Genomic DNA, 144,179 nt, shown 5'->3' with positions numbered 1-144,179 from the left:
TCGATATATGTGACGGAAAGTCCACACGTTATCATGCAAATCTTTAGCAACAAGCTCTTGTGCAGGGGGTTGCATTGAGAAATCCTAGCAAGCAAACAGAACAAAATTACATTTTGAAATTGACACAGAATAGATAAATACCATGGCAAAAGTAAGCAAAAATCTGCTCACAAGAGGGGGGAAGATCTTCTCTGCAGCACGGCGCGGCACGGAGAACCCACCATGAGTACTTGTGTCACTTGCAGTCAATGTTTTACAGAAAAACTCTGGTTGAGGCTTATTAGACTTGAGAGCTAGATCTGATCTCAACAATGCATCCTTGTCAAACTGCAAAGTAAACATCAAGAGAGTAAGGTTGTATTGCCAATTTGAGATTATTTACTTCTATATCAAATCTAGTCCCAATGGTTCGAATTCGAGACTTGGGAGGTATTCCCAAATTCTCACCAAGAGGTCCACCCTAGGAAGGCAGTTTAGCCATCAATTTTGTTTTTCTAATGTAAAAGCCACTTTCGTTAAGAAGAAATGAAAGAACACAAAAGGACATAAGGAAAAAATAGTCCAGGAACACCCAACCCCCAACTAACTATACGAAAAGGGGGTTCAATTCAAAAGGATGGACCTAAAGGATAATTACAAAAAGTCTTAGTAATGAAAGTCCAAAAAGACACATTAAGTCTAGCGAGAGACTGCAACTCCTCACACAGCCTGTCTAGCACCTCAAAGACTCGTCAAATGTGGAAAACTGAGAGAATGAAAATCTTGTAAGAAAATTGAGTAGGGAGCTTACAGAAGGAACTGGTAGTAGTGTCATTTGAGCATATACTTCATCTGTCTCCGGGTCAGCCTACAGATATAAAAAAGAACAAAGTTAAAAAAAAAAGGAAAAAAAAAAAGAAAAAGAATGTAAATTGTGAAAAAAAAATGGCTCCTAAACTTCGCTTTTTGTTTTGAAAATACTCTTATTCTTTTAAAAATCACAATATTACTATAGCGTATCATAAACGTTTCAAAACTAACTCCTTACAATTTCTTATGGAAGTTGGGATCCAGAACAGTGTGACGGTGACCCAGATGGTCATCTGAATTTCGTTCTAGATCATTGCCAAACAATTCTAGGTCCAAATTTCTGTTCAAAATTCTAAAGATAGTTTTGAAACGTCTGTTAAAAGGCTAAGGGTAATATTTGCAACTTTAGAAAGAATAGGAGTATGCTTGAAACAAATGATAAAGTTTCAAAGTATTTTTTAATAATTAAACCAAATAAAAAACCCATAAATTGAAATACACTAAAAGGGAAGAGAGTGGGTGCAGCAAAGCTTGCAATCATACATGTAATGTTACATTATGAAGCAAACATAGTAACTTGGAAGGAAGATTTGGGTAGTTTGGGACTTGGCCATCCACATCTTTCCTCAAAGATGCTGCTACCTGAAATTACAAATTTAATTTATTAGATGGGCACACATTTACTCCAAAAAGGAAAAAAAAAAAAAAAAAAAGATTTCTATTCATAAAATACAAAAATAGTCATTTTCAAGTATGGTAATTACAAGAATATTCAATTCAAATCATAATGAAAGAAAACCAATAATTCAAATGGTTTTGACTAACCCTTTTTTTTTTTTTATTTAATCTTAGTATTTTCCACTAAATATTGATAAGTTTTATTTTATAAAAATAAAAAACAATAAAATCAAACTGCACATGAAATTAATGTAAAAATTGAAATTACTTCAATAATATAAAGAACTAAGCCAAAAATTAAAGAAGCATGTTTTTTCATAGAATAATATATATTCTTTAGATGGAAAAAAGATTTAAATACTTATTATTTAAAAATATATATTTAAGTCCTATTTTAGTACTATCCCATACAAATTTTATTTTAGTTCCACAAAAAGCTAATTTAGTTCCCAAAATTAATTTTCAATTAATAGTTTGACAAAAATCAAATGTCATTTCAAAATTTTAAAACATTTACCGATCAAGTAAATGAACAAAAAAAAGCATACCTTGTAAGATTCTTGCTTAATAATTTATATAAAAATTAAGAATATTTTTTTCCCTATTTTCCTTTTTAGTTTTTTTTTATTATTATTTGCATAAATATTTCAATAGTGACCATAATAGAACAAATAAGAAAAATTTAAAAACGAAAATAGAATTTAATGATTTTTCTTTTATGGGCTTTGTTTAGAAGTTATTAATTTAAACCATTAAAAGAGAAGACAACAAAAAATAATTTTCATAAATTTTTCATAAATGAAGCTAAGGAAAGACATAGGACAATAATTTAATCCAATGTGTAAATTAAAGTTGTAAAAGGAGAAATTCCAATGGTTAAATGAAGGATATAATAACAATAATAACAATAAAGAACAAATAAAAGCAACATACAAAAACGGCGCATAATAGCAAAATAATGGCTCTAAGTGTAAAAAAGTAAAAGGGGAAGATAAAGGGAGAAAGAGAGAGAGAGGCGCCGCCGCCGTCACCGCCACAGCGGCCCACCCACCTGTTCGCTGTGTCCTTGAGGAAAATACACCACGTGGTAACCGGCCGGCGGTAGGTTCACCAGTGGACCGGCGCACGCTTGCCATAACTCTGGATTTATGATCTTCTTCTCCAATCCACCTGCAAATTCACCATCTGTCAGTCGCTCATTCACTCAAGCTTCTACGGTATGTCAGATACAGAATCGACTGTCTTGGTTTCTTGCTTTTTCTGTTTGTTTCAAGGGAAAATGATCGAATTCTCGAGGTTTTTGGAGGTTTTTGACGAGTTTTTTTCGATGAAATTGCTGGTTTATTAGGTTTATTAGGGCTGTAGCAAGTAGATTCGTGATCGATTTTGAAGAGAAATTGATAATACTGTAGCGAGTAAAATTTATCATAGTTCGATTGAAATTAAGCTTGAGGTAGAATTCACGAAACAATTCCTAATGAATTTCTGAAAGTTCGATAGAAATGAAGCTCCAGATTGAATTCACAGACTTACTGAAGGTATTAGAAAAATTTCTAATCTCTCTGGTTCAACGAACCGTAGCGAAAATTAAGCTCGAGATTGAATTTACGGGAGTAAATTCTTGAAAATTTTGGAAAAAAACTTCCTAATCTCTCAGGTTTGTATTAAAGCTCGAGATGAAATTTTCAGGTGTTCTTGGAGATTTGGGGAAAAAACTCCCAATCTCCCTGAGCTCGATAAGATTAAGCTCGAGACGAAACCGAGGAAGAAGATTAGGATTTACGAATCTCACTGTCTTGATTTTCCTTCCTTAGGAAGAGAGATAGAGAAAAAGAGAGAAATAGTACCTTCGTTGGAATTAGGCACGGCGGCGGCACCGGCGGCACCGTTCGCCGGCGTCTTCATTGCTTCTCGCCGTACGTGAACTTGATTGAATTAGATGTAAAACCAAACAAAAAGTAGAAACACCAACTGAAATCTCACTGATTCATCTTCTCCGGGGGAAAAGGAAATTTCCAGTAACTTAAAACAGATCGAAGAACCAAAAGTTCTGGAAAAAGTCAGCTTTAAGAATCACTCTGCCACTTCTTAGATCATATCTCCAAAAAGAGGGAAAAGGAAATAGGAAAGTCCCTCAAAATTTCCCCGAAAAGTAAAAGAGAAAAAACAAGCAAAGATGAAAAAATGAAGAAGAGGTCAACAACAACAACAACTATAACTGTGGAACTCCGGTGAGGGATTCCGGCAAAGTCGCCGGAAAAGAAAATCGTAAAATTAAAAAGAATCGCAAAAAAAAAAAAAAAACAAAAATGGAAAGAGGAGACAAAGAAGAAAAGAAAAGGTTTGGTTTTGCTTAGTTACAGAGAGACCAAATGCTGAAGCAGTGTTCCCTATCTTCCCCTACAATCTCCAGACAAACTTCTTCTCTCAAACACATAAAAACTTTCCATTTTTTTCCTTTCTCCTTCCCAATGTTCTTCTTCTTCTTCTGCTTCTTTTTCTCTCTACAACCCCAAAAAAAGAAAGAAAAACAAAAACAAAAACAACCCTTTTTTTCTCTCTCTTTCCTTGAAATTAAACTAAAAACTTTCTATCTTTCTCTCTCCTCTGTGCTTTGCTTTGTTTATGTCTTCTGTTTGAGTTTGCTTTCCTTCTGGGTCCTTGAAAATGGCAATCTCTTAGTACTATTTTTCTTTTTAGGGGGTTTTTAATTCACACCTTAATCATGGTTAATCTTTGTATAAAACTGTTTACTTAATCCCCAAAATGCCCTTCCATCATAATCAACCAACCCACTATCTAAAAGGGAAAAAAAAAATAAAAAAAGAGGCAAAAATAAAAAACATTTAACTAGACAGCATCATGTGCTAATTTTGACCATTTTCTTGACCATCACTATCTCCATGTTATTAATTGCTAGCCCCTTTCTTGCTAAGTTTTATTATCCCTTTCCCCTCCTCTCTCCTTTTTTTCTTCTTTCTTCTTTTCATTTTAATTCTATTCTAGCAAAAAAATGAAACCATGCCTTGGTTTATATCATCTCAAACAAAATTGGTTCACTAATATACTCAAACAGAACAATAATAATAATAATAATAATTATTATTATTATTATTATTATTATTATTGATTCACACCTAATTCATAACTATTTGACTTTTTGTTTTTAACAATTAAATTTATAAAGACTATCTGATTGATTTTTTTATTTGTTCTCGACATTTTAAGGAATTATTTTCAAAATTCAAACTGAGTATTGAAAACTAAAAAAAAAAAAAAAAAAAAAAGGGGCAAATTGAAAAAACCACTCATAAAGTGTGGTGGTAATTGCAATTGCTTCCTAAACCTTTTAGTTGTAAAAATTTGATCCTAAAAAAGTGTTAAAATTGGCTCTTAAGTTTACAATAAATGTAGAAATTGGACCTACAAATGGTAAAAATTGAACATTCAAACTTATACCATTATTATATTTGTATACTTATGTAAGTTTGAAGGGTCAATTTTAATCTTTTATGAATTTGATGGCTTAATTTTTAAGAGTGAAAGTTTAAGGGTATAATCGCAACCAACATCATAAAGTAGGAGTGATTTTTATAATTTTTTCAAAAAATTATTTATTTATTTATTTTTTTTTTTTATAAAATTTAGTTAAGATGGAATCCATTTTAAAAAATTGTGAGAAACAAATAAGGTGAATAGTGTTTTATTTTTCATTATGTTTTTTCTTTCGCACTTTTGGGTTTTTTTTATTAAAGGACTAATTTTCAATTTTTCATGCTTCGTGTTCCTAGTTTCCAAATATTTTTTTTAGTGATCTATGTATTTGGCAGTTGATTTTATTTTTCATTTCTCTTGTTAGAAAGTTGTGCATAATTTTCATGAAATTTAGCTTGGTTGAGTAACGATTTTGTTTTTAATTTTTGGAATTTATACTTATTATTTTTAAATTTTTGTATTTTAAAATTTTACCTATTTTAAAGAAATATTTAGTCAAATTTTAAAAACAAAAACTACTTTTTGAAAATTACTTATTTTAGTTTTTAAAATTTGTCTCGATTTAAAAAAAAATATAGACGAAAAGTGGATAATAAAATATGTCAAATTTATAAATAGAGAAAGTGTTTATATGCTTAATTTTTAAATGCCTAAATTTTTTGTTTGTGGTTTCTATTTCAAATATTTTTTTTAAAAAAATCATAGAATTAAGTTATAAATACTTAAAAGATGACACATTAGCTTTGAATTTTCTTTCCTTGAAAAGTTCATTTTTAAGTAAAACTTCCCTTCTCTAATTAAAAGTTCCAAAGAATAAAGAGAGAGTTGCTGTAGATAAATTCTATTTATTTTTCCTAGAATTAGGAAAGAATTACTTAGGACATTGTTGTTTTTTTATTATATTCTTTAGACCAATTCTTCTCATTTTTAACTCTAATACGTAGCTCAAATAAATGAGACGTGAGATACTTATTTATGTGTTGTCATGTAAGATTCCTCAGTGTCGTAAGGAAATCAACAAGAATTAAAGTAAAATTTTTACACCGTTCAAAAACTAACTTGGGGTATTTAGAAGTACAAATGATTGTGAAATTTAAAAAAAAAAAAATTAAAAATCCCAATTGAATATAAAACAGTTCTTTTTTCTTATTTTTCAATATTCAGTTGAATATAAACCTAAACTGTAGGTTTTTGAAAATTTCAATCATGAACGATGAAGTTTTAAATATCCTTATATAATTTTATTTCAACTTCAAAAAATATATGTATAATTTTATTTCACAATATTCTTCGAAAAATTAACCAATTTTTTCTTAAAGATAATATGGTTCTAAAAGTTTAGTTAAATTGATCTGAAATTAGGAGAAAGTCTTGTAAAAAAATTAATCTAAAAAATCAACTAAAATAAACAAAATAGATTTAATACAGGAATTTTTTGGCATTAGGAATTTAGTGGAAATTTAATTTCAAGACTTGTGCACATCCATACCTTAAAGAATATTCAATCTTGTGAAAAAGAAGATGCCATAATTAGAAAAGGTAACATGTAAGTTTGAACAAAACCTTTAATCCTTGACTTTAATGCTCTGTTTTTACTATTTTTATACTTAAAAATGAAATTATGGTTGATAATACTTATGTTTTTAAAGAACATAATCGTTAACACACTAATAAATTCTTTGTTTCTTTATATATAAAAGTAGTAAAACTTTAAAATGATAAACATATTTTTAATATTTCTTGCTTGTAAAATTGAGTTATGATCTTTAAAATATTTTTAAAAGGTAGTTATAAAAAAGACAAATTGTAAATAAAGATAACTTTTTTAATCTTCTAGTTATGGAGGTTTTTATCACAAAGTTTAGGCATTTTTATGGCAAAGTTTTGGGCGCTTTGTTGGTCAGCTTTTGGGTGATATATTGACTTGGTTTTAGGTAAAATTCTTTCAACTTATTTTAAAAGAACGTGTTGATTTTATTGGTTAATCACATTTATGTTCTATTTGATGAAGTCAAATTTATTGGATTAAAGTTCATCCAACAATATTGAAATCCCCCACCCCACCCTCTACTAACTCCGAGTTTTATTTGGAAATCATCTTTGTTTTGGGTATCGTTCTTTCTCTAGTTCAAGATTTGAACATCTAATTTCAAGGAAAAAAACAAACTTTTTAATAGTTGTAATGTTCGAGTTTAAGAGGAATACGTAAAAGAACTAGAGATCACATCTTAATGAGAGGGATCTTGAGGATATGAAAACACGATTAACAAATGCTTAAAAGAATTGATAGCTACAACCTATATCAACAATATGGGTATTCCTTTTTGGTGGCTCAATTATAAAGCCTACTAAAAGTACCTATGTTGGTTTGTGGGAATAATTTTCACTTTTGGAAGCAATTTAAGACAAGTAGATAACATTTTCAGGTCACAAGAAAATATTGGAACCATCAAATGCTAAATCTTGATTCAAATATTGAGCCTAGGGCATCATAGTAGAACTTAATGATACAGTTGTGCAACTTATATAAATCAGATCATGTGTCAACTAAGGTCTTGCGGAGGAGATATTTTAACTTGTTTGTTTTATTTCAACGTTATGTGAGGTTGAAAATGCGAATTTTTTACTTTTTCATTGAGTATGTAATGTCTTAACTAGTTGAATTATGTTGGCGTAAATATTTTATCTATAGAACCATATTCATGTCCACAATCACATCTTTGTTTCGCTATCTTATAAAATCTTCTAAAAGTAACTTTAAAACACGTTCAAAGTCTAAAAAGATTATTATACTAACAAAGTATAAGTTACTTATTTATAGTGTGCATGTGTAATTTTCACTTAAGTCAATATCGTTATTCTAACATTATAATATATCATTTAACATCAATTAAAACTTCTTAACTCAAAGACAACATCAAATAAAGATGTTAAATCGAGCACAGTTCAACTAACATATAGCATGTGTTAGCAACCAAAATATATGTGGTTCTAATCCTTCCACTCTTGTTATACTAAAAAACATCAAAGTAAATATTACTTCATATTTTGAATTTTCAATCTACACCATTTCTTACTAAATCCATAATCAAATTTCCAAACCTTACTTGTCTCCCTTTTGTCCTTTTGCAAAATTACATGATTAATCAATTACTTATGTTACAAACGCATTCATAGAAACTTAAATAGACATTTATTAAGGATCTACAAAGGGAGAGTTCATGGGCAAACTTGAGATTCAAAATGTCATGGAAAGTAAAATATTTTGTAGTAAGAACATATATATATATATAAAACATTGGGAACATAAATAGAATTTTCAAATGCTTGAAAATTAAGATAGTAATTTAAACCAACCATAATATTTCAAAATTAAAATATACAAGTACTTAAATTTAAAATATGGGCCATTTTATTTACCTATTAAATTGAGCAATAAATTGAATGCATCCATCAATCAATCAATAAATCATTGTCTTAAAAACTTAGAATTATTTAATAGAATGATCCTTGCTGTCTTTAAGATAATGTTAAAAGAACATACAACTTGGAAGATTTTGCCCATAAATATTGTGTAAAAGCTTACATTATACTCACATTGGGCGTCAAGTTTGATTATGTCGGTGCATAAATCTAGACCAAGAGGCTAATGTTATGATTATTATTTTCTTCTTCTAAGTTTCGATCATTTTTAATTATTATTATTGTTTATTAGGTTCTAATTTTGGTAGTCCTTCAACTTGATATTATTCTATTTTAATCTCTAAATTCAATTTTAATTTTAAAAATATATTCTTTATGTTATTTATTTTCTCGTTAATTTTGTTCAATCGATGAATGAAGTGAGTTTAAACATGTTTAAAGAGTAACATATGCATACATTCAAGTCATATAGATTATCTGCTCATTGTAGAGCGCAACCACAAAGAACATGTCATGTTGAACTTTTAGTATCTATTTGACAAATTTTAAACAAATGATAGAGACAATAATGAAACTTTTATAAGTATAAGAACAAAATTGAAAATAATTAAGTTTAAACCATATGACCAAAAATTAAAATTTTTAGATATGCTATCACTTATGTAACAATTAGGTCGGTCTATATTATACATCTGTCATGAGGATATATATGTTTGAAATTGTTAAGTACATTATTAAACCCATTTATAAAAATTAAAAGAATTAAATATTCAATAAAAAGTTTTGTTGTTTGCTTTTTATATATATATATATATATAATTATCTTTTTTAGTTTTAAGATCATTGTTACTGTTGCATTGTTTATCATCGTTGTTATTAATATTTTTATTATTATTAATGGGTGAGATCTTGTATTTCTTTGATCATTAATGTGCAAAATATATTTTTTTAGTGCAATAAAAATGGGAAAATTCGAACTTCAGTCTTTTTAGTGACAAATATATTTGTATCTCAATCGAACTAGACTCGTTTAGGTAGGTGCAAAATACATTTAGACTCTAAAAAATTGTCTCAATTTTTTTTACAACTACTTCGTTTCATTTTGATTTATTTATTTGTTTTTGAAAAATTACTTTGGTTTATTTTATTCTAAAAGAACATGTAGAAAAAATCATATTCTTAAAAGAAAGGTATATTATAATCATGAAGAAAAGACAAAACAAAAACAAAAGAATACATACATAAGCCTTCCAATGTAAGCGAATTTAACTCCTAGCTAGCTTGACCTGTAACTTAAATATACATATATATAAGAAAAATAGTATATTGAAAACTAACCAGACTCCAAAGCACAAACCTCCTCACAAATAATAGAGAAGAACCAATCGAGCAATCTAAAAGTATTCCAAACAACTTTTTCAGAGACCGAAGAAGAGAGATTTACCAAACTAATTCCAAAATTACTGTTAGACACCCCGTAGGAATGCCACCTTCTCAAATAGGCCTCTAACCACTGCTAGGATCTCCATATTCTCATAACCCACATAGACAAGAGACTGAGTAGAGTCACGTATGATCTAGTTGATCCTGCATTAGCATTCAATTTGCAGCAAGGACCACAACACCTAACTCAACTGACTCTCCAACCTAGATGGGGAAGCTGACTTGTCAACACTAACCTCAAACTCCTTCGCATGTAGAGGAATTTTATGAAGTGAACCAACGTCAGGGACAGAGCCGCAAGCTTCGATAAGGTTCCGATGATTCCATGCATCTGACAGAAGGATGGTCGCAACCTCCCTATCCGAACCATGGAAGAGCTCCAACAATCTATGAAAGAATTCCCGAAAGACCTGTGAGTAAGGGAAGAGGAAAAGCTAAATATCTTAAGTAAACTTGCATCCTCGAAAAATGTGGCTTGCCGTCTCAACAAACTTTATACAGAAAAAGCAAAACCAATTAGTAGAAATTCTTGTTTCAACGATGTTACTCACGGTGGGGAGGATATCCATCATCGCTTTCCACACATTAACTTTCACCCTCAGAACCACATTGAGCATTCTAACTTCAATCTTTGTTGCCTTTTATTTGTAATGTTATATTAACTTTTAAATATTATTTATATAAAGTTCTAGTTCTTCAATTCAAAACAAGTTTCCATTTGCTTCCTGGCTTTTGTTGTAAAAAAATTACATATGTAAATATATATTTTCAATAATGGTTAAGATTGCGTTAAACATTCCTTCGTTCGTGTCCACTTATCTATAATTTAATATCCTATGAATTTTCTCAGTATCTAAATTTTTGTAGATTTGGATAAGTTATCCTTTAGGATTAATCGAAGTGCATGAAGTAAGATATTTTTTTCTTTTTCTTTCTAATTATAATCAAATAGATGGTACAAATATTCGAACATCTTATCTTAATTATAAAAAAAAGTACATGTCAGTTGTTTTGATTGAGCAAATAAAATGGTTGGGTGCGATTAATATATGTTTGTGATTTATGTTTTCTAATTTTTAATGAAAAAAAGATAAATTTTAACACAATGTTTTATAATTTTTATTGTTTCAAAATTACTGTAAATTAACTTTGATTTAAAAGAACAAAGAGGCATATGACATGGACATTCAACTCTTTCTGACAACAGATGTATGATAGGCTAAATTTGAAAAGTTAAAAGTTATTTAATGACTAATTTTTAATAAAAAAAATTACCCCTTGTATTTTTTTAATCTTTTTTTTTTTATGTTATATATTTTTAAAAAAACAAATTTAGAGTGGGCCTCAATTCAATTTGGTCATGGTCTTGGAATTATATATGAATTTTTAATTTACATTTGAAATTTTAGAAATTTCAAGTATATTTTATCAATTCCTTATGGCTTCAAATTCTAATCATCCTTTCATTTATTAAAGAAGTAATGATGTGACAATATATGTGCCTTCAAACTTGCCAACATATATTTTTTAAAAAAACATATATTTTAAAAATATATATATATTCTCCAATTCCTACCTTCTATTTTCATGAGTCCCAAGGTTGTTCTTGGGAAAATGACCCAACAATAAACCATACACAATTATTTAGTTCCATCACTTTTGTGAATGTTTTGATACTCCTATTATTATTGCCTTAAATTCTATTGATTCTTGATTTTTTGTGATTATTTTATTTTTATTCTGAAATTTTTTTTAGAGGTTATCCTTGTCTTCAAGGTTTAAATATTCAAAGTTAGTTCCCATCCTTACTTTTTTTTTAATTAATAATTTAGCAAAATTCTCAAAATAAATTTGATATTTTATTGTGAATTGAATATTTAAATTTATAAAATTTAAGAATTTATTTGACATTTTAAGATTTATTATTCACAAAATTGAAAGTTTAGGGACCGAAATTAACTTACAAAGAAGGTTAGGTCAAACATATTTAAATGATGTTTATTACTAATAAGGTAAGTCATATTGTTCTTGCATGTTTAGTTTTTTTTCTAAAAAAAAAAGAATAATACTTTAATGTAGAATATAGTTATGTTGGGTCGATTCTTTTTTTAATGTTTATTTTTTTTAGTACAATAAACTTGAGATACGAAAATTTGAATCTCCAATCTCGAGAGCGAAAATAAATGTCAATAATTGTGTTCCTATTAACCATTCTAATGTATAATTTAGTTGGATTACATTTGATTAAGCGTCAACCAGAATTTAGTCCAACGATGATTAATTTGATCTTCCTCGTTTGAAGTTGAAAGTCGGACTTTATATTAAAAGAAATAATAATAGGTATTATCTTTGTGATTTTACTTTGTATCATAATTGTAATTATGCATTTTGTACTCATCAAGTTTCCACATATGGCAACCTGCTAAAAAAAATGCATCTGTGATCATTTTCTCTCTCTTATCTCATGTATTTTTAAAGAAGACAAAATATTGTGAACTTGCACTTGTAGAAATTAAATGATAACAACAACAATATATTTTTATGGAAAAAAACATTAGTCTTGAAAAAAAAAAGTTAAATTATATGATAACAACAACAATATCTTCTTTGATGTATACCTCTCTCTATATATTTTAATCTATGTGTATTTAGAGAGAATTATACCTTATTAACTCCTTACAGGTGTGGCTTAAGAAGCTTACGACTCTCTATACTTCATAATTTCAAGTTGTTTACAACTTAATCCCTTACCCCAAACGCTCTCTTAAAAGTCTGTTTAGAATAATCTTTCAAGTACTTCAATCAATTTCATAGGCACCTCCACACCAACAAGTCAATTGTCGGATTTATTCTTTCATGTACTTCAAGAAAATAAAGGACAAATATCAATGTATATCCCTAATATTTGAATCAATTAAAACTTTGAACTCGTAATTGTATCAATTTGAACTCTAAACTTTCGTAATCGTATCAGTTTACACCCTTATCTAGATTCTATTCGTACAATATTGTGGGAAACTTATAAGTTGAGTCAATTAAATTCTTGACTTTTCTTAAGTCAATCGATTTAAACCCTTCATTATGATTACTTTTGAAAATCATCAATGCATTAATTCTCAAATATGTGTAGACTTTTTTAGATGTCCATTTTACAAAATGGACGATTAAAAAAAAATTATGGATGATTTTCAAAGAAAATTATGTCTAAGAGTTTAAATTGATTCATTTATGAAAGTTTAGGTGTTTAATTGAAACAACTATAAGTTATATATGATTTTTTTTAAATGTAATAATGAGTGCAAACAAATACAATTTAAAAAATTCAGAGATTAAACTAATATAATTATTAATTCAAAATTTAATCTAATACAAGTCCTAAAGTTAGTGGTGGATCCAGGATTTTATGTAAGGGACACAAGTTCATATAAATTAATTTTAAATGTATTGATATAATATTTAAATCTTATAATATCACCAAAGAGAGCATATAATTAACTGGCATACGAACAGTGACATATTCAAAATTCATGTTAGGGGACACAACTTTATATAAGGTTAAAATTTTAGCTTATTAACTTCTAAATTTGTGTCATATATAGTTCTTAAACTTCAATAAATATTTTATTAGATCACTGAAATCTTGATTTGTGTGCCTAATATGTACTACCAAACATTTTTTTCAATAAAATATAATATAACTATTGGCTACAAAGTTGAAAATTTGAGATTCAATTAGAAAAAAAATAATTTTTTTTTGTCTAATAGAACAACAAATTTTTAAGTATTTTAATATTTTATGAGATTGTTACTCCATCTTTTGATCTGAGAAAGCACGCGTTAATATATATTTAAATCATAAATACATATTTTTTATATTTAATGAAAAACAAAGTACATATAAGTAAAACGACATGATGTGAAGGAGGCACGTACTCCTGACCCATTTATAGATCTATCTCGCTTGAAGTTTATGGATATAAATTGATATTTTATCGAAAAATTTAAGTACTAAAAGAAAGGATTATTGAGCAATTAGAATATCCTTCCCAAAGTGGATGTTAGGAGGCTAATACTTAATACTAGACACATTCCCAAGTAGGTAATTCCTCAAGAGGTGCTTGTATAAAAAGTTGCTTTATATAAGAAAAACCACTTTTTTCAAAAGCGATTTCCAAGATACTCAAAAATTAAGATTGCTTATTGAAAGTTGGGATAATGACGTAATAATAGGTAGCTGAGAAGGGCAAAAGAGTAAAAAAGCTGAAAAAAGGAAGGGTGGTGGAGGGTATTGAGTGCCCTTTGCAAGGGATGCCTAAACTCACATGCCCATTGTACGGACGGCCAACTTGTGATTTGTGATTGAGATGATCTTTCAAATTTAAACCAAAATGGTGTAATTAATTATGACTCCTTTTTCATAATTATTTGCATATTTTTATTTCAAAATTATTTTTTCTTTTTAGTTTTTAAAGTTTGATTTAGTTTCGAAAGTATTAGTAGAAAGTGGATAACAAGACTTAGAAACTTGTACGTAAAAGTCAACTTAATGTTTAAAAGAAAAAAAACAAAAAATCAAATGATTACCAAATGAGATATAATCTGTAGTTTTATTTTTTATTTTTTTTTGAAAATCTCATTTGTTTTAATTATGGTGTTTACCTTTTTAAGTTAAAAGATTGGATTTTTTTTTTTTTTTTTTTTGCAGAATTTCAAAAATAAAAACAAATATTTTTTTTAGTTTTCAAATTTTGGTTAAAGATCTGAAAACACTTATAAAAAGTAAATAACAAAACAGAGTAATCAATAGATAGATGTACTTTTTATAAGATCAATTTATAAAATCTAAAGGTTAGAAATGAAATAGTTATCGCACGGGATCAACACAACTCATTTCTAATAATTTTTTTTTAGGCAAGTTGAATCATAAGCAAAGAAAAGACAATTACAACATATCTCCTCGTCAAGAATGACAGAGATAATAATATCTCAAAAAGTATATTTTCAAATCAAAGATTAATCATGAGAGGATGCCAAACTGTAATTTTTTGGGGTAGTTTTATTGTCCTCCTGAAAAATATGACAAAAGCATAAGGTATTAACAAACTTTAAAAAAATAATAATAATGTTCTCAATAAAAATTCAAAAATAGAAAAGAGAGGAATCCACCTATGGATGAGATTGATTTGAATGGTTGTAAAAATTATATTAGCCATCATCATTATTTAGTATAAATTATATGATCCCCTAATTTGTCAACATGTATTTAACTTTTCCTTTGATTCACAAGTTTGAAAAGTAGGAATGTTTATGGTTTAGGATTGAAATACTCGAATTTGTATTGTTTGTATTTACATTTTTCTAAAAGAGTAACTTTTAGAAGTTTGAATTCGTATAGTATAAGTGAATTCATATTTTATAATGATGTAGCCTAAGATATGAGTTTAGAAAATGTAGATTTAGGTAGTTTGTGAGAGTTAGAAAAATGTTATCTGTTGCCAGATGGTCTCCTTCTTCCTTGGCGGCATTAAAGGTGAACTCTAATGTTGTCATTGTTAACGATAAGGTGGGTATATGAACTATCATTTGTGATTCAAAAGGCGATACACTATGACGCGCTAGAAAGCTTCTAGCCCATGATTGGTTTAGTGGAGCTCAATGAGATGATTGCTTTTCATGAAAGATTTTCTAAGAAGTTAGAGACAGGTTGAAGTGGATTACAAAATCTTGTAGAATCTCTTAAAGATCGAGAACAACTTGTTAAGCTAACCAGCTGCAAACTTTTGTGGATTTCATTTGTAATTTTTATCATCAAAGTAGTGTAATCCTTAGGTTTTTTTTTTCTTTATCAATCGAGATTGCAATTCTGTCGCTTATGAGCTTCTCTTCCATGTTTATAAACATTGCTGGTTAGGGATTTGACTAGAAGATCATCCTCCATAAGTATATTATATTATTGGTTATTATAGTTTACGTTTTGCTTAACCATCTCGTTTGTGTTTTGTTATTCAACAAAAAAAAAAAATCTCAATATTAAATATATATATATATATTTAATATTGAGATAGCTAACTACGGATCATATATATTTGAATGGTACCATATTTGATATCATGACCAATAAAGTATAAAATTTAAAGATTATAATAATATAAAATTGACATGTATATAACTTCAAATCAAATAATTATAATTGAATGCTAACCTATACAATTATTGATTTATTAATTCTTGTTATCATTTTCATTATATCATATTCTAAATTATTTGTAGATAGACTCTAGATTACAAAAGATAATGTATTGAAATTTAGTATAGATTACAATAAAGATTATTTACTCTAAATGAAAAATTGGACTTTTAGATAAATTCTTTTGAAAAAGTATAAAAAAGTAAACATTATCAATATTTATGAAAAAATAATAAAAATAAAAATATTAAATTTATTTTCTATGAATTGGGAAGAGTGAGTTATCTTTAGTTCTTTACTATCAACATGAACAAATATTATCACTTACATGATGTATGCTTTTCAATGTGTAGTTGTAAGAATATTAGTTAGTTTTTTTAAAAAAATATCATTTAATAAAAGAATAAGAGTTTTTGGCGCTTTGATTAGACAATATGTTGCATAAGTTGAGACAAAAAAATTGAAATCTCACACAAATGATGGATTGATTAGAACCATGGGTTGACATATGGGTTTGATTTGAAGCACCACTTAAAATGAGAGATAATTGAATGACTATTTGACCACTAGAGATAAGACTTGGCATATATCACTTGAACAATGAAGATGGACTTAGAGATTGACAAAAAATAATAATAATAATAAATTAAAAAAAATTAAAATCCAACTTTGTGTCGAGATTTGTAATGCTTCAAGTTCAGGATTTATGGATTATGACTTGAATTCAGATTCGACATTTCCTCTGCTTTTTATTTGATTTGGATGTGATATCTACTTAACTTGACTTGTTTTCTAGAGCATAAAGACCGTTGGAAAATCAATACGGATCCTAATATGTTTCATCTTCATTCACATACTTGCTAAAAAAATTCTTTTAGAGATTGCTTAATGTAAGATTGTTCTAAGTCAAACACAGTTTAACTTTTAAAATAATTCTCGTGAATCGAAGATATACATATTCTTGATATAAGTAGTAATTATCATTTTTTATCGTCTTTTTTAATCATTCATTTCTACAATCAATTTCTTTTATTTTCCTCCGCTCGAATGTCACATATTTCACTTGCTTTTTTCATGATTGGGGATGAAAATTATTAGTATTTCCAACCCCAATTTTGATTTTATATAAATATTTAACTAAGTTTTTCACAAAATATTACAATGTTTTAATTTAACGAAAAATTGATGTACAAAATACACACTGACATGCATAATTTCAAATTACAAAATCGATAGTACAAACTTTTATATCAATTAAATTATGCTCATTTTGTCAGTTTAATATAATATATAAAATACACTAATATACTGGTGTATTTTCAAACATTACAAAAAGTTCAAAATTTATAGAATTGGCATAATTCAAATCCAATCTAAGTTCAAATATATTATACAATACAAACAATAAAAGTTCTACTTATACTATATTTGAATTTCTTTCAACATTTTTCAAGATGTATGTTAAATTTGTTTTATTTAGTAAAATTTAATTTTTTTTAAAAATAAATAAAAGGCATAATCCAAATCCAACAACCTAAGTTCAAATGTAATATCCTTCTAAAAAAAGAAGTTCAAAAGTCATATAAAGCACAATTGTAAAAGTTCAACTTGTGCTATATTTGAAGAAAGTATCATTGTCTGATACACACTAATAAACCTTGATAAACACTGTTAGACATTAACAGATGTCTATCAGTGTCAATTAGTGTCTATCACTAATAGATTGTGACATTTTGCTATATTTTAAAATATTTCCAGTACTTTTTCTTTTTATTTAAAACGATTTCCCAATAATTTTAATATGTTTGAAGACGTATGTTAAATTTGTGTTATTTGAACCATTAAATAATATATTAATTATTCAAATACTCCCTAATATTTGTTTTAAAATAATTTTTATTGGAATTGGTGTCCTAATTCTCCCGGAGTCTCGTAGTTTGTAAACTGTCCACATTGTTATGAATAAAATAAGAGTCATTTTATTTGACATTTACTCATATCCAATAAACAAAGCTCCATGGTTATTGTATGTAAACTTAAACATGTATATGAGATATACAAGTGGATCATGCTTTAAGTGATAACCTAAAAAGAATTGTAGTATAAGGATTAAGGAGGGATGCCTGATCCTTGTGACACTACGGATACCGCCCGCTTTGTAGAGGTTTGCAAGTGTTGTGAACTACTACAGATGGTAGATCCTGACCATTCATGTGGAGACATGCGAGCGGAGGTGTCTTATACAAAGAGTTTGTATAAGAACGAACCATGAGATGACTAGTCTCATTATATAACGTTGTTGATACTTGAGACTTACATCTCACCTAAACGACCATAGGTGACATGACCTCAATCCTGAGTGTTTTGGGAACTCTTGCCTTTGAAGGCGGTCCTTTAATTAGTATGGGTGAGAGTGGCTAGATCGCTAACTCAACATGCCTACCTTTTTGGGAATTTGTCTGATTTGGGAGTTGGGGACTCAATTACATAAGATGAAATTCACTCCTTCTCCGAATCAAGGATAAGTAGATAGGTTGCTCCCTTAAGGGCTGATTTTAGGTCTTGAACATAGTGGCCACAACTTCTCTTTAGAAGAGAGGACTCAGTCATAGTAGAACTATGACTTATGTTCATTAGATGGAACAATGGTATTTAAGAAGTTAGATGTAACTAGAGGGGCATAACGGTTATTGGCTCAGCTGTACTTACGAGCGATCTGTGAAGGGTTATCGCACTGTTGATTGGTTGATATGGACACAAAATATATATGTAGTAAGGAGAATGCAGCTGTCGATCTTTAGTGGAGTCCTGAAAGTTAACGAATGGTGGATCCCGTGACTAAAGAGTTTAGTCAGTTATTCACGTACTATTGGAGTTTCAAGCTACATGTCCATAAGGTCCCCTTGGTAGCTCAATTGATTTAAGTTGAGAATCAGTTCTTGGAGTTTATTTGAAATGTTCAAATTGACAAGAAGTAATTCGATTATACATGATATGATCAGTGTGATGTATGAGATACATCAAGTGGAGGATTAGTGTAAATGAGATTTACATTAAGTACCATGAAATAGAAAAAGAGCTATGGTTTATATATTTCATGAGATGAAATATTAAAACTATAGGTTATAAATATAGTATGGTAAGTTGGTTATCATATATATTTATAATAATATTAGTTATTGGATAATTATCTATTTTTCTCTAATAACCAATTGAGTGAGAGGTTATTGGTGGTTTCATGATAACCGTGAGATAAAAAGGAAAAATGTTTTCCTAAATTTAGTAGATTTGAGATTTGCAAGAGTTGCTATTCTCGAAAAAACTCTCGGAGTTGCTGTCAAGTGAATTGGATTCACTAAACAATAGCTGAAGAGAGACTAAACGATCGTGGAGTGACACTACACGATAATTCACTCAGCTGGTCATCTTCTAAACAATCGCGAGGCTTTTGCTATACGATAGCTTGTCATCTTCTAAACGATTGAGCATTTGTCTATACGTTAGACACTTCTTATCTCTCACTTGCTCAATCGTTTACACGATTATTATTCCTTCAGTCTCTTCCTCTAACCAAGTCCACACAGACCCCACACTTCTGGAATCTTACACTGAGAATACCAAGGTAGCCATTGTGGTGGTGTCTTACTCAACTCGACTGAGTTGAGGTTTTGGAGGTCGTTCGTTGAGTTCAAGTTTGCTGTTGATTGTGATGTGTTGCGGTCGCTGTATTCGAGCATTTGTGTGTTGCAGTCTTGAAGATTGAACGAGCGTTCATGATCAAAGGTGTTTGAAGATGAGTTTTCAAAGGTGTGATGTTCTATCCCTTGATCTTATTGTAAAGCATGCTGTAATTTCGTATGTTGTATGACCAGTTAGTTTCCGTTTGTTGACTGTAATTGTTAGTGTTCAATTTCAAATAGAATTTGGAATGATCATTCCGCTGCTCATGAAAATCCTCATGTCTGGTTTCTTTCAATTTAAAAAAAAACTTTATGTTAAAAAACTAACTTTTATATATATAACTTTTTAAGATTTTCATTTAGGTTTCAATACAAAATTTGAGTATCATATCATAAGAGACTAAACTTAATTAGAACTTTTAGCAAGATATATGATTTACGAGATTGCTTCAACACACTTTGATATGTAAGGAGTGATTATATTCCACGTGAATGACAACTTGAGCTCTATCTTTTAATACATATAGTTTTTTTCCATTTTTTTTTATAATTTTCTTCTTAGATAGAATTTCTCGAAATATGATAGATTGATCTTATTCTTTCAATCTTTCTTCCTATTTTTTCCCCTCACTCTAGCTCTTTATTTTTACTTTTGTTCTCGCTTTCTATGTTATCCTCACTCTTATTCCCACTCTTTCCTCTCCCTCTCGCTCCTTTATTTTGGCAACAACTTCTTGATTTGATTGAACCTTTAACATAAATCATGATAGAGAGTAAGAGGAAGCTAAGAGAGGAAGAGAAGGGTTGCGAAGAAGAGTGGAGTGGGAGAAAAAATAGGAAGCGAGAGCGAGAATTAAAATTATGAAAAATGGTTTCCTAACACAAACAAAGGGTTCGGAACACTTATTTTGTAAATGTTCCTTATTTACATTTCTCAATATTGCTGACATGAACATGATTCAATGGTGATTTATATTTACTCATTTTGTGAATTTGAATGTTCGAATTTTCATGCATTTCACATTTGTTGTACTAAATCATTTTTCATTCAAGAAATATTTTCTAAAATTGTTTACCAAATTTTGTTAGGATATATTTTGGTTTATTGTTCCCCCTCCTTTGAAATATATTGATAAAATTACTATTTTACTATTTTCATGCTTGCAAATTAATGAATTAGGGTCTGTAGTTTGATAGAGGATCCAAATTCTATTTTATGTTTTTACATTTATTGACTTTAGCAAATATATGTTTGACAAACAACCTGAATTCTATTTTTGATGACTATTTTCAAGTTTGATCCGTGTATGTCTCCACATACAGTTCAAGAGTCACAAGACATCTTAGGATGTTAGTTTATTAGATTTAGAGTTATTAAGACAAAATGAATACAACACAAGCAATAACACTTATTGAAATAATATCGATAACTCTTTACTGATGATAGTCAATTATTTACATTTACTATCCACAAGTTTTAAGGCATAAAACCCAACAACATGTATAATTTTTCATACTACTTTCACTTTTTGTGTGTCACGTCAGTATGCTTTTAAAAATAGAGCGGGACCCATTAAAATTAATGTGGGGTCCATTAGTATTTATAAAGACAAATTTATAGTATAAACACAGGGAATATGGTATTACTGTAGTATTAGAAAATTTGGATTTTTTTTTTTTTTTTGTATGGATGACCTTTTTTTAGGGACCCAAATGAAAAATAACCCACAGTTGAGATACGAAGAAAAAACGAGCTTCTGCTTACGATAGCATGTTGTCAATTTACCCATTCGATCTTGAGAACTACCCACACGCTACAATTTAGAAGTACATGTTCTACGTCTATGCTTGATTCAAAAGTTCACTTTGTTGGGTTTGATGCTCTAAATCTCGTGGTTCCTGTAGTTTCTAATTGTAATGTACAAACGATTTATTTATTTAATAAAATATGAGGTATTTTATTCTACATTTAGTAGCATTAACCCACTAACCCACAAAACCAATAAACTAATATCCGAGATTATCTTCTGTAGCTTAAACATGTATGTAGATACATACATGTGAATCATGTTTAAGTGATAACCTAAATGATCTGTAGTAGATGAATAAAGATAGGTACCTTATCCTGGTGACATTACGAATACGATCCATTTTTTAGATGTTATAATAGTTGTAAAGTGCTACAAATGATCTGATCCTGATCATTCATGTGGAGACATATGAGTGGAGGCATTCTATACATTTGTATAAGACCGAACCATGAAATGAATAGTATCATTATATAAAGTCGTTAATAGTAGAGGCTTACATTTCACTAGGATGACCATCAGTGACATGACCTAAATCCTGAGTGAGTTGTGTACTCCTGCCTATGAAGGCGGTCTTTGATTTGTACGTGTGAGAGTGACTAGATCACCAACTCAATAATCCTACCATTTTGGAGATTCATCTGATTGGGAAGTTGGGAACACAGCTACACAAGATGGAATTCACTCATTCCTAATATCGGGGTAAGTAGATAAATTACTCCTTTAAGGCCTGATTCCGAGACTTGAACAATGTGACACCACACACTCTCTTAGCCCGAGAGGGATTTGGTCATAGTTAGACTATGACTTATTGTTTATTAGAGGGATCAATGGTACTTAAGGAGTTAAATATAACTACAAGGGCAAAATGGTAACTTTGACCCAGCTGTACTTACGAGAAATTTGTGAAAGGTTATTGCACTGTTGACTGGTTATATCAAATGGACATAGAAATATATCTGTAGTGCAAAGAGGGCAGCTGTTGGTCTTTAGTGAAGTGACCAACAGTTAATGGATGTTAAGTAATTTAATTAAAGGAGTTTAATTAATTATTTAAGTACCATTGGAGCTTCAATCTACAGGTTCATAAGGTCCCCTCTGTAGCTCAACAAGAATTATTGAGAATTAATTTTGGATTATTTTGAATTGTTTAAATTAATTGAGGAAATTAATTACATATGATATAGTTAATTTAAATTAATTATATGTGATATAATTAATATAATGCATTTGATACATTATAATATAAAGTTTATTTTGAGAGAAATTAAATATTTGAATATAATTCAAATAGTAATTGTATGGATGAGTTCATATAATTAAATTTAACATGAATTGGATTTATATTAAATACCACGCATTATTGAAAAAAATTCAAACTATAGGTTATATTGTATTTGATAGAACATTAAAATTATAGGTTATGTGTTATATTTGATATGTTATATAGTTTAATATATACTATATGATAAGGTATATATATATATTAGATAATTTATTATTTATTAAATTATTTTGAATAAAATTAAATTAATTTTTTGAAATTAATTGTCCCAGGTTTAATCGTGATGTTGTGGGTTGGCTGAAGATCTTCATCTTCGTCCTTTTGATGTTTTTTTCACATACTGATCTCTGCCATTCTCTTAGAACACACAGAAAAATAATAAAAAATTCTCTTCCTCTCAAAATTTCTTCCCTCTCCCAAAAGATAGCAGAGTCCACAAACTCTTGCTTATTCTTATCCCTTAATGAGAATACAGAAGGTTCTCTTATGGTGGTGACCATTTAGGTTGTTGCAGGTTTTTGGAGACCGAAGTGTTCATGATCGAATCAAGGAGAAAATTCATGAAGATCTTGGTTCTTCAAGGGGGAATAATTTTCTTCCCTAATTCCTTAAGCATTTGTAAATTCTGTTATTTTGCATAATCTTTTCTCTGTAATTTTAAATTCTATGAAATCTAAAAATTTGGGAACAATGTCACTTCTGCATTGGACATCACAGTCCTTCACACTTGACACTACAACAAAAATGTGATTCCATGACATTTAAAAACTGTCATATTTAAAATTTGTGACAATTATTTTTAGTCTTTGTAATGATTGTAAAAGTACGGGCATCAACAACGGTTTTTGAAAAATGTCATAATTAGTCTTCTAATGACAATAATAATTGTCAACATCGAACAATTATAAACTACCGTTGTCAAATATACTATGATATGTTATCATTGTCATCAATTGATTCAAAATTGGGTAATTTTTGTAGCATTATGAGTATTGACGACAACTATAAAATGTCAAAAAAGAATATGTAGTGACATTTTTTTCTTGTCAAGAATATCTAAACCATGACATCCTGTTTTCAAGAATATCAAAACCATGACAAATGTTTTATGTCAACAAACTTTCTATAACGACACATTTTGTTGTCACAAATTTTTTTATATATGACACTTTTATATTATCAATAAAATACATGTCTTGATAGTTTGTTACTTTTTTGAACCTTGTGATTTCCATCATCAACTAATCCTATTTTAATACAAAATCGGTACAAACATGAATAAGAACTTTCATATATAAGGATAAAGCTAATAACGTTTTTACAATATATATATATACACACACACACAAGAAACTATCAAATACCCTCAAAGGGACAAATACAAGCAAAATAATAACTATACTTGGTAAAGGTTTTTACCAAAAACTAAATACAACAAGGTATTATAACGAGTAACTATAATACAATAATTTTTATCGCTAACCAAACTAAAGGAACCGTGAGGTCTACTGCAAAAGTGGGATCGCCCCAATTTCATTTTTGAAGAGATTAAAATTACACAGAATATAAGATTATGCATAAACATAAAAATTACAACATGCTAAAACAAAGGGGGAAGGGTGAAGAGTTAGAATTCAACTTACCTTTGAATAACCAAAAGTCTTCACGTATTACCTCGAACTGGTCACGAACAATTCGTATAGGAACAACCCTCAACGTGGACACTACCAAAAGAGATTCTTCTATATTATCTGTAGGGGATGAGAATCACAGGAGATGTGGGCTCTATGATCTTTTGGGTAAAAGAAGAGAGAGATTTGAAAGAAATTTTTTTTTAAGAGTGTGTTCTAGGAGAACAACAGGGTGTTCCTAGAAAAATAAACTAACAGAGACCTTCTCCATAATCTTCTATGAAGAACATGAAAATGTGGAAAACTTAACAACCATTCACATCTTCCACCAGAGAGAAAAGAGGGGAGGGTGTTACAACTCCCTCTCAAATTAATTTAAAAAAATTAATTTAATAATATAAAATTAATTTAATAATATAAAAATAATTTAATAAATAACAAATTATTTAATATATATATATATATATATATATATATATACACAACCTTATCATATTATATATATTAAACTATATGTTATATCAAATATAACACAATCGTTTTTATATTGTATTAAATACAATATAACCTATAGTTTTTATTTCTCTCAATAATGCATGAAATTTAATATAAATCATATTAATATTAAATTTAATTATATGAATTCCATCCATATAATTAATATTTGAATCATATTCAAATGCTTAAGTCCTCTAAAAATATACTTTATACTATAGTGTATGGAATACATTATACTAATTATATCACATATAATTAATTCCCTCAATTAATTTGAACAATTCAAATTAATCCAAAATTAATTCTCAATAATCCCTGTTGAGCTAAAGAGAGGATCTATGGACCTGTAGATTGAAGCTTCACTAGTACTTGAATAATTAATTAAACTCATTTAATTAAATTGTTCCAACATCCATTAATTGTCGGTCACTTCACTAAAGATTGACATCTGCACTCTTCGCGCTACAGATATATTTTTGCGTCCATTGGATATAATCAATCAACAGTGCGATGACCCTTTACAAATTGCTCGTAAGTATAGCTGAGCCAAAATTACCGTTTTTCCCCTATAGTTACATCTAACTCCTTAAGCACCACTAATTCCTCTAATGAATAATAAATCATAGTCCAACAGTGACCAAATCCCTTTATGGCCAAGAAAAGGTGTAGCGCCACATTTTTCAAGCCCTGGAATCAGCTCTTAAGGGAGCAATTTGTCTACTTACCCCAACATTAGAGAAGGAGTGAATTCCGTCTTATGTAGCTGTGTTCCCAACTCCCCAATTAGATGAATTCCCAAAATGGTAGGCTTATTGAGTCGGTCATTTGGCCACTCTCATCCATACAAATCAAAGGACTGCCTTCATAGGCAAGAGTTAACAACTTACTCAGGATTTAGGTCATGTCACCTATGGTCATCCTGGTGAAATGTAAGTCTCTATTATTAACGACGTTATATAATGAGACTATTAATTTCGTGGTTCGGTATTATACAAATCCTTTTGTATAGAACACCCTCACTCACATGTCTCCACATAAATGATCAGAATCAGATCATTTGTAGCACTTTACAACAATTATAATATCTACAAAGCGGGTCATATTCGTAGTATCACCAGGATACATCAGGATAAAGTATCCAGCCTTATCCATCTACTACAGACCATTTTGGTTATCACTTAAACATGATCCACCTGTATGTTTATATATGTTTAAGCTACAAGAGATAAACTTGGATGTTAGTTTATTGATTTTGTGGGTTAATACTACTAAATGTTGAATAAAATCTTTCATATTTTATTAAATAAATAAATCGTTTGTACATTACAATTACAAACTACAAGACCCACGAGATTTAGGGCATCAACCCTAACACAAACGTCAATTAGCTGCTTGATAGCTTCACTACTTCAGTAGGTTCCTTCAAGACCTAGTAAAAACACAATATTAAACCTTAACTCAACACTAATTAGTTCGAACTATAACAGAGAGTTTTCAAGAATCATAAACTAGGTTCAATATTTAGAAAGAGTTTGAAATGATCTAAGTGAAGTTAGAGCACCAAAAACTAACAAAATAATATGAAACTTTAATTCAAAAACTCTAAATCAATCCCGAACTACAAGGAGAGAGTAAGAGTTGGAGGCCCTTTGTATAATTATTCTAGAAAAATTCTCTATATTACTAATAAATAATGATGATTCATTTAATTAAAAAAAAAAAAAAGAAAATGAAGAAGAATCATAGGTTTTTTATACGGATGACCCATTTTCAAGAGCATGAATGAAATTTAGCCTTTTGTTGACGTAAGCGCGCTATGAAATTATTGATCCAGCCTGAAAATTAGGATCTCACTCTCATTTCTTGCTCCTGTTTCTTGTATTTTTTTTTCTTTGGTCTAACTCATCTCACTCTCATTTCTTGCTCCTGTTTCTTGTATTTTTTTTTCTTTGGTCTAACTCACTCTTCTTGATCTCGCTCCTTAGGAAGAAGAAGAAGAATGACGAAAAAACGCAGAAAAAAGGAAGAAGAAGTCAGATTCTTGCTCTCGTTTCTTGCTCTTGCTCCTTGGTCTCGCCTTCTCTCTTCTCGATGGTTGAAGAAAAAAACGCATAAAAAGGGAAGAAGAAGAAGAAAACACATGAAAAAAGGAAGAAGAAGAAGAAGAAAAATGCAAGAAAAAAAAGGAGGAAGAAGAACGTAGAAAAGAACTTAAAAGAAAAATAAACAAAAAAAGAAATGCGAAAGAAAAGAAAAAAAGGAAGATGAAAAAAATGCAAGAACGAAAGAAAAGAAAAAAAAAATGCAAAATGAAGAAGGATAATGCATTTTGGGTTAATTTCACATGATGATGACATAAGCAAAAGGCAAAAATTTATTGATTTTGAAACTTGGGGTTAATTTTCATTTGGTCCAGTGACCTTCTGCACAATCATTCCCTCACCCCTAAGTATCTTCTTCTTTTTCTTCTTCTTCTTCTTTTTTTTTTCTTTTTTTTATTAATTTTATGGATGGCCATTTTTTAGGAACCCAAATGAAAAATGACCACCTGTTGGAAATTGAATGAAAAATGGTCTTCTACTTGTTTTAGCATTCTGTGAGTTTACTAATTCGTCCCCAAAATCCAAATGCACACCTTTATGTTAAGAAGGTCACACGATGCTCGATATATGACACATATTGACTTTTTGTATGATTAAGTACATACTCATCGCTCGATAAAATAATCTTAGTGCTCGTTCTTCGATGCTTACCAATTACATTTGTGATAGGATTTGTAATGCTTCATGTTCCTTCTGCGATGTAGCTAATGCTCTTGTACGAACATACACAATTACAGAAAATTTTCGACAATTCCCATATTCCTTTTAGATCACTTTGATGAAAAGTGAAATAATTTTGCTATTAACAAACAACTAACACAACACACCATTTGGAAATTACTCTGAAAAAATTTAAACTCACTCACGTTCCTTAAAAAAACAAAACCCATCATGGCACACTTGCAATATTTGAAAAATATCAACAAATAGGAAGGCATTTGGATCATTGTAGACATCAATTGCACACCTCAAGTTAGTAAATGTACACTTGCAAACATCTTTTTTATTTTTTTTGATCTTAAGTGAGACGTTTGAACGTAGTTAAGAGAACGAGTGCATGCGAGGGTGTGACTGTTCAGTGCCTTCACCAGCGATGAACTAATAACTATTAGTGGCATTTCTCAAAGAAGAAGGAAAAAGAGCAAGGACTCGATAGGCATTGAGTAGCGTGTAAAGATGATTGAGTAGCGGGTAGGGAGGAGCGAGGATGGAGTGACAGAGCAAAGAGGTTTTTTTTTTTGTTTTTTAGAAATTGTATTTCTCCTAATGATATTTTTTTTAGTGATGGATAAGAAGTATCTATTCATGCAATAAGGGGTACATGGGGCGACATGAAACAATTTTATAATGGAAGTTGTTTAAAGGTTATCCTAATTTCGAGCACACTGATGTATCCGAATTTGAGAAATCTAGTATATAAATTTATGAAAGTTAGTTCGTCAGAGTTCAACATTATAATGAAGGTGAAGTATAAGTTAGATATTGATTCTTCTCTAGTATGTTTAATGGAAAACGATGATGTCCAATTTCTCCTTTCAGAGTATGATCGTACTTGACCCAAAATATTCATAAGTGTTGAAGAAATCCGAAAAAAACCTTTAGTGACACAGAGAGAGAATACCAACTCATGTGTGGAGCGGATGTGAATGAGTCGGATATTTTTCCATCGGCAGTCTCATTGGAAAACAATAAAAATAACCCATGGGAGAGGTATGCTACCCAACCTTCGAATGTGCTCCATCCAAATGTGACAATAAAAAAGGTTGGGAATGACACCAGTGATGTGACATGTGTAGATGAAAATATAGCGAACATGTCGCATCCGATTTTGGATATGGAAAGGAATGTTCCTTCGTAAATGAGTCGCGTCTGACCCTAGCTATTATAAAAAGTGGTCCTTCTGTTGTGGACGAAGAATAACTGACTCCGATTCTATCCAATGATTTTGGTTATTTGATTGGGAATGTGCCTCACTTAAATTAGACACCCAATGTACCATCCGATATTAGAATTGGGTTCTTGATCATGCACCATAGTTAGGGTTAGGTGTGAATGTTGAGGTAGGTTAGAGAGTTGTTCTATTCTTCTTCTTCTTCTTTTTTTTTGTTTTTTGTGTGTAAGAATGGTGTGAATGAGGCTATCAATGTTGGACAGGCCCTCATAGGCAGAAGTCCATAACTCACTTAGGATTGAGCTCGAGTTACATATGATCATCTTTTGAAAATTTAATCTCTTCAATCAATAGTGTTACATAGAGAGATTAACTATTTCTCGATCCGATCTTATACTCTTTGTATATGATACCTCCACTCGCATGTCTACACATAAACGATTAGGATCAAATCATTTGTAACGATTACAAAGTGGGTCATATCCATGGTGTTACTAGAATAAGGTATCTAACTTTATCCATATGCTATAGACTATTTAGATTATCACTTGATTATGATCCACCTATATGTCAGCCACATACTGTTCAAGTTACATGAAATAATCTTGGATATTAGTTTATTGGATTAAGTTATGTAAGTATAAATGTCAAATAAAATAGCTCTTTATTTTATTAAATAAATAATTTGTTTATACATTACAAATCACGAGATTTATGGCAAAAACTTTAAAACTAGGAAGACGTAAATATCTTTCATAAAGATGTACGAAGGGTACGTGTGATACAACAATATGCGCGCTATGTTCACATCGATCGCCATCATAATCCAATGTAAACGATAATTGATAGGACTGTAAACGCAATTAACATTTGCCCATCCCAACGGATGATTCATTTCAGTCCAAGAACGAAGTCCATATACATGTCCTTCTTCGGCTTACTTCCATAGTCTTTTCCTTTGTTAACAGTTCATATTCGATTACTTAACTTCTAAGCCATGCAATAAAAAAATGCATGTATAGCATGGCTTAGAAGTTAACAGTTCATACATACCAAGATGCCAGGTGGCCATGTCATGAATTTATAGACATAAATCTCCGATCAGCTAATAAACTTTCTTTGGAGAAACAATAGGGCATCAAGAACATGTAATAAGACATATAGAAGTTATTAAACATATGCAAAATTAATAAACGCATCAAGAGATATGTCTTACATCGTTTTCGACCCATTCATTCTCTTTGATGAACTCCTGAAACAGTTGCTTCATGGTATAACCTCTCATAAACAGAGGACCTGTGCACACTAATGAGGACCCATATCCACACTAGTCAGCCACCCCATAAATTCTTTCATGACATCCTCTAGCACTGGAGTTTTTGGATCGTAGGGGATCAAACCATGCTTATCGGGTAGACAAATACCTAGATCAGTGTATCTCCTGGATAACTTCCTACTTGTATTTACTAGAGAGGTGTATGGTTGTGGAGTCTTCCTCTTCCTACCCGTACGTCTCGGTTTGTCATCATCTTTAACATTGGTAGAAGATTCTTCGACCTTCGACTCGACCTTGACCATCACGTTATCATTGATCTTAGGCTCATCCTTAACCTTAATTTTCAACCTCTTGGTCGGAGGTTTAAACGAAAGCAACTCAAGATGTTGTACGGTCGATGGAGGTAGAAGTGGTATCACGAAAGACTCGATCAGAAGGGAGGATGATGTTGGGTTGTATGTCCTTAAACTCGCAGTTTGTAATGTTAAACATTTTCTATTATCATTAAAGATGTTATTGACGTATATTCAATAAAACTGTTGTTGAATATGTAAATTGCACTCGTAAAGACTAAATCCAATAAACTTAAGATTCATGACTATTACATGAATACTTGAACTTTATGTGATGACATAAAGATGGATCAAGTTCGAGTAAATAGCCAAAACAATCTATAGTATATGAATAAGGTTGGGTGCCTTATTCTAGTAATACTATCGAATGTGGCCCACTCTGTAGTTGTTACATTTTGTTGTAAAGTGCTTAAAGACGAAGTGATCCTGATTCATTCATGTATTGGCATGAAGATCCAAGGCATTCTATGCAATGAGTTTGCATAAGATCAGACCAAGAAATAAGTCACTCTTACTTTATAACATTGTTTACTGTCAAAACTGACTGTTTCAAATCGATGACCTAGATAACTCGACCTTAATCCTAAGCTAACTATGAATTCCTATTTATTTGGTATTATCCTTAGATTTTCATAAGTGAGGGTTGACTCAATAGCATCGGCTTAATAAGCCTCCGATTTCAAGGGTAAGACCGGGTAGATAGCTGAGGACATAGGGTGTAAGACGAAATTCACACCTACCCGATTTAGGAATAGTAGAGAGGTTTTTCTCTTGAGTACTGAATCCAAGTCTTGAACAAGGGACCCCACTCTCTCAATTGCCCTAGAGGGACTTGGTTTAATGATTGGATCACAAACCAATTATTCATTAGAGTATTAGTGGGACTTAAGAAGCAAGATATAATTTCAGGGATAAAACAACAATTGACCTGACCGTGATTATGAATAACCTATGAAGGATCGACTTACTGATTATGGTTATATCAAGTGGATAGAAATATATCTACAATGAGGAGAGTGCAACTACTGAGCTATAGTGGTGTGTTTCGGTAGCTAACGAATATTGATTAATTCGGTTTAAAGTGTTTAGCCAATTAATCTCAAATCGTTGGAGCTCATGATCTGTAGGTCCATAAGGTTCTTCTACTAGCTCGTAAATCTTGGATTAGTATATTGAATGAATTTGAAGCATTCAAATTTGATTTGGAAATTAAATTTGAAGTGTACAAATTTTAAATCAGGATTTGAATTTGAAATGATCAATTTCAAATTAGGGTTTGGATAATTATATTCCATATAATTAACGTTTAATTCATCGAAATTAAACGTAATTGGAGAGTTTAAAATATTTAAATTTTGATTTAAATATTAATTACATGAATAGGATTCATGTATAATAGAGGTGTTTAATTAATTTAATATTTGATATTAAATTATTAATTAATTAATTAAATTTGTTTAATTATTTAAAAATCAAATTAATTTTCAATTTTCAAATTCAATTTTAGAAATTGAAGTTTGTATTTGATTAATTTCGAATTAAATCAATATAAATTGAAAATTAATTATTCAATAGTGGGATTACCCAAATTTTGAAGTGTTGAAGTAGATTAATCCCAAATGCCAACATCTAGCCCATTCAATATTGTCATTTGAAGTGTCATGTGGCTGATAGCTTGAGTGCTTGCATGTATATGATACATAAAAAGCTCAAAATGTCTGAATTGGATGATGATGAAACTGAATTTTTGAAATTCAACAAAATTCTCTCTATCTCTCAAACCCTCTCCAATTCTATATACAAATTCACTTCAAATCTGAGTTCCACCATTCAAATCTAAGTTGGAGAATAGTAGGGAAGACTCTCTTGGTGGGTCACCGTTGATTTGAAAGTCCAATTCGTAGAGAGGAGCAAGGATTCAGAGGAATTTCTTCAAAGGTATATGTTCTGAAACCATATTCTATGAAATTCTTTTCATGCATGCTTTTATAACTCAAATTAAATGTAATTAGAGTGCATATTGATTCAAATTACTTCTACTGCATGCTTGTATGTTCCATAAGATGATAGGGTACTAGAGGATGCTTGAGGAAGAATGGACTCGGTAGGTGCTAGAGAAAAGAAGGTGGGTGTTTGGGGAAGCTCGATGGGTGCTAGAGGAAGCTCAGTTGGTGCTAAAGGAAGCTCGATAGATGTTAGAGGAATAATAGGCTCAATAGGTTTTAGAGGAAGGGTGGACTCGGTGGGAAGTGGCTTAGGTGGTAGTGGAGGAATGGAGTTAGTGGGAAGGAGGACGGATGGCAGTGGAGGAATGGACTCGGTGGGTAGTGGCTCGAATGAAGGTGGATGAATGGGCTTCTTCAGTGGCTTAGTTTAAACTGCTAAGTGTCTTGGTAGGAACTGTGTTGAGGTCTCCACCACCTTCATGTGACTCATGTCGGGTGTTCTTGACATCGTTACTCCATACACCATTGGCCTATATGTTTAAAGAAATATGTTAGATAAAAAAAAACAAGTTTTAGATTTACATTAGAACATATTACATAGTATTACATACCCGACACAATGATTGAAGTAAACTGGTGATGGTTTGTATCTTGGCCTTCATCTCATTCATGTCAAACTTTACTTGTTTCAAGTCTGACTGCGCATCCTCCAATATATGCTCCATCATCGATACCCTAACATTCATGTTATAGAGCTCTACAAATACCCACACCCCTCGTGGGCTTTAGCTAGTGGGCATCGGGCCATACGTCTCAAGCTCATGAGTATTGGGTCGGTGCGTCACGTGCTTGTAAGCCTCAGGATTGTATGTATCGGATTCTTAAGTCTCAAACTCCCGAATCTTATGCTTGTGAATCTCATAGTCACCTGAATGACTATGAACATCTTCATTGTGGTGTGATATGTAGGATTCTAATGGGCTCATCACAACATCACTGGGTTAGTAAATGGGTTATTCCTCAACTTGAGTGTCCATGTATTGCTTCTTAACGTCAGACATGATAAACGTGAGAGTGATCACTGTTTACACAAAACAACGAAACAATATGAGTTACATACAAAATTGACACGACTTTAAATACATAAATATTACTTAAGTACTACTAACCTCGCTAGAGTCAAGCACGTCTTGCTACATTATTTTGGTCGGTAGTGAGTGCGTACACTCTTATCTCAAGAATCGAAGTACAACATCTCCATTCAATCGGGTTGTAACATTTCTAGCTATCGTTAATCTGATCTCGTATGCTCACACCTACCATAATTAATACACGATTCCAAGGCATGAAAAGTAGTGATATGCATCATAGTTACCAACTAAGTAGAGGATATTACCTGAATGCATGAGGAAATCCTTATGAGTTGTACCTAACAATGTAGTTCTTATTGTTCTTGGACCTCTGCTTGTAGTTCTCAACATTACCTTTCAATCCTTTTTGTAGTCCTTATAATGTCTTCTCCCCTAATACATTTTCCTAGTCCGTACTATTGAAGTACTCCAAATTCTCCACATCAATGAATAACTTCTTGTCAACATTGGCCATGTTATTCTCTTTTTCTATCATAGCCAACTTAGTGTAATAGACCAATGTCATCTTTACAATATTCATGACATTTTTTAACTCCATCTTTTTGTACATTGACTCTAAGGTACCAATGTGAATGTCCCCTACAAAATCATTTTTGAAGTACTTATTGCATAATGATCCAACCGCTTCACCTTCAACCCTCTTCACAACTACTAGATTAGGTGACTGCCACAATCCTGTCACCAATAGGAATTCTTCTTTAGAGAAGGTTACAATCATACCATTCAGATCGAACGTCATTTTATCCTTCCTATTTTCATCCACCTCCATTCATAAAATATAATGGACTAGTGGGTTATTGAAAATAATGTCCATATCTACAAACCATCCAAAAAAAAAAAAAAAAATTCTTGATGAGGGCAAGCTGAGTGGTGGTAAGCTTCTCTTTCAAAATATTATTCGCAACTTCAACATGAGAGGAAAAGCTAATAGCTTGGCCTGGAAACCGATCTCGAGCACCAATCTTGAATTATCTAGCCATATTGCATTGAAGAACAAAAAAGAGAAATTTAACATTTTGTTAAATACTCGATACTTGATGCATGATACTCGATACTTGATGCATGACACACGATACACGATACACATTGTATGATAAAAGATACTCACTACATGAGACTCAATGATCGATGATTGATACTTGATTTGAATGGTGTTGCTTGATATTCCACCTTATTTACATAATCCTAGTCAAACATTAAACTCTAATCTTGTGGGTCAAAAATGCAAAAGATATGAAAATCGAAACTAAAAAGAAATAATACTTCGAACTCGACCGTTCCAAAAGAAAAACGTAATGTAAATACTAAAACAAATGAGTATCAGAAACGAGTTACATGCAAATGAAAAAAAAAACTGAAATAAAAAGCAAAAAAATGGTGAACTGCCAAAAAGAGAAACGATGTTACCTATTGCAGAGAGAATCAAATTCAAAAGGTGTATTCCAACCTCTGATAAAGACGGGAAATACGAGAGAGATCTGGCAAAAATATTATGAAAGGAGTTAAAATCATGCAATACATTTTAAATGGGTACTTAAGAATTCAAAAAGTCAGGATGGTATCAAGGATCGTGTATCGAGTATCGAGTATTGAGTAAGATATAGAGAACATTGAACATTGAGGATATAACATCAAGCAAAGGCCATCATGTATCATGCATCGAGCATCGAGGGATCGAATATTGAAATCAAGTGGTCTCTCAATGTACAGGCACACTCATAACTGGTAGAAATACAAGTTATTGAAGCATTTTATTTAGAATTATGAGGGTTAACAAATAGAATATGCGGTGATTATACTAAGAATTCATGTGAAAAGTGAGCTTGCATTGATCAGCATAGGAAATCTTTGCTAACACAATATTATGCGTTATTCTGCGTCAAAATGTTTATTTTTATAGCTATCGCAGGAATCGATTGCATGTGGTGAATCCCAGACCATCGCAAGGGTGATTGCATACGTTCATCACATGGATGTTGTAGTTACAAAGTAATAACCATGATAGAAGGGTGATCGTAAGGTTGGTGGAATGCGATCGTATTTTGGCAAAAATAAGCATGAACGCATTACTTTGGGAGTACCGAGAAGATGATGTTGACATTTCACCTACCGCGCCGTTAGTGGCAGAGGTTTATAGCAGGATCATCATGCCGTTAGTGGCAGAGATTCAAAGCGAAACCATTAATGTTGTCGATGATTGAGCTCTATAAATGGAGCCTTAGAGCCCAAATTCAAAGGATCCGAGCTTCTGCCTTAAGGCAGATCCTTGTGATCACAGATGAGAGCGTGAGAAGACATTCTTTGAGAGTTCTTCATTCCTTCACCCATTCTGAGTGACGACCGGAGCTTTTCTGGAGATAGATCTTGAGAGAGACTACTCCATCGCCTTTCCATGGCACCATCGGTAGCTTGACACACATCTGATAGAAGCAAAAGATTGCCTACATCTAGCCCTCCATCTATCTTCTATCTTTGTATTATGTTACATTTTGGCTTAAGACATTAATACATTTTGTAATCAATGCATCTTTTTATTTCCTTCGACTCCATCTTCATTAACTTCTACTTTATCATCCCTTACTTTCATTGCAACGAACTACGTAAGATTGCGAGAGTATCGCATACTCAATCATGCGGCATAGACATATGAAGCATGTAGAAAATCATCGAGAGGTGTGCGTTGCGCGAGTATAGTGAGTAAATCCTCTTTGCTTAGTGTGAGGGTTTAGCAACGCTTGTCTATGAGCTGATCAGAGACGACTAACTGCCCTAGAGGGTAAGTAGTGGAACTCACTAAGCAAAGTAAGCAGTGTTCCTAGAGATAGGAATAATCTTATGTTCAACCATGCTTTATGTGATCATCTTGTCTTATGAGTGCATCATTCACCCCTTGGACATACTTGAGAGAGTAGTCTAAAGATAGAATCTAGACTAGAGAGAGTCGGATTAGAATCGCATAAGCAAGAAGTAGAAACTTAGACATAAATTCTATTGCTGTTTACACATCGCATGTGCCCTAGAAATAGGATATGGTGGTATGCGGTCACCTTGTCTTATGTGTGTTAGATCGCATAAGCAAGAATAGAGACTTAGATATAAGCTCTATCAACATTTTCACATATGCATCGCATGCGTATATTTGTGTATAGCATGATCGCATAACTTGTGGTGGCTGGGATTACCCTTGCGATCAAGCTTAATGATGCAGTGAAGCTATCCCTTTCACCATTTTTTCTATTTTTCCATGCATCTTATTATGCGCTAACAGTTGTCGCGTCTCTACCAGTTCTCATAGTCATACTTCCATTGCTTAATCTGTTTAGTTAGGAGTAAGAGTAGCGCATAGTCCTTTAACTTCATTATTCTTTTATTCATGGCCGTAAACACATTAATTCACAGCATTTAGTTACAAATCCCTGAGTTCGACCTCCGATCACCCCGAGAAACTTGCGATCCCGTTATACTTAGTGAGAAAGCAAGAAAACTTGTGGCAGGAATGCATGGTCATCGCATATATTCTTAAGCGCATCTTGTATATTTCTTAGTCCAACGCATGACCATCGACGCATAGAGAATGAACACATATCATAAGATGAACGCTTATTTACTCTCCATTTTCCACCCATCAAGTTTTTGGCGCCGTTGTCGGGGACTTGATAGCTAATAGTTTGTTGAGTTTTGTGTTTTCACAAGCACCCTTTTTTATCTTGGGCGTATTGTAGCTTGTGCGACCAAGTTACAAACAATATTTGAAGTGTAGGCGATGCGCCGAAAGCTAATATTGACCCTAAGATAAAAAGGCTATCTGTCGCATGAGCTGAAAGCAGTTATAGGCGCGTGTCAACCAACATGCGACCAATAATTGCCGGAAGTTCCAATGGTCAGGACAAGTCTCTTGACCTAAGCAGTTGAGATCAATCTTCTGCATGGAAGATTCCTTGCGGTGGCTTCACTCCAATTTCTCCAGGGACGTCTTCTACTCTATCTTTACCTTGCTTTCCTAGTTTAGTTTATTTATTTGATTATTGTTATTTTGGATTTGCGGCTGCTTTCTTGGATGTGGTGTGTGTTCGCTCCTGTAAGTGCGATAAGAATTATCCTTGGTGCGTAGTTTCAACGGAAGAATCCTCTCCATCATTCAACGCATGGCTATGACTGCATGAATTCTAAAGTATGGTCGTAAGTGTTATTCTACTCGAAGGTTCTTTTCTCGTTATCTTTTATGCATTATCCTTTTGAAGTACTCTTTTGTCAGCTTGCCTTTCTTTGCGTTGAAAAATTAGCATCCATGATGATACTTATAATTCACTACATTCGCTAACTAAACATCGCAAGGCTCACCTTATTTTAATAACTTCTTCAAGGTTTGACAGTCTAAGTTTTATCATGTATAAACTTCTGCTCAAACATTTGTTACCACATTCCTGATGAGTTTGTTTTTAGTTTTTCGGCGAGAGCACTGCTAACCTCTAAGTTTGGGGCTGTCTCTTATACACATCTAGATGTGTATAAGAGACAGGTGCATAAGCACAACTCCTCTGTTCTACGCAAGCCAAATCAAACGAGACAAGAGTTGAATTGAATATGGCACGCAACCGAAGTTGGATGTCCGCATGACACCCGTTTAAGCCTGTCTCTTATACACATCTAGATGTGTATAAGAGACAGGTGCATAAGAACAACCTCTCTGTCTGGCGCAAGTCCAAATTAAGCTAAGACAAGAGTTGAATTGAATATGGCACGCAACCGAAGTTGGATGTCCGCATGACACCTGTCTCTTATACACATCTAGATGTGTATAAGAGACAGGCATAAGAACAACCTCTCTGTCTGGCGCAAGTCCAAATTAAGCTAAGACAAGAGTTGAATTGAATATGGCACGCAACCGAAGTTGGATGTTCGCATGACACCCGTGGGGGCAAACCCAAACGAACAGGATTTATTTTTCTTTATTTGAAAACAACCTAAAGATTGTTGTGCATATTTATTTCTCAGTGAATAATTAAATATTTGTAGGTAAAGAGATTTGATTGATTTAGTCAATACAAACATGATTCAATGGACTTGAATTTAATACTATCAACTTTTAAATTAAATTTTTTTAAAAAGAAAAAGATTTGATTGCTTTCAATGTGGTCAAAAGTGACACGAATTAATAATTTTTCTTTATTATTTTTTTCATCTATATTATATGAAGTAAACTTTTGACATACAAGTGATACTATCAATCATCATAAATTTTGTGTTTTATTATAATGTATAAAGTTTTTTTTTCCCCTAAAAAACTATATATTAAAAGAATTAGAAGGTCAGATTTCCTTCGCAATCGCCAGCACATTCCCTAGGGATATATAGTATACATGTATCATCCACTCAAACTTGTACAACATGCCTTTTCATTTATTTATTTTGCTACTTTTTGTATTTTGTTATTATTATTTTTAATATCATATCCCAATTTTGTTAGGGATATATAGTATACATGTATCATCCACTCAAACTTGTACAACATGCCTTTTCATTTATTTATTTTGCTACTTTTTGTATTTTGTTATTATTATTTTTAATATCATATCCCAATTTTGTTAGGGATATATAGTATACATGTAGCATCCACTCTTCATGACCCTTTTTTTAAAATTTTTTTTTTAATGAATTTAGGTCTAAGTCAAAAATTAAAATGATGTCATTTGAGGGAGAAAAAAAATTTAAGGTTAAGCACTATCAATAATTTTTGGGTATGTTTTGCTTATAAAAGATCACAATGGCGGATCCAGAATTTTGTGTAAAGGTTGACAAGAGATATAACAAGTTTTAAAGTTTTATTTAGAAAAATGGTAAAAAGGTTTTAAAATTGTAAACGTAGCACGATGAATTTAAATAATAGAAAATGCTAATTAGTAAATGACCAAACTACCCCAAAGGCTAATAAAAGGAGTACAAATAGACAATAATTCAAAAATAACTCGAAAACCACAAATACACTCTATTTAAACATTCTAGAAGCAAAAAAAATTACAATCTCAACCATAAACTAGAAAAACAAATAACATGGTCAAAATCTTAAAAATTGTTCCAAAATTAAAAACCAGCCAATATGGTCCTCACCCACAACCAATTGCCGCGTGCTTCTTCAATGGATGATCACAATGGTGTACTTGCGGTACGATGGTCACAAGTGCTGGCATGCGACTACTTAAAGAGCGAGTTGGTGATGAGCAAAAGAAGACTTGACAATCATGCAAGTCAGAATGTAACAGAGAGGGTGATGGTGAGAGAAGAAAGAATGAGAGGTTCTAAAGGAGGTGACCTAAGATATGGCTGTAGCAAGGAGGGTGTGCTAACATAGATTTTAAAAGAGGGGTTGTGAAGATGTTATAGATACATGTTTGTTGCAAATGGGAAATAGGAAAGATAGAAAGAAAAAGGTAGGATGAGAGGGAGGTAAAGTAGAATTAGGGTTTTTAATGTCTCAATTTGTGTCATATATAGTTCTTGAACTCTAAAAAATATATACTAAATCATTGACATTTCAATTGTGTGTCTAATATATATTACTGGACATTTTTTTAAAAAAATTAATTTAACTATTGGGCAATATTGAGGTTCAAGCAACAAAAGTAATTTTTTTCAAACACTAAAGTTAATTTTAAAGTATTTTTATATTTTATGAGATTTTTAAATATTAAATTGAAAGTTTTATATATATTAAACATTTTTTAAGGGACTTGCTAGAGTTAAAAATTAAAAATTTATATATTTATCAATCATAATTTTTTAAATAAGAATTAAATTTATACTAACTCGAATGTAATTTTAAAATAATAATAAAACAAATAACAGAATAAAAAATTCATGTAAAAATGGTATATATATGCCATAATTTTTAAAAACTAAAAACAAATAACTAAATGCTTACAAGGCTAAAGTTAGAAAAATATTTCGATATAAACATAAACACATGTGAGAAAAAAATAAAATTGAAATACGGTTTTTCATAACCCGTTATATATATTTGAAATTTTAGGAAAAAAGTTGTTAAAACGTTAGGATATAAACAAATAAGAGCAACCTAACAAAAAAAAAAAAAAAAAACTAAAAATGAGTTTTTGGTTAAAAAAAAAATCAAGATTAAAAGTGTCAATTTTAAAATCTAGGAACAAGATGAAAAAAAAATCAAAATTAAAAGGTGAAAATGTAATATTTTGAAACTTAGAGACCAAATAAAAATTAAAATCAAAATTTAAGATAAAAGTATAATATTTTTAAACTTAGGGATCAAATAGAAAATTGATCCAAAATCTAAGGTGGGAAAATACACCTTTTTTTTTAAAAAAAACAAATTAATGAATAATGAGAAGAAAAAAAGTCAACTTCTTCACTGCAAAAGTCAAAGACTAGAACAAAACATTTCAAAGTTTGTGAAATTAAAACAAAACATTTAAAAGGTTAGCAACCCAAATAACCTTCCTCCAAATAAAAGCAGCTTTCAATTTTATTTTAAAAAAAAAGATGAAAAATGAAAAAGTAAAGATAGCATTGTTGGGTGAGATAACATGGCAAAGACTTCATTGAAAATCTCTTTTTGGCAATAATAATAATAATAAAAAAAAAAGTGTTATGATTTAGCCAAAATTCATATGATTAAAAAGGGATGCCTAAATCTTTTGGTTCATACAAATTTAAAGAACAAAAGTACCATTCCACTAATTAAATTGGGTTAAAATACCATTTACATTTCATTACTTCATGTTTCCTTCCATTTCAAACCTTTAAGAATTCAAATATTTAAATTTAGTCCGATCATTTTCAATATATCTTAAAACTGATCATTTGACGTTAATTTTTTTTATTGAATTTTCAAAAGAAAAAAATTTGGATGTAATGAGATTGCACCGATATTTCTTTTACAATTCAACACTAATAAAAACTTGTCATATGACAATTTTGTAAATAAAAATGTTGAATTATTTTTATTTTATTTTACTATGTAAAGACATGGAGAAACATGAAATTATGTGCAATATCGTTGTCATTTTCAAAATATATAGGAGAACGATTGATAATGATTTTTTTAAGAGAAATAAAAAGTTAATAATAGACTATCCATGGAAAATATTTTTAAATTTTATTTAAAGTATTGAAAAAATTTTAGACATTTAAAAATATAGGATAATATAATTAATCTAAAAAATACAATGTCTAAAAAAAAATCTCACAAATATACGGATCAAAATGATATTTTATTTTATAATATTCTTTTAGCTAAGGAATTGGTTCTTTCTTTTCAAGCTTTTATTAGGCGTGAAGAATATTCATCACCATATCATATAATAATTATGAGTGAATCCAAAGTTTCAATTATAATTAATGATTTTTATCAATGATAATTGGTATTTTTTTTTTTTTTTTTCAAAATTTGAATTTGTTCAACTAATATTTTCTAGTCAAAATATTTGCAACTGGATTGGCAATATTGTGGTATGTGAATGGAGAAAAACTTAGGTGCTATTGGGCATAATTATTTTTATGCCCCCATCTAATTGTTCAATAATAAATTATTATGAGCTAAATATTTTTTTTAAACAATGATTTTTTTAATTTTTTTGTTTATATATAGAAGAAAGGGATGCATAGGATTAGGTGTAATATAGACGACATCTAATTATTGCTCTTGTGAATATATTCTCTCTCTAATTTTATGATAATTTTTTTTGGTTAAAATATAATTTTGGTCTTTATACTTTGAGACTTGTTTAATCTAGTCATTTTATTTTCAAGTGTCTAATTTTAACCACTGCACTTTTAATAAATCTTAAATTTTTAGTTTCTACTATCGATTTATTGAAAATGTCTCCACTATTAGTCTCTACTATTATCTTAAATTTTTTTTCGATATTTACAATATATCTTATAAATTCAAATATTCAAATGTTCAAATTTAGTCACGACTATTAGTTTAATGTTGATTTCTTAAAACTTTTTATTATATGATAACATATTTACTATAAATTTTGAAATCATATTCACATATTATATTTTATTGCATGAAAATTATTATTATCATCATTTAACCAATTTTGATAAAATATAAATATGGAAAGACTAAATGTAAGATTTATCAAAAGTAACAAAAATTAAAATTAGATATTTAAATATATATATATATATATATAGACTAATATTAAATAAATTTTAAAATACAAGGATCTAACATAGTATTTAGTACTGATTTTAAAGTTTAGTTATAAACTTCAATATTGTATTAATTAAAAATCAAAAGATAAATTAAGTAGCCTATGAATAAAATAGACCAAGTAAATGAAGTGCGACTTTCATACATATTTTGTGTGGAAAAGAAAAAAAAAACCAAAAGATTACGAAAGGTAAAATACAAAATATGTAAAATATATAGATATATAATAGTGTGGATAGGGTCGAAATTGACGATGGTGTGTTGATTTAATGAGGGATTTAAAAGTCAATGATATGAACATTAGTATGATTTTAAATTATATTTATTCTTTTCGTAATTGCCAAAAAGTTAGTGAGAAAGTTTAATTAGACACTTAAAATCTATAAAATACTTGACATAATTTATTATTATTTCAATCTACGATACCTTCCTAAAAGAATTCGATGTTTTTTCTCCATTTGATGCACTAAAAATGTGATGTTTTGATTGAAGATGTTTGTCTTATAAGAAAGACCAAAAAGAGAAAAAAAGAGAAGTTAAATTACACGTTTACTCCTTCCATATAAATAAGTCTTTGGAGTTTTAAAAAATTTTAAAAATTAATTGAGGTTGAAAATGATTTTTGAGCTTAGACCTGTAACAAAAATTCAGTGGGAGAGTTTTGCCCCACATTAGAAGAGTTAGTAATGTTTAAATGGTATAAATACCAAGACATACTAGATGTGAGTCCACAGTGTGTTGGTGGTGGAAGTATAACTCTTTCACCACATACGTCTGTCGTCGTTGTCGTTCACTCAGTTGGGTGGGTGGATTTGGGTAACTATGTGCATAAAAAAGAACTAAAATTTTATTACTTATCCGTTTAATTTTTTAATCCAATTTATTAAAAAAGTTACGTTTTTTTCTTTTGCCCGTTTAAGAAAGTTTTATTATTTTTGTCAGTTTATGTTTGCGAACGTTTCCTCTTTTCCAAATCCCGCTCCGTTTCTATTATTCTTCTTCTTAACAGGTTCATCAGATCTGGGGTAGACACAGATCTATGTGTTCATACTATTTTCTCATTCTTATTATGTTATGGGCAAACTTTTCTCCGATTCTAATCCACTTTCCGGCAAGTGCATGCTTGAATTTGGAGGCTATGTTAAACTTAGGGAGCAACCAGCGTAGCAATTAGCACCAAGGTCGTGCCTCAATTGCTTTCAGGGTAGTGGTTCCTCCACGAGGCAACAACTCTTCACGACATCTGTTCTAACAATCTAAAAGCAAATATTTTTAGGTGTCGATAAAAAATGGCAAGGTCCTCCCAATCTGTCCAAGCCCAAATCATTCAATTAAGTGAACTATCACCATTGGTTTCAGAAATTATTGATCTTCTTCGAGTAGCTGGAGGTTGACTATATCATCACCACAGAAGTGCCAGCTGATATCAACAAGGTAACAAATGTCTCTAATCCAGAATCCTTCAAATAACCCTTTGCTATTTCTAACCAACCGAAGCAGTCCTCCACTATTGATCTTGATAAATATGAGAAAGAAAACAAAACGCCATATGCTAAATCATATGACGGATTCGATGTTCGATCTGTTCATGGTCCAAAAGCCAGCAAAGGTAATTTGGAATACCCTGGGGTCTCAATATGGAGGAGATGATGCAGGCCACAAGAAGTACGTCATTCGGTAAATGGCTACAATTTTAGATGATGGATGAGAAACTTGTAGTGAAGCAGATTCATGAATATGAAAATTTGATGGCCAATATTCTATCCGAGGGCATGAAGATGTGTAAGGTTCTTCGAGCAAATATGCTGCCTGAGAAATTTTCATCATCTTTGAGCGATTATAGAAACCATCTGAAACACAAAAAGGACTTGACACTCTAGGAGCTAATCAATCACATGCACACGGAAGAAGCCAACAAGCTAAAAAATATGCTAATTTTTGGAAATTTGAATTCAGTTAATGCTAACTTGGTTGAATCTTCTGCTATTAACAAAGAGAGGTTCAAAAATTACAAGAAGTAGTATAGAAAGAATAATTCCTCTCAGAAGAAGGGACACCACGTAGTTGCTGGTGGGAAGATTGAAAAAAATTAATTTGCTATGTCTGCGGAAATCCAGGGCACAAGTCCTACTAATGAAACCAAAGAAAATGAAGGCCAAATCAGCAACCCATGCCATAAGCTAATCTTACTGAACAAGATGACATAACAGTTGCTGTTGTGGAAGCCAACCTAGTGGAAAATAAAATTGACTGGATACGTGACATCGGAGCTTTGAGACACTTATGCTCAAACGAAAGCTCTTCCTTGACTACGAGGTCACTACTGACGGAGAGTGTGTGTTCATGGATAACTCTGCCATGACAGGAGTACTTGGAAAAGGGAAGGTTCTTTTAAAATTAACCTCTGGAAAAACTTTATCCTTAAGTAATGTATTGTATGTACCTTCCTTACATAAGAACCTGGTGTTTAGGAGTCTATTGAATCGGGCTGAATTTAAGGTTATACTAGAACCTGACAAGGTTGTTCTTACAAAAAATGGAGACTTTGTTAGTAAAGGGTATCTCGCTGATGGTCTTTTTGTATTGAATATTGTCTCTGTTGCGAATATGATAAATACAAGTGCTTCAATTCCGCTTACATAGTTGAGTTTCTTGATATGTGCCATGGTAGACTAGGTCATGTGAATTGCATCGGTTAAGAAACTTAAGGAATTAAAACTGATTAGTGAAATTGAAACACATGAAACTAGTAAATGTTCTATTTGTGTGGAGACAAAATTTATCAAGAAACCTTTTAAACCTGTCACATCTAGATGTACAGAATTGCTTGAATTGATTCATTCCGATTTTACTGATTTTTTTAAAAAATCACAAGTAGAGACGAAAAAAATTACTACATATCTTTTGTCGATGATTTTTCTAGATATATTAAAATTTATTTTTTTAAAACAAAAGATGAAGCTGGTAGTATGTTTTTTAAATATAAAGTTGAAGTAGAGAATCAATTAGATAAGAAAATCAAAAGGTAAGGTCAAACAGAGGTGGTGAATACAATGTTAATTTCTTTAAAGAATTTTGTGAATCAAATGACATTATTCATAAATTACTACATCTTATTCACCACAACAAAATGGTAATGCAGAACGTAAAAATAGAACTCTTAAGGAAATGATGAATGTTTTGTTGTTGAGTTTTGGATTGTCTGATAATATGTGGGGGGAAGCTGTGCTTCTGCCTGTTTTATTCTTAACAGGGTACCTCATAAAAAAATGAGTAAGACACCTTATGAACTTTGGAAAGGCTATGCACCTAATCTCACATACCTGAGGCCGTGGGGATATTTGGCTAAGGTACCATATCCTTCATTCAAGAAACCTATGGTAGGATCTAAATTTTTTATGACTGTGTGTTTATTGGTTATTCTCAAAATAGGCATATCGATTTATATGTTTGATTGATAGATCCATATGTGAATATAGGGATGCAGAATTCTTTGAGCATGCTTTCCTTTGAAAAGGGAAAAAATTGACTCTATTAGAATTCTAATTATGAGAATGTATTTGTTTCTATGCCTTCTTCGTCTAATACTATGCATGAAATAGGAAATAATATAGCTTTTGGTAGTATGTTTGAAACTAAAGATGTTAGCATTTCTGATAGAATGCATGATATAGAGCCTAGAAGAAGTAAGAGACAAAGAATAGAGAAAAATTTTGGTCCTGATTTTTTTGACTGCTTTTTTAGTTGAAAGGCCAAATAATATTGAGTGTTAATTTGCATATATGTATCTAATAGATGAGGAACCTAAAATTTACCAAGAAGTTTTAAGTTCTGTAGACTCTAACTTATGGAAGGAAGCCACTAAAAGTGAACTGGATTCTCTAACCATGAACCAAACTTGGGACTTAGTAGATCATCCTAAAGAAAGTAAAACTATTAAGTACAAGTGGATTTTTAAAAAGAAAATAAGGCCACATGGTTCAATTGAGAGATACAAGGCTAGATTAGTAGTAGTAGGGTATACACAAAAACAAGGTATTGACTACTTTGACATGTATTCCCCTATAACAAAGATAGCTACTATTAGAATCTTGATTGCACTAGCTGCCATCCATGGACTTTTATTCACCAAATGGATGTAAAAACAACATTCCTCGATGGTGATCTAGAATAAGAGATTTATATGATATAGCCTAAAAGCTTTATAGTTGTCAGTCAAGAAAATAAAGTATGTAAACTTAAAAAATCTCCTTGGTCTTAAGAAAGCTCCCAAATAATAGTATGAAAAACGCAATGATACTTTCATAAACAATGGGTTAGGTAAACTCCTTTGATACGTATGTTTATTCAAAGTTGTTTGGAGCTGAGTGTGTGATTATATGTTTGTATGTTGATGATATGTTCATCTTTGGAACAAACATAGAGAAAATAAGTAATGCCAAGTTGTTATTATCATCGCATTTTGAAATGAAAGATTTAGGGGAAGCAGACGTAATACTTGGTGTTACAACAAGTAAAAACTGAAAGTAGATTTTCTCTGTGTCAATCACACTACATTGAAAAATTACTAAAGAGATTTGACCGTTTTGATGATCCTCCTGCAAGAACTCCTCATGAAGCTAACATCTTAAGAAAAATAAAAGAGATAGTGTATCTCAGTCTGAATATGCAAAGATCATAGGCACTGTTATATTTCTAATGAACTATACTAGACCTAATATTGCATATGTTGTGAGTAGATTGAGTAGATATACACATAATCCTAATAAAGATCATTGGGGTGCTCTTCGTCGTTTGTTGAGATATCTTAAGGGCACAATAGACTACAATTTTTATTTCAATAAATTTCCTGTTGTATTAGAAGGTTATTGTGATGCAAACTGGGTAGCTGATAATGACGAGGTCAGTTCTACTAATAGATATGCATTTTTACTCGAAGGTGGAGCAATATCGTGGAAGTCTTTCAAATATACTTGCATAGCTAGATCCAACATGGAATCTAAATTTATTGCTTTAGAAGTAGGAGGACAAGAAGCTAAATGGCTTAGAAGATCAGTTATAGTCTATGTACATTGTGATTCATAGGTTGCCAGAGGTATTGCCAAAAATAGTATATATAATGGCAAAAGAAGACATATACGTCTTCGACATGGAGCTGTGAAACAATTATTAAAGGGAAAAGTTATTTCCTTCGAATATGTGAGGTCTGAGAAGAATTTGGTTGATCCTTTGACTAAAGGCCTAATAAAGGAAATTAATTTTAGAATCCTTAGTGAATATGGAGCTTAACCCTTATAGTGATCCATAGTCTTTTGTCTAGGTGGTCTATTGCGATAAACTATTGGTTCATAGCCCTTTGTCTAGATGGTCTGTTGTGATAGACTTGATGATCCCTAGCCCGTTATAAGGGTGGTCTTAGGATGGACTTGATAGATAATACTAAAACCTTTTAACGATTCATAGCCATTTCTTTAGGTGGTCTTGATATGAACTTGATGGATAATGATAAAATCTTTATAGCTCAGTATTTGAGTAGTTAATCTTTGATAGATTTAATGAAGATGGTCCTGACACGGACTAGTTAATGAAGTCTTCATAGCTCGGTTATGAGTGGTTTATTTCTAACAAACTTGATGAAGCATTTGACGTGATAGTAAAGGTGTGACCGCTTTCTATGAAAGAGTTTAAAGGTCTTTTTCTAGAGCTTTACGGTGACCCAAGGTTTATGTGCATGGTTAGAATAAGCACACTCTATATCGTAGATGAAAAAAGGACTAGGAGTAAAACGTATTGTGGGGATCTCAACTAATGTTATTGCAAATTCACAAGGTAACTCACTTTCTCTAACAAGGTTGTTGCTCTGCTTCACTATACATCAATTCAAACCATTGGATGTTAATTTTTGTGTCTTATCTCCTTTATTTTCTTAGAACAGTTTCTTCAATTTTTTTTTTTTTTTGTTTTACTTGTTAATTTTTCTGTAACAGTCATTTGTGGGGGATTGTTGGAAATGACTTTTGAGCTTAGGTCCATAGCACAAGTTGAGGGAATGGGAGAGTTTTGTCCCATATTGGAAAATTTAGCAATACCTAAAGGAAATAAATACCAAGACATGCTAGATTTGAGTCCAAAGTGTGTTGGTGGTGAAAGTAAAACCCTTTCATTACATGTGTGTGCCTCTGTCGTCGTCTGTTCGGTTGGATAGATGGGTGGGTGGGTTCGAGTAACCGCATCATGAAAAGAACTAAATTTTTATTACTTATCAATTTAATTTTTTAACCCAATTTATTAAAAAGTTAAACATTTCAATATTTTACCCGTTTATAAACGTTTTATTATTTTTGCCAGTTCATGTTTGTGAACGTTTTCACTTCTCCACACCCTAGTCGTTCCGTTTTCATTCTTCTTCTTCTTAACCGGTTCATCAGATTTGGGATAGACATAAATCATTGTTCGGGATTGTGCCCTAAATCTCGTAGGGTCTTATAGTTTGTATTTGTAGTATAAAAACATATTATTTATTTAATAAAAATATATGATGTTTTATTTCAATTTTAGTTGCATTAATCACAAACCAATAAACTAACATCCAATGTTATCTTGTAGCTTAAACATGTATGTAGAAATATACGGGTGGATCATATTTAAGTGATAACCTAAATGGTTTGTAGTAGATGGATAAGAGTGGATACCTTATCCTGGTGGATACCTTATCCTGGTGACACTACGAGTATGACCCACTTTGTAGATATTATAATTGTTGTAAAGTGTTACAAATTATTTGATCTTGATCATTCACGTGGAGATATGTGAGCGAGGATATTCTATAAAAAGAAGTTTATATATGATTGGACTACGACATGTTTAGTCTCATTATATAACGTTGTTCATAATAGAGACTTACATTTCACCAAAATGACCATAGGTAATATGACTAGAATCCTAAGTGAGTTGTGAACTCCTGCCTATAAAGACGGTAATTTGATTTGTATGGGTGAGAGTTGTAAGATCGCCGACTCAATAAGTCTACCATTTTGGGGATTTATCTGATTGAGGGGATGGGAACACAACTACACAAGAAGTAATTCACTCCTTCCCCAACGTTGGGGTAAGTAGATAAATTACTCCCTTAAGGGCTGATTCTGGGGTTTGAACAAAGTGGCGCCACACCCTTTCCTGGCTCGAGAGGGATTTGGTCATAGTTTGACTATGATTTATTGTTCATTAGAGGGATCAGTAGTACTTAAGGAGTTAAATGTAACTATAGAGGCAAAATGGTAATTTTGGCCAAGCTGTAATTACGAGTAATTTGTGAAAAGTCATCGTACTGTTGATTGGTTATATCCAATGGACATAGAAATATATCTGTAGTATGAAGAGTGCAACTATCGGTCTTTAGTAGAGTGTCCGACAATTAACGAATGATGAATAATTAATTAAACTCCTTTAATTAAATTATTCACGTACCGTTGGAGCATAATTAAAGAAGTTTAATTAATTATTCACGTACCGTTGAAGTTTCAAGCTATAGGTCCATGAGGTATCCTCTGTAGCTTAACGAGAATTAATGAGAATCAATTTTTGAATAAATTTGAATTGTTCAAATTAATTGAGAGAATTAATTATATGTGATATAATTAATTTAATCTAATTATATATGATATAATTACTATAATGTATTTGATACATTATAATGTAAAGTTTATTTGAGAGATATAAAATATTTGAACATGATCAAATATTAATGATGTGAATTGGATTATATAATTAAATTTGATATAAATGAAATTTATATTAAATATCATTGTTGAGAGAATTAAACTATAGGTTATACTGTATTGGATACAACATTAAACTATAGGTTATATGTTATATTTGATATAACATATAGTTTAATATATTATATATATTTATATATATATATTAAAGTTTTTATTAAAAATATTTTAAAAAAAATTTAGGGAATGAGTTATAACTCCCTCTCCTTTTTTCTCTCCTCATCGTGCAGAAGTGGCTAACTGGGTGATTCATTCCTTTCTTCCTAAAGGAAAACTTACAGAAGAGTTTTTTTTTTTTTTTCCCCCTCATTCTCCGGTAGCTTTCCCTTCGCTTGATCATCTTCTTTGATCTCTCTCAATTCCCTCTTCTAAAATAGCTAGAGCACATACTCCTCCTACATTCTCATCCAGAGAATACAATGATTTCTTTTATGGTGGTGCCCAATTGGAGATTGAGGGTTTTTCATAGTGAAGATTAGTCTTCAAAGGTAAGGGTTCTAAAACCCATTTATTTTTCAGTAGTTCGTTATTGAGCATGTTGTAAATTTTGTTATGAATGTATATTTTTTGTTCTTCTTCTATAAATTTTTTTTATTCTGTAAATTTTGAAAATTAGGACGATCCGCTTCCACTCAAGGACCTTTAATCGGGTTCCTTCAATCTGTACTTCATACCGTTTTCCCATTCCTATTCAGTTCTGAACAAACTTTTCTTTGATTCTAGTCCATTTTCCGGCGAGTGCATGCCTGAATTTGGAGGCTGTGTTAACCTTAGGGAGCAACGACATAGTGATTAGCACCAAAGTCGCGTTGTAATTGCTTTTAGGACAATAGTACTTTCATGGTGCAACAACTCTTCACGGCATCTGTTCTAACATATATACTTTCAATTTTATGTGTCTAGCAGATATATAAATTCTAAAAAAATATCGAATAGGTCAAACACCTAATACACATAAAATATAAAATCCAAAGATCGATTGAACGTAAAAATGAAAGTTTAAGAGTCTACTAGACATGTAATAAAGTTTAAGGATATATTGAATATAGAATTAAAATTTCAATAACCTATTAGACATTTTTTAATGTTTAGAGACCGAATAGATACAAATCTCAAAGTTTATGGACTAAAATAGTAATTATGTTGAAGATAAAATAATTATATTTTTCTTTAGTTTCGAAAATATATAGATGAAGATTCAAAATGATCGATATGTTAAAAAAATATGTCTTAATTAGTTGAGTATTAGAGTTGACTTTGATTTATTTGAAAATTATTTTCTAATCCATAATGAAAGCTTACAAGTTAGCAACAAATTGAAAAAAATGACATTAAAAGAATAGACAATAGACAAGTTAAAAGGTATTGGATGTTACGTTGGTTTAAAAACATGAAAAATATTCACGTCATGCTATGCATAATCTATCTTTATGCATGCACCAAATTATTCAATCATAATTTGTTATGTGACAAATTCTTCTTACTTCTTTTTTGAAATATTTTAATTATTTTTCTATATATGTAATGAGAATAAGATCTATAAGTATAGGTGCATCTCAGATGCACCAAATATTACTCTAAAAACATGACTTTTGAATTGTATTTTAAAGTATTATTTTGACATAAAATGTAGAAAGATTTAACTTCTATTTTAGGGATCTAATTTTATACTCATTAAATTTCTATGACTTCTTTTATAGGCAAAACAGTAAAAGTAACTTTCCTTGTTTGAATTTTCTTACTTTTGCCATGGTAGGAATATTGGGTAACTTTTAATCAACTTATCCAAAATAAGGTTAAAGGTGTGTTTTCCTTTAGATTGACTCAAATATTCAATTTTGAAAAATAATAACAATTGTTGTGTTGCATGTATGGATAAGATTCGTACTTTAATAAGGGGTTTGAATTTTATCTCTCTCTCTTTTTGCCTTCATGTTAGAAATAAATATGCTTATTGTGTTTTCGTTATGTTACTGATTTTTTAGATTTTCTTGGTCATTTTGATTCTTCCAATTCAAAAGATTTAGCAAGAAGTTGGGTTTCTAATTTCTTCAGTTGGATTTCTGATATAATTAAGTGGTGAGTTCTAATGTCCTTTTGAAGGGGTGTTTATTTTTTATTTTTTAAAAAATCATTATAGAAAAATTGGCGGCCACTGACACCCACAATGAAATTCACCTCATCTTCGACCATCGATAGTAGTCAATAGACAATCATAGTATTTTAATTTAGGCTAAATTATATATAAAATAAATTGGGCTTCAACTTTGCACTTTGTGTCAAAAATATACTTGAATTTTAAAAAATTTTAAAAATATCTTTACAATTTCAATAAGAGTTAATATCCTTATTGTTAGTTTTGGATGGAAACTATTAGTATTTTGTTTAAAATATAACTGAACTTTCAAAAGTATTAACAATACCCTTCAACTTTAAAAAATTCAAAAATACTCTTATTGTTAATATATGAACATAAATGGCTAATACCTTGTTACAAAAATAATTTTATTTTTTTAAAAAAATGCTCCTACGATTAGTATAATCATCAAATTTTTTGAATTTTTTTGGGTTTAAAAAATAACCAATTTTAGAACAAAATATATAAATATTCTCATTTTTTAAATTTAGATACTCTTTTTTTTTTTTCCTATTTATTCAATTCTTATACAATTTTCTCAGCCACTAAAATAAAAATTAACACTTTAAGTTAAAACATAAAATCTCACAAAAATTCAAATTCAAAATCTCTCCTTAAAATATACCAACACGATATATAACCAAGTATAAAAAAAAAGTATTTAGCTATTAATACACTCAACTATTGATGTACGATCTCGTTAAAACATTTAAGTTCTAAGATTTTTTGGTATTTTCATTATTTTTTTTTCTTCTTTTTATAGTCTGTGTACCTTAATTGAAGTGAGGAAACAGTTAACAAAAAAATTAGAGAGTTGGGTATTGAAGAAGAGTGGGGAGAAAAAAGAGAAAGAAATAGTGAAGTAAGAGGATATTTATGGTTTTTGTTCATATAATAACAATAAGAGTATTTTAAAAAAAAAAATTACTTTAAAGTTTAAGGTCATTTTATAAACTTTTGAAAGTTTAGGGATATTTTTGACATAAAACACTAAGAGTTTCCATCCAAAGTTAACGGTAAAGATATTTTTTAAACTTCTTTTGAAAATTTAAGGATATTTTTGAAACTTTTAAAAGTTCAATATGACATGACGTACATGGTTTATAGATATTTTGTATAATTTACCATTTAATTTAAATACAAATTTAAACTTATTAGTTCATATTTATTAATAGTGGTTCTTTATAAAATGGTGTATAAAAGAACTTTCAAGTAAATGTACCCAAACATTGTATTTTAATTTTAAACCATTTTTATAAAAAATATTTTAACAATAAGGTTTATTTTTTTAAATAATCTCAAGGTTTAAGATTCGATCCTCTATCTCACATGTGTTTTTGTTGATTTAACCTCCACATATATTATTATTATTATTATTGATAAATAAATTCTAAAAAAATATCAAATAGGTCAAACACCTAATACACATAAAATTCAAAATTCAAAGATCGATTGGACGTAAAAATGAAAGTTTAAGAGTCTACTAGACATGTAATAAAGTTTAAGGATATATTGAATATAGAATTAAAACTTCAATAACCTCTTAGACATTTTTTAATGTTTAGAGACCGAATAGATACAAATCTCAAAGTTTATGGACTAAAATTGTAATTACGTCAAAGATAAAATAATTATATTTTTCTTTAATTATATGTTTCTTTAATTTTGAAAACATATAGAAATATAAATGAAGATTTGAACCGATCGATTAGTTAAGAAAATATGTCTTAACTAATTGAGTACTAGAATTGACTTTGATTTATTTGAAACTTATTTTCTAACTCATAATGAAAGTTTACAAGTTAGCAACAGATTGAGAAAAATGACATTAAAAGAATAGACAAGTTAAAAGGTATGGGATGTTTCGGTTTAAAAACATGAGAAATATTTAGGTGCATGTTGGGCACCATCTATCTTTATGCATGCACCAAATTGTTCGATCATAATTTGTCATGTGATAAATTTTTTTTACTTATTTTTAAAATATTTTTTTTATGTATGTGACGAGAATAAGATCTATGCATCTCAGATGCACCAAGTATTACTCTAAAAACATTACTTTTGAATTGCATTTTAAAGTATTATTTTGACTTGAAATGTAGAAAGATTTAACTTCTATTTTAGGGATCCAATTTTATACCCATTCAATTTCTATGACTTCTTTTAAGGCAAAACAGTCAAAGTAACTTGCCTTGTTTAAATTCTATTACTTTTGCCATGGTAGGAATATTGGGTAAATTTTAATCAACTTATCCAAAATAAGGTTAAAGGTGTGTTTTCCTTTAGATTGACTCAAATATTCAATTTTGAAAAACAATAACAATTGTTGTGTTCCATTTGTGGATAAGATTCGTAGTTTAATGAGGCATTTGAATTTCGTCTCTTTCTTTTTTTATCTTTATGTTAGAAATTCGTCCGTTTATTGTGTTTTCGTTATGTTGCTGATTTTTCAAATTTTCTTGGTCATTTTGATTCTTCCAATTCAAAATATTTAGCGTGAAGCTGGGTTTCTAACTTCCTCAGTTGAATTTGTGATATAATTAAGTGGTCAGTTTTCAACATCCTTTTGAAGAGGTGTTTATTTTTTAAAAAATCATTACAGCAAAATTGGCAGCCACTGACACCTGCAATGAAGCTCACCTCATCTTTGACCATCGATTGTAGTCAATGGTCAATCATAGTATTTTAATTTAGGCTAAATTATATATAAAAAAAATATGGGCTTGAACTTTGCACTTTGTATCAAAAATACACTTGAACTTTCAAAATTTTTAAAAATATTTTTACAATTTCAATAAGAGTTAAAAAAAATATCATTATGGTTAGTTTTAGATAGAAACTATTAGTATTTTGTTTCAAAGATATAACTGAACTTTCAAAAATATTAAAAATACCCTTAAACTTAAAAAAATTCGAAAATATCCTTACTGTTAATATATGAACATAAACGGCTAATACCTTGTTACAAAAATAACTTTATTTTTATTTTTTTTTTAAAAAATGCTCATACGATTAGTATAATCGTCAATTTGTTTGAAATTTTTTTGGTTTAAAAAATAAACAATTTTAAAACATAATATATAGATATTCTCAATTTTTTTTATTTAGATACTCTTATTTTTCTCCTATTTATCCAATTCTTATACAATTTTCTCAGCCACCAAAATAAAAATAAAAATTTTAAGTTAAAACATAAAACCTCACAAAAATTCAAATTCAAAATCTCTCATTAAAATATACCAATACGATAAACAACCAAGTACAAAAAAAATATATTTAGCTATTAATACACTCAACTACCAATGTACGACCTTGTTAAAACATTTAAGTTCTAAGATCTTTTGGTACTTCCATTATTTTTTTCTACTTGTTATAGTCCATATACCTTAATTGAAGCGAGGAAATCGTTAAAAAAAAATTAGAGAGTATAAGGGTATTGAAGAAGAGTGGGGAGAAAAAAGAGAAAGAAATAGAGAAGTAAGAGGGTATTTATGGTTTTTGTTCATATACTAATAATAAGATTATTTTAAAAAAATTACTTTAAAATTTAAGGTCGTTTTTTAAACTTTTGAAAGTTTAGGAATATTTTTGACACAAAACACTAAGAGTTTTTATTCAAAATTAATGGCAAGAATATCTTTTAATTTTTTTTTTTTGGAATTTAAGCGTATTTTTAAAACTTTTGAAAGTTCAATGTGACGCGAAGTACATGATTTATAGATATTTTGTATAATTTAGTCTTTAATTTAAATACAAATTTCAACTTATTAGTTCATATTTATTAATAGTGGTTGTGTATAAAAGAACTTTCGAGTAAATGTACCCAAACATTGGAGTATTTTAATTTTAAACGATTTTTATAAAAAAATATTTTAACAAGAATACATTTTTGAAAAATAAGGTTTATTTTTTAAACAATCACAAGGCTTAAAATTCGATCCTCCATCTCACATATATTTTTGTTGATTTAACTTGAAAAATTTGTAGGCACTTTTATTATTATTATTATTATTATGTTATTATTATTATTATTATTATTATTATTATTATTATTACTACATCCATTTATAAGTAGGGTTGTTTTCAAATATAGAAAAATAAACTAAAATATTTATAAAATTTAACAAAATTTTAGAACTATCAATGATAGATGCTGATAGATTCATTGACATAGATAGACACTGATAGAAGTTTAAGTGTCTATCAGCGTCTATCATTAATAGTTCTAAAATTTTGCTATATCTTGTAAATATTTTCAACAATTTTATCATTTGAAATAATTTTCCTTATAAGTATTCTAGTAAAAAACATTAATTCAACTATAAAATCAAACAAAATCTAAGTCCTAAAAATAATATATTATGTGTGTTATAAATCAGTTCGTCAAGTTCAAATTCTCTATTCTACAAAGTTCTTGTTGATCCCTTTTTTTTAAAGTACCAATAATTATAATTTCACATGCAATAATAATTCATGAAATATATGATGACAACATCGACATGTAGATTCTATAATTATTTCTCCATAATTTAAGAAAAGATATGTTATGATCACAAGCTAATTTAATGTAATAGTTAGATTAAAAAAAAAAAAAGAAAAGAATACCATGAGGAATCTTTGGTATATTAAACAAAATATTTTGCTAAAACAGTCCAAGCATTAAATATATTTGTTATTTTTGGGGCCAAGAACTGTAGAATTTTTGTTTATTTTATTTAGCATAATATTAACATTAATGTAAATTTGCTAGCTCTTTTAAATTTGAATTTCAACTACATCGTTATGTTTTTCATCTTTTGAATGGGCCTTAATGATCATGGTAAAAATTTTAAACCTATCAAATTTTAGAAATCTTAAAGTAAAACTTTTCAAACTTCAGCCACATTAGAAATAAAGGTGGAGTTAGGAAAACAATTCTATCCTCTACATAGATAATAATGTAATTTTTAAGACCTTATTTGCTGATCATTTTGTTTTTAGTTGTTGTTTTTGAAAATTAAGTATATGAATAATATTTCCACTTCTAAATTTCTTCCGTTGTTATCTATTTTTCTCCAATTTTTTAAATTACCAAGCCAAATTTTGAGAACTAAAAAATGTAGCTTTTAAAAAGTTGTTTTTATTTTTGGAATTTAGTTAAGAATTCAACCATTGTACTTAAGAAATACAAATCATTCTAAAAATAAACGTTAATCTTTCCACCGTAAATTTTGGAAACATATTTAGTTTACATAGAATATTTCTTGCATGTAACAATAATTACTATTTAACTATTTTTATAATAGTTAACTTATGAGAACCAAATTTGAAATTTAGTTATATGGACTAAATTTAGAGATTTAAAAGTATAAACAGTGAACGAAAACTTAAAATATAGAGACCAAAGAGTATTTTAACATAAACAAAAATCATAAGCATAAAATTGATTCAACAAAACAGGCAGACATGAGAGGAGAATAAAATTTAATCAAATTTAATCCTAAACATATCAAGTTATATCAAATTTAATACGAAACTTACAATTTCATTAAATTACAATTCAAACTTAGACAAATGTTATCATTTTAATTTTAACACTTTAGTAAGTTCTTATCTCTTATGCATTACAATGAATTATAAAAAAATGTATGATAGACATTGATAACATTTTAGAAAGAAATAACATTAGAGCTATTTTGTTTTTGTTGTTAAAATTTATCAATTTTGACATAGCTATTCAAATAATTAATTTGTGAAAATAATAAATAAATTAAACTTTTTTTTTTTGCAATTTTTTTTTGTATTTAAATTAATGAATTTATAAAGACTTTTACATAATTTTCTACTGACGTTAGTGAGTGAATTAATAAAAAATGAATAGAGAGATATTTTAAATTTATGGTCAAATTTAATGTAGATTCACCTTTTTTTTTCCATAAATACTTCCAATTATCACAATGATAGGAATAATGTTTAACAAAGAGATGTAAATTGTTAAAGCGAGTTTATCTCAACGATAATTTGCATGACTTATTTATTTATTTATTTAATTGATCCCACATAATTCTTCAATGCAACTTTTATGGCAAGCAACGAATGAAAGTAGTATGAAAAGTTTTCTATGCTATCATAGTACTAGAAAATTTTTCGAGCAAAGGATGAAATTGTGAATTTCTTAAGCCTATAGTGTAAAAAGTTAATAAGGTATAAAATAGATTTTTTTTTTAGTAATGGAACACATAAATTCACAATTCCCTACTTTTAAATTTCTTTCTTGATTGTTGGTCCAAATATTTAGAGGTCGGAGGATCGATCGATTTTACCTCATAAAGAAAAAAAAGAAAAAGGTATATTTTAAATGGTGGAATCCAATGCACATGAAACTTACTTGGGAGAAAAGGGAAAGGAATTAATGTGTTAAAAAAGTAGAGAGTGAATAGATAATTAATGTAAATAAAGAAATAAGCCCACGCCACAATGTATCCACTTTCTGCCGCCTCTTTTATTTTTATTATTTTTATCATTTTTTCATTTTTATTTCTAAATAAAAATGAATAAATAAATAATATAGAACCAAACTCAACTAAAATTAAAACTATTTTTTTTTTCCATTTTTCCGGGCCACACACGTGCTACAATTGATTAAATAAAGGAATTGTAAGTTGCAATTCTCTGCATAAAGTTGAAATCACTGGTAATATCAGTGTCTCATTTTTGTGATGTGTAATAGAGATGTTAGTTTTTAAAAACTTTGAATATGTCCTAAATTTATTAGACATGGAATCGAAAGTTTTCTATCTATGAGAAAAAAGCTCGTAAATTAAGTATAATGATTAAATTTATAATTTAACATAAATTATAGCGGAGATTCCAACTTGAAAAAGTGTCCCGTAATTATCTAAGCTTATGATATTGTGATTTAGTTCAACGCTAAACTTCGAAAAATGCAAAGTGTGAGAGATTTGTAAGAAAGTTCAAAGACGGAAAGACTTAATGGACACAAAAATAAAAAAAAAATAGGATCTTATTTGAGATTTTATTAAAGTAAAAAATAGCTAGATACAAAATTGAAAATCTTTCTACATAAAATTTTTTTGGATTGACTTGAGAAAAAAAATATTTTTAAAAAATCATTTTTATTTACACAGTTTTGATAAGAATTGATTAAAATATACTTGAAAGACTATTTTGAATGGTTGTCAAACACTCCAATATCTTCCAAAATAATTTTTTTTTTTTAAATTAAACATTTGAAAAGATATTCCAAACACACCTATAAACAAGTTCAAAACTTCTTGTAATATGAACTACTATATTTATACATTATATTTGAATACTTGATGTATATCTTGTTTGAACTAAGACTCTCTTTGATAACAATTTGATTTTTAATATTAAGTCTATTATTTCTTCTCAATTTTTTTTTATAATGCATCTTTTTTAAATAATAAAGTTGAATTATTAACTAAATTAAAAAAGAAGCAAATTTTTAAAAAATATTTTTTTAATTTTCAAAAATTGATTTGGCTTTTAAAAACTTGATAAAATATGAATAACAAAACAAAAGATTGGGGGTAGAATGAGTATTTATAGGTTTAATTTTCAAAAATTAAAAATTAAATAGTTATCAAACCCTTATTTATAGGGTTAATTTTCACGTGTTAGTTATCCAATTATAAGAAAAGAGAAGAGTAATGAAATTATCATGATTTATGTTGTATTATAGGTTTAAATTTATTTAATGGGTACATCTTGCGTCAAAATTTTATTAATGAGGTTAACAAAATAGAACTAAATAAAAGTATAGTTTGAAGTTCTCGAAGGTAATTAAAATGCGTGAAATATGTTTTAATGATCGAGAGGTCTATAGTTCGAATCTCCCACTATTATTATCTTAAAAAAAGAAGGTAATTAAATTTGGGACAGTTCCAAATATAACAATCAGATTAAAAAATATTAGCAGATATATTAGAATACAGAAGAATTTGTAGATATAGCAAACTCTAGTTCCAATCTTAGAGTCTATCAATGATAGATCATATCACTAGTAGGGTTTCTATCAGCGATTATCAACGATAGAGTCTATTACTGATAGATTTTGCAGTATTTGTAATTCTTTGAAAATATTACTATACACTTAATTATTATTCCTATAGGTGCTATCCATTATAATTACTCTTAAAAATTATTTAAATATTAAAGACTAAGAATACGTGATATCTAAAAGACTAAGAATACGTGATATCTAAGTAAGAAATTAAATTTGTAACTTAACACTTATAAATATTTGGTTTTATCCCTCAAATTTACACAAGCAAACTGTTGTAGTGTCATCAATTCTTGTTAACAAACTTTTCGACAAAGATACTGCTTATTTAAAACTTGGTACAAGACTTACTATGCGGATGCGGCTTGGGAAGTAGAGGGTTTGTAGCAATCAAACATATTCCATTATATTTTTATATGTTCCTAAGTTCGATATTGACCTAAGAAATGAATCAATATTTATATCTTAAAAAAGTTGAGAAAACATAGAAAGAGAGCAACGAAATGTCACAAATCACTACTCATTAATGTGAATAAGATTTAAAGAAACACTTTTGGTCCCTAAACTTTAGTATAAGGAATAATTTAATCTGTGCAATTAAGTTGGTAATGATTTATGATTTAGTCCATTGACTTTCAAATTTGTAACAAGTCAAGAACTAATGTAAGTGACTATTTTGGTCTCTAAATTTCCATAAAGTAATAATTTAGTCATTAGACTTTAGTTGGTAATAATTTAGTTCATGGACGATGTTATGAGACAAGTGACAATGCTTCCGCTTAGGATACTGTTTTCAAGATGTTTTGAATGCTTAAGAGAGAACTATTGAGTTTAGTAGTTTTAAATTTAAATATTTTTTTTATTAAAATTTTAGGAATCTCAAACTAAAAACTTGTTTTGACTTTTTAATTAAATTGCCTTAACAATCACTACTACAAAATCTACATTACTTGACACTTGTAGTTTTTAATTACTTGATGTTTCTGTGGGAAAAACGTCAAGTAATATGATTTTGGACAAAAAAATGTCAAGTAAAAGGGTTAAAAAAATGGAGATTGACGGAATATTTCGGATATTTTCACGCGAACCTTTACTTGACACGATTTTCGTGTCAAGTAATATAAGGTCTTACTTGACACGTTTCACGTGTCAAGTATAAGAAGCTCTTACTTGACATTTTTTTCATGTCAAGTAAAAGGGTTAAAAAACGGAGATTGACGGAATATTTCGAATGTTTGATAGGCTTCCAATTATGTGGCAATATCAAGAAAGAAAGAATAAAGGAGAGGCAGTTGAATCGGTTAAGGAGGACGTCCAATTCCGTTCGGAGAAGTGGAGGTTTAAAAGAAGAAGGAAATGAAAAGAGAGGGTAGTGAAATTTGAATATCAAGAGTGAGGAAAGGGAGCTCTCGAGAGTGGGAGTTTAGAAGTTTCTGTCGTGGAGAAGTCATCACAGTGTGCCGCTCATCGTCTACTTCTGCTAAGCGATCGTGTAGTAGAGCTCAGCGATCGTGTAACATTTGGTAGGTGATCGTATAGTATTTGTAGGCGATCGTATAGAAACTGGTAAGTGATCATGTAATGTTTTGTAAGCGATCATGTAGTTCCGGGTAAGCGATCACGGGGTGTTTGTGGACGATCATTTAGTGTTACTCAGTGATCGTGTAGCTTTTAGTAGGCGATCGCGTAGCATTTGGTAGGTGATCACATAGAAACTGGTAAGTGATTGTGTAATGTTTTGTAAGCGATCGTGTAGTTCCGGGTAAGCGACCACGGAGTGTTTGTGGACGATCGTCTAGTTTTACTTAGCGATCGTGTAGCTTTTGGTAGGCGATCGTATAGCATTTGGTAAGCGATCATATAAAAACTGGTAAGCAATCGTATAGTTATGAGTAAGGAATCGCGGAGTGTTTGTGGGCGATCGTCTAGTGTTACTCAGCGATCGTGTAGCATTTGGTAAGCGATCATATAGCATTTAGTAGGCGATCGTATAGACACTAGTAAGAGATCGCGTAATGTTTTGTAAACAATCGTGTAGTTCTGGGTAAGCGATTGTGGGGTGTTTGTGGGCGATCGTCTAGTGTTACTCAGCGATCGTGTAGAGACTTTAAGCGATTAGTGTTTGATTTATTTAGTAGAAATTATTTCATGTCAAATTGATCAACTAGTTTGATTTCGAAAATTGCATGCATGTTGTAAAGAGATCAATTTGAGATCTCAGAAAGTCAGAATGTTACCGTTGGTATTAGAGTCCAAGGTTATAAGTTCTATGGAATAGCTTACATTATAAGTCTAGAATGTCCATGCCGCCTATATATATATATATATAATATACTTATTTCTATTGTATATGATTGACATGTTATATACGATTATCTTAAGTATAATGTGATTGTCCTTGTGAGTAACTAAACTCTAAAGAATGAAAATTCTTAAGTTGGGGAGATTGTAACACTTTAAGGAACTGTTTAAGGTGCTGAGTTGAGATATGATGTCTAGAGTTTATATGTCTATGAAGTTCATATATCTGGGGAGTTTATATGTCTATGAAGTTCATATATCTATGGAGTTTATATGTTTATATTTGGGGTATAGAGTTATTTGATTTGAATTCATATGTTTGTGTTTGGGGTGCAAAGCTGAATTCATATATCTGGAGTATCTATTACAGTTTTTTTAACTATAAATAATCTACTTTTATGATGACTATTTTTGTTTTACTTTTTTTATTCAATAACTATATCTATCTTTATGTTGAATAAAATATGGATTCAATTTTTGTTCTTTTAATTTTTAAAGTTTTTCTTCATTTTTTTCTTTTTTTCCCCTTTTGAGTAATGAATAACAATTAATCCACAGAAATATAGTAAATAAAATGGAAAACCACAGAGAAATCAAAACTTCTTATTCCTAATTTTCTCCATGAATTTTATCATCTTTTCATTACAAATCTCAAATTTTCACTATTTCTTGTCATAAAATGTTCCAAAAAAAAATCTCCATTATATATATATATATATATTATTGATGTGTTATATAATATTCAACTACATACATACTTTTCCAAATATTATTGACACTTGTTTGATATCTGAATTCAATTAAATAAAGCTATACTTTACAAATTTGTTGCACTTATTGTAGACAAAATACTATTATTCATATAATCAATAATCCTACATCTTAATCTAATAGTCATCGATTTTATAATAGTAGAAAGTCAAAGTTGATTATCAAAGATGATTTTTGCTGGAGTTTGTAGTTGGAGATGGTTGTCAGAGCCTGAAGTTGGTCACATGAAGATGGTATTGGAGTTCATAGCCAGAGGTTGTCGTTTGAGTGGTTTTCAGAACCCGAAGTTGGTTGTCAGAGTTGGTCACATGAAGGTGGTCGTCGAAATTGATCATCGAAGATTATTTTTGCTGGAGTTTGTAGTCAAAGGTGGTTGTTGGAGCTCGAAGTCGGTTGCATAAATGTGGTATTGGAATTGGTTGCCAGAGTTTTGTCATTGGAAGTGGTTGTCAAAGCTGGGAGTTGGTCGTCAAGTTGCTTGCTTGAAGGTGGTCATTGAAGGTGATTTTCGTTGGAGTTTATAGCTGAAGGTGGTTTGTCGGGGCCTATGAAGGTGATTTTTGGAGTTGGTCATTGGAGTTTGTTGTCGAAGGTGGTTGTAGAGCCCAAAATTGGTCGTCGGAGTTGGTCGTAGGAGTTGTCATCGGAGGTGGTTTTTGGAGCCAGAAATTGGTCGTCGGAGTTGTCATCAGAGGCGGTTGTCAGAGCCGGGAGTTGATTTTCAAAGTGTAACGGCGATAGTCGTTGAAAATGGTTGATGGGTGGAGCCATTGAAAACATTAGAAGAAGGGAAAGTTGTGGTAAGTTGGGGTGAGTTGGTAAAATATACCAACTCAACTCCATCAATATTTAAAATTGGTGGACTAAACAATGAGTTGGTATATTATACCAACTCAACTCAACTTATGTTGAATTCATTGTTTGGTCCACCAACTTTAATGTTGGTGGTGTTGAGCTAGTATGTTTTACCAACTCACTCAAATTCTCTCTTCTTCCAATATTTTTGGCTCCTCCCATCGAGGAATTAATAGTGCTTATCGAATAAGAGTGAAAAATAGAGAGAGCTTTACCCGAAGAAACAGAGCTTTCCTCAGCCATTTCTTCACCAACTCAGGATTGATCTTGATTAATTAGGCCTACACAAGACAGTATAACCCAACAAAACTGGTATCAGAGCATTTGAAGATCATCAAGATCAGCATTCTTAAGGAATCAAGATACTCAAGAAAATCGTTCTCGACATTCTTTCCAGGTCAGTGATGGTTGTTGCTAGATTTGAGATAGAAAAGTTTGATGGAAAGGGTGATTTAGGTCTGTAGAATGCCAAAATCAAGGTTATTCTTGGACAGTAGAAAGCCTATAAAGCCCTTTTAGACCTATCGACTTAGCCACCTACGTTAACAGCTCAAGAAAGGGAAGATATAGAACTTAGTGCCAATGGAACCTTAGTTCTTAATCTCAGTGATAGCATTTTGAGACAGATGATTGATCAAGACACGACTTACAAAATGTAGGTCAAGCTGGAAGGTCTCTATGCAACTAAGGATCTGTCTAACAAGATGTTTTTAAGGGAAAAGTTCTTCACATTTAAGATGGATTCTGCTAAAACATTATCAGACAATCTAGATGAGTTTAAAAAGATAGTTTTGAAGGAACTCTAAGTAGAGAACCAGTGAGCGGAAGCGGATCGTTGCAAACTCTATTGAGAAAGAACAAAAACAATCACAGTCTAGAAGAACAGATTATACATAATAAGTAAATTACAAGCATGCTTCTTAAAAGAATGAACAAGGGATAGAGTATGCAAACCTTTGAAGAACACGTTCTTCAAGTATCCCTCGATCAATCTCCAACACGTCCAAAGTAGTACTCGAACGCAACGATCAGAACAACCAATAACATGAACTGAAGAATCCTCGATCACTATCGAGTCCAACTCGATTCTCGACCCTCGAACGGAACAAGAACACCACAACAAGAGTTATCTTTGGTATTCTTGGTATGAGAATCCAGGAGTTGTGGGCTCTGTATGACTTTGGATAGAGGAATAAAAGAGGTAGACGAGCGAGTAAGTGGGAGATGGAATAAGTCTATCGTATAGACTAGATACTCGATCGTGTAGAAAGAAGAAGCCTATCGTATAGACTTGCTACTCGATCGTGTAGCAACTAGTAAACGAGTAACTATCGTATAGTAAACTCTATACTTGATCATGTAGGCTATGGGATGCTATCGTTTAGTAAAACTATTTTACTCGATAGTCTTTTATTTTGTGAAAATCAATCTCTCGACTTGGAAAACAATTTTTCTTTTATCTCACAGTTACCATAAAACTTCTAATAACCTCCCACTCAAGTCGGTTATTAAAGAAAAAGATTAATTAATTATCACATAATTAATATATTATAAATACATACAATAACCAACTTATCATATCATATTTATAACCTATAGTTTTAATATTTCATCACATGAAACATATAAACTATAGTTCTTTTTCTATTTTATGGTATTTAATATAAATCATATTTATATTAATTCCTCTAATTAATAATGCATCAAATACATCATATCAATTATATCACATATAATTGAATCAATTTAATTATATCATATATAACCAATTTTCCTCTTGTTAATTTGAACCCTTCAAACTAACCCAAAATCTGATTCTCAACTTGAACCCATTAAACTATCAAGGGGACCTTATGAACCTGTAGCTTGAAGCTCAAACGGTACGTGAATAACTAACTAAACTCTTCAATCACGAGATCCGCCATCCATTAACTGCTGGTCACTCTACTAAAGATCGACAGTTGCACTCTTCGCACTATAGATATATTTCTGTGTCCATACAACCAATCAACAATGCGATGACCCTTCACAAATCGCTCCTAAGTATAGCTGAGCCAATTTACCGTTTTGCCCCTGTAGTTACATCTAACTCCTTAAGTACCACTGATTTCTCTAATGAACAATAAATCATAGTCCTATTATGATTGAGTCCTCTCTTCCCAAGAGAGGGTGTGGGCACTATATTCAAGACCCCGAATCAGCTCTTAAGGAAGAAATATATCTACTTACCCCTACTTCGAGGAAGGAGTGAATTCTGTCTTGTGTAGCTGAGTTCTCAGCTCCTCAATCAGATGAATCCCCAAAAAGGTAGGCATGTTAAGTTGGAAGTCTGGCCACTCTCACCGATACAAATCAAAGGACTGCCCTTATGATCAGAAGTTCCCAACTCACTCAGGATTAAGGTCATGTCACATTTGGTCATCCTAGTGAAATGTAAGTCTCAATTACGAACGGCGTTATATAAAGAGACTAATCATTTCGTGGTCCGGAATTATACAATCGCTTTGTATAGGATAGCCCCGCTCATATGTCTCCATATAAATGATCAGGATTAGACAATTTTTAGTACTTTCCAACACTTGTAACATCTACAAAACGGGTCGTATCCGTAGTGTCACTAGGATAAGGTATCCCTCATTTATCCATCTATTACAGACCATTTAGGTTATTACTTAAGGCATGATCCACTTGTATATCTCACATACATGCTTACGTTGTTGGATTGTATCGGTAAGCAACAAAAGTAACAAGGATCAATAAGCGCTCTAATTCATTAATTTTGGTAGAAACTAAAGCGTGCTCTTGTAGAAACAAGTAGGTTTTAAGTCATACCTTTGTAGAACTCTTGAAATCTCGATTTCTAGCTGCAAATTTCTCCAAATCTTGTTTTAGACCACCTCAAGATCTTCCCACTATTCTCTTGGTGCTCTAGATTGAGTTGGGGACTCAAAATAAGCTTGAATGAAGGGAACTTGGAGAAGAACTCACAGCAGCAACCCACTTGAAGAACTTCTTCTTCACCACGAATTTTTCAGCAAAAATTCTACCGATTGCATGCCTCAATTTCACTCCAATCTTCTCAATATATTGCAGATTATCATGCCAAGAAAATGGCTGCATGAGATGCAGCTCATGCTTGGAGTTATTGAAGCCAAAGAAATGAGTTTTGTATGAGCAACTATGAAGGTGATAATGGAAAAAACCGAATTTCCATTTTTGTGTTTTGTTAATCTTTTCAATTTTTCAATTGATTTCCAAATCAATTTATTTTCTAAAATTGAAAATATTATTAATTTTACAAAATGAATTTCATAAATTAATTAATAAATAATTATTTAAATAATTTAAATAATTCTAATTAATTTAATATCAAATATTAAATTAGTTTTACACAAATCCACCTTCATATATTTAAATCATATTTAAATATTAATTCTCCAATTCCATTTAATTTTTAAAATTAAACGTGTAATTATATCTCTTATAATTACTAATTCCTTTAATTCTAATTTGAATGTTTCAAATTAACTTATCACACTACTCTAAACCTAATCCATTTACGAGCTAGTCGGGGGACCTCGCAGACTTACAGATAATGGGCTCCAATGATCCGAGATTAATCAGCTAAACTCATTACACCAAAAAACCCCCATTCGTTAACTAATGGGTCACTTCACTAAAGCCCAAAGTTGAACTCCCCTCACTGTAGATATATTATGTCCACTCGATATAACAATGATCAGTAAATTAACCCTTCATAGGTTGTTCATAATAACGGCTAGGTCAAATCTCCATTTTACCCCCGAGAATACCTCTTGTTCCTTAGTCCCACTAATCCTCTAATGAACAATTGATTTGTGATCCAATCAACAAACTGAGTCCCCTCGGGCCAATTAACAAGTGGGGCCCCTTGTTCAAGACCCAAAATCAGCATTTAAGGGAACAACCTCTCTATTATCCCTAACAGCGGGTATGAGTGAATTTCATCTTACACCCTATGTCCCCAACTATCTATCCGGTCTTATCCCTGAAATGGGAGGTTATTAAGCCGACGCTGTTGAGCTAACCCCCACCTATGCAAATCTAAGGGTAATCCCGAATAAACAGGAGTTCATAGTTATCTCCGGATTGAGGTAAGGTTACCTAGGTCATCGCTTTAAATAGTTAGTCTTAAATAGTAAACAACATTATAAAGTAAGAGTGACTTATTTCGTGGTCCGATCTTGTACAAAACCCATTTGCACAGGACACCCCCACTCCTCATGTCATAACATGTACGAATTAGGATCATTTCGTTTGTAGCACTTTACAACTATTTGTAACAACTACAGAGTAGGCCGCATCCAATAGTGTTACCAGAATAAGGCACCCAACTTTATTCGTATACTATAGATCATTTTGACTATTTTCTCGAACCTGATCTACTTTTATGTCTCCACATAAGGTTCAAGTACTCATGTAATAGTCAAGGGACTTTTAGGTTTATTGTATTTCTAATAAGCAATACATATATTTAATAACAACTTATTGAATTTTCAGAATAAGTTTTATTGTTTTCAAACCACGAGTTTTAGGACATAAAACCCAACAAACTCCCACTTGGACTAAAACTCCAGTGGTAACTTATATATCCAATATGTAAGATTGAGTTTCTGAGTTTTATAGAGAAATACAATAAACTAGGGTATCTCATACCCATGGTTTACCATACTGTATCCCATACCTGATATTTCTCCCATTTATCCTAGGTTATTAACCTGGTGTTTCTAGTCTTACTAGGTGATTCTCAAAAACTTTAGTCGAGAGAATCAGTGTAAACATGTTTAGTGTACAATAGACGTATTAAACTATATGGAAAAGGCATCTTATTCTCAATAATGACCAGGAAGTCATACTTTCCTCCCACTACATTGAGATATTCTCAACTCTCTGAGTATGACGCATCTGACTTGTCTTAACAACCCTTGTTAACAGTCAGATCTAGAAATCTCTAAACTTTCTATACTTTGATTTAATCGATTTCTAACCGTTTTTAAATATCTGAATATTTGGAAATGACTTTTAATAGTTTGATTGTTTAATAGAAGCTGCTATGAGATAGAACAAACATAATTTTCGAAAATGAACATCTCGTTTACAATAAAAATATATATATTTTGTTCTTTACAAGATAACAAAAGCGAGTATGATCAAGCAGCAACTTCTCCCACTGGTTAAGCTGAGCAAGCGGTCCTCAGGAACTAGTTTACCTGTTATCTTTTTTGGCAAGGTATTGAGGGCAGTTTCTTTTCCAGTGCCCTTCTTCGTTGCAGTGGAAATACTTCCCTTTGTCTGCAACATTTTTCTTGCCTTTCTTTCCTGCGGGTTTCTTCTTCCCTTTCCCTTTGTTCTTTTTAACAGGAATACTTTTACTCTGTGAAGAGGAAGCAACATCAGGCTTGGAGGACGTTTCTCTCTTTTCAGCGGTAGTAACGTTTACTTCTGATTCCAGACCTTTTATTCTCAATATAGTATGGTAAGCCTGTAGCTCATTCAGTAGAATAGTCAAGCTGTATTCAATTTTATTCACGAGTACATTCGTGTAGAACTGCAAAAACTCTTCAGAAGAGATTCTAGAATAAAATCGACTTGACTTCTCTCGTCAAGAACAACGTCGTTTACTTCTGCCACATTAAAGTGGACCATCAAGTCCAGGACATGTTCACAAACAAAGGTCCCCTCTTTCATGCGACTGTTGTAAATGTACTTGATAACATCATGCCTTAGGGTGAAGGACGGTTGCCTGAACATCCCTCGTAGAGATTCCATAATCTCTTTGGCAGTATCCATATCCTCATGTTTCTTTGCCAAAACATCTGATATGCTGGCAAGGATATAAGCACGGGCTTTATCATTCACCCTGATCCATCTATCATACGCAACCCGAACAGTTTTGTTTGTGTTAGAGCTCGGAACGGGAGGACAATCCTCTGTTAAGACGAATCATAAATCGTCTATCACAAGTATAGTATTCAAATTTAATTTCCAGGTTACATAATTATCCCCAATTAGTTTATCTAATGCCAACAATTGTATTATCGAACTTGTCATTATGAAATTATAAACAAACTCTATAAGTGAATTGCTTTTAAATCCAATCAAGTTTTAGCAAAGTAATAATATACCCAAGATCATTTTTGCAATGATACTACAACAAGACATTCTTGACTAAATACTATCTCCAGAATAACTCATATTCCGATAGTCATTTAGGTACCGCTTTTGGTCAGAAATTACTAATACTTAATAATTCTGTAAGTGTAACCTTCCGTTTTTAGACGTTAGAGGTCGACCCCAACTATCCTACCAAAGTGGAGAGATAAGGTTGGGAATGAACCTAAGAAATCTTATCCATCTTTGGAGGTTGAGTTGTTTCGAATCCTATGTTACAACCCTCCATGGGGATAGTCGACGTTAAACGACTAGTAAAAGGCCACTTAAAGCTAACCAACAAGCGCAACATAGAAATCTCACGGTCCAAACTAACGGAAGAGACCGTAGGATATGTTGACACATATCCCTCACTCATTTACTATGAATTACTTCCCCCGTTTACTTTGTTATTGACTCATACAAAAAACTTTCCGTATGGAGGTCACTCCTAGGGTGACACGAAGCGTCATATGAATCTCACGGTGTAAACTATGTGGAGACATGGCAGTTGAAATCTATATATCGTATATTTGATTCTGTTTGAACAATTTTCCCTTATTCACCAAAATCTAGATTTATGTTAAAAAATACTTTCCGTATGGAAGTCATTCCCAGGTTGACACGAAGTACGACTTAAATCTAGACTGTGAACTCTAGGGACGTGAGAGCTAAAAATAACGTATCATATATATTATTAATCTCCCACTAAAGTTTTGTATAACTTTATCATATAGAAGTTATTGAACTCCCACTGAAGTATTCTATTAAAAGGGTAAATTTATACTTAGGTTTTTTTTCGGCTAATAAAAACAACCCTAAGTTTAAGTTGTTTATCTAAGTATAATACTTATAAATGGATTTAAACCTGCGATGTCTAGGTGATAAACCGTTTTATTACCTCACATTGCTCATGTATGCTCATAAAACCGATTAACAACACTCAATAATTCTGCCATAATCCTCAGGTAGGAGGTGTTTCATAAACCGTCAACTTAAGTACCCCCAGCCTTCGACAAGATTATATACCGATTGAGTTTGTAACCTGAGTTTTACAAGTTTAACGACCTATTTTAACTGATTAAAACGAGTAGTTAACCTACGTGAGCATGCAACTGTTCTTTGTTATGGATTTTAAACGTCTAACCCAATTTTATAACAGCTTACAAAATTTTAGACGTGCTAAACATCCACAACATACATCAAAGGCATTCAATATTTAATATAACAATTATATTAAATACAAGAAACCTTAACATGCATACTATATATTATAACATTTTATAACATACTTTCAATGCATGTAACATGCTTCCTACGGTGGATTTTAAATCTACATGGTATACTGTATGCACATTCAAGATTTATTTAATTATAACATACATTAAATCCATAAATAATTAAACACAAACTGATATGGTTTTAGTTTTGGCATAAACAAGAAAACAAAAGCCTAATTATTACAAAACAACTTCAAAACCGCTTCCGGACCGCTTGAACCACTCCAAACCAATCCCATACAGCTTGAACCGGACCAGAAAAGTCTAAACCAGACCAGCCAATAACCTTTTGAGGTTGAACCGGTCTAGACCTCAAGAGAACCGGTTGAATTAACTACTCTCGCTCCATGTTTGAAATCTCGCTAAGGCTCATCGTGTAGCATAGACGACTATTGTCTAGTGCGTTCGTTTAGTGTCTGCTTGATCATGTAACAGCCATTGTATAGCGCCTGACCAAGCTACACGATCGTATAGTGACTTCCATCTATCGTATAGTGCCATCGTTTAGCACTGGTAAAAAACTACACGATCGCTTAACGCCATCGTATAGCGCCTCTTGATGATCGTTTAGCACGCGCATAGCTACATGATCGTTTAGCACGCGCATAACGCTTCAACGCATCGTTTAGCTGGCACACAAAGCTAAACGATCGTGTAGTGCCATTGTATAGCACTTTAACGCATCGTTTAGCTCCCACGCAAAGCTACACGATCGTGTAGCGCTATCGCATAGTGCCTCTACACATCCTTTAGCTCCCGCAGGTACACGATTGTCGAGCAAAACACTTCAACGCCTAGTGCTCGTAGCTACACGATCTTCTAGCTTTTCTTCACATCGTTTAGCACCCGTAGCTAGATGATCGTCTAGCATTTAAACCTCAACGACGATATATAAGCAGAGGCTGAAAAACTGGAATCTACAACTCGGCCTTTTTCACTTGTTTCTTCGATTACATCTTAATTTCAACTCTAATGACTCCAAATAAATTACAAACTCTTAAGAACAGAAACAAGCTATCAAACAAGAGCCAATTACAAATTTAATCGAAAAATCAAAGAGAAATTAAATCCCAAAACTTAGAAAACTATATCAGTGCACCAAGTTTATATAACTCATGAAAAATACCCACCATGTCAAAATTAGACTGAATTGAATGCTTATATGATGCTCTGATACCAATTGTTGGATTGTATCAGTAAGCAGCAGAAGTAACAAGGATCAATAAGCACTCTACTTCATTAATTTTGGCAGAAACTAAAGCATGCTCTTGCAGAAACAAGTGGGTTTTAAGTCATACCTTTGTAGAACTTTTGAAATCTCGATTTTCAGCTTCAAATTTCTCCAAATCTTGTTATAGTCCACCTCAAGATCTTCCCTCTATTCTCTTGGTGCTCTAGATTGAGTTGTGGGATTCAAAATAAGCTTGAATGAAGGGAACTTGGAGAAGAACTCACAACAATAACCCATTTGAAGATCATGGTATATTTATTGGGTTTCATGTCCTAAAACTTGTGGTCTGTAAACAATAAAACTTATTCTGAAAATTCAATAAGTTGTTATTGAATATATGTATTGCTTATTAGAAATCCAATAAACCTAAAAGTCCCTTGATTATTATATGAGTACTTGAACTTTATGTTGAGACATAAAAGTGGATCAGGTTCGAGTAAATAGTCAAAATGATCTAGTATATGGATAAGGTTGAGTGCCTTATTCTGGTAACATTATTGGATACGACCTACTCTGTAGTTGTTACAAAGAGTTGTAAAGTGCTACAAACAAAGTGATCCTAATTCGTACATGTTATTATATAAGGAGCGAAGGCGTCCTATGCATATGGGTTTTGTACAAGATCGGACCACGAAATAAGTCACTCTTACTTTATAACGCTGTTTACTATTTAAGACTGACTATTTCAAAGCAATGGCCTAGGTAACTTGACCTCAATCTTGAGCTAACTATGAACTTCTGTTTATTCGGGATATCCTTATATTTTCATAGGTGAGGGTTGGCTCAACAGCGCCGACTCAATAACCTCCCATTTCAAGGGTTAGACTGAATAGATAGCTAGGGATATAGGGTGTAAGATGGAATTCACTCCTACCCGCTATTAGGATAGTAGAGAGGTTGTTCCCTTAAATGCTGATTCTGGGTCTTGAACGAGGGGCCCCACCCTCTCATTGGCCCGAGAGGGACTCGGTTTTTTTATTGGATCACAAATCAATTGTTCATTAGGGTATCCATGGTACTTAAGGAACAAAAGGTAATCTCGAGAGTAAAACAGAGATTTGACCCAGTCGTTATTACGAATAACCTGTGAAGGGTTAACGTACTAATCATGGTTATATCGGGTGGACATAATATATCTACAGTGAGGGGAGTTTAACTTTGAGCTTTAGTGGAGTGACCCATTAGTTAACGAATGGGGGTTAGTTCGGTGTAATGAGTTTAGCTGATTAATCTCGGATCGTTGGAGGCCATGATCTATAGGTCCGCAAGTTCTCCGTACTAGCTCGTAAATGGGTTAGCTTTAGAGTAGCATGATAAGTTAATTTGAAACGTTCAAATTAGAATTAAAGGAATTAGTAATTATATGAGATATAATTATAAGTTTAATTTTAAGAATTAAACGGAATTAAAGAATTAATATTTAAATATGATTTAAATATATGAAGATGGATTTATGTAAAATTAATTTAATATTTGATATTAAATTAATTAGAATTATTTAAATTGTTTAAATAATTATTTATCAATTAATTTATGAAATTGATTTTGTAAAATTAATAATATTTTCAATTTTAGAAAACAAATTGATTTGTTAAATCAATTGAAAAATTGAAAAGATAAACAAAACACAAAAATGGAAATCCGTTTTTTCCATTATAAGTTACATAAAATAACCTTAAATCTTAGTTTATTAGATTGAGTAAATGCATATAAAATAACATTTATTTTATTAATAACAATATGTTTACAGAGTGTTTACAAACTACGAGATTATCGGGAGAATTAGGACACCAATCACAACAATCTCCTACTTTTTTTAAAACCTCGGGAGACTAATGTACAATAAAAAACAGTACAAAATAAAATAAACTAAGGCATACTGTATACCCCAGGAACATCTCCCACTTGCTTTAGACGAGGTGCCGTATATCTCGTAGACCTAAATTCTCCATATGACCCTTGAACAATTTAGCCGTGAGAGCTTTTATAAACGGATAAGCAATGTTGCCCTCCAACGCGATCTTCGTGACAATCACATCACTGTGATGCACAATCTCCCGGATCAAATGATACTTCCGTTCTATGTGCTTACCTCTTCGATGACTCTGAGGTTCCTTAAAATTTGCCATAGCCCCGCTGTTATCACAATAAAGTGTGACCGACAAAGACATATTTGGAAGACTTTCAAATCAGTAAGGAACTTCCTAAACCAAATAGTCTCTTTAGCAGTTTCACAAGCGGCTATGTATTCGGCTTCCATAGTGGAGTCTGCAATGCATCCCTACTTGATACTTCGCCAAACTACAACCCCTCCATTCAGAGTGAACACTGACCCTGATGTTGATTTTCGAGAATCTCTATTAGTCTGAAAGTCAGAGTCTGTGTATCCTGTAAGGATCAAATCCTTATCTCAATAGACGAGCATATAATCCCACGTTCTCTTAAGATACTTGAGAATCGTTTTGACCGCCGTCTAGTGATCTAATCTTGAATTGGACTGATATCGACTGATAATCCCTACTACATAGCAAATGTCAGGTCTAGTACATAACATTGCATACATAAGCTTACCAATAACTGACACATAGGGAATCTGTCTCATTTCCTAAACCTCTTGAGGTGTTAGGACACTGTTTCTTAGACAAAATAATTCCATGCCTGAAAGGTAATAACCCCTCTTGGAATTCTGCATTGAGTACCTGATCAACTTTTTGTCAATGTACGATGCCTGAGACAAGATCAACCTTTTGTTCTTACGATCCTTTATGATTTAGAATCCTAGAACAAACGTTGCCTCTCCGAAATCTTTCATTTAGAATTGGGCGGCTAACCATTTCTTAATGTCAGTCAGAAAACCTACATCATTTCCAATGAGTAGGATATCATCCACATACAGCACAAGGAAAGCTACTAAGTTGTTGATGATTTTCTTGTAAACACAAGGTTCATCAACATTTTGATTAAAGCCAAATGATTCGATCACATTATCAAATCTAATATTCCAAGATCTAGATGCTTGTTTCAGTCCATAAATGGACTTATTAAGGTTGCAAACTTTGTGCTCTTGATTTGGATTAATGAATTCTTCTAGTTGAGCCATGTAGATGGTCTTCTCAAGATTACCATTCAAAAAGGCAATCTTGATGTCCATTTGTCATATCTCATAATCTTAAAATGTGGCTATGGATAGGAGAATCCTGATAGACTTCAACATGACAACAAGTGAGAAAGTTTCCTCATAGTTCACTCCCTCAACCTGGGTATAACCCTTTGCCACAAGTCTAGCTTTAAAGGTCTTTACCTTTCTATCTACACATCTTTTCCTCTTATAGATCCACTTATAGGTTTTATCCCATCAGGCTGATCCACAAGTTCCCAGACAGAAATGAAGTACATAGACTTTATTTCCTGATTCATGGCTTTAATCCACTCATCTTTGTCAACATCCTCCATTTCTTGTTTATAAGACAATGGATCCTCAATTCCATCATCAAATATGATATTTTGGACTTCTGTTAAACCCATATCGCGTTCAGGTGGGTTCGCAACCCTTCCACTACATTGAGGCAGTCTCAACTCTTGAGATGGTTGATTAGATGAACTGACATCAACAACTCTTGTTGATCTATCAGTCTGTTCAACAACTCTTGTTGAACTCTCAATAGTCTCATTAGAAATCTCATTAAAAACAAGCTTACTTCGTGGCTTATGATCCCTTATGTGGTCTTCTTCCAAGAAGATAGTATTTGTCGATACAAACACTATGTTCTCACTTGGATCATAGAAGTATCCACCTCTCGTTTCTTTGGGATAACCTATAAATAGGCAAACTTTGGAACGAGGTTCCAACTTTTTAGGGTTAGCCACAAGCACTTAGACTAGACATCCTCAAATTCTGAAGTAGTGTAAACTACCTTTACGTTCTCTCCATAACTCAAAAGGTGTTTTAGAAACACTCTTCGAGAGAACATTGTTCAAAATTCAAACTACAGTCTCTACTGCATATCCCCAAAACGAGTTTGGAAGATGAGCATAAATCATCATGGACCGAACCATGTCCAACAAAGCTCTGTTTCTCCTTTCTGATACACCATTCTATTGTGGTGTATGGTGCTGAGAGTTGAGACGTGATTCCATGTTCTATCATATAGTTTTGAAATTTTAAGTCCATACTCCCCATCACAATCAGATCGTAGTGTTTTTATCTTTTTACCTAATAAGTTTTCAACTTTAGTTTTATACTCCTTGAACTTTCAAGAGTGTCATAGTTATGTTGCATTAGGTATAGATACCCATATCTTGAATAATCATCTATGAAAGAGATGAAATATTCATACCCACCTTGAGATTTTACACTCATTGGACCATAGAGGTTTGAATGTATAAGCTCCAAGGTTTCCTTGGCTCTATAACCTTTTCCAATAAAAGGTCGTTTGATCATTTTGCCTTTAAGGCAAGATTCACATACAGGCAAAGAGTTTTCTTCTAAACCATTTTGAAGTCCACATTTCACCAACTTTTCAATCCTATTGAGATTGATGTGACCTAACCTTAGATGCCAAAGATGACATTTTCCTTAGTAGAAACCTTTGGTCTTTTTGTAGTTGTTATTTTTTTGAACATTTCAGTATTAAGCAAGGTTTTTATGACTAACGACCTTAGTACATACAAGTTATTTTCCATTGAACCAAAACCAATCTCCATACCATTCTTAAAAATAAACACTTTATTCTCAGAAAAGGAGATGAAATAACTTTGTTCAATCAGACAAGAAACTGAAATTAGTTCCTCTTGATATGAAGAACTACATAAACATTATCCAGTAACAGATAACGTTTCTTGTCTAAAAATAACTTAAGTCTACATATAGCAACAGCTGAAACGACCTCACTAGTTCTGACTCTAAGAGTCATCTCTTCATCTTCTAACTTTTTCCAGGAACTAAATCCTTGATGGGAAGAACATATGTGGTTAGTTGCACCTGAATCAAGTATCCAGACAGAATCATCATTCTCTACCAAACACGTCTCCAAGACAAATAAATTACATTTATCGTCTTTAGACTTCTTTATCTTCTGGAGAGGGAATCAGTATCAGAACCTATATAAGCTCGAAGTTCCGTTTCAGAGAACAATTCTCGTTGATGAACTTCATCTGAGTCAACAACAATTGCTTTCTCTTTTAGTCCCTTGACATTTAAGTAGGACTGGATAATATCCTGGGAACTGATACTACTAGTATGTTCGTCATCAATTCCTTTTAACTCAAACAATGAGAACTTACGTTCAAACAATGCTTGCAACGAGTCCATGATCTCTCATGCAATGACCATGTTCTCAACCCTCTTGGATGGATCTGTATACATGGGGAACAATGAAGCCTGAAAAATCAAAGGGGTTAGTTCAATATCCTTAAAGTTAAAGGATGGATCAATCAAGCTTCTTAGAAACTTGAGACATGTACCTTTACTAAAGAGAAATTTGATATCTCTGGTATGCTTGACTCCATTGGGTGTGAGTGTAGAGGAAAGGATGGAATCCTAGAAGTGAATAAAGGTTCTAAAGTAGTTTTGGTTTGTGAAAAAGTTAATGGTCTCTATATAATAAGAGGAGTGGAGATGATGACTAGTGCCTACACTGTTTCAACAACAAACTTGTGGCACAAAAGACTATCCCATATCCGTGCAAAAGGGATGCAAGTACTATCTAAACGGGGTATACGGCCCAAAGGGATTAGTGAGCATCTTTCCTTCTGTGAACACTATATTTTAGGGAAAGCTACCAGATAAAGCTTCACAAAATCTCAGCATACTACCAAAGGAATACTAGACTATGTTCATTCTGACCTATGAGAACCATCTCCTACACCAAGCTTTAGTGGATGAAGGTATTTTCTAAACATAATAGATGATTTTTATTCGAAAAGTTGGATATACTTCCTTAAAACTAAAGGACCAAGTCTTTGGGAAGCTTAAAGAATGGAAAGCTATGATAGAAACACAAACATGTAAAAGGTTAAAATACTTTAGAACTGATAATAGGCTTGAGTTTTGTAATAAGGACTTTGACAAATTTTGTAGTGAGAATGGTATAACTAGGCATAGGATTGTGAGGTACACACCTCAACAGAATGGGGTTGCTGAGAGGTTAAACAGAACTATAATGGAAAGGGTAAGATGTTTGCTTTCTGATGCTATCTTAAGTNCAAGTACTATCTAAACGGGGTATACGGCCCAAAGGGATTAGTGAGCATCTTTCCTTCTGTGAACACTATATTTTAGGGAAAGCTACCAGATAAAGAACTATGCGGTATACACCTCAACAGAATGGGGTTGCTGAGAGGTTAAACAGAACTATAATGGAAAGGGTAAGATGTTTGCTTTCTGATGCTATCTTAAGTGAAATTTTTTGGGCAGAAGCTGCAGCCTACACTGTTTACACCTTGAATAGGTGCCCTCACACATCTGTATAGATTACTCCTAAGGAGAAGTGGACTAATCATCCTTCTAATCTAGATAACCTTAAGGTTATTAGGTGTGTAGGATTTATTCATCAAAATAAGGGAAAGTTGAAGGCTAGAGCTGTAAGTGCATGTTTGTAGACTTTACAGAGGAAGTCAAAGGATTTAAAATGTGGCATCTAGTAGAGAGGAAGTTCGTAATTAGCAGAGACATCACCTTTAGAGAGAAGGACATGTTTATGCAAAAAGAGAAGAGGCTTGAGGATAAAGCTGAGACATCTACCACAAAAATTGAGGTGGAGTTTACTACTGAGCAACGAACAAAACCTAACTTACCTAGTGACATAGAAGAAGTTGAGGAAGAAGCGGGGGAACAAGAAGAGACTGTTAATCAACAGCTAGACTTGAGTCAGTATGCCTTAGCCAAGGATAGACAAAGGAGAACCATTACCCCTTCAGCAAGGTATACTGAAATGAACTATATGAATTTAGTTCTAAATGTTGTTGTGGCTTCTACTGACCAAGAACCAACAACTTTTGAAGAAGGAACAAGTTGTTCTAATGCAAGGAATTGGATAGAAGCCATAAATGAGGAAATGCATTCACTAAATGTGAATGATACTTGGTCTTTAGCTCATTTTCCTAACGGTTATAAACCAGTAGCTTCCAAATGGGTTTTCAAACTTAAAGAAGGTGCATCCTGTGATCAAAACCTAGGTATAAGGCAAGTTTGATTGCAAAGGGGTTTACACAAAGGGAAGGAATAAACTACTCAGAGATTTTCTCTCCAATTGTCAAACAAAATTCTATAAAGCTTCTCTTATCCTTGGTTGCTTAAAATAACTTCGAATTGTATCAATTGGAAGTGAAAACTGCCTTCCTTCATGGACATCTAGAACAGACAATCTACATGATCCAACTTAAGGGATTTGAAGTCAAAAGGAAAGAGAATCTCTATTGCTTACTCAACAAGTCAATCTATGGGCTGAAACAATCACCTAGGTGCTCGTATAGAAGGTTCAATGACTATATATCTAGCATTGGATTCAAAAGAAGTTCCTATGGCATATGTGTTTATGTAAATACAAGTTCCTACAAGGACAAGGTTTACTTACTCATATATGTGGATGACATGTTACTGGCAGGTAGGTCCAAGGAAGACTTAACTCATGTTAAAAACCTCCTAAAAAGAGAGTTTGACATGAAGGACTTGGGAGAAGCAAGCAAACTTATAGGGATTGAGATCCTAAGGAACAGAGAGGAGTCTATCCTAAGCCTCAACCAGTTTAACTATTGTGAGAAGATCCTAAAAAGGTTCAACTAAGTGATGCTAAATCTGAAAACTTGCCTATTGCTCAGCACTTCAAGTTATCCTCAGCCAACTCTCCTAAAGATTCTGACCTAGAACATAAAAAAAGATGTCTATTATACCCTATAGTCAGGCAGTCGGAAGCTTAATGTATTTAATGATTTCTACCAGACCTGATCTCTCATACTCAGCTAGTCTTGTTAGAAGGTATATGTCTAACCTTGGTAAGAGATACTGGGAGACCACAAAAAGGATCCTAAGATACTTAGTTTGGTCTAAAAACTCAAGAGTAGTCTACCAAAAATCAGCTGAACCAGACTTAGAGCTATAAATGTGTAGATGCTGACTATACTGGTAATTTAGACAAAAGGAGGTCCCTAACAGGCTATCTATTCTTTTATGGTCCTAATCTAATCAACTAGAAAGCTACATTACAACTTATAGTGGCTTTATCTACAATAGAAGCTGAGTATATGGCATTAATTACAGCAATTAAAGAGGCATTATGGCTTAAGGGATTGTTGAAAGACTTTGGATTAAGTCAAACAATGGTAAGACTCTATTGTGACAACCAAAGTGCTATACATTTATCCCGAAATCCACAATACAACACTAGAACAAAACATATTGATATAAAGTATCATTTCATCAAAGACAAAATTGAGACATGGGAAATAGAAATCTTAAAAGTTCACACATCAAAGAACGTAGCAGACATGTTGACAAAACCAGTATCAAAACTTAAATTGATCAGATGTCTAGAACAAGTTGGTTTCGAACTTCCAGACACAGGGTAAATAGAATGGTCAGAATCAGGAAGATATGAAGATTGCAAGCATTAGAGTCAAGGTGGAGAATTTGTAAAAACAGTGACTCAAATACCATTTCAGCTAGTTTAGTTTATATAACAAACTTTATCTTGTAACGGTCAGATGGTATATGTTATAAATACCACTGATTAGAATAACAAAAAAAAAAAAAAAAAAGAGTTTATCATACTTTTCTATTTTTCTGTAAACTAAAACTGCTGTAAGCAATCTTCAAGTGAGAAAGAAAGAAAATCTTCCCGTGGACGTAGGCTTATTGGCCGAACCAAGTAATTCTGTGTGTTTCTTCTTCTTCTCTTTATCTTCTTCTTCAATCTTCATATGTTTCTCTGAAAATCAACGAAAACACGATCTTATAATCAAATCACAACGTTTTCAGCATATCGAGTTGCATCGAGTCACGAATTTTTCTCATCGAGTCAAGAATTTCTCTCATCAAGTTGGATTGAGTAAAGATTAATACTCATCGAGTAGGATCGAGTAAAGATCAATAATTGTCAAGTTCTATCGAGTAAAGAACAGAAACTCATTTAGGAAAGAAGGAAAAACTCGTTGAGTAACGAGCTGAAACTCATTGAATAACGAGTATATACACATGGAGGAATTAACAGTGCTTATCGAATAAGAGAGAAAAATAAAGACAGTGTTACGCGAAGAAACAGAGCTTTCCTCAGCCATTTCTTCACCAACTCAGGATTCATCTTGATTAATTGGGCCTACATAAGATAGTACAACCCAACAGTTTTGATTAATTGGGCCTACACAAGATAGTTACATAGCATCTCATGCATAGGTGTAAGTTACATGAAACTATGAATTTGATTTGTGACTATGAAATCATAAGTAGGTAAAAATTACCAACTTAACTTGGTGAGGCAAACACCTTTTTAAGGACCTATGAAACACTTTTTAAAATCCAAGTACGAACTTTTTGGATATGAACATAAAAGTTTAGAGACTAAATTTATAATTTAGTATATTTTTAAGTTTGTTCAATTCAGTAACCACTCAAGTATCTAATATTGGTAAATATACTCCAATAAATTTAAGATTTAGTATAGTTGATTTTTCAATACTTTTTTTCAAGTATAAATTTTGGAAAGATATTCAATTTAATAACTTTAAAAGATATTTATTCAAAGCGAACAATAAAAATTAGACAAAAATATCGAGACTATAATTGAATAGTTCCCAAAATAAAGAGGTTAAAATAGTATTTTAATTAACTCATGTAGATTGAATTATTCTCTCTATTTTAACATTTCATTAAAAGGAGGAAGAGGGAGGAAAAGAAAAGATAAATGTCTAGGGTCTTGAAAACATAAGGATAAGGTTGGTTTAAATTATTAGAATAATTAACGATAAGATTATAGATTTTGTGAAAATTTTCCAAAGAATTAATGGAATGAACTTTGGGAATATAGTGGAGATAGAGAGGGAATAGCTTTATCTTTAGGTTATGAATGGCCTTGACATGACACTTTGAACACGCTTCATCATTATCTTTGATTTGTGTTGATTGAAAACCTTTTGTGGACCTCATTCTATAAACTTAGGGGCAACACTTTTTTGACATTGATTTCCTTTTTGAATTACTTTATATTTAAGCCTAAATTAATTAAAAAGAAAAAAACATCCTAAATTTTTTCCATTTCTTTTGAAAGTTGATATTGTCCTCGATCTTTCATAAAGGTTTTAAAACGGAAAATCTAAAATGAGGGAGTGATGTTTCGGTTTAAATCTCAATTTTCATCTAACATTCAAATGGATTTCACTTTTAAGATAGTTTTGAAACCATAAAAGTTAAAGGGTAATATTGTGAATTTTGAAAGAATAAAAGTATTTTTTGAAATTCAGAGTAATTTTTAGGGTAATTTTGTAATGTAGTTTTTTAAAAATAAAACACTTTTAGGTCCCATTTGGTAACAATTTCGATTTTTGTTTTTTTTTTTCAAAATTAAGTCTATTTCCTCCTTGTTTCTTATCATAATTTGCATCTTTACTGAGTACAATGATTGAATTCTTAGCTAAATTTTAAAAACAAAAACAAATTTTCAAAAGTTACTTTTTTTTAGTTTTAAAATTTTGGCTTGGTTTTTTAAACCATGGCTAAAAGATAGATAGCAAATGAAGAAATTTGGGGGCGGAAGTAGTATCTATAGGCTTAATTTTCAAAAACAAAAATAAACTACAAAATGATTATTAAACGAGACCTTAGTTTTTTAATTTACGTGGAAATGAAATTTTGAAATTTTAGTTCTTGAACTTTAGTTCGCAAGAATTTAGTTCTTATGTTTTTAATCTTGTAACATTTTAATCACTAATTAAACTTCTAGTATGTAATAATTTGATTTTCGTACTTTTAATTTTGTGACAATTTAGTCTAGCTACTATGAAAGTGTTTTTTGTTTAGATTTTAATAAACTTACTTACTTATATAGATTAATAAAATTGATTAAGGATCAATATATTTATAAAGTACGAAAACTTAGTTGTTACACAATAAAAATTAACGCTTGATGAGATTTTTCTTGGAAAAATGTAAATTGTTACAAAATTTAAAGTATTGAAGCTGAATCGTTACAGACCCAAGTCTAGTTATTATAAACTAAAAAACGTAAACTACATTGTTAGGTCATCATAGAATAGGGAACACAAGTAAAACAAAATGAAAATTTCATAGAATGTCTACAATTTACTTAGCTAATTTCAATTTTGCCCATACATTTAAAAATTTTTGATTTTTTTTTTATGAAAATACGCAGGGTGGAAGAATTGAACCTTTGATCTCGAGATTGATAATAATTCTTTAGATTAATTAGGTTATGCACACTTCGACTTTTGATTTATTTTAAAGAAAACCACTTGCTAGTAAATTTTATTAAAATGTCTCATCAGTTGCGATATTAAAAGTTTAGAAAAATAATTAAAATCTTTTAAAAAGTTAAAATGAAACCAATTACTTAACAAAATGAGTACAACTCAACTATAATTAACACGTGCCACTTTTTTTAGATTGCAAGCTCAAATCTTTCCATCCCATTTGTTTAACTTAAAAAATTAGTCATACATAGATCATTTGGTATAATTTAGTTGTTCTCATTTTTTTTCCTTTGTAGCATTTTTTAAAACATTTTTTTTTTTGTTGACAGGTTAAAAAATGTTATTTTGATATATCAATGAATTTGACATATGAGGAATCATTCAAGATCTCTATTAAATCCAAGAAAAATCAATAGAATTCACCAAGAAATATCTAGAAAATATCATTAATATGGACATAATATTAATAATAAGAAATCTAAACTTATTTAGAAAAATGCTTTTAAAATAAGATTATTTTTAAATAAAGAAAAATGAGTCAAATTATCTACAAATATAGTAAAATGTCATTGTCGATCAGTGATAAACTACGATAGATTGCGATAGACTTTTATCACTGAGTGATATAAATCTATCATAGATGGACAATAACATTTTACTATACTTGAAAATATTTTTAACAATTTTATCATATAAGATAATTACCCTTAAATTTATATATTTTGTGTGTTTTTTATTTATTTAAAAATAACTATCAACAGGGATAATATTTGATTTCTTCAACAATATTTTCACAATATTTCTGTTGATGTCAACGTCTAAAATCTTGGTTCAATAAAAATTAAGGATATGATTTAAAATCAATCATGAAAAAGCACTTAATTTTATAATTTAGTAAAAGAAAAACCCCTCAATACATATGGTTTCAAGGAAACCTTTCCAATGGGTAATTTATAGATAATTTCAAATTTCATAATAAGTTACTTTCAATTTGGCACCTAGGGACTAACCATTCTTCTGAGTTGGATACTAAAGATCCATTTGATAATATTCTCGTTTCTTATTTTCTATTTTTCGTTCCTTGTTTCCTATTTCTTTTTTTTAGATCAAGAAATATGAATATGTTTGATAACTGTTTTGGTTTCCTGTTTCTTAAAAAATGAATCAGAAACAAAATTTTGTTTGATAACTATTTTTCGTTTCTCGTTTCTTATTTTTTTTCTTTTTTCTTTAACAATATAATATAAAAAGAGAAGATATGTCATACATTAAACATCGAGAAAGATATTATAAAAAATTTATGTCATCTAATACAAGTAAGTCCCGATGGAAACTAAATATAATAACAAATTGTATCTTATTCTTCATATGTTGTTCAAATTTGATCAGCACTACCATCTCTAACTCGAACTATTTATCTTAAATGATGCCAAATCAAAGCAAATTTAATTTTATTATTATATAAATATCGTGGTTGTAAAGTATTAAAGTTAAGTTAAATGAATGTCTTAGTTGGCAAAATTTATATATGGTAAAGTCTACTCAATTTCAGATATACTAAAATATTAGAATTAAGATATATAAACATGCATATTGCAAAATTTAATAATCAAAAGTTGATACTCATATAAAAAATAGTATACATATTGAAAATTAAAGTAATATATAAATCTAAATATCGAAGAATTTTAAAAATAAAAATTAAAATAAAATATAAATATAGCAAAATTATTTTTGTAAAGAGCAAAATTAATTCAGAAAATAAATACAATATAAAATATGGAAATAAGTATATAAAAACAATTAATAAATAAAAGTGCATTGAGAATTGAAATTTGAAATATAAAAAAATTAACATACATATTGAAAATCAAAATAATATATAAATCTAACTATCTGAGAATTTTAAAATTCAAAATTAAAATAAAATATAATTGTAGCAGTTTTTTTTTTTTTTTTTTTTTGGCAAAAGATGAAATTAATAAATAAAATATGAAAGATGGAAATAAATATAAAAGAAAACAAAACAAAATAAAAGTGCCCATTTTTGGACTTGAACACACAACCAAGAGATGAATGAAAACTATGGACATGCAGAACTATCAATAAGCCAAGAATGCATTTGTTGAATGAAGAAATAAGTCAGTATAAGATAGAAACTAAACAGGAAGAAACTACTTTTTGTAATTTCTTAAAATTTGCCAATTTTTTAAGAACATTCCTCAAATTTTAAAAACAAATAACGGGAACGGTTATCAAATAAGTCCGTTTCCTGAAAAATGAGAAACAAAAACAGAAAATAGGAACTAAAAATGTTATCAAACGGACCCTTTTCATTGTAATATTTTTTAATCAACATGATATATAAAGTGATTTAGAGGATCAACTAACACCAAAATGATATATATATATACACACACATAATCAAATGAAAACAACTTGGATGCAATCATATCTTATGCAACCAAAATACTAAGATTCGTTGATAACCGTTTTATTTTTAATTTTACGTTTTTTAAATTTATACTTGTTTCTCTATAATTTCTTAGGGTGGGTTTGCTAATAAACTTTACAAGTTCAAAATATGTATGAATTCAATAAACTAGGCCACCCAACAAACATGAAAAGCAAGCTTTCACCAAATTGAGAAATTTAATATATACAAAGTTACTTTTTAATTATGGGTTAAATTATCATTTTCATTTAATATTTTGAGTTTTATTACATTTTCGTTCTTATACTATAAATAAATCTTGTTTCTGTTGTTGATTTATTGTTAGAATTTTTTTTTTTTTCTGTTGTTGATTTATTGTTAGATTTTTTCCCTCAAAAGAATCACTCTTGGCTTTTTCTTTATAAATTTTAAAAATACATTTAATGATATATTCTTTTGGTATGAAAATTATAATTTATATTTGGCCAATTTGAATATAAATTAATTTTGAAAGAACAAATTTAATATTTATTAAAAGTATAAGAAGTAAATTAGGATTTATTTAAGATATAAAGATTAAATTTAGATAGTTAAAGTATATGTATAACATGCACTAAAATGGAATATGGAAAGAAATCCAAAGGACTGGAATAGTATTTTAGCATGAATTATATTCTAATAATAAATCGATAACATTTCAATTTTATGTATAATGGATTCGTGAAATTAAACAGCCATTTAATAGGTCCATGAATTCTCAATTTTGTGTCTAATAAGTCCATTAATATGTTAAAAACATTTTAAATTAACTTATCTTTAGATATGTTATGGGTGATTTTGGACTGAAAGATACAATTGACAAAAAATAGAAACAAAAGCGATAGGGCTAAGTAGACACCTTTTAAAATGAATGGATCTATTGGACATAAAATTAAAAATTAAAAAGATTTATTAAATATTTTTAAAAATTTAAAAACTAAATTTATCATTTAATTAGAGACGATATGAATGACTTTATTTGTTTCACCATATTCCACTGTTCAAATTGAGGCTACACTATGAGAGCATAAAAAGAGCCAATTTTTTTTTTTTAAGTCAACAACATAGGAAGAAAATTTCAAGATCTAAACTTAAAATGTTCTTTTTTCATATCACATTGAAAATAATTTAGGAGTGTTTTCAAATTTTAAAATACTGAATAAACTTTTTATCAAGTATAACAAAACATCACTATCTATTAGAGAAATATCGTGATGAAAATCTATTAGTGTCTGATAGATGTCTATCATGGTCTATTACTATCTATCACTGATAAACAGTGACATTTTGCTATACCTAAAAATATTTCCAGCAGTTTACCATTTAAAACAATTCCCCAACAATTTATCCCAAGTTTAATTATATTTTTAATCATAATATTTTAACTTTTATTTCAATTTAAATACAATCATTTTTTTTTAATCATATTTGATTATAAGCGTTTAAACGTTCTTAAAATTTCACATTGATTAGATAAGAGAAAAGCTGATATATAAGTAAGAGATGATATTTCCATCGGAATGAAACATTTTATGCTTAATTATAAGAAAAAGTTACGAGAACTTATGCAAACAATATCATAACTATTATAAAAATATATGGAGGATGATTCTCTTAAAAAAGATATATTCGTTATAGGGAATGAGGAACTAAAATTTAATATATCAATTTTTTTTTTTTTTTTTTTCTAATTGGATTTGAAAAAGAGCATCACCTTTTTAGCTCTTTCTTCTACTTTTCAATTAAAAAAAGCTCGATTAATATAAAAATTATGGTTGAAATTAAAATTTAAATAAACATGAACGAAAGTAAAAAAGATAGAGCTTAAAAATGTAAGAATCTTTTTATTAGTTCAATTAATTAATTAAGGAATATATCTTCAACAAGTACGAATTTTAATCTCAAGGAACACCTCAAGATTTATTTATTATTTTTTTAATGTAACTTAAACTTTTATTTTAATTTTATTATTATTTTTTGGGAAAGTAATTTTATTATTTTTAAAATATTGATGAAAGCAATGGATGAAGATATTAATTAAAATTTGGTCACATGCAACAACATTATCTCTCTCAATATATTGGTCCCAAAAGTACCCAATAAGGACACTATTGAATAATTGATGCCACATTGTATGATGAACTTTTCCCTTTTTTTCTTTTTTCTTTTCCATTTATTTCCTTCTATAAATGTAATTCCCACGCAACTCTTTTAATTAATTTTTCAACTTTCAACTCCAACCTTTTATTTTTACCTTTTTTTACGATATTTCAAAACTTGAAAATTATTTATGATTCAATAGATTAAGACATATATTATCGATCAAAAGATCAATAGATTAAAACATATATCATCGACTAAAAGATTAGAAGTTCGGATCTCTTCTTTCAAATTAGGAATGCAAATAAAATTCAACATTGATAAGAAATAGATAGCAGATCTATAAACGTTTATGTTCCAAATAAACAATATTATGATACCAATATGAAGATATAGGTAGAGGTTTTTTTTATGATTTTAACATGTAGTTTCATTAAAAAAAATAAAAAGAAAATTCAAATTATATAAAGAAAAAAGACTCATCAATTTCTAGTAGGAAATCTAATAACCTACACCTAATAAATGTATTAATTTACATGACATGAGTTAAATGGTTGAAGTATACACTTTGTTATTTCTTTTTAGTTCAACATTATATGAAGGTAGAGGAATTTAGAATTCTAACCTTTTGACTAGCGCATATATATCTTAATCAGTTGACATATAATAAGTTTGATGAAATCTATATGCTTTTAAACACACATTTGCCATATATATATATTTTTGGTAGCTTTCATACTTTAAATTAGTACCATTATGTTTTTCTTCATTGATCTAATTAGTTATTTTTCACCCATAATATTGCTTGAATTCTAATTAATTATTAAGATCTCTTTTGGTAATCATTTGCTTTTCTAAAATTAAGCTTATTTTCTTTCAATTTCTTGCAACGATTTGCATCTTTCTTAAGTAAAAGATTTAAATCTTAGCCAAAATTTTAAATTCTAAAAATTACGACTACGTTTGGTAACCATTTCAATTTTTGTTTTGGGTTTTGAAAATTAAGCCTTCCTCCTGACAAAGGAAGAAATTTAGAGGTGAAAATAATGTCAATAGATTTACTTTTCAAAAACAAAAATAAAAAACAAAATGGTTATAAAATGGGGCTTACTTTTTTTAGTTTTCGTATTTGAACTAATTTTTGAAAATATTGGTAAAAAGTAGATAAGAATACAAGAAGTTATAGGTAGAATGAATATTTATAGGCTTAATTTTCAAAAACCAAAAATATAAAAATCAAATAGTAACTAATCGGACCTAAATTTTTTGTGAAAGGTTTTCCTAAATTTTCATGGTCTAAGAGTGAAAAATGTGGAGAAAATTACCTAAAATGCAAAAAGAAAAAAAGAAAGAAGAAAATAAGTTAATATATTGGTCATTTGATTTAAAATAGGGTTGAAAACGACTAGGGCCAAAAGGTCAAAAAGAAGGAATAATAAAAAGTTAACAAAAAATTCAAACATATCTTTTTGAATAGACACTAATGACACAATTATTGACAAATTCTATTATATTTCTATGTATTTATCAATTTAATGATAGATTAAAACTAGTTTCATGTGTCCTATATATATATATATAACTCATTAATTATTCATTCATAATTATAATCAACGTTTTTATTTCAAGTGTTAATCTGAGTATAAACAAAAACAAATTATCATCTCAAAGATCGATGATGCGATGGATCACATTACGATGGTTGAACTAAAAATCAATTTTCTTTTAAATTTTATTTTAAGTGATAGTCACATTATAAATTATTAATTAATAAAGATGAGTTGTAATGAGGATTTAAATTTTTCGTTAATAATTAGTTGATATTCATTGAAAATTTTCATTTTTTTATTACTTTGACATCGAAATAAGATGTGAATCAATATTTTCATTATATCAAAAAAAAAAATAAATGAAATATAACTATAACATTAAAAAATTAAAAATTATCACTAATATGAACTCACTTTTACATATAATAAGAAATTCAAACTTTTTTTGTAAAGAGAAAAATGTTGTTATTTTAATTAATTTCTTTGAATTTTTAATATTAATTTTGTTTAGAAATATTCATTGACATCAATATTGACTTTTCATATAAATTTCGTTCAACATTTTCACAAAATTGAGACCTCGACATTTTGGATGTCCTTGCCCCTTGAGATGTTTGATCCTCAAGCTCACCACCTAGGTACCTCGTCTTTTGGCCAATTGTTTTAATAGCTTGTCCTGGTACTATCTTCGTCCTGATCGATATCAAGACCAAAACAATACTTTTAAAAGTGACATGTTTGAACCACCAATTCTATACTTGGTGGAAATTCCAGTTAGGACAAAGATAAGGAAAGAACTTATGAAATAAGAGTTCTTGAAAATTTATTATTTTGAATTCTGGATGAGATTCGAAAGTTTTTGAGAAATTTTGAGATTGTTTTTGTCCAAAGATAAATGTGAGATATTTCTTTTCAAAATCTAGTATAAAGAAATTTGTGAATGACTTAAACCCAAATTTGAGGACCAAAAGAATTAGAAAAGAAAACTATTCTCTAGACAAAAATTGACTATGGAGTGAATATCCACACCAAACCCTCCCACAATGAGAGGCTCAACTAAAATTTTCAATTGACTCACAAAATGTTCATTCTGGTCGGAATTTTACTTGAAAATTTTAAAATGTTGATGGTTTAAACATGCTATCAAAAGAAGTTAAAATTTATGTTTTACTCTCGATTATGTCAACCGCGATTCATTTTGAAGGATAAATTGGGTAAAAAGATTATATAAATTAACCAATAAATATAAAATATGAGTGTAAATACAAGTATTGGGTGGGGTCATGCCACGTAATGGACACGTAAACCCACATGCAAATGCAAAATTTTCGTCAATTTATAACGTAATCAATTAATAATTATCAATCAAAATGTAATAGAATAGAAAAGTTGGATGTTGGAGAGATTCTATTTCCACTCCTCACATATATATAATATTTAAAATGAAACTTTTTTCCACGTGTGTGTATCTGATTAGATGAATTTAGATAGATTTATATTTAGACAAACCATATAATTATCAAAATTTCCAAGATGTTTATATTAAGAAAACACAAAACACTCACAAAAAAAAAAAAAAAGTCTACCATTTGTAACATAACAAAATTTGTCTACTATACTCTTGTCTTTGCAACGATTCTATCGTTAAACTTTAGTTTATAATGATTGTATCTATATATGTTAACATGATAATAATTTAGTTCACGTGAAAATTTAATATTCATAGTTAAAATTTATAAATATTTGGTCTCTATCATGAAACATGTTGTTAAGATTTAATGATATATTTTTTAATATATAAATTAATAAACTTATGAGAAACCAAATATATATATTTGTTTTGTTTTGTTTTTGTTTTTTTGTTTTTTTGTTTTTTGTTTTTTGTTTTTTGTTTTTGCAAAGGTGGTATAAGGTTTAAAAACAGGAGGATGAAAACTCTACGACCCAACAAGTTATTGGAGTACTGCATAACTAGCTCCTTATGGACAATGAGCCTCATCAGGGAGTCTTTATAACACATACTGCAAATCTTAGAGTCAACTATAAAAGGAGCTAGGAGTTTGATTAGAGACTAAAACCCTGTGTCCTAGATGAAGGATTACAAATCTCATCCCCTTTAACGAGTACCACAAAACGATTGTTTAACAAATCAGTTTGTTAGAAATGTAATTTTGGCTAAATATATTTGTTTAAGTTTCTAGCTCTGTGTTCTTGGGCTAGTGTGGTGTTGTCTCAAATTTTGTCTTTGTGGAAACTTCTCTCATAGATTGTTCTTCAAGGTGCCATCTTTGTAGAATATTTCTTTCCTTATTTAAATTATTCTGCAGAATATTTTCTTTGAGATGTTTTCCTTTTTGGTGAATTGTCGATATTATGTGAGGATTATTTTCATCATTCCGCTGTGCTATTTAAGCCCAAAAAGTTCTTGTGCTACAGTTACAATATCTATTATTTGTGAGATCGTTGTGTGAATGTTACAAAATACTTACTGCAAAGAAGAAGGTTTTTGGGCATTCAGATTGTTGGCCAGTTTGTTATGAGCATTTAGATCTTTAGGGATCGTAAAAACAAATCGCTTATCTTGTCTGAGGAATTGTACATCGACAAGATGCTTCTCAAGTATTCAATGTAAAACTCCAAGAGAGGCTTGCTACCTTTCGGGCATGGAATTACTTTGTCTAAGGATCAGTGTCCTAAGTGAAGGAACTCTTATATAAGAGTACCTATGAGCAGAAGCGGATCTTTCCAATTCATTGTGACAGAATTTCCACACATACATTCTAACATACAGATATGCATTGAAAAACACTAAATTACTGACATGCTTTCAAATATAAAATACAAGAAATCGAGGACTTACTAGTTAAAGATTTTCTTCACAAAACTCGGTCTCTCCGTGAACGAACTACTCTCGCTCTTTCTCATTCAGTAAGTGATCGCCCAGCAACACTACGATCGTCTACGCAAACAGTAGCGCACGAACAACCAGTAACGGGGACGACACCACCACTCGAAGCACTCAATATTCTCAGAGTGAGAATCCAAAGGGTGGACTTTGATAGAATTGGTAGAGAGGAGGAGGAAAGGCTATCATGTACTACGAACAAACAAGTGGGAGAAAGGGAAGACTATCGTATAGTCGGGTGCTTGATCGTTTAGAGCGGGGTACACGATCGTGTAACAAAAGCTAAGCGATCGTCTATGAAAAAGGTAAACAATCGTTTAGTTACACTGAGGCACTAAGCGATCGTCTAGAAAAGGTAAGCGGCCGTTTAGAAATTGAGGGCGATCGTTTAGGAAAGCGCTGGTGTGCGATCGTTTAGTAGGCAGACACTATCATATAGGCTCTCAACACTAAGCGATACAAGACTTATCACACCTGAGCGATTATGTGTGCGTCTTTTGCAAAATGAAAACAATTTTCATTTTATTCTTCAGTTACTAGAACTGAATTGAACTTCCCACTATCGCACGAATTTAGAGAAAACTTCGGCCAATTATCTCATAACCACCCAATTAATAAATTAATAAATATAATAATATTATATTCGTAACCTATAGTTTGATATCATATATCAACTATAGTATTTTCTCCTCTACTTGATATAAATCATATTTATATCTAATTTCCTCTAAAATAATGTATCTCATACATTTAGTCAATCATATCATATATAATTAACCAGTTCAATTATATCATACATAATCGAACTCCCTTTTGTCAATTTGAACATTTCAAACTGACCCAAAAACTGATCCTCAACTTGTATCCAAGCTACCAAGGGGACGTTATGGACCTATGGCTCGAAGCTCCAACGATACGTGAATAGCTGACTAAATTCTTTAGCCACGAGATTCACCATCCGTTAACTGCCAGACATTTCACTAAAGACCGACAACTGAAATCTTCTTACCACAAATATATTTTTGTGTCTCTCGGATATAACCAATCATGAGTACAATAACCTTTCACAGATACCCGTAAGTACAGCTGGGCCAATTTACCTTTTTTTCCCCTGTAGTTACAACTCAATTCTTAAGTACCACTGATCTCTCTATTGAACAATACAACATAGTCCAACTATGTGTGAACACCTCTCGGGCCATGAGAAGATGTGTGGCGCCACATCGTTCAAGCCCTGGAATCAGCCCTTAAGGGAGCTATCTATCTACTTATCCTTGCTTTGGAGAAGGAGTGAATTCCATCTTGTGTAACTGAGTTCCCAGCTCCTAAATCAGATGAATCCCCAAAGTGGTAGGTTTGAGTCGGTGGCCTGGCCACTCACACCCATGAAAATCAAATGACCGTCCTTAATGGCAAGAGTTCCCAACTCACTCAGGATTAAGGTCATATTACCTATGGTCATCCTAGTGAAGTGAAGTTTCTGTCATGAATGGTGTTATATAACGAGACGTTAACACTTTGTGGTCAGGTCATATACAAACTCTTTGTATAGGATGCCCCCGCTTGCATGTCCCCTACACAAATGATCAGGATCAGACCACCTGTGACAAGTCACAACACTTATAACTATTCCACAAAGGGGGGCCGCATCCATAGCATTACCATGATAAGGTTTTCCTCCTATATCCATATACTACAGACCATTTTGGTTATCATTTAAAACATGATCCATTTGTATGTAACCACATACATGCTTAAGTTACATAAAGGCAATTGGGGATTTTAGTTTATTGGTATGTGGTAAAGCAAATAAAACAACCAAATGAACAAAATCAAGAAGTGAAGTAAATATCATATATTATACATCACAAGCGTTCGTACAAACTGTTTACAAACAACAAGACACGAGACTTTTGGGCATCAACCTCAACACTAAGACACCTCAAGAAGTTGAGGAGATAAGGTAGATTTCTATGTTTTGGTTGTTTGTAGCCTGATTTGTGCGATGTTATGTATTATACCTGAAATCTGCTTTGCAGTGGGGATAGTCAGTAGATATCAGGCTAATCTAGAATTAGATCACTAGACTGCCATTAAAACCATCCTAAAGTATCTTAGGAGAATGGGGGACTACATGCTTGTGTATGAGTCGAAAAATTTGATCCTTATAGGATACACTAACTCTGTTTTTTAGACTGATAGGGATTCTAAGAAATCCACTTCAGGATCAATATTCACTCTTAATGGAGGAGTTGTAGTCTAATGGAGCACCAAACATGGGTGCATTGCTAACTCCATCATGGAGGCGGAATATGTAGCGGCTTGTGAAGTTGTCAAGGAGGTTATGTGGCTTAGGAAATTCTTGACGGATCTGGAAGTTGTTCCAGACATGTCAAGGCCCATCACCCTTTATTATGATAATAGTGGTGTTATGTCTAATTCTAGGGAGCCTAGGACCCACAAGCGTGGAAAGTATATTGAGCGCAAATATCACCTAATTCAGGAGATTGTGCATCGAGAGGACGTGATCGTCACGAAGATCACTTTGAAGCACAATGTTGCTGATCCGTTTATGAAGGCTCTCAAGGCTAAGGTGTTTCAGGGTCATCTAGAGAGTCTAGGTCTAGAGATAGACCTCATTTAAACTAGGACAAGTGAGAGATTTTACTGGGTGCGTATTGTATGCTCTAGTTTCTTGTACTTTGTATACTGTTGTACTAGTTTGACTTTTATGATGTACACCCCATTAACTTTAGGACAAATGGGAGATTGTTGAGGTTGATGCCCTCAATGTCGTGGTCTTGTAGTTTGTAATTATGTAGTACAAATTTTTTGTTTACCTAATAAAATAAGAGATATTTTATTCAACATTTAGTTGTATTAATCCACAAAAACCAATAAACTAAGAACCAAGGATAATGTTTAAGTGATAATCTAAAAGGTTTGTTGTAGATGGATAAGGTTGGATACCTTATCTTGTGACACTATAAATACGGTGCAATTTGTAGTTGTTCCAATTATTGTAAAGTACTACACGTGATCTGATCCTAATCATTCATGTGAAGATATATGAGCGTGAGTATTCTATACAAATAGTTTATATAAGACTGGACCACAAAATGAATAGTATCTCTATATAACTTTTTGCTAGAAGAGACTTACATTTCACCAGGATGACCATAGGTGACTTAACTTGAATTTAGAGTGAGTAATGAACTCTTGCCTATGAAGGCGGTCCTTTGATTTACATGCATGAGAGTGACCAATTACACAGGAAGGAGTACATTCCTTCACTAGTATTAGGGCAAGTAGAGAAATTGCTCCCTAAAGAACTAATTCCGGAGCTTGAACAATGTGGCGCCAGACTTTCTCCTAGTCTGAGAGGGGTTAAGTAATAGTTAGACTATAACTTATTGTTCATTAGAGGAATCAGTGATACATAAGCAGTTAGATGTAACTACAAGAGCAAAACTGTAGTTTTGCCCCAACTATACTTACCAACAATTTTGAATGGTCAATGCACCGTTGATTGGTTATATCCAATGGACATAGAAATATATCTGTAGTGCAAAGAGTGAGCTGTCGGTCTTTAGTGGAGTGACCAAAAATTAATGAAAATTGGTTAATTTAATTAAATAGTTTAATTAATTAATCAAGTACGATTATAGCTTCAATCTATAGGTCCATAAGGTTCTCTCATCAGTTCAATTGGGATCAATGAGAATCGAATTAATTTTGAATTAATTTGAATTATTCAAATTAATAAAGGGAATCAATTATATGAGATATAATTAATACAAAATCAATTATATGAGATATAATTAATATATTGTATATGTACATTATAATATAAAGTTTTATTTGAGAGAAAATAAATATTTGAATATGATTCAAATATTAATTATATGAATGTGATTCATATAAAACCTATAAGTTAAAATTAATGTGAATATGATTCATATTAAATATTGTAGTTTAAATGAGAGAATATTAAACTATAGGTTATATTACATGTGATATAATATAAACTACAGGTTATATGTTATATTTGATATAAGATATGGTTTTAATATATGATATATACATAGTAAGTTGGTTATTATATATATATAATTTAATTAAATTATTTTTTTAATTATTTAGTTATTGGGAGGAAGTTATGCGATAATTTCCCCCTCCTCGTGGAATATGGGTAATAGAAAGCTAGGTATTTATTCCCTTCTTTCTACATTCTCACATAGAAGCTCACACAGAACAAAAGAGATCTCTCACTCAATCTTTGCAATTCTTTCTCAAATTCAATTCCTCTTTTCCTGCCAAAATTGAATAAAGCCCATAAAACTCTCATCGGTTCTCTACCCTTTGAGAATACTGAGGTCTCCACATGGTGGTGTCTAGAATTTAGAATTCCTACTTTATTCGTGAGTTCGTGGAAGAACGAAGAGTTTGTGACTGAAGAGGGATCGTGAAGATATTAGTTTTCAAGGGTAATTGTTATTCGACCCTTTGATTCTTCTAATTTTCTATAAAGTATGCTTAATTAGGAACGTATATTCTGTTTTCCATCCTTTATAATTTACATGTTCTATAAAGTTAAATTGGGACTACAATCGACTTCTGCTTCAGGTGTTCCCATATCCTTTCACTGAGACATAATTGATCAAGAAAGATTTCTCACACCTTAAGGGGAGCTTAAGGTTTCATTCTTCGAGAAGGGAGCTTAAGGTTTCATTCTTCGAGAAGGGAGTTCTTGAGACTTAAGGGGACGTGAAGGAAGTTCACAATAAGAAGGAAATATATCTTCAGGCAATAGGGAGTCTTGTACACTTAAGGGGAGCCTAAGGGATCCAACACTAATATACACATATTTAGGGAGCCTAAGTTCAAGTGACAAAGAGTTTCACATCTAGAGGAGCCTAGATGGCCAAGTTGGGCTCTACGTGTGTCATTATAATCTTTTCTATTTATAGATAAGTACAGAGTTGTAATCACTATAAAAGACAGAATTCACTCCTTCCCCAACATCGGAAAAAGTAGATAAATTTCTCCTTTAAGAGCTGATTTCGGGACTTGAACAATCTAGCGTCGCACTTTCTCCTGGCCTAAGAAGGATTTGGTCATAATTGATGACTTATTGTTCATTAAATGAATTCATGGTACTTAAGGAGTTAGATGTAACTACAGGGGAAAAATAATAATTTTGGCCTAGTTGTGCTTATGAGCAATTTGTGAAGGATCATCGTACTGTTAATTGGTCTTATTTAATGGACACATAAATATATCTGTAGTACAAAGAGTGCGGCTGTCGATCTTTAGTGGAGTGCCTGACAGTTAATGGATGTTGAATAGTATAGTTAAAGGAGTTTTATTAATTATTCATGTACCATTGGACCTTCAAACTATAGGTCGAAGTCCCCTCTGTAGCTCAACAAGGATTAAATAAGAATCAATTTTGAATTAATTTGAATTGTTTAAATTAACTGAGGGAATTAATTATATGTGATATAAGTGATTTAATTTAATTATATATGATATAATTGCTATAATGTATTTGATACGTTATAAGATAAATTTTATTTGGGAGTAAATAATTATGTGAATTGAATTCATATAATTAAATTTAGTATAAATGAGAGTTATAATAAATACTGTGCATTAATGAGAGAATTAAACTATAGGTTATATTGTATTGAATACAATATTATTACAATATTAAACTATAGATTATATGCTATATTTGATATAACATATAGTTTAATATATATTATATGATAAAGTGATTATCATATTAATATATATTAATATTTTATTAAAAGTAATTTTATTAACTGCTTTATTTTATGAAAAATAATTTTGGGAGGGAGTTGTAACTTCCTCCCCATTTTTGTCTCTACTACGTGATAGTGGGGTGAGGGTTGGTTGATTATTTTCATCATCTTCTTCCTCCATTAGTTTTTTACAAAGGATTTAGTAGAAAATCAATCTACACAAAAATCTCTTTGAGAAAAGTTTTTAGCCCCTTACCTCTCTTCTCTCAATTTTTCCTCATTTCCAAATACCTAAGAGCCCATAAAACTCATTAGAGATTCTCTTCCCCTATAGAGAATACTGAAGGTTCTGAATGGTGGTGACCATCTCGTCTTGTTTGTGATCATTTTAGAGTAGAAATACGTGAAGAAAAATTCTTCAAAGGTAAGGGTTTCTTGAAACCCTAATTATCTATTTTCTATTTTTTTTTAAAAAAAGACATGCGGTAATACTTGTTGCATAATTTTATATTGATTATGTTAAAATTATAAGTTTTATAAATTTGGGAATTGGGTCCAATCCCCGCTTCTGCTCAAGGACCTTTACTGGTTCCTTTAGTTTCTTTCTTGGAAAGAATATAATATCATGGTTTAGCAAGAAATAAAATTGTGTTTCTGTATCTTTTGCAGAAGCCAAATACATTACAACGGGCAGTAGTTGTACTTAATTAATGCGGATGAAAAAAATGTTGAAAGAATATGATGTTCCATAAAAAGGCATGACTCTTTATTGTGACAATCTTAGTGCAATCAACATTTTGAAGAATCCAGTTCAGTACAGTTGAACCAAACACATTGAAATTCAACATCACTTCATACGTAATCAAGTTGAAAATAAGAAAATGGTGCTTGAAGATGTTCGAACTAAAGGTCAACTCGTATATATTTTTACAAAAGCCTTGGATATAACCCAATTTGAAGCCTTAAGGGCAAGTTTGGGACTTTAAAATTAATTTATAGCAATTAACTATTTTGTGTTGTTGGAAGATTTGAGCTTGATTAACAAGCCCATTATTGAAAAGTTGTTGACGACCCACATTTATGCTAATGATGTGATTATTTTAAATTTGAAATTAGGTGGAAGTTATTTATTGAGGTGCTAGACCATCTTGACGTGTTTCTTCAACTTTCCACCCACGTTTCAAAAAATGTCTTCCTTGGCATTGTCTCTACATAATGGTGAATACTCGAAAGAAAGTTGATGTTCTTGACTCAAAGATAATCCATTACAAAGAAAAAGCAAATATAAAGAAAGTTGTTGAAGATGATGATCTAGCTACAACAACTGATGTATATGGCGTTTGCATATGAGAGTTTCATTCTTCCTCAAAAGATAAACTTGCTACTTCGCATTTAGTTAAAAACATAAGAGATCAAATGTTTCTCCCTTTTTCATTGCTAAGAGGAAAATCAACTTGTCTACAACTGCACTGAATATTATTGATTTTGTGAGATCAAGTAAGATTATTCCGTCTGATTGAAATAAATCTTCTAGTAGTTCGTCTAAGTCTGATCAGGACTATCATGTGGTTAGTCATAGCACTGAAAGAAAGTCTATGCATGATAGTGGTGAACTCTCGAGTGAACAAGTTAGCGTTTATGAAATTCCCTCCGTCTCGGGTCATATTGATCCTAGTATTGAACTTAGTCCCACTAATGTAGCTAAACATAGTGATGCTTCTCCTTCTAATGTGGTTAGTCCATCTAAATTTATTGATCGTATTGTACATGACTTTAGGTTGAGTTCTATTGTTGAAGTGAATGTATTTGTTGCTGACCCTAGTAATACTACTATTTTATGCTGTGAGTGAGAAGAAATTTTTTGTTAATTTGAACGAAATATGAACTTGCTGAAAGGAGAAAGTGTACTCTGTGCTCCATCCGGAACTTTATCTTGTTGCAGATGAGTAGAACAAAATGTATCAGAGTGCCTAAAAACACACCGATATGAACATTATTGGGCTTCCAAGCACATTCAACTGGGATCTCATAATCAATCTCACACATCTTTGTTTTAACTGAAGTTGGCAAGGAACCCACAATACTCACCTTCACATACATATAAGGAAAGGACGTTGGAGATAAGACTGTGCACTCAGATAAAGGGAAGACTAAATAGTAAATCAGCATGATGAACTGGTTCTAGAATTCTCCCTAACTGGCCCATAACAGAGTCACGTGATGTAATAATGTTAAGTGGTTGTTAATCTACTTTTCTTTCAGTGTAAATTTTGTAAAACCCTTATTGAGTCAATGATCATTCTATAAAACGAGATTTTCTCCTTTACATAATATACTAAAAGAATGACAACACGAGTCCTTTTCTTTTGCAAACCTTGAAAAGTTGTTTAGAAAAAATGGTGACGGTTCTTAGTAACTTTATCAATGTAATGTCCAATGCCCAGGATATGGACTAAGATTTTAAATTTAGATTCGACACCTGATGCTTTCGACATTCTCCTACATTTCGTGCAAATTGGCAACGACATTCTTGATTGTTTTGATGCTTCTAAGAGTGAAAGTTATCCCAACAAACTAACACGAGTCCTTTCAGCTTGTTTTGTTCTCACTTACACGTTTCTTAGAAAAACTCCCAAGAGGTTATCCAATATAACATTGCTCCAAGCGAAACACGTTTAGCTTTGGAATTATTATGATTGAGCCATCGAAAAGAAAGATGCACCTTGTTCGTATAGGTAGTGACTTTCAATTCTTTTAACCCTTTCTTAACCTCATTTTTATCTCCTTAAGATCCCTCATTCAGATGTGATATCAATTCTTTATGTCCTACTCTTAAAATCAAGGCATTACATGCACACCAACTTCCATTTGGTTCATCACTGAACCACATCTTACTGGGAAAGGTTCAACTTTGATATCATTTGTAATGCCTCAGGACTAGGATTCAGAATTGCTCAGGAGCTGTGGTGTGGCAGAAGATCCAACTCTCGAGGAAACGAGGGGCCTGAGGGAGAGGCTTCGAATTCGGCACTTGATGGCTTAACATTTCCCTATATCCCCTGTGACCTGATAAAGTCATCCTTACTTGTATTGACGCTTCTACAAGTGAGAGTTGTGTCCACAAATTAACAAGGTCCTTTTAGCATTCCTAGAAAAATTCCTAATAGGTCACTCAACATAGGATTGTTCCAAGCTAGGCACACTTAACTTTGGAGTTCTTATGATTGGGTCACAGAAAAGGAAGGTTTACCTTATTGGTATAGGTAGCGACTTTCAATTATTTTAAGACTTTCTTAACCATTTCATGTCTTTAAGATCCTTATCATTCATATGTGATATCAGTTCATTCATGTCCCCCTCCTAAACTCGAGACGTTACAATCAAAGCAAAGAAGATCACAAGAAAGTTCAATTACATCACAATTCACACTCTACCTTAACCCATCGCCTCGTCAGTTGTGTTTTCTACCATGACCTTAGCCAGACCAATGTTGTGTAGTCTACCTAAATCAACTTCTCAATCAAGTTACTACCATCAAGTTGGAGAGAGAAAACTTTTTGCAGTGGAAGAAGCTAACATTATTGGACGATGATTTCACTAGTAAGAGTATTTGTCCAATGAAGTTTTTAAGTTCTAACGTCCAGACATCAATAGTCGCTGCATAAGGCAACCATGGAGGTTCATTTTTAGATCCTTTTTCTATAACTCCACAAATAGAGCCTAATGTTGCATCGGGTTCAACCTTTGCCTAAGTAACAAATCCTTTGTATTAGCATTGGATGACAATGAATTAGTTGCTTCTCGGGTGGCTTTATAATTCCATGACATTAAGGTTACCACCCAAATTATGGGCTATGAAAGTGCAAAAGATCTTTGGATAATGATACAGTAGCTCTTTGGTGTGTAGTCTAGAGCGGAAGGAGAGTGGAAATGGACATAATATATCTATAGTGAGGGGAGTTCAACTATAGACTTTAGTGGACTGACCCATTGGTTAACGAATGTGAGTTAATTCGGTATAATGAGTTTAACCAATTAATCTCGAATCGTTGGAGCCCATGATCTGTAGGTCCGCGAGGTTCCCTTATTAACTCGTAAATGGATTAGCTTTAGAGTAGCATGATAAGTTAATTTGAAAAGTTCAAATTATAATTAAATGGAACACGATAATTTATATTTAAATATGATTTAAATATATGAAGGTGAATTTGTGTAAAATTAATTTAATATTTGATATTAAATTAGTTAGAATAAATTGAATTATTTAAATTATTATTTATTAATTTTATTATAAAATTAATTTCATAAAATTAATAATATTTTCAATTTTAAAATCATTTGGTTTTTTTAAAAAAAAAAAATTGAAAAATTAGAAAATTTACACAAAATGGAAAATTGAGTTTTTCCATTATCATCTTTAACTAGCTCACACAAAAACCCTTCACATTTGCTTCAATAATTCCAAGCATGAGACGTATCTCATGCAACCACCTTCTTTACATGTTAACCTGCAATAAATAAAGAAGATTGGAGTGAATTTGAGGCATGCATTCAAAGAGTTTTTTCAGAAAAACTCGAGTTGAAGAATTGTTCCTCAAAGTGGGTTATACCAGTGAACTAATCTCTTAGTTTCCTTTTGTTTAAGCCGTTTTTGAGTCCGCCAACTCATTCCAAAGCTCCAAAAGTATAGTGGGGAAGATCTTGAGGTGGTTCACAATAAAATTCGAAGAAGACAACAACTGAGAATCAAGATCTTGAAGAGTTCTACAAAAGTATGACTTCAAACTCTCTTATGTTAGATGAGCATGCTTTAGTTTCTGCCAAAATTAATGAATTAGAATGCTTATTGATCCTTGTTACTTCCACTGCATGCTGATATATTCTTACACGTGTATCTTGTAAGGATCAAGTCCTTAGAATTATATACAAGCAGTAGTCCCTCGTTCTCCGAAGATACTTGAGGATGTTCTAAATGGCTGTCCAGTGACCCTGTCCTGGATTAGACTGATATCTACAGACTATCCCTACAGCGTAGCAGATGTCAGGTCTAGTACATAAAATCGCATACATCAAACTACCAACGGCAGATGCATAGGGGACCTATCTCATTTCCTCAACTTCTTGAGGTGTCTTAGGACACTGTTCCTTAGATAATGTAACTCCGTGCTGAAAAGGCAATATGCCCCTCTTGGAGTTCTACATTGAGTATTTGATCAACATCTTGTTAATGTATGATGCCTGAGACAGTGCTAGCGTTTTGTTCTTTCGATCCCGAAAGATCTGTATCCCAAGAACAAACTTAGTCTCTCCAAAATCTTTCATTCAGAATTGGGTTGCTAGCCAGTTCTTAACTGAAGTCAGTAAGCCTACGTCATTCCTAATTAGTAGGATATCGTCTACATACAATACTAGGAAAACTACTGAACTGGTGATGATTTTCTTGTATACACAAGGCTCATCAACGTTTTGGTCAAACCCATAAGATTCAATTGCAGTATCAAACCTTATGTTCCAAGATCGAGATGCCTGTTTCAATCCATAAATGGATCGATTCAGCTTGCAAACCTTTTGCTCTTGACCTTGGGCTATGAATCTCTCGAGCTGCACCTTATAAATGGTCTCCTCAAGATTGTCATTCAAAAGAGTAGTCATGACATCCATTTGATATATCTCATAGGCATAATATGAGGTAGTGGATAGGAGAATGCAGATAGACTTCAACATGGCACCAGGCGAGAAAGTCTCATCATAGTCGACTCTCTCTACCTGGCTATAACCTTTTGCCATAAGTCTAGCCTTGAAGGTTTGCACCTTTCCATCCGCACCCTATTTCCTCTTGTAGACCCATTTACAACCTATAGGTGTAACCCCATCAGGTTGATCTACAAGATCCCAAACTGAGTTGAAGTATATAAAATCCATCTCGAGATCCATGGTTTTGACCCATTCATCTCGGTCAACATCATCCATTGCCTTCTTGTAAGACAACGGATCCTCAACCTTGCCATCAGCTACCATAGCCAAGATTTCAGTTAAACCCATATAGCGAATAGATGGGTTCGCAACCCTCCCACTACGTCGAGCTTCCTTCAACTCTTGAGGTGGATTTGACCTACTAGATGAACTTACATCAACAAATCTTGTTGAGGTAGCAGGCTCTTAAACAACTCTTGTTGAAGACTCAGTAGTTTATTTGGAAAGCTCATTCAACATGATTTTACTTCTAGGACTGTGCTCCCTTACATGATCCTCCTCAAGAAAAGTAGCATTTGTCGATACAAACACTTTGTTTTCCTTAGGATCATAAAAGTAACCCCCTCGTGTCCCTTTGGGATAACCTACAAATAGGCACAACCTCGAACGTAGTTCCAATTTCTTAGGGTTAGCCGCAAGCACATATGCTAGGAAAACCCAGATATGGAAGTGACGTAAACTAGCTTTATGCCCGTTCCACAACTTCAAAGTTTTCTTGCAACACTTTTGCAGGGAATACAGTTCAGGATGTAAGTTGCAGTCTCTACTATAGAACCCCAAAACGAGTTCGGTAATGAAGCGTAACTCATCATCGATCGAACCACGTTCAATAGAGTTTGATTTCTTCTCTTCGATACACCATTCTGCCAAGGTGTACCGGGTACTAAGAATTGGGAAACTATTCCATGTTCTATCAAATAGTTCTGAAATTTAGAATCCAAAAACTCAAATGAATATGGGAGGTTTACTCATAATAAGGCTTGTTAAGTGGTTTAGAGATACTCTCAGATTGAAAGGATCGACTTTGATGAAACACTTGTTCTGATTGCCAGATTGGAAGCAATTAGGTTGTTGGGAATTTCTTGTTTGCTTGATTTTAAATTGTTTCAAATGGATGCTAAAAATGTATTTCTAAATGGGTTCTTGAATGATGAAGTTTTTGTTAAACAACCTAAAAGCTTCGTTGATCTTGATTCTTCTCAGCATGTCTATAAGTTAAAGAAGGTTTTCTATGGTCTAAAACAGGCTCCACAAGCATGGTATGACAGATAAACTAAGCTTTTGGTGAATAATGGTTATATGAGAGGAGGAGTGGACAAAATATTATTTATAAAAAATGTTAATGGCAAATTGATCATTGCTCAAATTTACATTGATGACATTGTCTTTGGTTGGATGTCAAAACAAATGATCGAACATCTTGTTCCACAAATGTAGGTAGAATTTGAAATTAGTATGGTGGGTGAACTAACTTACTTCCATGGGTTTCAAATTAAGCAGATGAAGGATGAAATTTTTATGTTCCAGAACAAGTATGCCAAGAGTTTAATGAGGAAATTTAGCTTTGAAAAGAAATATAGATCTCGAGTATTTAGCTTAATAAAGATTTTTTTATGAAGTCTTCAATCACATAGACTATACTTTTGTGTACCTAGTGAAAGTCGAGTTGAGGGGCTATGAAATATTTTTGTTTTTGTAAGCATATATTTAGGGGAGCCTAATTGTTATAGTTTGAGGAGATCTCAAAGTGGTGCTTTATTGTGAGCTATGTTGGAAGTGAGAGGATCTCATAATTAGGGGGAACCTAACTTGAATCTAGAAGTTATCTTAGTGTGAGTCAAAATTAGGGATGGCCAACATATAAGAACTGTATTGTAATCCATAAATTTTGTGACTAATGAAGTTTCTTTACATTGGGCAATCAACCTTCAAATGCAAGTGATGTTACACCGATTTGAGTTACTAATGTTTGTTTCTCATTCTTATTATTTATGTTGTGCTTCCTCTTGTTATACTATATGTTAGAACTTTATGTCTGGCAAGAGTTTAATTTTATCACGATTTTCAACATAGATTGAAGTCTTACCAACCATAGTTAAACGACTAATTTGTTAGGACTAAAGGAATGTTTAAATTGTGTATTATTTTATCTTTTGGTTCAACTATTAAGAGTATGGAGATCAAGTCATTTACATTTAAAATTGTGAGAAGTGTCTTATCCATTTAGCTACGTTGAGATTGATCCAATTGTGCATTTTAATTTTAATAAGTTCCTTTCACCGTTTATAAAATTTTTAGGAAATTTTTTAAAAAGTATTTTGGGAATATGTAATATTTTTATTTTTATTTTTTTATATAAATATAGCATGCATATTATTTCATATCTTTCAAAGATGATACATGAGACGGTACCATAAAGTACATGATGTTTATAGAAAAAAATAAACTAGTCTAATTGTGATATATATATATATATATATTTATATTGCTCTCTGTCCATGTATATGCTCCCATGTGCAAGTCAAAACAAAGAAAAGCACTCATGCATCGACTAAATGCTCTTTGTAAAATGAATCATTTTGTTTCCAGGGGTTGGTGGCATTGAAATATCAAGAGAATTGGTAAGATATTTGAACTATATTAATAAAAGAAAAACAAAACATTGAATTGAATTTATGTAGTATGGTTGAAATAAAGATTACATTTCACCTTTATAGAAAGGGAAAAAAAGTAAAAATTGTTGTGAAAATGAGGAGTACGACGGAAACACGGATATGAAAAAAATATAATATAATAATAATAAATATAATATAATATAATATGATATAATATAACTAAAATTATAGAATTGGATAATATGAAAATTAATGGAATTTTGAAGTGAATTTCTCACCAATATGCATTATCTTGAGATCCACCAAATGCCACTATAGGCAAAGTGACAAGTAGGATGTGAACTTACATGGACACCAAGCAAGAATTATTATAAGACACATGGACAATATGAAAAATGACACATGGCTTTTAGGACACTAAACATTGGAAATCTATTTTTATGATATTTATAATATTCCCTCTTAGATGCCCATATATATATGAAATATGTCTCGTTAAAACCTTACTAGGACAAACCTAATGGGAAAAAACCCTAGTGAAGAAAAAAGAGTACATATTTCATATAATACATACTCCTAAAAGAATACAATATATTTATTCTCCCTCACGAAAACATCACTTAAGATCTCTAAGTTGTTGCATTCTAATGTTGTGCACCAATTTTTCAAAAGTTGTGGTTGGTGATGTCTTTGTAAATAAGTTTGTCAGGTTATCCTTCGAACAAATTTGTTGTACAGTGGTATCGCTATTTTCTTCAAGATTACGAGTGTAGAAAAGCTTCAGTGAAATATACTTTGTTTTATCTTCTTTAATATATATCATCCTTTGATTTGGGTTATGCAAGCCATTTTGCCTTCTTATAATATTGTTGGACGATTTTTATTTGAAGAAAAGCCACACGTTTTGAGTCATTGACATTAGCCATACACATTCTCGACTAGCCTCGTGAATTTCAAGAATTTCAGCATGATTTGAGGAAGTGGTCGTTATGGTTTGTTTTACCAATCGCCATGATATAGCAATTCCTCCACATGTGAATAGATAACCTTTTTGAGATCTAGCTTTGTGTGGATCAGATAAATATCTAGAATCTGCATAACCAACTAGATCTAATTTTGATTTATTTGAATAAATCAAACTCATATCGATTGTTCCTTGGAGATACCAGAGTATATGCTTAACTCCGTTCGAATATCTTTTTGTTGGAAAAGAACTATATCTTGCTATCAAATTTATTGAAAATGCAATATTTGGACTTGTATTATTAGCAAGATACATAAGTGCACCAATTGTACTAATATATGGTACTTTAGGACCAAGAAGTTCTTCATTTTCTTTTCGAGATCGAAATATATCTTTCTTTATATCCAATGAACGAACTTCCATTGGAATATTTAATAGATGTGCTTTGTTCATATAAAATCTTTTCAAAATTTTTCCTGTATAAGTTGACTGATGAATAAATATTTCATCTGCTAAATGCTCAATTGTCAAACCAAGGTAAAATTTTGTTTTTCCGAGATGTTTCATCTTAAATTCTTTCTTAAAATATTCTATTGCCTTCGAATGCATTTTAGGAGTTCCAATCATATTCAAGTCATGAACATATACAGTTATAATGACATATCTTGAATTTGAGTTCTTTATAAAAACATATGGACATATTGGATTATTTTTTTATCATTCTTTCAATAAATATTCACTCAAACGATTGTACCACATCGTCCTAATTGTTTCATCCATATAGCGATCTTTGTAATTTTATTAAATACCATTTATAGGAATTTGATTTATATATTTCAAGTACTCTAAATCCTTTTGGGATTCTCATATAAATATCATTATCAAAAGATCCATATAAATATGCATATCCAGACTTTTATACACAGTTAAGCCAATTAGATATCTTAGTGTAATTGCATCCACCACTGGAGAATATGTCTCCTCATAACGAATACAAGATTTTTATGAAAAACGTCATGCAACTAGTCTTTCTTTGTATCTTGTGACCTCATTATTTTTATTTATTTTTCTCACAGGTTTGACACCTGTTGGTGTTCGAACTACTGGTCCAAAAACCTGTCGTTTTGAAAGTGAGTTTAATTCCACCTCGATTGCTTCTTTCCACTGAAGTCAATCTTTTCTATGTTGACATTCTTCAACAAATTTTGGTTCAAGATCCTCATTTTCAGATATAATATCAAGAGCAACATTATATGCAAAAATTATATCTATAACTACATTAGTTCGATTTCATCTTTTCTCATCATGACATAGTTTATTGAAATCTCATTATTATCTCTAGGTATTTCACTTTCCTCACTAGTCATGTCAAGGATTTCTTCATGAGTATTTACATCCCCAACCAAGTTTTTTTTTACTATTAATTATTTTTTCATTTTCGATGATTTTTATCTTTAGAACCCATTGGTCTACCACGCTTCTGGCCTATTCCAGACTCATTAGCGACAACTTGTTGTGTTACGATATCAATTTTTATGGAATATTTGCAGTTGATATATATGACTTAGTTACTTTCTTTGCATCTATAAATGCATCTGGTAATTGATTTGCTATATTTTGCAAATAAATTATTTTTTGAACTTCAAGTTCAAATTGATTTGTAAAGGGATCTAAATGAGACAATAACGATGCATTTCATGTATTTTCTTTTTCTAATTTCTTAATTCCTCCCCCTAATGTTGGAAAATTTGTCTCATTAAAATGACAATCAGCAAATTGTGTAGTAAATACATCACCTGTCAAGGATTTCAAATATTTAATAATTGATGGGGAATCATATCCAACAGATATTCCTAACATCCTTTAAGGACCCATCTTAGTGCGTTATGGTGGAGCAATTAGAACATATAATCCACACCAAAAAACTCTCAAATGGGAAATATTTGGCTCATGACATAAGCTGATTGTAATGGCGAGTACTTATGATAAGTTACTGGCCTAATGCGTATAACTGAAGTTGCATGCAAAATAGCATATCCTCATATAAATGAAGAAAGCTTAACTCTCATAAGTAATGGTCTTGCGATTAATTGCAAACATTTTATGAATGATTATGCTAAACCATTTTGTGTATGAACATGAGCTTTATGATGTTCAACACGTATCCCAATTGACATACAATAATTATCAAAAGCTTGGGATGTAAATTCAGCAGCATTATCAAGACGAATGGTTTTAATTGTATAATCAATAAATTGTGCTCTTAACTTAATTATTTGAGCAAGTAATCTTGCAAATGCAAGATTTTGACTTGATAATAAGCACATGTGTGACCATCAACTGGATGCATCTATGAATACTATAAAATATCTAAATGATCCATCTGTTGGGTTAATAGGCCCATATATATCACTATAAATTCGTTCTAAAAATGCAGGTGATTCAGTCCTCACTTTAGTTGGTGATGGTCTAATTATCAATTTTCATTTAGAGCAAACATCACATGATAATTCATTAGATTGAAGAATATTCTGGGTCTTCAATGGATGTCCATTTGAGTTCTCAATAATTCTCCTCATCATTATAGATCCTTGATGACCCAATTGGTCATGCCAAATTGTAAATATGTTTGGATTCATGAACTTCAGGTTCATTGTTGCATATGTTTCAATTACTCATATATGAATTTAATATAATCCAGAAAATAAAGCAGACAACTCTTTCAATGTACGTTTTTCATTTGAGACAGTGGATATGATATATAGATATTTCACATTATTCTTACTATCAGTCTCAATATGATAACTATTGCAATCTATATCTTTAAAACTTAGAAGATTTTTCTTTGATTGATAAGAGAACAATGCATTGTCAATTGTAAATTTTGTTCATCTAGGCAAAATAATATTTTCTTTTCCAAAACCTTCGATCAAGTTTGCAGAACCTGATATTGTATTTACTTTTTCTTTCAGCATTGTCAATTTGATAAAGTATTTTATATTTGTAAGTATTGTGTGTTTGTACTGTCTGCCAGAAATAGATATTCTTTGCTCATTTTTGAAACACCCAACATATGAAAATGATCCATGTTTCTTCATTAAAAGAAAATAATTACAGTAAGAAAAACAACACTTAAAATATACAAAATTTTACTAAAAAAATGAAGATAGATAAAAGAAAACAACAATATTAAGTTTAGATATTCTCAAAGTCAAAAGAAATACTTGATGTTCCATCAACTGTACTAATAAGATTCAAAGAAGTTCGACACATCCAAATTTGTCATGTGGGATGAGTCAAATATGTCATTATCCTGGTATGCAAAATTTATTCACATTTTTTTCTTTTTCCTTCCGGGAGGCTTGATAGAGGTCAACTAAGTGTTTTGACGTACGATAGGTACGTGACCAATGGCCAGTCATTCTGCATCAGAAGCATTTATTTTCAACACTAATTGAACTTTTATCTTGTAGAGTTTTTCCTTTGTGATCATCATTTTTTATGGTTCTTTTAAATGATTAGAACGACTACCACGAAAATAAAAATTATTTCTTCCTCTACCACGGTTATGACCTCGACTACGACCACGACCACGATTATTAACATTCACAACATTCACTTTAGGGAATAGTATTGTTCCAGTTGGTCAAAATTTGTGGTTCTTCATCAATAACTCGTTATTTTGTCCGGCCACGAGAAGAGTTCAGAATATTGTTTAAAACCTTTCTCTCGATATTGTTGCTGCATGAGCATATTGGAGACATGAAATATAGAAAATGTATTCTCTAACATATCAACATCAATAACTTTTTCTCCGCATAACAATAATTTCAAACTGATTTTAAATAATACGAAGTTGTAATCACTTAAATCTTATAGTCTCGAGTGCATCCACTCATAACGAGCTTTAGGAAGAATAACTTTTTTTTTTTTATGATCATACCTTTCGTTTTAAATTTTTCCACAAGATACGAGGATTTTTTTTATTGTAAGATACTCCATTTTCAATCCCTCGTGGAGATGATGATGAAGGAAAATAATAGCTTTTGCTTTATTCTGACTAGATGTCGTATTTTCTTCTTTAATAGACTCACAAAGATTCATAGCATCCAGGTGGATTTCGGCATCAAGTACCCATGACAAGTAATTATTGTCGTTAATATCAAGGCGAAAAATTCTAGTTTTATGAGATATGACATGGCAACAATGTCATAAAATATTGTATTTATGTTAGAAATTTAATAGATATTGAATATGAAAAATAACATTAAATTTATTAATTATAACGAAGTGGGAGAAACCATATAATAATATATTTATATAATAATAATAAATAAATGTAATATAATATAGAATGAAATTACTAAAATTATAAAATTGGATAATTTGACAATTAATGGAATTTTGAAGTGGATTTCTCACCAATGTGCATTATTTTGAGATCCACCAAATATCACTATTTATAGATAAAGTGGCAAGTAGGATGTGGACTTATATGGACACCAAACATGAATTATTATAAGGCACATGGATAATATGAAAAATGACACATAACTTTTAGGGCACTAAACATTGGCATCTATTTTTTATGATATTTTTAATAAAAATTACATTGACTAGTTACGGTGACAGAGAAAAAAAAAAGGCTTTTTTTTTTAAAAAAAAAATGTTTTGTCTCCTTTATTATTATTATTTTTTTAATTGATATGTGTTATAAACGTTAATGTTATTGTACATATGTTACAATCACTATTTAAAATTGTTAAAAAAAAGTTGATTGAAGTATGTTTTAGATATATACTTTTATTCTAAAATATATAATTAAAAAATAATTTGCAAACTACCTAAATGTCTCTATTTGGAAGTATCATATATACAGAAAAAAAAAAAAATTGGTGTAGAAAAATGATTTGCTTGAATAATTTTTTTTTTAAAGAAAAATCAGTATAAAGCTTTGTTTTAGTAGTTGAAAAAACTAAGTCTTGAATTTAATAATTATTTTGGAAAGGTAAAGAGTATATCCCAAAGGTGGGATTTTAGTTGTACATCATTATTCACCAATTTGCACATGTATTGCAATCAATCATATTCCATGACTCCTGGTACTCAATTCCACAAATTTTTCTTTCCATTTTTTAAAAAATATTTATATTGTTCCTTTTTAAAAGGTAATTTAAATGAAAATTATCTCTAAATCATAGTAGATAACTTTACTTTATTTTAAAAGTAGAACGATGATTAGTTGCAAAATAGACGACATCTAATTCTATGTTTTCTTTTCTTTTATAAAACATATAGATATCATTTTAAAAATGATATTTGACACATGACAATTTTTTATTAGACAACTGTTTGAATGACATAAAGATAGATATAGATCAAACAACATCTTAAATTTTTTCTCTTAAAAATAATGGTTTGAAATAGTTACTTTTATTTTTAATTTATTTAAAATACCAACTATGTAAATTCTTACCCATCAATATTTATTGATATCTAACTTTTAAAATATTGACTCATAGTTTCAAAAAGCTTGGTTAAATTTTCATAAAGCTTGAGATTAGAAGATAAGAATTTGGATGATGTATGCTTGAATTGTATAAAAGATTGAACTACATGAATCTTAAGCATAGTTGTAGTAATTTTTATAGTTTAACAATGGAAGGGTAGATGGAATGGGATTTTAGGATGGTAATAAATACACCTTATCACTAAAACTAAATTCAAATTGAAAACCTATGTTTAGTTTGTGAGTTTTTCATATGATTTGTAGAAATTAATTTGTATGTAGCTAGCTTGGGTTCATGTAAAGTTGTGAGATTAGCAAATCCTATAACCAAATCTACTCTAAAAAGTTAATAATTCAAAAGAGAAAAAAAAAATGAACCTACTAAACAAATATAGGGTTGATTTTTTAATCTCAAATTCCACAAACCTACAACTCATGAGTTAAACATAATGTATTTTGAAAAAATAATGGTTCTCTCCTCTACCCTCATAAAAACCAACAGAACAGAACAAAACAAAAAAAAAAACAAAAAAGGGAAAAAAAAGAAACCAAATAAATAAAGTTACCCATGTGAGCCATTTTTTTACCATTACTTTCCATATATATATATATATGTATGTGTGTATTATACATATACATATACATACATACATACATATATATACATATACATACATACATACATACATACATACATACATATATATATACATTATATATATGGCTTATATATTATATATATATATAGTTATATATTATTGATAATTGTAATATATATATATACATATAAAGTTTCATTTTCCATTAAACTCATGTTTGAAAGATCATTAAAAATATTCTTCCATATTTTCAATAAGCAAGTAGAGGTCTAGTACAAATGAATAGTCTTCAAAGAAATAGAACACCTAAGCTAGATTTTTATTGGACAGTTTTGGAAGATTTATTTAATTGTGAATTTTGATATATATATTTTTTTCTTTTCTTGGGTATATCTTTTTTTATTAGTTAAATGTAACCAACGGAGTTTATGAGAAGGATATGAATGAATGAGATCACATCCGGATGAGTATAGGTAAGAAACATTTAAAAGAATTGCAAATTATTATCTATACTAACAAGATGCACCTTCCTTTTGGGTGGCTCGATTATAGGAATTTCAAAGTTAAATGTACTTAGTTTGGAGCAATCATATGTTGGGCAACTTTCTAAGAATTCCTAGGATGCATGTGAATGAGAACAAAACATGTTGAAAGGATCTGTGTTAGTTTAATTTATGGGGATAACTTTCACTTTTAGAAGTAGTTCAAGACAAGTAAGAATGACGAGGATGCTGATTCTTGCAGAATTATTTCTTTCCTTACTTGAATTATTCTACATTTCATTTTATTTTGGGCTGCTTTTCTTTTTGATGATTTGTTGAATTTGTTTGGGGATATTTTCCATCTTTCCATTGTGCAATTTAAGTCCAAAAAGTATCCTTGTTAGGGTTGCCGCATGTATTATTGTGTGAGATCATTTATTGAGTATTGATAAACTACTTTTTGTATGGTCTGTATTCGAAGAAAAAAGAATTAGTCTTAGCTTGTGGTGACATATTCTTCAAATTGTTCTTGCTGTGCATGTTTTGATCTTGTGAAACTTTATTTAATCTTAGAGGGAGCCTAAAGCAAAGTTGATCGAGAAGGGATTCTCAATCGTTAAGGGATCCTAAGTTTGAGTGAGAAGAAATCTCACATCTAGGGGGAACCTAGGTGATTAAATAAGTTAAGCTCTATGTGCGTCACTATAATCATTGTTATATACAGATAAGTACAACGTTGTAAACGCTTAATTTTTACATATTAATGAATTATCTTTTCGAGGCACACCTCTCCCCCACCAGATGTAGGTGTTTTATCATCGATACTAATTTCTATATGTTCATTCATAATTTACTGTTTGTTACTATATTGTTGTTTATAAATTTACTAAGACGTCTTGTGTGACATCTTGATGGCACTGATCATCCTTAAAATTTCAAAATTAGTAAGTAAAATGTAAGTAGAAATTGTCGAAAATACAACACTTATACAAGTTTAGATTTAATGTTTTAATTTAATGAAATTGAAAGCTTGGGATACAAATGCAGTCACCATGCCAAGTTGAGAAAACAATTAATTTCTTATTTTTTTTAAAAAAATAAAATTGGTAGAAAACTTTTCTAACGTTAAAAAGAGAGAGAGTAAGGTTCGATTAGGATTTATCAATTAATACTCCGAACACATAATTATATTAATTTAAATTCTAAAGTTTCAAAAATAAATTAATTAAGACTATTTTTAATGTGATTTTATAGCTCTTTTTCAGTTTATTCCATTTACAATTAACTCAATGTCAAGTAAGTTAAATTATATCTCTTAAAAAATTCCACCAAAATATGAAGAAAAATTAGGATAATTGTTTTAAAAGGTAAAACTACTTAAAATAAATTTTTAAGCATAATATAATGTCATTCCGTGATAGATCATGATCATGGTCTATCACTAATATTGTGATCTAGCACTAAAAGATAGTAACACTTTGCTATATTTTATAAATAAATTGATTCATTTTTCTATATTTGAAAACATAAAAAAAAAAAAATTATCACATAATTATTTTTTCCTAAATAAGTAGAAAAAATATAGAAACACGAACAAATGAAAGATTGCTCAAATTTAAAGAATCGTCTTATACACGTGAAAAAGTTGTGTATTATTAATAATTCTAAAATAAAATTTAAGGATATGTGTTACACCTTAAATTGATACCATTATCAATTTTGCTTTAAAAAAAATGATTTTCCCTAAGAAAAACCAATACTTTAAAAAGTCAGAAAACAATAAGTTTGATAATATATATTTTAAAAATATTTGAAAATGGTAGATTCCAAGAGAGTGCTGGAAAATGAGTTCATTTTTCTATTTAATATTTATGGGTAAGTTAATGATGATTCCATGATGATAAAATATAAGATCATGAGAATATCTTTGCCTATAATTTTGTATTCATGGCATGTGATAGTAATTATGATATGCTTAAATACCCTAATTCATATCTTTTAAAGCAACTAAAATAATTTCAAATATTCTTCTAATATATATATTAATAAAATCATCAGTCAACTGTCTAGCCAATTTTTGCTGGCACCATAGATGCTTAAGATCATTGGTTGATTTAAAATATAATGTTATTTTATTTTAATAATTTTTTTCCCAAACTCATTCTAATCCCTAAATCCTAAATTTTATATAGTTCAAGCTATTCAGGTTAATTTGTATTTTTTTTCACTTTATTACAAATAAGTCTTTCGTGATTTTACTTTCGATTTCATCGAGAATGTCTTATACTAATAAAAATATTGTCAACTTTTCTAGGTTTAAAATTAGGGGTGTTCAAAAAACCCGACCAACCCGAACTACCCAACCCAAACCGCAAGGGTTGGGTTGGGTTAGATTTTATTTTAGATTAGGTTGGGTTAAAAATGTTAAAAAATATTAAATTCGGGTTGGGTCTCAGGTTACCCCATTTCATGGTCGGGTCAACCTGATTTGACCCAAATATATATATATATAAGTTAAAAAAAACAGAACCGGTGACCCATCCCGGTCCAACCCGGAAATTTTGGGTTGGGTTGGATTGGATTGAGTTGACCCTCCAAAAAAGAACTAATAGGGTTCATTATTAGTCAACCCGAATTTTTGGGTTGGTCCACAAAAATCTTCCAACCCGGCCCAACTCGGTCTATGTACACCCCTAATTTGAATTGTTCAAATTATTTAAGGGAAATTTTATATTAATGTGATTAATATAAAGTATAATGTATATTGATACATTATAATACATAGTTAATTATAAATATGATATATAATTAATATTATGTATTATGGAATTAATATAGTGTATATTGACACATTATAATGTATTATGAATATAATTTATAATCAATAAGAGAGAAATATTTGAATGAGATTCAAATTGATATAATGTATATTGGTACATTATAATATATAGTTAATTATAAATATGATTTATAATTAATACTATATAATATATGAGTGATATATTTGAACAAGATTCAAATGTTAATTATATGCCATACCATTCATTAAATTAATGACGAAATTCTGATCATCAAATTTGAGACCAACTAGGAGGGTGACATGCCTCCCAAATTGAAGTTGAAGACAAAGTCCAATGACATCACGTGGTTTCATCGTGACCGTTGAATTAGATAAGATTATTTTGGCCCAATTTGATATTATTATTTGGGTTAAAATTCAACTTAGCCCAAAAATAGGTTGAATTTGACCCGAATGTTAAATAAGACCCAAATCCAATTAATTAGGCCCAAAGGCCAGGCCCATGGACCAACCAAGCCCANTGAGTTGACCCTCCAAAAAAGAACTAATAGGGTTCATTATTAGTCAACCCGAATTTTTGGGTTGGTTCACAAAAATCTTCCAACCCGGTCCAACCTAGACCATGTACACCCCTACTTAAAATTGATGTACTTGGCACCAAAAAATTCTACCCACATAACTTATCACGAGATGACCCAGATATCACTAGCTCGTTAGAGATAATAAATTATCTACATATGTCCATGATAGAATGATACTATCCACTTTTGGATAGGGGTGTTCAAAAAATTCGATGATCCAAAAAAACTGATCAACCCAACCCAAATCGTGCAGTTTGGATTGGGTTATCAAATCATTTGGGTTGGGTTGGGTTCAAATAAATGAAAATTTTATGGGTTGGGTTGGTTCATGGGTTCACCCAATATAACCCAAACCAACCCGAACAAATCCGAATTTATTATTAACTTTAAAATATTTTTTTTTTGTTACTTATAACACAATTATTTATATATATATTGATTTTAATTTTATTTAATTTCAATATTTTTTTAATAATTTATTCTTCAATAACTTTTAAAAGTGGTTACTTTGCACTATAGAAAAAAAAATTTCACTATATAAATTGAAATTGAGTTGTTAATCTTAATTCAATATATGAAAATAATTAAATTAGATTTTTACATATTTACGTTTTGCTTTAGAACAAAATTTTAAATATATGGCCGATTAACCTGAACCAACCCAACCCAAATATTTCATGGTTGGGTTAGGTTGGATTCATTTTTTTTAATAAGGGTTATTTGGGTTGAATAAATTTACAAACCGAACAATTGGGTTGGATCTAAAAAGTTTTTCAACTCAATCCAACCCATGAATACCCCTACTTTTAGACATAGACCCTCTGATTTTACTTTTGATTTCACTCAAGATACCTCATACACTAATGGACGTATTATCCTATCTAGCGAATGTGAAACTTTCATCTCTATTTAAATTTTCAACGCTAACAATTGTATTACTTAAATCTTAAATTTTTACGTATGTGATTCGATTTAGACCATTCGTCAAGATTTTATTTTAAGATACAGTTGAGTAATTTTCACAGGTAGAAAATAGTGACTTTTTTTCATTAATATAAGTAGATTTTAGTCTCCTCTCTTCTTTATTTATTTTTCTCCGCTTAGGAAAGGTTACGCAAAAATATATATATATATATATATATATATATATATTGCTATTTAGGAAAGATCGATTTTTGGAGAGAACCAATTTTCTCTTCATTATTTTATGTTATTTGTTAGAATAAACTATCTTTTTAGCCCCCAAATTTTAAAGAATAGGTGTGTTTGGTCCTTATATTTTCATAACTCCTTCGTTTTGTAATATAGATATATTTGGTCTTTGAATTTTCAAAATATACTTTTTTAATCCAAAATTTTTAAACATAGGTTTAGAAGGTCCTTGAACTATTTTTTATTTTTATTTTGTATAATTATATGAAATTTTAAACTATAGAAATATTATTTAAATTAATTTTTGAGAGAAGAGGTAATTTTTTTAAAAAATAATTTTCTAATTTAAATTAATAGTAACAAATTATTGTAGGAACCTTTTAAATCTATTTTCAAAATTAAAAGATTAAAAAGGTACATGTTGAAAACTTATGGATCAAATGAACCTATAAAAAAATCGATGACTAAAAGAGATTTTGAAAACTTAGGGACCTAATACACATATTCTTCAAAACTCGGAGATTAAAAAAATAATTTTCTCTATTTTTTTAAATGGATCATTTAAAGTTAATTTTTAAAATGGCTGTTTTTAAATATAGAAAAATAAACCAAAATATTTAAAAAATATAGCAAAATTTTAGAACTATCAATGATAGACGCTGATAGACTTCTATCAGTGTTTATCAATGATATTAATAGGTATATCAGTGTTTTTCATTGATAGCTCTAAAATTTTACTATATCTTGTAAATATTGTCTACAGTTTTACTATTTGAAATAATTTCCCTTTTTAAAAAGTTAATTTCATTTTTATACTTAACTTTGAAAATTGTTCCAAAAAGTACTCTTAAACGTTGAAACCTTATTTCAAAGCTTTTACATAGTTGCCAACATGCATGAACCTAATGTCACGTCAATTTATGTTAATAATGTTATAAATGATTATGTCATGTGTGCATTTAAACCTTCAAAATTCAAAAATTGAAAAGAAACATTTTCAAAATATAGAGACATATAACTAAAACCAACCCCCAAGTTGGGAAGTATTCTCTATAATTATTTGCTCCTTGAATTATGAAAGAAAGATGCTCTCATTTTTTAGACACTAAGCAAAAATCTATTGAAGATCTCACATTGGAAAGATGGAGAGATCTCAAAATCTTTAAAAGATACATGAGCAACTCCATTCATGGACAATTAGTTTTGAGATAGAACTTCATGTTTATCTAATATAATATCAGAATTCATGAACCTACACAGACATTTGGTTTAAAAAAAAAATCGATCCAAGAATATTGAACTCAAAGAAAAATCATCTTGAAGGACCATGTTGAGAATTCCACATTGAAAAAGATGGGAGACATCGTAATCTATTAAAAAAATATATAGACATTGGCTACTCCTATAGCCCAATTAATTTTGAGATGCGCCAAGCCAACAAACAACCCAAACGCAAGGGGAAACAGGGGGATGCATAGCGGCCTGTGCGCTTCCTAAAAGAAAAAGTCAAACCCTTGAATTTCGAGTCATCCAACCGAGCTCGTAAAGTTTCACCAAAGGAAAAAATGGTTGAGTCGGACTCACCACTAGTACTTTAAAACCTCAACTTCAAGGATCACACCTCTTTTAACATTGCTGACATTACATGCAATCTCGAGTGAGTGTCAGAGGAGGGACCTCATAAATAGTCCCATACAAATAAATTCAAAGGATAAATGAGAAAATCTACCGAGTGCACTCGACTTGACAACACATCAATGTGAGCAGTCTCATGCAGGTCAGCTCAATTTACGAAGCTAGACTAAAGGAGTACTTCTATGTCAACAAAATAGAACCTATGTTTATCTAATATAATTATGCAAGTCTTGGTATATATAGATCAATGACAAATCTCTAAATTCAACAAAACAAACAAACAAATCCTCGATATGGGATGGCTCATATATTGGATAAAAAAGGGTGTTTTTTAGTCGTTCAAAATTATTTCAAATAAGCTCTAAATTTCTCCCACGACTTTCTTCCATTCCTCTTCTCTCAAGTATCATAATTAAATTTAAAAAAAAAAAAAAAAAAAACTTGACGAAATAACTCATTATAAACAAAAGAATACAATTGCAAATATTTGTTTTTCCTAAAAGCATAGAAGATAATTACACTAGAGACACGTGATTAAGTAATCAATTGTTTGAGCTATGATTTTCCAGCAAAGTAGGACACCCAAATTTATGAGCTACCAGAGGGTTGAAGACTTGTCTTTGTCATTCATTTATTTTCTTGGATTAATGAAGTCCACTCGTGACAGAAATTAAATGAACAATATATATTCATACATCTTGTCAAATATACATATATATATCTATGTCAATCAGATTTTTAATGAGTGGTTAAACCATTATTATTATTATTATTATTTGGTTTTATTAGTCAATTTATCACCGACTTCTCAATTTAGTGGAAGGGTTTTTTCTTTCAATCTAGGTGTTTGGAATATAGGTTAGAATGCATTTTGTTTTTCTTTTCAATAATAAAATAAATGCATTTTGTTTTTTTTGGTAAAAAAAAGCTAGTAATTGAAATATGAAAAGCTATCTACCAATGAAAATGTCAAGTCTCAATTTTATATCAATTTCAATGAAAATATCACTAATATATCAATATTAATGGATATTTATGTCAATATTGTAAAAAAAACAAATAAAATAAACCATTTATTAGGAAATATACAATCTATATTTTTTAACGTGATATTTTTCTAATTGTTTTTATGTTTCACAAATTTTTTTTTACTAATGAAAATATCACTTCACCTCTCATATAAAAGTTGAACTCGTGAAAAGATGAAAGTATCGATAAAAATTTCAACCTATCGATATAAATTTAATACCATATTTTAAACTAGCTTTGAAAAATGTTTTTCTAATTATAACTATATTTTAAAACGAAAAACACTTGGATGCATCGAAGTTGCATCCATTTTTGTGCAATCTACTATAGTAGATAATTACAAGTTATCACATGATAAATTTTTAATTTTTGAATATTTTTTTATAATTGAAATGATGTATAGAGATAGATGTAGTATGAATTGTATTTAAGTAACACTCGAGGAAAAAATTCACCACATACCATAAATTAGTCTTTGAAAGCATTCTAACTTTTCACTTTGTAGGAAAATGATATTATTTGATTTTGATTTGCTATGTAATCACCCCCACTTCCACATGTTAAACTAAAAAACCATTAATTTGAGTTTACATCTTCAACAATGACCTATTCTTTAATCAGAGATGATAGAGCGGTAATTTTTAAGATATCCCAACACATACACTTTTTAAGTGTACTGTTTGGTAATTATTTAGACTTCGTTTAGTAATTATTTTATTTTTTGTTTTTGTTTTTGAAAATTAAACTTATAAACATTAATTCTATCTCCAAATTTTTTTCTTTGTTATCTACTTTTCACCAATAGTTTAAAAAACCAAACTAAATTTTGAAAACTAAAAAAAACAGTTTTCAAAAAGTTGTGTTTTTTTTTTTTTTGGAATTTGACTAAGAATTCAACCATTGTATTTAAGAAATATGCAAATTATTGTAAGAAATGTGAATGAAATAGGCTTAATTTTCAAAAATAAAAACAAAAAACAATATGGCTACCAAATGGGGCCTAAATTTTAAAGTAATTTGTGTTTATTTGTTCTTACACTTTCAAAATTGCAAATTTAGTCAATGAACTTTGAATTTATTTTATTTTTCAAAAAATTCACTATCAACTAGACATAAAATTGAAAATTTGGGATTTTCTCACGCATGAAATTGAAATTTATATCTAATAGTTCAATCAATTTTTTAAATTTGTGAATATTTCAGAAATTTATTAGATACAAAATTGAAAGATTAAAACTTATTAAGCACCTTTAAAAGTTAGTTCAGAAACTAAATTAACACAAATTCTAAGATTTTGGGACTAAATTTGTAACTTAACCTTTTTTATGAGATGATTTTGTGTACTTTGTTGTCAATGGAAACAAATTTTGGTTGGTGTAGAAATTAAATTGTCATCCATTCTACTAATTTGTATGGCTGTAGAGAGACTGCAGTTCCAAATGTTGTATACAAATAGCTAGACAGACCATTATGGGTACATTCTAATGATTTGTTCTAGAAAAGTACGAACTTTCCAATTTTTTTACTTATAATGGAATGTTTCTACCATTTAGGATAGGTTTAGATTAGCTTAGAAAAATAGTATTTTTAAAAAATTCAATTCCATTTAAACACTTTTGATAGATCATCTTATATATAATAAAAAACACACATGTGGTTGGTAACTCTTTTTCAAAATGTTTTTATATAGAAATTTGTTTGGTGTCAAAAACTATTGAGATAGTCGTCGAAGTTTGCTGGCGACTGTGGTGGTTAGAGTTTGTCGGTGGCCGTCGTTGAAGTTGATCGACAATGGTCACTGGAGGTTGTGGCTAGATTTGATCGTCGATAGTAGTGGTCAGAGTTGGTCGTTGTCAGCGATAGCCAAAGTTGACTAGAGGTGGCCGACATTGGTAGTTGTTGAAGTTGGTCGTGAATGATAGCTGCCAAATCGACAGTGGTTGCCGAAGGTGGCTAGTGCAGGATGGTGGTAAGCCACGAGAACATAGTTTGAAGTGAGTAGATGATTTTGGGGTATTATGGTAAATTTTAAAAAAATTACAAAATTAGGTAGAGGTTAACCATGTAAACACTCAAAAATCATTTTTCTAGAAGTTGGTTGCAAGTATTTATCTAAAATCATTTATTTTATAAACTCATTTTTTTTCAAAATCTATTTTGAGTGATTGTCAAACGGTTGAATTTTCAAAATTACTTAATTTTTAGAATTAAACCTTGGAAAAAAATATTCTCAATAGACTCTTAATCTATTTTTTTCTTTTTAAATTAAAAATTAGAAGCAAGGAAGAAATTATTTCTCTCTCTATCATTGTGGACAATACCTTTCAACTAAAACATTTAAAAGAAAAGGGGAAGATAAAAAGGGTCACAGCCCTCTATATTAATTTTCATCAATAAATTTTAATATGGTAATAAATTTTCATTTATTATGGTTATCAATTATTATATGTTTTTTTTTTTATTTTGGCAAGGCGGGCAACCACTGCAGATCTAAGGCGCACAAAAAAAAAAAAAAAAAAAAAAAAAAAAAAAACAACCACAAGAATGATGATGGAAGATAAAGAAAATATAATAAATGCACAAAAAAAAAAAAAAACCCCTTAAAACACACTTCAAGAAAACAAAATCCAACCATTGTATGAGTCTCTTCAGTGAAAGTCCTAAATCACTTAGAATAATATAAGAACACAACAAATTGAAAAATCTACACTTGGGAAAGCCACAAGGTAACATCATGGACTAGAAGGTTATGTTCCCTCTAAACATAGTAGATGACAACACAATAAGACTACTCTTTGCACCTTTTGCCTCAAACAATTGCCGCACCAATATGAAAAATACAGTTAAGTTTTAGGCCTCATTAAGAGATCCTATGAGAAGAATCACACCCCACAAGATCACATCACTCCAAATAGGCCGACTAGAGGGGCAATAAAGAAATAAATGGTCTCAAGACTCGATTCCACCATCACAAAGAACACAATCATTAGGAATATATGAACACCAACAACAAACACGATTTCATGTTTGTTTCAGTATGCTTATGTGATATACCAAGTAATTGATAATATATTTGTATTTTAACCTAAATCTAAAATTCAAGTCATATTAGTATAGAGAAATGAATGTGCCAACAACAATTTGATATTGTATTCGACATATATCTACTTGATTTGAAGATCAAGACAAGATTGAAAAACGATCTTGATCACTCATCTAAGTTCTAATCAAGTATCAATTAATTTAATTCACATCAAAAGTAACATTCAACACAAATCACAATTTATATTATCGATTTTATTTTCAAGTGACATTGATTCAAATTCCTACCCAACTATATTTAATCCAATATATATCCATAGGGATTAGGGTGTGCAAGAACATTGAATAAAATGGCAACACCATGTCAAATTGTCTCCTTAAAAGAAGCTTGTATGAAAATAAATAAATATGTATATTGAAGAAGAGAGAAAAAGAAGAAACCCTAATTGAGATATTAGGGTTTTTGGGAAATTGAGAGATTAATAAACAAAACTTCTTTTAGGGATAAAAGTGTGGGCTAAGAATAAGGCAACATGTTGAACTGTCTTCCAAGTGGGGGCCAAGCTGTCTCTCAAATGTTTTTAACAACTGCCACGTGGAAAGCAGTCATTGGAGGAATATTTTGTGAATGGTGATTGGGGAGTTTTGTCCCTAACTTTGTGGGACCCAGAAAGGTATTGGGAATCCTATTGATGGGTAGATAAGATGTTTTGGTGAAGAGTTGATGTTCCCAAATATGCATGACATGTGGCTATCAAAGCATCTTCTTTTACATTCCTTTTTATTTTTATATGATTAAAATATATTGTTTTGGATTCTACCTTTTTAAGTTATTCTATTTTATTACATGTACTCTCATGGTTGATTTTTTTTTTTTTTTTTTACCTTTGGATAAATGTTAAAATTAGTTTCTATGGTTAGTTTATTGTTGTTTTTTTCCCTTAAAAAGAAAGTTTTTTTTTTTTGTTAGCATTTCTTTTATGATTTTTAAAATATACTCGAACATTATTTTTTTTCATGAAAATTTATTATTATTAACTAAATTTCCATCGTATTTAACTTTGAATAACTAAATTTAATATCTATTAAAAATATAAGGATTAAAATTTGGACAAATGATATTTTATCCTGTCTTTATTTTATTTTATTTTTTTCATTATTTTAAAATTAGGGAGATTTTCAAAAATAGAAAAATAAGAAAAATTATTTACACAAAATAGAAAAATTTTAATCTTCTTTGATAGAAGTTGATAGAAGCCTATCTATGATAGAAGCTGATAGAAGGTGTTTTTTTTTTTGCTATTTCTGTAAATAGTTTGACATTTTTTTATATGCAAAAATTTCCCTTAAAATTAATTAAGTATTCAATTATCAAAGGTCAAAGTGTCAATGGTAATTGATATTTACTTCTTTCTTCAAAGATGGAGGTTCAGACTCTTGTATTAAAAGCACTTTCACCATTGAGTTTTTTTTTTTTTTTTTTTTTTTTTTTTTTTTTTTTTTTTTTTTTTTTTTTTTTTAATTTCTTTTTTGAGCATACAATCAATCGAGTTGGTCCTTAGAGTTAAGCCCTAGAATCAGTCGTTGGAGATGTTTAGTTGATCGACGAAATTGGCCATGAGTAATTATCATTGAAATGATTGGTCATCAAAGGTGAGTGCTACCGATGATCTTTGTTGGAGTTAATAGTGGAGCTAGAGTACATTGTCAGCAGTGGTTGTCATCAGAGTTGGTTGTTGAGGGAGATGACACGGGGTAGAGATAGAGGATTAAGGAAGGTATTTTGTTAATTTTATATATTATTATAAATTAGAAGGTGATTAACAAACACTCTAAAAATTCGTTTTCTAAAAATTGATTTAAAGTGTTTCTCGAATCAACTTATTTCATAAACTCATTTTTCAGAAATTATTTTAAGTGGTTGTCAAACATTCAATTTTTTTAATTGATTATTTTTTAAAGATAAACACTTGAAAAGTGAAACTAAGGACACCCTTAATCACTGTATTCAAAAGAACTTTTTGATTAAAAAAAAAAAATCAAATATTATGGCTGTGTTTGTTTAACCCATATGCTTGAAAAAGATTTGAATAGATTCTTAAATTTACAAATTTCTTTTTAATATATAAATCTTTATCATTGACTTTGTCAATTTAATCCTTATACCATTTAACGTCAAAATCTTTTAAAAATTAAATTGTCATGCAAATGTTGTTCTACTTGAATCTTACATTCAAGAGAGGTGATTTAGATTATGATTTTAATGCATAAAATATGGTAATTTAAGATGCTTTTAGAAGTGGTTAAAAGAAGTAGACCAAAGGCCTTGCATGGTTTTGGGATTAGATAGGGGTATTGGTGTTGGGAAAACCTTTCATTTCCACCGCAGGAATAAGTAGAAAAATAATAGAGAAATTAAAAGAAAACAATAAAATTGGAAACACAAAAATTTAGGTGGAAAACTTCCATTTGGAGAAAAACTACGGCCCATAAAAAAGAAATAACTGTGTGAAAAATTGTTACAATTACACAACAATTCTCTCTCCCGATCCCAGTTACAAGAGTATTCTCTCAAAGCTTGACACCATTTTCCCACTCTTAAACTAGAAAATACATAAAGGAAATTTATACATAAAGGGAATTTAAGTAGAATAGTATACTCAAACTTAAAGTATTTCTAATTGGGACGATTGGAACCCAAAGGCATAGGCTCCTTTTATAATGCTCAGAGCCCATGACTTTCCTAAACATTTTCGACGTAGGAGAAACTCATGACTTTCCTAACATTTTTAATGTAGGACAAGTCCATAATTTTTCTAAATTTTTTTATATGGGATAACTGCATTTCTAATATTTAATAAAAAAAATCCTAACAATTGATTTCTTAATTTACAAATAGTTAATTTATTGTTGGAGAGAGAGATTTATAAACCAGAAATTCTTAATTTATGGAAAAATTACACATTTCCCCTTGGCTTTCATATATATTACTAGCTAAGTTATGAATCCTATCGGTGAAATCAGTTTTTTAATTGACAAACCCCAAAAGTTAGATAAGCTAAGTCACACATAAACTTAGGCTTATCAAACTCATATTTGAAATATAAATCAACTTTTAATCGTAAACGTATAAACCAAACAATTAAGATCTTGTTTGATCCTCATTTTATTTTTGAAAATTACGCTTTTTTTTTTCCACTATTTTACGAGTTTTTTTACCTTATATAAAACATGTTTAAATTCTAAGATAAATTTGAAAGATAAAATTAAGTTTACTTTAAGGTAAATTGGAGAAACCACCCCATCAACGAGATGGCTTATCAAAGCAGATAGAGGGGCCATCAACACAGACTCTCGCCTGCTTCAGGTTCATAGAAAAATTAACATACGAATCGTTTAGAAGAACCACAATAAGTCTGTATAAGGCGTTGAAATCAACTCTTCTTTTGTTGAAATGAACTTCATTGCAAAAAATCGAGATACTCCACATTAGAATAGAAACTTTTTCCAACTGAAGCCCATCAACCCCTGTCCAATCCAAAGGAAAATAAATTAGGATAGAAGAATAAGCTTCAAGTCCTTTTCGAAAACTTCCGACCTATTTGGTAGAAAATTTGAAAACAATAAGTTAAATAAAACAAAGTTATATTTCACGTTTTCAATATATGTGTTTGATAGCAGAATTCAGAAATCGGATTCTAATTTAAACAATTACAAACTAGTTGTAATTACTCTCTAAATATTAGTTGATAATAAACTATTAATAATTTATTTATGAACATAGTTTATGTTAAAAAAAATTATAAAATTATTATTTTGTAATAATATATAATAATTTATAGGATAAATTGAAATTTTTTTGTCCCTATAGTTTGAAAGAAATTAGAATTTAGGTCTTATGATTAATTAGAATTTACCTCATATGGTTTGATAAAAGTTTCATAAATAGTCTCTGTGGTAGAAATTATTTAAAAGGATTTTACAAACCACATAGAATATGTAACGACCCAGATTTGTACGCATATAGGAAATTAAATGTCAAATAATAAGCAAGATGGAATTTTATTTAAAGGGGTGGAAATTTAGAAGAAAAAAATGAATAATTGGAAATTGAAAATTTATTCATTATCCAAAAAATAATGAATAAGGGAGGAGACAACGAGCAGTAGATAACTTTTTGTTTGGGCACTGCTCATTGGAAGAATTGGAGGTGAATTAATTGCTCATATACTCTTAAAATTTGAAAGAGTTAAAAAGAGGAAGTAGAATCCACAAGCAGTGAAGGCAACCACGCGTGAAAACTAGCGAGATTGGAGAGAACATCGGAGAGAGTGAGAGTAAAGAGAGCGAGATTCTTAGCGAGACAGTAGGAAAGAGCGGGAGCGAGACCAGCGAGAGCGAGAGCGCGACCAGCAACAGCGAGAGTGAGAGCATGAGTCGCGAGAGCCAAAACAGCGAGAAAGCTAGAGAGAGCGAGATTCTGAGAACAAAGAGAGCGAGATTTGGACAGAAGCGTGGATTATGCGTTGAATTTGGCCACGATCTTATAGATTATATATAGAAAAATCCTAAAATTGAATACAAACAAAGAATGATGACGTAAGGGCAAACGTTAGCCAAGATTAGGTGTCTTATTGAAAGGAATCCTTAAACCTTAAGTAATTTTAAAGAAGCCACCTGTACGATGATTTGTCACACTGAGAAGAGCTCAAAACTACTATAAATAAGACCGTTTGCCTGAAGATTTAACCCATTCTCAAACAAAGCTCAGTAACAAAGAATCGTGTGAAAGAGTAAATGTGAGTGAGGAAGTTCTGTGAGGCTAAAAGAGAAAAGCTCGGGTAAGGTGCTGCCCAAATTTCCTTCTAGTCTAAAAAGGGAAAGCTCTACTGATCAAATCATAAAGAATAATAAGGAATAACTAGATCACAGTAAGTAGTTTATCTCACCCTCTCTTCAAATGTTCTATGGTAGTGTACCTTTATTATATTGCATGATTATGTTAATTGTTATATTGCATTACACGTTTAGAACACGTTTCTCTACAAGGGACCCCATGCATTATGTTTGTTCACGATTACATTAAAATCAAGTTTTAATTAGGTGTAAGTTATGCTTCCAGTCTAATCTTATATTTAAGTTAATGGTTGATGTTGGATGCGACTCTGGCCCTACTGACTGCATGACCCGCTAATCATCAGATGGGTTAGTTTCCGCTTAATTCTCATCTTCCTATCAGGGCGGAGAAATTTATGCTTCCAGGGCTGGCAGGGCATGTATGTGTTACCCCTCCAGGCCTAATCTTACGTTATGTTTATGCTAGGGACTAGCAGGGTATGTATGGTTGCACCCCTCTAGTCCAATATTATGTTTATGCTAATGGTTGATGTTGGATGCGACTCTGGCCCTACTGACTGCATGACCCGCTAATCATCAGATGGGTTAGTTTCCACTTAAGTCCTCATCTTTCTATCAGGGCAGAGAAATTTATGCTTCCAGGGCTGGTAGGGCATGTATGGTTGCACCCTCCAGGCCTAATCTTACGTTATGTTTATGCTAGGGACTAGCAGGGTATGTATGTTTGCACCCCTCTAGTCCAATATTACGTTTATGCTAATGGTTGATGTTGGATGCGACTCTGGCCCTACTAACTGCATGAACCGCTAATCATCAGATGGGTTAGTTTCCACTTAAGTCCTCATCTTTCTATCAGGGCGGAGAAGATTGTATATTGGAAGCATAACCGACCACCACATGTTATTATACGTTTTCGATCCCAACCATATGTTTTCATGACATGTTGCTTGTGATTGTGCATTTGGTCACTACCCTACGTGAGAACTACTTACTGGGTATATTATATACTCATCCTATATTTTTACAGACTTTGTAGGTAAGGACACAGCGTAGATGGCAGAATTAGACGTCGCTCAAATGGCCAACCATCAAACTCACTATTATAGGCATATGCATTTTATACCACCATGCTAATGTTTTATGGATCCTGGTGTTTTGATAAATAAACTTTTTATATAGTTTTTCTATCTAATTAATAAAATTTAGATATGTTCTTTGAAATTTTCACCAGAACTCATCTCATGATAGAAAAGTCTAAGTATGCATGTCGTAGCGGTCGGATTATAATGTGTAAGGATCTGGTCGTTACAGATTATCTATGAAATTATATCAAACCATAGGAACTAAAATCTAAATTTTAAAACTATATGGACTAACTTTTAATTTTATCTAAACTATAGGGATTGAATTTGGAGTTTAACCTAATTTATAATATATTATATGATAAATTGAATTATAACATGACATATACTATATTTCTAAATGTTTTTAATTTTATTTAATATAATTCTGCATTTTAAGTTTTAAAATTCAAATTCTGAATACAATGAAAATATGAAAATGCTATTTTTCGAATTTACACTATTTGGATCACACACAATCTGAAAACAGTTTTCAGAAATAGAATTTGGGTTGTCTGCCAAATACATATTCACAGAATTCAGTAAATTTGAAAACATAAAATGAAATCTGGATTACGAACTAAACAGACCTCAAATGATGTGAGTTGTTGACTGTTCAAACATCCTAAAAAAGAACAAAGATGGTTAAGAAGAATTCCTTTTGTAGTTAAGTTCCTAGTTGTAGGAAATTATATCATTGATAATATATTGAGAGGATAGCTTAATCTTTGGTCTCAAATGAGATCCCATGCAACTCTCCAAAGAGATTCAGAATTGGGTGGAATTTGAGAAGGAAGCCCAAGTCACCAACAAAAGATTCATGCCTAACTTACCCATTTTATCATACACACATGTAATCTCATCCTTGACATTTCTCCTTCTAAGAAGGATGCTTAGAATATTTGTAGCGCAATGGAAAGGAAAAACTCTCAAACTAGAGAGTCGTTTTAATCCAAGTAGATGAGTCACTTTTTTTTAGAGGGATTTTCAAAAATAAAAAAATAAGAGAAATTATTTATATAAAATAACAAAATTTTATTATTATTTGATAGAGGTTGATAAAAATCTATTAGTGTCTATCAAGGATAGAAACTGATAGAAGTCCATCACTGATAGACATTGATAGACTTGGACTCTGACAGAAGTCTATCAGCGTCTATTATTGTTTTTTTTATTATTATTTCTGTAAATAGTTTGACATATTTCCATTTGTGGATTTTTTTTTAATCTTTGAGAATATGGAAGGTGAAGCTCGACTTGAGGTTCCTCGCATTATCTAACCAAAGGTCACTCTCAATGTTAATTTTCCAAGTGTCGTGTTGGGCAGTCTTCTTTGAAATGCAGGCCCAATGATTTGCAGTTTAAAGTTAAAGGCCCAAGAGCTAAGTTTGGTGGACAACTTGGCTGGGATGAGGCCACGAATCAAGTTCAATCTGCTCAAACGTGTAGGGTAGTCTTGCCACGAATCAAGTTCAATCTGCTCAAATGTGTAGGGTAGTCTTTCTTCTTTTCAAATTAGATTGAAGAAAAGGAAAATCATTTGGAAAAGTTCTTCTTTCTCTTTCTCTACGATTCTCTTTGCTTTCTCTCTAGGGTTTCTTCTTTCTAACGATTTGCTGGATTTTGAAAAGAAGAAATTTAAGCATGCACATAAGAAAAGATGAAGGGAAGAAGAAGATGAACACACATGTACCATAGTTTGGCCAACATCAACCTACATCCATGGGAAGGATTCTTTTCTTTGAAAATTGTTTTGTTGTAGTTTTCTATTCACAATAGTTTTTTTCTTTTCTTTTTGTAATTTAAAAGCTGATCTGATTTATGCATTTATAGATTATACCATATCAGTTGCAATTTGAAAACTATTATGTAAAGTAAGACAACTAGCCGTTGGATGTGTTTAGATTCAGATTCTTCAAATCTCCACCTTAAATCCAACGCATGCAACCTTCTATCCTTCCATTTTTATGACCATTTACCATGTGTCTGGTAGGTCAAAGCCAATCCACTCAAGACATTTGAGAAGCTTGAGTTTTGGAACCAACTTCATCAGCATATCGACTACATTCTTCGAGGTATGGTCTTTTAAGATCTCTATTTCCCCTGTTTCGATTTTTTTCCATACAAAATGATATTTTATATCAATATGCTTTGTTCTAGTATGGTATTGTGGATTGTTGGAGAGGTGAGTAACATTTTGGTTTCTACAGTAGATTCTAGCTATTGTTTGATCTAAACCAAAGTCTTTCAACAATCCTTTAAGTCACAATGCTTCCTTAATTGCTTCTGTCAAAGCCATGTATTCAACCTCTATTGTAGAAAGGGCCACTATGGGTTGTAAAGTTTTCTTTCCAACTAATTAGATTAGGACCATAGAGAAATATATAACCTGTTAGGGATCTTCTCTTGTATAAATCCCCTGCATAGTCAACATTTGCATACCCATATAAGTCTAGCTTTAATTCATGTGATCTCTGATAGACTAGGTTAGAGTTTTTTTTTTACTAAATTAAGTATCTTAGGATCTATTTAGTGGCGTCTCAGTATCTCTTACCTGGGTTGGACATATATCTACTAACTAGACTAGCTGAGTATGAGAGGTAGGTATACTGGAGATCATCAAATACATTAGGTTGCCAATTGCTTGACTGTAAGGTATTGTAGACATCTAATTTTGATGTTCTAGGTTCAAATTCTTTAGGTGAGTTAGCTGAAGATAGCTTGAAGTGTTGAGTAATTGGTAGGGTCACATGTTTTGTATCACTTAGATTAAACCTCTTTAGTATCTTTTCACAGTAGTTGAATTGATTGATGGTTAGAGTTGATTCTTCTCTATTCCTTAGGATCTCAATCCTTAGGATTTTACTTGCCTACCCCAAATCTTTCATGTCAAACTCTCTCTTTAAGAAATTTTTTACATGAGTTACGTCTTACTTAGACTTCCCTGCTAGTAACTTATCATCATCATATATGAGCAGGTATACATCATCCTTATACGAACTTGTATTTACATATTGATAGAGCAAACATGCAAAATGCGGAAGCTAACAGAATCATTAAGCACTCTAATTACAATTAATTTGAGTAACAAGCATGCTAAAAACATATTTTCTTCAAAGAATATGGTTTCAACATGAATACCTTAGATGATTTTCAATTGTTCCTTGCAAGTTCCATGAGATTGATCTTCAATCACATCAGTAGACCACCAAGAGTGTCTTCTCTACTAATCTTCACCTTGGATTGAATGGTGAAATTCTGAATTGAAAGAGAATTGGAAGTAGTATGGAGAGAGTTTTGAGAGAATAGAAATTTCTGCATAATTTCTTTCTTAAAATCAGTTGCATCCCTTAAATCTGAATAAAAATGAAGTATTTATTCAGATTGATCATACAAGCACTTCAAAAATCAGTTGAAAGAGCATTATTGAAGTGGGCTAGGTGTTAATTGTTAGAAAAATCTACTTCAGAAATGGATTTGGGATAAATCCACTATTAAATTCCATTTTTCAATTTTAATTATATTTAATTTAAAACTAAATTAAATTAAATATAATTTAAATTTGATTTCAAAAATTGAATTGAATTGAATTAAATTAATTAAACAAATCTAATTAATTAAATAATAATAAATTAATATCAAATATTAAATTGATAAAACACCTAATTCAAACATAAATCCCTATTCATGTAATCAATATTTAAATATATTGAACTCTTAAAAAAACATTTAAATTCAATAAATTTAAACATTAATTATATCGAATATAATTAACCAAACTCTAAATTAAATTTGAACATTTCAAATTCACTCAATATTACCCAAGATTTAATCTTTTACGAGCTGGTAAAGGGACCTTATGGACGTACAGATCATGAGCTCTAACGATTTGAGATTAATTGACTAAAACTCCTAAAACCAAATTAATCAATATTCGTTAACTACCGAGACATACTACCATGAAAGGGCGAGGCCCTTTGTTCAAGACCAGAAATCAATACTTAAGGGAACAAGTATCTGCTAACCTTAAAATGGGTAGGAGTGAATTCCATCTTGACAGTTTATGTCCCCAGCTATCTATCCGATTTTATCCCTAAAATGAGAGGTTTATTGAGCAGTGATGTTGAACCACTCTCACCTATGCAAATCAAAGGATAATCTCGAATAAACAGGAGTTCACAGTTAGCTCAGGATTAAGATCGAGTTACCTTAGGTCATCAATTTGAGATAGTCAATTTTAACAGTAAATGGTTGTTATAAAGAAAAGTGACTATTTTGTGGTTCTGTCTTATGCAAACATCTCTTGCATAGGATGTCTCCACTTGCATGTCTCCACATGAATGATTTCAGGATCACATCGTTTGTATTAATATACAAAGTGGGCTGCATCCATAATGTCCCCAGGATGAGGTACATTCATCCATATACTTATAGACCTGTTTGGCTATATAGTAAAACTTAATCCTCTTTTATGTCACTACATAAAATTAAAGTATTCATAGTATAGCCATGGGTTTGTTTATTGGATTTTATAACAAAATGCAATTTCAATAACACTTTTATTGAATGAAGTCTCAATAATACTTTTATTGCAAAAATAGAATATGTTTAGTAAATACGAACTGCGAGTTTTAGGACATTTCCAACAATCCCCCACTTGGGCTAAAACTTCAGTGAGTTACAAATATATATAAATATACAATGGTGAGAAAAAGAGAGAAAATACAATAAACTAGGGCATCCATATACCCTTGACATTCTCCCATTTGCCCTAGATTTATGAAGCTCGTAGTCCTTGTCTGACAAGGTGACCCTCAAACACTTTAGCTGTGAAGACCTTTGTAAATGGATTGGCGAGATTATCTTACGAGGCTATTTTTTAACTATCACATCTCCTCACTTTTTTATCTCTCTGATGAGATGGTACTTTCACTCGATGTATTTTCTGCGTTTATGGCTTCTAGGTTCCTTTGAGTTGGCAACTGCTCCACTGTTATCACAATATAGGGTGATCGATAGATGCATATTTGGAATGATGGCGATGATGCCCTAAAGTCTCGTGTTCGGTAGTTTGTAAACACAGTTTGTATGAACGCTTGTATTGTATAATATATGATATTTTCTTCACTACTTGACTTTGCACATTGGATGTTTTATTTGCTTTACCCCAAACCAATAAACTACAATTCCTGGTTGTCATTATGTAAATTAAGCATGTATGTGGTGACATACAAGTGGATCATGTCTGAAGTGATAACCAAAATGGTCTGTAGTATATGAATATAGGAGGGAAACCTTATCTGGTGATGCTACGAATGCGGTCTGCTTTGTGGAACAGTTACAAGTGTTGTGACTAGCTACAGATGGTCTGATCCTGATCATTCATGTAGGGACGTGCGAGCGGGGCCGCCTATACAAAGAGTTTGTATAAGACCTGACCACGAAGTGTTAACGTCTTGTTATATAACGTCGTTCATGACAGAGACTTCACTTCATTAGGATGAACATAGATAACATGACCTCAATCCTAAGTGAGTTGAGAACTCCTGCCATTGAGGGCGGTTCTTTGATTTGCATGGTTGCGAGTGGCTAGGACGCCGACTCAAACCTACCACTTTAGGGATTCGTCTGATTTTAGAGCTGGGAACTCAATTACACAAGATGGAATTCGCTCATTCTTCAAAGCAAGGGTAAGTAGATAGATTGCCCTTAAGGGCTGATCCCGAGGCTTGAACGATGTGGCACTACACACCTTCTCATGGCCCGAGAGGTGTTCACACATAGTAAGACTATGTTTTTTTGTTCATTAGAGGGATCAATGGCACTTAAGAAGTTAGATGTAAATATAGGGGCAAAACGGTAAATTGACCCAACTGTACTTACGAGCATCTATGAAGGGTTATCGTACTGTTGATTAATTATATCCGATGGACATAGAAATATATCTGTAGTATGAAGAGTTTAGCTGTCGGTTTTTAGTGGAATGCCTAGTAATTAATGGATGGTGGATCTCGTGGCTAAAGGGTTTAATCAGCTATTCACGTACCGTTGGAGCTTCGAGCCATAAGTTCATAAGGTCCCCTTGGTAGCTCAATAGATTCAAATCGAGAATCAATTTTTGGGTCAGTTTGAAATCTTCAAATTGACAAGAGGGAGTTCTAAATGATATGATTGAACTAGTTAATTATATATGATATAATTGACTTTATGTATGAGATACATTAGTTTGGAGGAAATAGGATATAAATATGATTTATATCTAGTGGAGGAGAAAACACTATGGTTGATATTTGATATTAAACTATAGGTTAATGAATATAATATGATTATATTTATTATTTATTAATTTGGCAATTATGGGATAATTGGCCGTCGTTTTCTATGTAACTGTGCATTAGTGGGAAGTTCCATTCGATTTTTGTAACTGAAGAATAAAATGAAAATTGTTTTCATTTTGCAAAGGGACATTATTAATTGCTCACAAAGGTGTTTACTGCCTATCGTTTAGTAAATCAGAGACTATAGGATAGCTCGAGTTTAATTGCTCACACGTGCACTTCTTCTAAACGATCGCCTACCGTTTTACTAAACGATTGCTTAGCGCCGAGATTTTACTAAATGATTGTATAGACGATCGTTATCCTTTTCCTACACGATCATGTACCTCACCTAAACGATCAATTATTTTGTCTATACGATAGACACAACCTTCTCCCACTTGCTTGATCGTTGTATATGATCTTGATTCCTCCTCCTCTCTACTAAATCTGAACAGAGCCCACTCTTTGGATTCTTACCCAGAGAATACTAAGGGTTCCAAGTGGTGGTGTCGTCCTCATCTTCGTTTGTTTGTGTGGAGGCCGTTCGTGGTAGACGACTGGACTTTTGGTGAATGATAGCTGGCCGTTCGTGGAGAGAGCGAGATTTGCCAAAAAGAAAAAGTCTTCAATTGGTAAGTTTTCTTGTTATCGTGTTTGTTAATCCTAAAGAATGTTGGTAATTTTAAAGTATGATGCATATTTGTTTGTTTGAATGTAAATGTGGTAGTTTTGTCACTATGTCTTTGGAAAGATCCATTTCTGCTCAGAGGTACTCTTGTATAAGAGTTCCTTCATAGAACCACTTCCTGTTAAAAATTTTATGAGCCATACTGCTTCTTTAGCTACTTCACACGCAACTACGTATTCAGCTTCCATAGTGGAGTCAGCAATGCAACTTTGTTTGATGCTTCTCCACACTATAGCTCCTTCATTTAGAGTAAATACTTATTCTGAAGTAGATTTCCTAGAATCTACATTAGTCTAAACATCAGAATCAGTGTATCCTGTAAGGATCAAATCCTTAATACCATACACGAGCATATAATCTCTCGTTCTTCAAAGATACTTAAGGATGGTCTTAACAGCAATCCAATGGCTGTGTCCAGGTTTGGACTGAAACCTGCTGACTATTTCGACTGTAAAGCATATGTCAGGGCGTGTACACAACATAGTGTACATCAAGCTTTTGACTGCTGATGCATAAGGAATTTTTTTCATTTCCTCAACTTCTTGAGGTATCTTAGGACACTATTCCTTAGACAAATGAATTTTGTATCTAAAAGGCGGTATACCTTTTTTGGAATTTTGCATATTATATCTTGACAATATCTTATCAATATAAGATGCTTGAGATCATGCTAGTGCTTTTTTCTTGTGATTCCAAGAACATACTGTGCATCTCTGATGACGGGTAGAAATGCACATCATTATAAGCCTTTTATTTAAAATTATGAAGGCTATTAAAAAGAAGATGCGGCAATTATGTTAAGAATTCATGAGAAAACGAGCTTGCGTCAATCGACATTAAGATTCTCGACTAACCCACTATTATGCGTTATTATGCGTTCAATTGTTTATTTTTGTAGCAAACGCAGAAATCGATCGCATGCACAGAGCCAGGCTATCGCAAAGATGACCGCATGCAGGAAATCTCACCATCGTAGAGGCGTCGCATATACGATCGCATACGTTTGACGCATGGATGTTGCGGTCATTAACCGCATGCGCCCATCGCATAGAGGTTGCGCTACAGAGTATAACGATAATAGAGGGATGACCGCATGGGTGGTGGAATGCATTGATACTCCGGAAACCAAGCATGAATGGATACCTCGGGAGTATCAAAAGGTGATGTTGACATTTCACCTACCACGCCATTAGCAGCAGAGATTCAGAGCAAGTCCATCACGTCCATCACGCGGTTAACTGCAGAATTTTAGAGAAGGACAATTAATATTGTCGGCGATCAAGCTCTATAAATAAAAGTCGTTGAGCAGAACTTTAAATCATCCAAGTTTCTACCCTCGGGTGGATCCTTGTGATCCAGATCAAAACGTGAGAAGACAGTCTTGAGAGTTCTTCATCCCCTCAACCATTCTGAGTGACGACCGGAGCCTTCACCGAAGTTAGAGCTCAAGAGAGTCTGCTCCACCACCCATTCATGGCACCACCGATAGCCTTGACACACATCCGATGGAAGCAAGACATTGCTTCCATCTGGCCCTCCATTTCTTTTCTATCCTTGTATTGTATTACATTTTGGCTTAAGAGATTAATATATTTTGTGATCAATGCATTTCCATATTTTTCATCGATTCCATCTCTATCTTCATTCACTTAGCATCCTTTACTTTAATTGCATCACTAAATAAGATTGCCAGAGTATCACATACTTAATCATGCAACATAGACATATGAAGCATGTACCAACCCCCGGGAGGTGTGCGTTGCCCGAGTGTGCTAAGAAAACCTTATTTGCTTAGTGTGAAGCTATAGCAACGCTTGTCTATAAGCGGACACAATGCTTGTCTATGAGTAGAATTAGTAGCAACCAACTACCCGAGAGGGTAAGTAGTTGATTGCATTAAGCAATGTAAGCAAGTGTTCACTAGGGATAGGAATAATATTACGTCAGCCAAGATGTACACGATCATCTTGTCTTATGCATGTGTCCATCACCCCTTTAGAGCTACTCGAGAGAGAGTCTAAAGAAAGAACCTAAGACTTGAGAGAGCTAGGTTAGAATCTAGGCTTGAGAAAGTCAGATTAGAATCGCATAAGCAAGAATGGAGACTTAGGAATAAGCTCCGTTTGCTATTACACATCGCATGCGTCTTCGTCATGCGAGTATAGCATGATCGCATAAGCTTGCGCTGGCTGGGGTTACCCTTGCGGTCGAGCTTATTGATGCGATGAAGACATCCTCGCCATTTTATCTATTTTTTCATGCATTTTACTACGTGTTAACAGTTGTCGTGTTCCTTCCTCTCAATTATACTTCCACCGCTTAATATGTTAGCTAGGAATAGGAATAGTGCATAGGCCATAACCTTCATCATTCTTTTATTCTTCATTGCAAACATATTACCGCATAACATTAACTACAAGTCCCTGAGTTCGACCTCGGATCACTCGAGAAACTTGCGACCTCGTTATACTTGGCGAGAGCGCAAGAAAACTTGTGACAGGAACGCATGGTCATTGCATATAAGATTAACACATACTTTCCATTTCAACGCATGACCATCGACGCATGAGAACGAACACATAACTTAAGACATGCATCATATATTGTGCTTACAAATTTTCATCATCAAGTTTTTGGCGTCGTTGCTGGGGAATCTTTCATTTGAAATTACAATACTAATCATCTCTTTATGTCAGCAAGGAATTCTATCTCATTCCCAATGAGTAGGATATCATCAACATAAAGTACCAGGAAAGTTATAGACTTGTTGACTATCTTCTTGTAAACATAAGGTTTGTCAATATTTTGTTCAAAGCCATAAGACTTGATCGCAGTGTCAAATCTTATATTCCAGGATCGAGATGCTTGTTTTAACCCATAAATGAATCATTTAAGTTTGCAATTTTTTTGCTCTTGACCTTGTTCAATGAACCTTTCTAGTCGAGACATATGAATACTTTCATCAAGATGACCATTCAAAAAGGCTGTCTTGACATCCATTTGCCATATTTCATAGTCATAAAATGTAGCAATGGTTAAAAGTATTCTAATAGATTTAATCATGGCAACAGAAGAGAAGGTTTCTTTATAGTCTACCCCCACTCTTTAGGTAAAACCTTTTGCCACAAGTCTAGCTTTGTAGGTTTGCACTTTACTAGTTTGGTCTTGTTTTCTTTTGTAGATCCACTTGCAGCTAATAGGTTTTACCCCATCTGGTTGATCTAGAAGTTTCCATACATAATTGAAGTACATTTGCTCCATTTCTAAATCCATAGCTTTTATCCATTAGTCTCAATTTACATCTTCCATTGCCTATTTATAGGTCAATGGATCCTCTAAGCCATCATCAGGTATGACGACTGGAGTTTCTGTTACATGTAGCGGCCAAGCTGTTGAACAATCATCCTAGTACGTCGAGGCATTCTCAAGTCATGAGAAGGATGTGATGGACCAACAACTTTTGTTGAAGGACTAGCTTGATCAACAACTTTTGTCAATTTATCTATAGATTCTCTGGACATCTTATCTAATACTAGTTTACTGTGAGGTTGATGATTTCTTATGTGATCTTCCTCTAAGAATATAGCATTTGTCGATACAAATATTTTATCTTCTAGAGGATCATAAAATAGACTACCTTTTATTTCTTTAGGGTATCTTACAAATAGGCATACTTTTGAACGTCGTTCCAATTTCTTAGGATTTTGCACCAACATGTGTATCGAGCATCCCCAAATTTTGAAGTGATGTAAACTACCTTTACGTCCTCTACACAACTCATATGGTGTTTCTGAAGTATTTTTTGAAGGAACCATGTTCAGAATATATACAGTTGCTTGCATTGCATACCCCCAAAAGAACTGAGGTAATTGGCATAACTCATCATTAAACGAACCATGTCTAACAAGGTTCGATTTCTTCTTTCTGCTACATCATTCTGTTGTGGTGTACCAGAAGTAGTCATTTGAGATTGAATTTCATGTTCTACTAAATGGTTTTAGAATTGTAAATCCATATACTTACCACCTCGATCTGATCGAAGTGTTTTAATCCTTTTACCTAATAGATTCTCAACCTTAGTCTTATATTCTTTGAATTTTCAATAGTTTCAGACTTATGATGCATTAGGTAAACATAGCCATATCTTGAATAATCATCAATAAAATTGATGAAATTATCAGATCCTCCCCGAGCCTTAACATTCATTGGACCACAAAAGTCTAATTATATAAGTTATAGACTGAAAAAAGATCTTTTAGTCATTTTTGCCTCAAGACATCATTCACATGGAGGTAAAGATTTGTCTTCGAACTGATTTAAATGTCCATTCTTTACTAATCTTTCAATCTTGTTGAGATTTATGTGACCATGTTTTAAGTGCCAAAGATGGGCGTTAAGAGAAATCTTTTGTTTCTTATTTTGAGTATCTGCTGTTTTAAACATATCTACATTTAAAATAGCTTTTACCTCAGTTGGTTTTAACACATACAAGTTATTTTCAAGTTTAACAGAACATATATGAACACCTCTTGAACTAATTAATACTTCATTTATATCAAAAGTAACTTTATACATATGTTCCAACAAACAAGAAACAGAGATTAAGTTCTTTTTCATTTTAGGTACATATACATTTTCTAGTAAAATGTAGGAATCTTCAAAACATAATTTGATGTCTGCCACTGCTTGTGCTGAAATAACTTCACCTATTCGAAAATCATTTAATTTTCCATTAGCTGCTTCTAGGAACTAGTTTCCTGAATGAAAGGTCAAATGTGATTAGCGGCGTATTAATCTAGTATCTAGGTCCAATGAGAACTTTCCACTAAACATGTTTCTATTACAAGTAAATCAGACTTACCTTGATTTGCCTTCTCAGTTTTCTTCTCCACAAGATACTTAGAGCAATTATGTTTCCAATGCCCGTCGACGTTAGAATGGTATTTTCCTTTTGTAATTTTCGTCTTGCTCTTAGTAGTAAGAGCTTTTTTCTTTCCTTTTCCCTTCTTTTTCATCTGGATACCCTTATCCTTTGAAGATCCAGGCTTCTTTTTAGATGGTTTTGAACTAGATGTTGAATCCTTCTGAAATTTTCCTTAAGAAACAACATTTGCTTCCCCTTCTTTATTTGTCATTAAGGGGCCTGGAGTTTATTTAGGAGAGTTTTCAAGTTGTAATCAATCTTGTTCATTACAATGTTTGTACTAAAGGTTAGAAAACTCTTTGAAAGAGATTCCATAATCATACTGACTTGACTCTTCTCATCTATGATAACATTGTTTGCTTCTGTTATGTTAAAGTGGACTATCATGTCCAGAACGTGTTCTCTAACAGAGGTCCCTTTCTTCATACGCAAATTGTAAATGTATTTTATAGCATCTTGTCATACCGTTGAGGATGGCTGTCCAAACATCCCT

General features: G+C 31.1%; 1 protein-coding gene across 1 annotated transcript in view; it reads right to left on the bottom strand.

The window, feature by feature from the left end:
- Window positions 1-4,525, bottom strand: part of LOC120080600 (auxin response factor 19-like) — a 9,004-nt gene extending 4,479 nt beyond the window's left edge. The window contains exons 1-6 of the mRNA XM_039035320.1: window positions 3,315-4,525; window positions 2,519-2,637; window positions 1,333-1,431; window positions 791-847; window positions 172-327; window positions 1-84 (exon numbers count right to left, since the gene is read on the bottom strand). The exon at window positions 1-84 is cut by the window's left edge and continues 1 nt beyond it. Of these exons, the coding sequence (XP_038891248.1) occupies window positions 1-84; window positions 172-327; window positions 791-847; window positions 1,333-1,431; window positions 2,519-2,637; window positions 3,315-3,372 (573 nt within the window). The 5' untranslated portion in view covers window positions 3,373-4,525. The remainder of the gene's footprint in view (window positions 85-171; window positions 328-790; window positions 848-1,332; window positions 1,432-2,518; window positions 2,638-3,314) is intronic.
- Between the last annotated feature and the right edge of the window lie 139,654 nt (window positions 4,526-144,179).

Source organism: Benincasa hispida, chromosome 6 (genome assembly GCF_009727055.1).
Source record: "Benincasa hispida cultivar B227 chromosome 6, ASM972705v1, whole genome shotgun sequence".
NCBI classification, from domain to species: Eukaryota; Viridiplantae; Streptophyta; class Magnoliopsida; order Cucurbitales; family Cucurbitaceae; genus Benincasa; species Benincasa hispida.
The sequence above is the reverse complement of the archived record's forward strand: the minus strand, read 5'-3'. Positions and strand labels throughout refer to the sequence as shown.